Source organism: Delphinapterus leucas, chromosome 5 (genome assembly GCF_059928025.1).
Source record: "Delphinapterus leucas isolate spDelLeu-1000000601 "Yukka" chromosome 5, BTC_Dleu_Yukka2, whole genome shotgun sequence".
NCBI classification, from domain to species: Eukaryota; Metazoa; Chordata; class Mammalia; order Artiodactyla; family Monodontidae; genus Delphinapterus; species Delphinapterus leucas.
This window is the reverse complement of record NC_143133.1, coordinates 136,834,846-136,979,024: the sequence shown is the minus strand read 5'-3', so window position 1 is coordinate 136,979,024 and position 144,179 is coordinate 136,834,846. Positions and strand designations below refer to the sequence as shown.

Genomic DNA, 144,179 nt, shown 5'->3' with positions numbered 1-144,179 from the left:
CCTTCCTAACAAGGTTAAATTGTCAGAATTTTCTTGGCTTTTTCATGCCAAGGCTGTGTATGCTATTCTGATTGCATTCTCAGAATATGTGTTTGTTTGTTAATGTTTGCTGGCCTTTTTCAATTCCTTAGATCTCTGCTATGAATCTCTTCTCCACTGCTGGCTGTACTTCTGTATCTTCCAGGGAAAAGATGTCTAGGATTTCTGTTTCCATGTAACTGTAGTTCCTTTCTGAGGAACTACAGCCTGCCCTTACTTGAATAAAGTGAATAAAGATTCTTTTCCATTTTAGTCTTCTAGCAAACTGAGAAAAGGAAAATTGATTGAACATTTGCTGCTGTGATGAAATATCTCTTTCCAGTAAGTCCTAAGCAGAGATTTTTTCTTTCCCCCAGAATTAAGTCAGTTTGCGGGTGGGAGCATCTTTCCACTGGGCATCATCCTCTCTGTTATTCTCCCATAGGGGAGGGGAGGCCACTTTTAGACACAAGGAGATGGGTCTGCGTCTCTGCAGTGAGGAGTGGATGGCGGGGCGGCGGGGGGGGGGCTTCTGTTGGAGCCTCCTGTGCACCATTAAGGTAGAACCAAAGCAAGACAGAATGAGTTTCTCCACTGAAGAACTTTTTGATTTGCAACAAAAAAGCCAATATTTCTTTCTAAAACTTCAAGCTTGGACTGCTATTAAGGATCTGTTGTTTGGCCTTGCAACCCAGGTAACAGGCAGCCGGGCCTTGTGAAAGAGCTAGTCACGTGTATTGAGTGGAAGAGTTCCATGGGGGAAGATACGGAACTTTTAAAACTAGCCTTACATTTAGGTTGCTTCCCTGTCTTGGCTATTGTAAACAGGGCTGCAGTGAACGCTGGGGTGCACACCTGAAACTAACACAACATTGGAAATCAATGATACTCCAGTAAAATAAACAAACACACCAACAAAACGGAAAATAAAACTAGCCTTATATCGAATGGTTGAAATGAAGGGAGAGGTTTCCTGACAGCTGCCCCATAGAGATTCTTGTACCTTATTTATGGATTTTTTCCGCCTCACATTATAGAAGCAAATAATTGTTTGCAAACCAGGGAACTTAATCAGTTTTCCCTCATAACAAAGGTCCATGTAAAAGAAGAGTACCATTTTCCCCTTACAGCAGTATTTCCAATAGTAGTCTCGAGTATAAAAACGAAGTTCAGGTTTAAGATTCGTACTTTTCTGAGTCCCTATTGTCAAGATTTTTTTATCTAAATGAATTGTTTGTGAATTTATGTAGTTCAGAAAATGCAAACCCAGAATACCTAGTCCAAGTGTCATCTGCAGTAGAAAATATGGCAAATGAGTATCAGGAAATGCGCACATGCAGAGTCACAGGCAACCACTGAAGGACAGACGTCTGATGCCTTTCCAACGATGCATAAAAGGAATCACAGAGATACGTAAGCTTTATGTTCCACTGTGATCTCCTGAGAGTCAAATAGCTAAAAGCTAATTTGTTATTTAACAAAGAAGCATTTAGTTTGTACTGTGTGGCGAGCATTTTGTCATTAGTAAGTGAAAACTGAGGCAGGGAGGAGATTGGAGATGTAGGTGAGCTGCAGAAATACGATACCCAGGCAAAACAATAATAAGTGATTAATGAATTCTTGAAGATACTCTCAAAAGGGAAAAGTGCAGGACTTCCCACTTATATGTGGAAGGGAGGCTCCAACCCCCTTCCTTTTTTTTTGCGGACGCTATCTAAAAGACACCAGGAATTTGGAAGCATCGGGTTGCAGTATCATTGTTGCTGCTCTTTATTTATTTATTTTTAACATCTTTATTGGAGTATAATCTCTTTACAATGGTGTGTCAGTTTCTGCTTTATAACAAAGTGAATCAGCTATACATATACATATATCCCCATATCTCCTCCCTCTTGTGTCTCCCTCCCACCCTCCCTACCCCACCCCTCTAGGTGGTCACAAAGCACCGATGTTGCTGCTGTTTAAATCTTAGAAGAAATATTTAGGTTTATGTGGACTCTAATGATGATCTGGCGGCTGGATTTGCCCAAGCAGGGGTGGAATATGTTATCACACATTTAGACCAACGCCTGACAATTCCTATGGTGCCAGAGTCCCAGTGAAAGTAAAGCAGGGAAAGTCTTAATTTTCTGAAATTCAGTTTCTTTTGTCACAGTAGAATGAAAAACTCAAAGGAGAAATTCAATTAACTTATAGAAATATCAGTAAAATTGAATCTCTTGAAAACCTGCATCCAGGACTAAGATGTATTTCTTCTTCACAATGTTTACAGGTCATTTATTTCACCTGATTACAGGTTAGATAGCTTTTACCAGTGGACACGGGTTATATCACTGACACCAGAAATAGATGCATTATTTGTATATGAGCCTTAAAGAGTCACTGATTTCTGAACCTTAATATTTTACAGTTTCTGAACACCAACCTGCTCAATATTTTAGTCTGGATAAATGTGTAGGGTTAAAAAAGTATGAAAAAGAACTGTGGATCACAGATATACAGGTTTTCATTTTCTTTTAAAAAAGCATGGTCTATTATTCATGTCTTTTACATAAGATTCCACCTGGTAAATCTGGCAAATCTGTTTTTACAGCTTGAAAAGGAGGTAAGCAACAACCATTAAGTAATACTTTGTGTTTCCATTTCCCCTGGATTTAGGACAGTGTTAAATGATTCGTTATGTCCAGGGTGGCCTTGATTACCATTTTGAGAATCTTCACCTCATCTGAAGGGAGAGAGATAATAATCCCTTCTGCAGAGGTTTGCCGCTGCAAGAACTTGGCATCTGTAAGATTCATCCCAAAGCGGCTCCTGGTGCAGAATCATGTTTAGACCAACTTTTCTCTTTGTTCTGGATTCACCTCCTTCTTATTATTGGTTCCTGCTCTTTTTGGCATCTTGAAGGAACGATATTTCAAGATCATCCTCTTCTACTTTGTTCCTCATTGTACAACTTTTCTTTCAGTCCTTGACATGGGATTCATTTCAAAACTGTGCCCCTCATAGCAGGGCTCCTCTGAGACCTGCCTCAGAGAGCTGGCCTGATGGGCCCACCATCTTGGGGTCTGCCTCCCAGCCCCTGACTCTGGGCTGTGCACAAAAGGCTCCAGAGGATGGTGGCGCAGTGGTTGAGAATCTACCTGCCCGTTCAGGGGACACGGGTTCGAGCCTTGGTCTGGGAAGATCCCACATGCCGCAGAGCAACTAAGCCCGTGCGCCACAACTACCGAGCCCACGAGTCACAACTACTGAAGCCTGCACGCTCTAGGGCCCGTGCTCCAAAGCAAGAGAAGCCACTGCAATGAGAAGCCTGTGCACCACAAGGAAAAGCAGCCCCTTCTCACCACAACTAGAGAAAACAGGAACCAAGACCCAACTCAGGCAAAATAAAAGAAACAGATTTTTAAAAAAACATAAATAAGGAGCTGTACACAATAGTTGACTGAAAATAAAAATTTAACATTAATTTTCAAAAAAAAAAAGAAGTGACCTGACAATCCTCACAGGCAGAAGGGTAAGCAAAATATGCCAGATACAATAAAGTACATGGTTATGACTCCACTCTATGGCATTCAAGTTTAAGTAAAACTAATCTATGATGATAGAAATCAGAACAATGGTTGCCTCTGGGGTGGGGATTGACTGGGGGTGGGACATCAAGATCTGAGTGGTGATTATAGGGGTGTATACATCTGTCAAACTCATGGAGCTATACACTTAAGACTAATAATGCATCTTAGTGTATGTAAGTTAACTCTCAATAAAAAAAGAGAACATTAAAAAAAAAAAAAAAGGCCCCAGAGGAATGCCTGTCACTGTTTTAGAAGAGATTTCAACATCATATTTTTCTGAGTTGTCATTATCTCTATTATCGTAGTCTCACTATGTATATATCCCACATCCCTTACAAAAAAAAACAAACATGGGTTTTATTAATTACAATAATGATTACGATAGGAGTTTATTTCATAAAATTTAATTCTATAATTTCTCTAAGGATTCCAAATTGGTTATTTTAAGAGCTATAAACATAACTATGGAAATTCCTCTTATCTGCTAAGACCGCTAAACTATGCAGGTAAAGATATGCACGTGTTGGGGCTTCCCTGGTGGCACAGTGGTTAAGAATCCGCCTGCTCAATGTAGAGGACACGGGTTCAAGCCCTGGTCTGGGAAGATCCCACATGCCGCAGAGCAACTAACCCCGTAAGCCACAACTACTGAGCCTGCGCGTCTGGAGCCTGTGCTCTGCAACGGGAGAGGCCCCAATAGTGAGAGGCCCGCGCTCGCCGCAACTAGAGAAAGCCCTCACAACAGAAACGAAGACCCAACACAGCCAAAAACAAATAATTATTTTTAAAAGATATGTATGTGTTGGTGTGTACGTGTGCATTTTTTAAGAATAATTTTTATAGCCCTTTTAGATTCCCAGCAAAACTGAGTACAGAGATTTCCCATCTAGCCCTCCCCCCACCCATGTCCAGCTTCCCCCCACCATCAACATCCCCACCAGATGGTACATTTTTTATAACGGATGCATCTACATGGACACATCAGCATCACCCAAACTCCCTAGTTGACATCAGGGTCACTTTTGCTGTTGTACAATCTATGCATCTGGACAAATGTCAAACGACGTGTATCCCTCATTAATTTTTTTTTCAACAACTGTTTTTCAAGCTTGTTTCAGTTACTTTAGGTCCTTGCGTATCTGTCTGCAACTCTATCTCTCAGTCTACACACATATATTGAAAATGATTCTCAAAGTTTACAACTTGTTCAAGCTTACCAAAATTGAAAAAGTAGTCATGCTAATGACCTCTAATAGTCATTAAGAAACTCACATAATAAAGGGACTTAGTCTCTCTGGTTGCCTGGCAGAAACTCTAACAGGAGCAAAGGAAATGCGGACACAGTTAGGAGACAGCATAGTGAATAGGACAGTGTGGATTCAGCCTTGTTGGTGTTGGCTTCAAACCTCAGATTTGCTTTATAATAGCTTTATTATTTAAAGCAAGTCGTTTTTCAAAATTTATTTTCAGTTCTTCACTTATAAAATGTAAGTATTTCACCTAGCCCTTGTAAGTATAAAGCAGTTTATATATTGATACTTGGCTTTTTGGTTATGTAGATCACAAAATATGTAATGGTAGCTCATATCTTTGTATGGGAATATTGCACAGTAGTATTGCATTCTGTGGATGAGCTACAATTTGTTTTCCTGTTCACTACTTGATGGATGTTTGAGTTGGTTCTATTTGGGAGCTATTCCAAACAAAGGCATAAAAGTCTTTGTGAGAACATGGGCTTCATTTCTAGGAGTTCAGTGATATTCTACTTTTTACGAAATGTCTAAATTATGTGGGAAAGTAATCATACCATTCTGTGTTACCACCAGCAATTTATGACAGTTCTAATTATTCCACACCCTCACCAATACTTGGTATGGTAAGTCTTCCTAATTCTAGACATTGTATTCTACATTCAGTGGTCTAATCAATGTGATTTTAATTTGCATTTACTAACAACTTTGAGAATCTTATTTTTTTCTTGTATATTTTGTGCCTTTTGTGTGTTTTTAAAGAGATTATTGTTAAACCCAAGGTCCATATATTTTTCCTCATGTAGTATTCTAGAAATGTTATAGTTTTAAACTCTTACATTTAGGTCTATTTCTCTTTTTAAAAATTTTATTGAAATATAGTTGATTTACAGTGCTGTGTTAGTTTCAGGTGTACAGCAAAGTGATTCAGTTATATATAAATATATATATATTCTTGTTAACATTCTATTCCATTATAGGTTATTATAAGATGTTGAGCCTATTTCCCTGTGATATACAGCAAGTCCTTGTTGGTTATCTATTTTATATATAGTAGTGTGTATATTTTAATCCCATACTCCTAATTTATCCCTCCTCCTCTTCCCCTTTGGTAACCATAAGTTCATAGTTTGAAAATATACATAAACCCCTATGTTCATTGCAACTCTATTTACAGTAGCCATAGCCAAGACATGGAAGCAACCTAAGTGTCCACTGACAGATGAATGGATGAAGAAGATGTGGTACTTATGCACAGTGGAATATTACTCAGCCATGAAAAAGAATGAAATAATGCCATTTATAGCAACATGGATGGGCCTAGAGATTATCATACTAAGTGAAGTAAGTCAGACAGAGGAAGACAAATACCATGTGATATCGCTTATATGTGGACTCTTAAAATAATGATACAAACAAACTTATTTAGATCTATTTCTTGTCCTCTCTTCTGTTCCACTGACCTACTTATCTATTCTTGCACCAACATGACACTATTTTGATCCCTGTATGCTTATAAGGCTTGAAATCACACAGTTTATATCCAATAATTTGCTCTTTATTTAAAAGTTGTTTCATACATTCTAGGTACGTTACATATTTGTATAAATTTTAGAATCAGATTATAAATTTCTATTAAAAACCCTGCTATAATTTCAATTGGGATTCATGATGAACCTACAGATAAATTTGGGGAAAATGGACATCTTAACAATATTGATTCTTCTGGCTCATGTACACAGTATATCTCTCCATTAGTTTAGACCTTTAATTTTCTTCAGCAATATTTTTTTAGTTTTCGTGTTTCATTCTTCTACACTTTTTCTTAAAGTTACCCCTAAATAATTTATATTTTGGAGGCTACTGTAAATAGTATTGCTGTTTTTTAAATTTAATTTTAATGAATATCATTGCTACTATGTAGTAATGCAATTGACTATTACATATTGACTTGTAACCAACAAACTTCTTAACTCATTTTTTTAAAGTAGATACTTTAGTGCCTGTATCAGCGGTCAGCAAACTATAGCACATAGGCCTAATTCTCTGTGTTTGTGAGTAAAGTTTTGGTGGAGCACAGTCACAACTTACTCAGTATCACCTTTGCTGCAAGGCAGAGATAAGCAGTTGCAACAGATGCTGGTCAGAAAGCCTGAGAGATTGGCTGTGTGGTCCTTTACAGAAAAAGTCTGTCAAACTCTAGTCTATATTATACATCCTTATCATGGTCCACCATTAAGTAATGACCTAACACTTCATTTAAAGTACAGTCTTGTAACAAAATACTTCTGTTTCTCCGCCCAACTTGGGCTAATATTGTCATACATTTTATTTCTACGTGTGTTATAAAGCTCCCAATGATGTGTAACTATTATTTTTGCTTTAAACAGTCAATTATATTTTAAAGAGATTTAGAAATAGAAAAAATATTTTATTTTCATCCACATATTTACCATTTCCTCTGCTCTTTATTCCATTGTGTAGATCAAGATTCCATCTGATATCATTTTCCTTTTGCCTGAAGGACTTCTTTTAACATTTTAATTTATTATAGTTCACGTCTACTGGTGACAAATTTGTTCAACTTTTGTATATCCGGAAAAGTCAGTTTGGGGGCATTCATTTCCTAAAGATATTTTTGCTGGATATAGAATTCTAGTTCGACAGTTTGGGTTTCGCTTTTGGATTTCTTTATTTTTCCCCTTTAAGAACTTTAATGACTCTGTGCTGCTTTTTCTGACTTACGTGGTTTCCAACGGAAAGTTCTGCCATTCTTTGCTCCTCTGCACCTAATTTTCTTTTTTCACTGAAGACTTTTCTGTTCTTCTTTTAATCACTGTTTTAAGCCATTTCATTATGATGTTCCTTGAGATCGTTTTTTTCATGTTTCTTGTACTTAGTACTTTGAACTTCTTAGATCTGCATTTTTATAGTTTTCATTAAATTTGGAAATTGATCTGTCCTTATTTCTGCTCCCCACCTATCTCTTCTCCCCTGGGGACTCCAATTAAATATATTTTAGACCAAGTGTATTTTCATCTCTCATATTGTTTTTTCCTCTCTAGAAGTTTTATATGGGTGTTTTTTTGTGAGTTTTAAATATGTTTTTGGTTTCTCTTCAACATGTTTCCTCTACCTTCCTGAATATATGAAACAGAACTATAAGTTTACATCTACTAATTCCATCATCTGGGCATTTGTCAGTTTTGTTGTTGTTGTTTTTGCGGTACGCGGGCCTCTCACTGCTGTGGCCTCTCCCGTTGCGGAGCACAGGCTCCGGACGTGCAGGCTCAGCGGCCATGGCTCACGGGCCCAGCCGCTCCGCGGCATGTGGGATCTTCCCGGACCGGGACACGAACCCGCATCCCCTGCATCGGCAGGCGGACTCTCAACCACTGCGCCACCAGGGAAGCCCCAGTTTATTTTTATTGATAGATTTTTGTCTTAGCTATGGATCTATATTTTTCTGTTACTTTGTATGTCTCTCACTTTTTTGGTGCCAAAAATTATTATTGATACTATTTTCTGTGCTAGATATTTTTGTATTTCTATTAATATTCTGGAGATGTGTTCTGTAGTGCAGATAAGGTCCTCCAAAACAATTTTAAACTTTCAGTTTTCTTAGGTGGGCCAAGTGTAGCCTATAACCTAAGGCTAATTTATCTTAGTATCGAGGCAACCCTCTCCTAAGTAACATATCTTGTGGATGAAAAAGCCTCTCTTCTCTGGCGGCTGGGAACACAAGCTCTTCTCAGCAATTTGGGAGCTCTGAGGGTCAGAAGTGGTTATTCCCCCGTATCCAGTAAAGCCCTCACGTGCATGACCTGATGAGTATTCAGCCAAAAATGAGGAGACCCCTCCTGCCTCTGTAATTCTCATTCCTTCCAAGGCATTCCCAGATGCCCGCCTGTCTGCCCAACCTGGGGAGACCACAGGACCCTCTCCTTCTTCCAGAAATCACTCCCTGTGCTGCCTGATCTTAGCCTCTGATTGCCAGTGTTTCATATACTCTCTTCTGTGTATTGGTCATTTCTGGTGGGAGAGTAAATTGGACCATCTCATTTCAATTTGGCTGGACCATGTATGGTTTTCAGAATGTGTTTTTAACACTTCGAAGTAATCTCTCCATATTTCACTTTATCCGACTTCTATAAGGTGTTTAAAGGGAGCATAATTATATTCACATTTAACCTTTGAGGAAATCCATACTATCTATGATCACCCCACTCCTTTGGTGGAAATTCCTGCTCTAGAACCCAGCTCCCTGCATCCAACCACATGTTTTCTCTAGACAACCATGTCAAAAAATAGCACTTGTACTTTGAAAGTAAATAGCTTTGTATTTTTTTAAAAAATCATTTATATATGAGGTGATTATATGCATAACCTTTTCCTTAATGCTTTTGTTAAATTATTTCTTCTAAACACTGTTCCCATTTTCTTTTCACATCAAAGATTGAATCATATTCATCTGGAGCTAAAAATTTCCAAATGAGTTGGAAGATATATGAATATAGAATTGACAGTATGTTATTAATGTCATCTTATCAAACACACCGTTCACTCTGAACTTTCTGCAGCTATTTTTTGGATTTTTGGTGTATAAATCTACTGCTATGGTTGATGTACAAAAATCAGACAAAATTTCCAAGGTCAATTTTAAAGGAGGAATTGAAAAGTAAGTTTGCCAAAATATCATCCTCAGTAATGTTTCAGGAAAGGCAAGTGATTTTTTTCAACAAAATAAAAAAAATATTATTATAAATACAATGCATCTTGTTAAAAAGACTAGAAAATACAAAATAAAAAGGAGAAAAGACTAAAATTACCCATAATTTCAGAATCAGAAAACTATCACTAACATTTTGGTATATTTCCTTCCAGTCTATTTTTCTCTATCGTATAGGTCTTTGTATGTGTACTTTTATTATAAAATAATGTAATTAAATTGTACATATTTTGTAAACTTGCTTTTTCTTTTTTTGTTTTAACTCAGTTAACAGGCTTCTAATAGCTTCAGTTCTCCCTTTTTATAATTTAATAGCGAAGTTATGCTTGCATAAACATCTTTCCTGTTTAAAAGCTAGATGTTTATCACTGGCTAATATTACTAAGCCTAACAACTGAAAGGAGCGAGTCAAAAGTTTATAAATAGAAAAGTCATTTTTATTTACAAAGAAAGAAACAGACACAGTATCCAAAATTTTCGTCTGCATTCCAAATAAAACATTCAGGATGAATATTTACCTTTGGTTAGTTATTTCTGGAACCTCTTTGTGGTGGACAATTTTTCTAAAGCTTTGTTTCAGGAACTTGCCCTTTTGGGTTTTTCACAAGGGGCTGGTAAATGTGTTAGGCCTGCCAGGGCCCTAGGAGATGTCACTCATAATGACAGCCCTCGCTGTGAGTGCCAAGTGTCACAAGGACTGAGGCAGGATCCAGGTGGCAGCAAAGCCTGTCAGAGCCCATAAGTGTCCTGACTTTACAGGAGTGAAGAAAACTCCTGTTACTCGGTAATGCGTGAAAGAAGACAGTATTCACGACATGCTTTCCGGCACAGATGGAGAATGAGGTATTCTCATAAAGAGAAATACACATTTTTTGCTTCTGTGTTTCCCAATCAGCCTGACCTAAGCAGTCAGCTGGGGCCCTTGTTACAAATCCAGATCCCTCTCTGTTCCAGAACCACTGAATCCAAGTCTCCAGGGAAGATTCTACCTTTAACAGATTCTTCCCCAGGCAATTCTAAAGATGTGGCCAGTTTGGTGGGGGGGGAAAGCGGCGCTCTATATGAATTTGCTTTTCTCAAAGTATTAAACTTCAGCAAATAATGTCGTCCTAGAACTGTACTGAATGCATTCATCTCTGCTGATCCAGAAAAGGCATTTCACAATCCTGCTGGATTCCTAAGAGCAGCATTAAGAATACACATTACAAAACTCTTGCAAGAATGTGTTTTATGTTACGTGTCTTTTGGCCACAATAAAAAAAAGAACATACATTATGATGGAATTTTGTAGGTTATAAGAAACAGAGTGTCCTGTTCACCAGATATTTTTAATAGAAATTTCATGTAAAAATGCTGTTCAGGTGACTTCAGGGTGTCCTGTAGCTGTCACACTTGACTTGATGGTGAGCAAAGCACGGTTGTTATCAAACTCTAAGTTAGCTTGTGTAAATTTATTTGCAGCAGTGATGTGAATCATGCATTTTGTTTTACCATCTCAATTATTCCTGCCATTTCTTATGAAATAACTCATTACTTTCTTGCTGACTGGAGTCAAAACTCCTTCAGGGAAAAGCCAGTTTCTCTATCAAATAAGGAACCCCTGAAAAGAACACCATAATCAGATTTACCAAGGGGTGGAGACAGTGGGAGGGAAAGTAAAAAGGATTTGCCAGGGCTTCCCTGGTGGCGCGGTGGTTAAGAGTCTGCCTGCCGATGCAGGGGACGTGGGTTCGTGTCCCGGTCCGGGAAGATCCCACGTACCACGGAGCGGCTGGGCCCGTGAGCCATGGCCGCTGAGCCTGCGTGTCCGGAGCCTGTGCTCCGCAACGGGAGAGCCACGGCAGTGAGAGGCCCGCGTACCGCAAAAAAAAAAAAAAAAAAAAGGATTTGCCCATCAGGGTAAGGGAAAGGTACAGAAATACCTGTTGTGAGATAAACACCTCACAATAGTGAATATGTACTATAAGAACACAGGAAAAATGTTCTCTCCCGGGAGAAATTTGTCTTCTTCTAAGGCTCCGAGATGGTGGCCTTGGAATACCGCGCACCGGCAGCCCAGAAATCTGGACCAGCTTGTTGCTAGGTTGCCTGGTTACTAACAATTCAGGCAAGCCCAGTAATTCCCAATTGCAATTCACTACTTTTCCTGTTTGAGGATTTTTTGGGTTTTTTTGACCCTTTGATAACCTTACCTATTCCTACATTTTCGTCCTTACATAAGATTGTTTTCCATTCCAGCCCTTTTAATAATTATAAGTCAATATACAATATAGTAATTAATAAGTAATTAGTAATAAGTGATTGGTAATGTTTTTGTTAAAATTTGCTCCCGTTTATTTTTTAAAGTGCATTTTACTTCATAATACAAAGAGAGAAGAGCGTAGCCGATTTTTCTTCCAGCAAGGAAGTAGCCGTGTGGATAACAGCATTGGTGCAGAGCAGGGCAGGGTCTAATCTGTGTAATGTGAAATGAGTTGCCAAATTTGGGGACACACGCTTTGAGCTTTCCTTCCTCTAATCAGTAAATTGACTAAAAAGCAAGCTGCATATATGGTCCTTGAGATAAGGCTTTGACACACTGCAAAAGAACAAGGAAGACAAATTCATTAAATGTCATTTCTTTCAGCCTGGCAGACAGATGATAAGATTTCTGTTTTCATGAATTATAGAGCATGTGTCCTGCTCTTGGTTTTGGGAGGCCGAAACAGTCAAAGCTTCCTCTCCATGAAACTTTATCCTCATCCTTAAATATCCATGGTTATTTTCATTACCTGTGTACTTTCTTTCATCAATTCTTTCAGTGTAATAGCATCAATGACCTCAGCAGCTGTTTTACATATATGCTACATCAGTACTTGTTACATTGTTATATTGATACTTAGTATATACTCTGGTACATGGTCCATTCTCTCCCATTGTTTCAGGGTATATACTTGTGATATGGTGACTTATAAGAGGAAATATATATTTAGTATTTTGTCACAAAACCTTCGGGATTTCCTAAGTGATAAGAGCAACAAAGTTGTCTTTTATTTGTTGATAAGGTGGGTTTTGGACCGACCTTAGGTAACCTAAGTGTGAGGACTGGTGGCCAAGACAGCCACCTTGGGCTTCAAGGACTGGAACTTTCAGCTCCACACCCTGGCCTCCAGGGAGGACAGAGGGCCCAGAGTTGGAGGGCACCAACAGCCAATGATCTAATCAATCATATCTATCTGACAAAGCCTCCTAAAAACTCAGAAGGACGGAGTTCAGAGAGCTTCCAGGCCAGTGAACACGTGGAGATTCCAGGAGAGCGCATGCCTGGAGGGGTGTGGAAGGCCCATGCCCTTTCCCCGAGTCCTGTGCATCTCTCGCATTGGTTGCCCTAGGCTGTACCCGTTTATAACAAACCGGTAATCTGGTAAATAAAATGTTTCTCTGAGCTCTGTGAGCTGCTTTAGCAAATTAATTAAGCCCCTGGGAAGCTCTAGGTTATAGGCAGTTGGTCAGAAGTACGGGTAACAACCTGGGCTTGCAGCTGGCAACCTGAGTTGGATGGTGTGTGGGAACCTCCAGCCTGTAGCCAGTTGGTCAGAAAACAGGTGATGATCTGGGCTTGCAGTTGGTGTCTGAACTCTGTGTGTTTTGGGGGTGGGAGGCCTTGTAGGACTGAACCCTTAACCTGTGGAATTTGATGTTCTCTCTGGGTAGATAGTGCCTGAATTGAGCTGAATTGTAGGACATCCAGCTGATGTCCAGACCATTGCTTGTTGGAAGTTCCCCCTCGCCCACATGTTGGAATTTGGGTGCAGAACCAATTTTAGTATTAGATTGTGCTAAAGTTTTCAAGGAATTCTTATTTTGTCAGGTATAAGACAAACCCTCGTATATCATTGTGACGGCACCTTTTCTGTCAGGAAAGGACTACACAGGCATTGAATCCGTTATTTCTACAAAGCTATTTTGCAGTATTATGCATCATAAATTGTGACAAAAACTAACTTGCCAAACTCAAATGAAACTAACCACATTATTGACCCATACTGGTCCCCAAAGCCTTCCATAAGCGTGACTGGTGGCCAGGGTGGGGGTGAGAGAAGTGACAGCAGGGAGGGCTGGGTTCCTACGGGATGAACTGTGGAAGGACCACTAGTTACGAATTCACCAGCAGACCCTGCCAAACACCGCCTCACCTGCGAAAGAAAACTCATTCTGAGAGATAGAGATCATTCCCACTTTACTGATAAAGTTACCAAGGGTAAGCGAAATCAGAAGATGTGGCAGTGCAGGGAACTCTTCTGTGAGAGGGATTGGATCACAAAACTCTCTGCCTTGCACTTACCCATTTTACCAGATCACACTTAGGACGTTAAGAAACACTGTTTTCTTATCAAGCCACGGTTATTAATATCCAATACTGTCCCTCGGTCTACATTATGAAATATGGCCATTACCATTTAACTCTCAAAATCTAGGCTCATTAATTTCCTTAGTTAGGAAAGTGACTCATCCTATCATATCATGAATTACAAAACCACAAATTGGAGGTGGATTTGACATCTCCAGTAGCAAAAGTTGATACGGCCTGCCATGTTTTAAATAAAAAATAAATTAATAATAATATTATATTCACTTCTCTATGTAAAATCAGTATTGTTACCTAGCAGACATTCATATTCAGTGGCATGGTAGAATTACATTATATTACGAATTGAAGTTTGTAATTTATTTCTATTAGGAATTTTTAGGCAGTAACCTTTTACCAAAAGCATCCAGGTTAAAAAAAAAGACTGCCTTAAAAAAAAAAAAAAAAAAAGACTGCCTTGAATATAACTCTGATTTTCTTTACATGAATCATCCTTAGATAAAAGGCACTAGGGTGAATTTTGGATGTAAGTCTTCTGAAAAGTCAACCTAGCAGCGTATCACAGTATTGGAATTCTAGGACTGTTTTTGAAGATATTCCTGGTGAACTTTCCTCCAGATTTAAAGAATCGATTTCTACCCTGGCTCAACTCACAGCTCCTGGAGGGGTCATCTCAAACACATCTGCCCTAGCCCACCATGACCGTGGACCCTCTGTACCCCCTCTCCTACTGCTGTCTCCACGTTACCAGGCTTCAGCCAGGGTTGTCCTTTTCCCTCTCCCACCTCCTTCTTCCTCAGAGACTTTTCACAGGCTGTTTTCTCTGCCTCTAAGGCTCTCTCCAGGATCTTGGTAAGGCAGGCTCCATCTTGCCATTTGCACCTTGACATCACCTCCTCAGCAAACCCATCCCTGACCGCAACCCAGAGAATCCCACCATTATTTGTATTACCTTGCCCAGTTTTTTTCCTTCACCACACCTGACTTCTTAACAATTCTTTACAGCAAATTTTCACAATATTTCCCAGGAGTAGCAAAAGGTCATAACAGTGTCACAAAATGTAAGAGCTGGAAGACATTATCTACATCAAAGACCTCAGTGTCAGGTCACGAACCTTAAAGTCCTAGATGCAGAAGTAAGTAGGTAATCGAGCCTCACTCTGTTGGTCAGTGTCAGTGTCAGACCAGCAACCAGCCTGCTGCCCTCGCCTTCGTAAAGAAAGCGCCAAAGAAACTGAAGCTGCACCTAAAGGGAGAAAAGGAGAAACAGCCTCTGATGTAAACTCTGCTTCTTCTTCAGTGGTTTGGCACTTAGAACACCCACCCAAAACCCATCAGACCCTACTTATCCTATTAGGAATCCTCTAACCTGTACAACTAGGGGAAAGGGAGGGATTAAAACCCTCAGGACTGTTAAAAACTGCAGACCATGCAAATGATATTAAAGAAAATATGAAAACTGTGAAACAACCAGCTGCTCCAGATCTGAGTGCCCACAGACCTCAGGAGTTACAGAGATCTGTCAGCGTCAGACTGGAAGAAGGAGAGGGTCGGGACCAAGAGACAGGGGAGAAGTTTCCTTCCTTGTCAGTAACCAACCAAAGACTATTTTTAATCAATAGAGTTATCAGGTCATGGAAGAAAGTATATTTTCAAATGTATATTGTGTTTGCAAGGTATATTGAGTAGCACAATCACATCTACAGCTTCAACCTTTCATGAAAATAAAAATAAAACTCAGAAGTGGTGCACATGCTGATTCCTGTCATTCAAGACTTTTCTGCCTAATTAGGCTAAATTGGAATCACTGGCCAGAGTCCACTCTCATGCTTTTGTCAGTGATGGGTGAACAGACAGGTGATTCAAGGGGCAGTGGGTGACGAAAAAGGAGCAGCTCAGGCCGAGGTAAAACGGGAGGTCCACGTCCCAGATCCAGGAGGCGCAGAAGGGCCAGACCGGAGAGCGTGAGCATGGAAGCTGTGTTTGGACTCCCTCGTGGGTGGAGGTGCAGAGGGCTGGGAAAGCCCTGAGCTCACTGTTCTCCAGCGCTTGCTACCTGCCGTGGTTATTCTAGGCGCTTTACAGTTCTCTCTCACTTATCCTCAGAGCAACGCAGAGAAATGGAAGACTCAAGCTCAGAGGGCTTCAGCCACCTGTTTGAAATCCCCCAGGCTGAAAGTGATGGAGCGGGTGTTCCAGTCCAGCGGGTGTTCCAATCTGGTCTTGTGCTTCTCTATTCAACGCTATCTCTCAGGAACGGAACAAAGAAAGGAGGTCGGATTTTCATGTCCTCAGTGCCGACGCCAACATGGTCTCAGTCAGCAGCCACTAGAAGAGGAAGGAAGAAAGGAAGGCAGGAGGGATGGACGAGGACGTGCGGCGAGGAGAGTTAGGGAGAGCCTGGCAGAACCATTCGGGCAGCACAACCCAAGGCAGGGCCACACGCAGGCCCGTCAGGTCACAGCTGCTTTCCCATGATCAGGACTTCTCCTCTGGGCCTTGGCTTGCAGATATGTGTTGTTTCTTGCAACATTTATTTCATTACAAGTCCCAAATTCGTGATTTTCTAAGTATCTCGTTCCTTTCACAATTATTAGTTGGAATACTTTAAAAGAAACAAAGCAAACCAGCAACTGGTACTATTTGGTAACTGGAACCTTTCGAAGGGGAAAAGCAGAGAAAGCTTAGAATTTCGTGCTTTCCAGGTGACTGGCCCGGGGCAGTGGGTGCTTCCCGGGTCCTTTGACTAAGCAGACCCCTATGGCCACCACTTCAGGGAAGCCACTGCGGCCCACCCAGCAGCCCCAGGGAGTCACATCTCTGACTCAAGCCACAGAAGCTGGGCGTACCCCTAAATACGCCTGAGGCTTTGGGGCATGGTGGGAGGCGCCGTAACTTTGTGTAAAGCAGGCAGAATAGAGAATTATGGATTCGGCAAAGGCTATAGAAGAGCTGAGTAAACAGAGAGGGCTTAAACATACTCAACTCCCCGTGAGCCGCCCTCATTCTGTGACACATTCATCAGAGGAGCCCCGCACTCTGGTGGCCCTTTGGGAGGGTGCCTCAGTCTAACCCTGAAGCCCAAATGGGACCCAGTGATGGGTACGATTTCCTCTTCTCCAAAATCTCCACGTCGACGGAGATGAGAAATGCAGGCCTCCCCTCATCTGTGGAAATACACTTCCATCATGCCTTAGCCCCAGCTGTTGGGAAAAGTGAGACTCTTTTTGTCCTAACAGGACCCAGCGTCTCTTTCTGATGCAATCCCTGTCATTCATAACCGCCGATTCACATGGACCTGGAACACCGTTTACGAGATGACAGCATTCTTTTCTGAGTAGTGCTTCCGACAGGAGAGAACGTAAATCCAGCGTCTCACCACTGACGTTAGAATCCTTAAGTCACGCCCTGCTCCCCCACCCGACTCTTACCGTCTACTTCTGTGTCCATCACTGGTTATTTTGAAATAATGAACTTAATCCAATGGATCTGTTCTCAGAGGTGACACTTCTGGCCAGAGATGATTTTGAACATAGCTTCTGTGTCCTTGGTATTAATAAAAAAATAAGCAATTCACAATATTTAAATATCATCCTAAGTTTTAATTTGAATACAAATTTCACATGTGGAATCATTAATAATCAAAAGAATGTACAGGGATGTATTTTTGGTGAGCCATCCATCTGAATTTTTAGTAACTCCATGCACAATTTGAGGACCTAATCCAAAATCATGGAGCAATTGTGGTTCGTAGACGCTTATGTTATTTAACATCTGTAGTTCTCAGTTTCCTCACTTTTAAGATAAAGAAAGAGAATCCACATTTCCCATGTAACCATGACTCTGTGATCCGCCTGATCTTATGAAAAGCTTATCAGAAACTGCATTTTGTATCTGGGCTTAGATGACTATCGTGAAGGAGACGTGAGGTATCCGTTTATGTGGTCTGTTCTCAGAATTAATGGGAAAGACTGAAGGTGCTCACGTTACTCGCTGGAAAGCAAAGGACACTTGGCCTCACTTTTCTGTGCCTGTAAGTCCATGCAGGAAAGAGGGCTGTTGTTCGCAGTACAGCGTATGCAGAGAGGACAAGAAGGTAGATCAGCACCTGTCAGTAAAAGGCTTTGAAGGGAAATGATTTGGGGAAGATTTGTAAGTCCTGGTAAACACCGTATAGTTTAGGAGACACACACAAAATTCATCCTAATATGAGTTGTCCATGAAATCCAGACGGCTATGCTTGCGTGGGTGGTCGCAATGTCTCGCTGAAGTTTGAACACGGGCACAGACCGAATTCAACAGCTGCCATGCATATGAGCTGTTACCTTTCTCCTTTTTTTAAATGTTATTTAATTTTATTTTTTTATTGACGTATAGTTAATTTGCAATGTTGCGTTAGTTTTAGGTGTACAGCAAAGTGATTCAGTTATATATATATATATACATATATATATTTTTTTAGTTCAGATTCTTTAAAAATGTACATGTTTACTTTTCCACATATTATTTGCTTAAGATTTATTAATTTTAAAAAGGCCCCATGTAATGACTATAATTTAATGTCATTAAAAAAATTTTTTCCTCGCAAGAACTAATTACTGTGAGAAACTTTTGTTAATGCTTATCAGTAAATCAGACTAGAAGAGAATGTCATTTATTTGCTCGCCAGTGCCAAAATTCCGGATCGTAGATACATGACAACTGCTATGTTCTTATGCCAGAGTTTGAAAGTCTTCTGTTTATTTTGTTTTCTCAGGCTGATCAGGGCCAAGCTCTTCATACAAGAGTAAAGGCAACTTGCCGATGACGAGTTCTGGATCTAATGTGTTTTCCTGAATTTGGAAAGACCTTTTATGGACACTGCAATGCCTACAGCACAGAAGTATAGATTATGGATATCCATAAGTGTGTTTTTAGTTCTTTACTGTTAAATCCTTTTAAGATGATTATGAATGTTACACAAACCGCAGTGAAAATGAGATACCTTTGCCGCTCGTTTGCAATTGCCTTCTCGTCTGCTTTTCTCCAGAAAGGGACACCTGACACGTGAGGGCAGACGGGAGGGCTCAGGTCTCAGCTCGTGCTCTCCTTGGCCATACGAGAGGTTTCCCTCTCAATCCAGCAAGGTTCCTGGCGACGGAGCACAATCTTTCAGCAGTGCTACAGCATACCTGTTCAGCTCGAAACATGCCTGTGAGGTAGGCGCCCAGACCTCGGGGCCCAGGACAGAAGGCCCCTGGGGAGGCAGCGCAGGCAGAGACACCCAGAGGGCCTGGGAGCAGCCATGTCATCACAGGAAGGGACCAGCCCCCAGGGGAAAGAGCACAGCTTCAGCCCACAGACAGCTAACCACTGGCGTCTAACCGCTGCCTCTTTATGCTTCTTCTTTCTTTCCTTTCCTTTTCTCCTTTCCTTTCTTCTTCTATGCATTTTCTTCTTCCGGTTCCCTTCCCTTTCTCCTGAGCACTCGTCCCTTTCCTCTGGCACATCTCCTGAGCGCTTCTTCTTTCTTTCTACTCCTGCTCCAGCTTAGTTTTCTCCCTCACAGCCAATTTTCCCTTTCCTTTCCTTCTCTTCTCACTTCACCCACTGTGGAGAAGCTTATGCCTTTCCAGAGACCTGTGGTTCCTCCCAGCAGGCACAACATGCCCAAAAGACATGCTTAGTGTGTCCTAATGTTTCAGTGTGGTTACTGAAAATTAACGTTAGGAGTCAGAGGACATAAAGGGTAGGGTTCTAACTGCTATGTTCTGCTAGGAATTTGCTTAGTCCTTTTTTATTTTTAACATCGTTATTGGAGTGTAATTGCTTTACAAGGGTGTGTTAGTTTCTGCTTTATAACAAAGTGAATCAGCTATAGATATACATATATCCCCATATCTCCTCCCTCTTGCTTCTCCGTCCCACCCTCCCTATCCCACCCCTCTAGGTGGTCACAAAGCACCGAGCTGATCTCCCTGTGCTTTGTCCTTCTTACTCCATTAGGTTACTAAAGTTTTCTCCACCCGATGCTATGGAACCTCCACCTTAGAAGCAAATCTGAAGGACATGGGCCACGACTGTTTCTGAGGGACTCGAGGTTCTCCACCAACAGGCAAGTCATAGAGACCCATCCATCAGAAGAAGAACTGACGCGGTCTGTTAACTTTAAATTGCACATTGTCATTGATACCTTTGCTTAACAAGTCAAAGTATTTCCAACAACAATGCACTGAAAAATTAAACTACAGTTCACCCTTGAGCAGCATGGGCTTGAACTGCAGGAGCCCACTTATATGTGGATTTTTTTAAGTAAAACAGGTCTTTAGATTAACAAAGTGGGGGGGGGGTTAGTTTGAGTCTGATGAGAGATCGCAGTATGTGGAATCAAAAGAACTAGGGTTTGAGTCCTGATTCTATCCAAACCGTTTCAGCTTCTTGCCCTGGGGCGAGTCCTTTATCAATTCCTTTGCTTTTGAGGCAGACACGGAAGCTTGCACATTTGCACCTGTGAGGGGTCAGAGCCCCTAATCCCCGGTGCGTTCAAGGGGCAGCTGTATGGTAGTTCCATCTGGCACTGACATTGGAAGAGGATCGGTGTGTATGGTCAGAAATGAGATTCAGAGACTGCAAGTTCAAAGCTTCTAAGTGAATAGTTTCCTTTACCTGCTTCTGTGTATTCAAGAACAAGATAACAGCTTCATGTTTGTCTCAAATTTTCCATTTAAGGAATATCCTGTTTTAGCACTGTCACCGGCCTCAATATAACACCTACTCTGTGTTGTTATAAAGTTTTTTGGTTAAAGTTAATGTTTTGTTTGTTTGTTTGTTTGTTTTTGCGGTACGCGGGCCTCTCACTGGTGTGGCCTCTCCCGTTGCGGAGCTCAGGCTCCGGACGCGCAGGCTCAGCGGCCATGGCTCACGGGCCCAGTCGCTCCGCGGCGTGTGGGATCTTCCCAGACCGGGGCACGAACCCGTGTCCCCTGCATCGGCAGGTGGACTCTCAACCACTGCGCCACCAGGGAAGCCCAAAGTTAATGTTTTTTAACCCTTTCTTGGCAGAGATTTTAATGAGGAATAGATATTACTCAGGTGGCAAAGAGTTGTTTATACTTCCTTCTAAAGAAATTATATTTTTCACAAGAACGAAGTAAGAATGCAAACCATATAGACTAATTTAATTTTCTTTGACTATCATTCAAAGTACACTTTGCCTTCTGAGGCTTAAATTCCTATACTGACTGAGGATTATTATTTCTTTCTATCTTTACAAAAATGACAAAATTAGAAGTCAATTGTCTTTTAAACCCTATGTATGAAGTGTATATAAATGAATTGTACAAAATCAACACACAAAAAGGAAATTGTCAGTCAGATTCTCTTATGAGTTTCACACCTGCTAGAAGAAGCAGCATTCTGCTTTTAGAATGAAAACAGTCTCACCTTCTGTACTTTTCTATTTGACAAGAGAAAAACAGATTCCAGACAGTTAACTATAGAATTCACCACATTACTTTTCTTCTCTCCACCTAACTAAAATTTTGTTTCTTCCATTTCTCTTAATAGAAGTTATTAATTACATCTAAAAACATCTTTATACCAGAGTCAATGAGTCCAACCTGAAATTGTGCTATATGTATTTGAGACTAATACATATTATAAAAAGTCAGATCTTTTTGCACCTTTTCCAGAGCAGTGACACGTGAAGCCAAAATTAAACATACTGAAGGAAGATTTTTAGTACGAAAGTGCCTGGCCTGTTCATTCACATTAAATTGTTGACCTAGGGTCTAGTCACAGCTCCACACTCACTGATATTTCTGTTTCCTAACTCATGGAGAACAAATGACAGGCACCCGTGCTTAGCCAGGAAAGAAAACATATCCAATCCTTTCCAGAAACATCCTGAACTTCCTAAAGTAGGCTGAATGGTCCATGGGGAAAATTTATTTGCTGTTGGTCAAAGGAACAATTAATCCAAAACAGATTTAAATCAGGGCAGCTGTAAGGCATTGGGCTGGAAAGAGGAAAAGGAAAAGAAAAAATTGTTTTATGTTTCAAGAGAGTTTAGGAGATTTCTTTCAAGTCTAAAACTCACAACCCAAAGACTACAAAGCTTAACCAAAAATAACAGCACTACAACTCTTGGCAAAGAATCAAGACTTTTTTCAATAAAATAATCAGTACATCTGAGCGATCTACTATACCAACAATCCAATAATATCTATATTGATGTTGCAATATGGAACAGTGTATATACTGGGCCAAAGCTGTGCTAAAATAAGGCAACACAGCACATGTCTGACCACAGAGGAGTTATTTTACAGTGTAAGCTGCCATTAATAACAACACACATGCATATCATCAAACTGACCCTCGACGTAAATGGAGCAATCGTTCCCACAGTCTGGTTTCAATAATTTCATATTAAGTGGCTCCATTTTAAGTCAATTTCCTACTACAAAGACTATCAAGTTAATGTGATTTCAAGCAGAGAACACATTACACATTTTATTTTATTTTTGAATCGTCTCTAAAGATTCAATGAAACCATGATATTGTGCATGTATAAAAATGCATTAGGGGACTTCCCTGGTGGTCCAGTGGTTAGGACTTCGCCTTTCAATGCAGGGGGTGAGGGTTCGACCCCTGGTCAGGGAGCTAAGATCCTACATGCCTCCACGCCAAAAAACCAAAACATAAAACAGAAGCAATATTGTAACAAATTCAGTAAAGACTTTAAAAATGGCCCACGTCAAAAAAAAGAATCTTAAAAAAAATGCATTAGGGGCTCTTTGTGTAATGGATATCTTACGTTTTATCTGAAAAATATGATGTCTATAAAAACCACACAAATGTTTGCAAAAATATCTTCTAACATTAACTTTTTTTACTTTGTAAATATCTAAACCATTTGTAAGAAAGAAAAAACTTCTTTGTGTTTTATAATTATCTATATCAGAATTTCCAAATTAATAGAACAAAATAGGAAAAAAGAACTTGAAGCCATAAGTTATATTTAGTTATTCGTCAAGAAGCCAGATTCCATTGGTTTTGAATATCTGACCCTTTGGCATCTTCCCACATAATCAACCCTTTAACCCAGACTTGGAGTAAAGGGAATAACAGTATTTTTTTCCCTTCTCTGTTTAACTTGGCTTAACTTTCTGTAGAAACTCCTCTTTCCCACAGTCTAATTCCAAACAAATTGTAATGTTAACAATACCCTTACCGTGGTTATTTCTGTCATTTTGCCAGTTAACCTGATGAAAGGCCAACATTACATCATTTCCTTTTTAGGTGAGAAAGTAATTGGGAATTTCAACCTACGATTGACTTGTATTCTTATTACTGAATTTCCTTTTTTTCCTTTCATTGCTTTTGAGCAAAAATTTCCAGTCATGGAGAGATCTTAACAAAAAAATCATGAGGGAGATAATATCAAATGATCTAGAAAAATATACCTTTCCCTTCCCGAGTAACCAATAAGTAATAGAATGCTAGAAAATGGGCCACAGACAAACCTTTGAAATGGTCATTTTTCCAGGGTAAATTTGAGGGGGTCAGATGTCGTGTTGCTGTTTTTGTAGGCTTTAGAGAGAAAATATACAGATTTGAGAAATAATTGTTTTCTAAATCAGGAGAGAACAAAGTAAAAAAAAAAATCTGTGATGCTTTTGATAGAAATTAAATAGCTGGGGGCTGAAGAGTAAGCCAGTTTCACCCTATGTGAGGGGGTGGACGTGACCATAGGGACAGATTATTTCAGCTTTGTTCATCTGACAGAAAAGCAGGAACCAGGACATATGAAGAAGGTCTCCCTTCCCGGGGCCAAGGGCGTTCCAGGGGCTGCAGAGCTGCTGCACACGACACTGGGCCAGCAGCTGGCTACTCTGCGTCCACGTTTTCTAGGCCAGGGGTCACTGGGGCACTACAGCCCCGCCAACCATTTACAGGATGGCCACAGTGGTAGGGACGGAAGGTCGGGGTAGCAGTGTTAGTGATTACATATGATTTAGAAATGCGACTGATGCATTCATGGCTTGAGCATTCAGTGTTAAATAAATGCTTTAACATCATCTAATCCAGCGCTGCCCACCTTGATTTCAGTAAAGAACTTTCCCTTCTGTCCCTCGCAACAGACACGCACACACACACACACACACACACACATCATCTTTCACAAACCAGAGGACATAGGTGTCCTAAAAAAATACGTTTTAGTCAACGATGGTCTTCACTGTTACCCGTTGTCTGAACAGAGGGCTGGGCATATTGGTGAAGGATGTTTGAAAATACCAAGGACTTTGGAACTCCCGGGACATATATTCAGCCCTCCTTACCCATGGATTCCTTGTCCTCAGATTCAACCAACCGTGGATCAGAAATATTTGGGGGAAAAAAATTCCAGAAAGTTCCAAAAAGCAATACTTGGATTTACCTTACACCTGGCAACTATTTACGTAGCATTTACATTGCATTTGGTATTACAGGTAATTAGAGATGATTTAAAGTGTACGGAGGTCGGGTGTAGGTCACATGCAGATACTACACTGTTTTATAGGAGGGACGTGAGCATCCATGGATTTGGGTATTTGATGGGGTTCCTGCAGTCAATTCCCTGTGTACACCGAGGGAAGACTGTATTCAGTGGTCTAACACTTGATGAAGGCTAAGCTCAAAGGACTGAAAAATGAATCACGTAGGAGCTTCACATTCAATCATTTAGTCTGTGCCGACCAGCAGGAAAATGGAATCTTTTTCTTCGTTCTGTGTATCTAAAACAGGCATCTAACATTCTTACTCAAGGTTGAGTAGACATGGGGACCAGTCTTTAAAGACTTTTCTTCCTTCCTTTGTTTTTATAGTTAATTGACTTTAAGATCTCCTCAGGCATTAGATACTTTCTAGAACTGTAGGTCCTCTCCTTTCCCATAGAAAATTAATTTTTCTCATTTAGATAGGATCATAAGAGCAAAACCTAACCCTTATTTCAGTCATGAATATTCTTGAATGCAATTGACATAAGTGGCATTTTTTGTTTAATAGAGGACATAAAAATGAAAACCCGGCCCTAGAAAGATTTATTGGATAAACCTTGCCTCTTCCTACACACTGTAGGAGGAATAAATGTCTGAAGAAGGAAGAATTGGAAAGATATTGAAGATATTATGATGTAAGGAAAAGTGTAACCCATGAAATCTTTTGAAGGACTCCTCTGACTTGGAATTAAAATATTTTGTTGCTCAATCCTGGAGCTTCCAACAGTTATGAAATAGCACACTCATAAGCTATTGTTTGGGGTCATTTTATTTTTTATGTGATCCCTATACTCTGAAGATCTGCAAAGTGTCTAGGAAATAGACGACCCTTTTACTAGTAACAAAAATATCCAGTCTCTATTGGTGCTGGGGGAAACCAGGGGAAACATACTTAATGTCTTTCTCCACTTAATATGATGACCTGAATACAGCAGTCCCTTAATGATACTGTTACGATTGTATTCATGTCAAATTTAGAAGAATCCTCACCCCCCGTTGCTGGAAGGTGCTAGGAGGCTACACAGCATAAAAGAAGAAAATAAGGTGCATATAACGAACATTTATTTAGTAGGACTCTGAGTATTAACCCCTGATTTGTTTCTCTATTAATTCTGCAACTGATATCAGGTCAATTAATCCTTCTGACATTCTGACATTTTCTTTCTGGACTAGAGATAATATCTCCCATCTTAGGACATGTGGTCTGTGGAAATTTCATCATGATGAAACATATTTTGAAAAATGCAAGTTTCTATATTTCTTAAGATAGTATTAAATCATGGCTCTTCCACAAGTTTAACCCCACACAAAACGGCACTTTTTCCTTTCCCTCCATTTCTCGCCACTATATCTCTTGACTTAGTTTGGTCAAATGATAGCACAATTTTTAAAATATTCAGTTCTCAGAGAATAAAAGCTTTTAAAGGATGTAAAGAAATGTGTTCAGTCTCAAAATCTTCAAAGTCACACATTTCTTTAGGTATAGGGTCCTGGGTCATTAAATGGTAATTGCCACGTACAAAAACAAGTTGCTATTATAAAAATTAGGCTTATTCTAAGATAAGCCTTTCTTATTTAAAAAAAAAAAGCATGGCTAATTTTATTAAGAGCCTACAAGACCCTTAAGCAAGTTTTTTTTAGCTTCAAATATATTTACAATTATGTGTGTGTGATACTATATATATATATATATATATAAACACTAATGCCCAAAGCATCCTGCTAAAAGATTAGCAATGCATGCTAGATGCAGAGATTCTTAATGTTAGTCTGTTTGGTAAACAAATTTCACAGTTTTGTAGAGATAAAGAGATCATACTTATTCCATCCCTGGAATTTTTGTATAATGAGTTGAAATTATAGAAAAGGGGGCTTCCCTGGTGGAGCAGTGGTTAAGAATCTGCCTGCCAATGCAGGGGACATGGGTTCAAGCCCTTGTCCAAGAACATCCCACATGCCGCGGAGCAATTAAGCCTGTGCACAACTACTGAGCCTGTGCTCTAGAGCCCGCGAGCTACAACTACTGAGCCCATGTGCCACAACTACTGAGCCCATGTGCCACAACTACTGAAGCCCGCGCGCCTAGAGCCTGTGCTCTGAAACAAGAGAAGCCACCGCAATGAGAAGCCCGCGCACCGCAACTAGGGAAAGCCCGCGCGCAGCAACAAAGACCCAACACAGCCCAAAATAAATAAATTTTTAAAAATTTTAAAATACATTAAAAAAAGAAATTATAGAAACTAATTACATATAAGTCATGTAATGAAGCTATTTTCTAAAGCTACCATCTACCTATTCATTTATTCAATTACTCACCAATATTTATTGAGAATTTCACGTGTGCTGAGGACAGAATGGTGAGCCTTTCAGAAAGACTAGGGCTCCACGAAGCCATGGAATCCACTCTGTGTCTATGTCCACGTATGTTAACCTTTCTTGTCCAGAAATTAGCTGAAAGAACTAATGTCCCCTTTTAGGATTTGCTTTCTTGTAGACTCTACATTTGATAACTTAATTTTTTATATTCCTTGGACTTTAGAGTGTCCTTACTTCAAATTAATTCAAACTATATTTGAAACATAAAAGCGAGCAAGGCTCTTCATGGAATTAACAGCAACGTTTCACAGATTTGTTGAAAGCTGAAGTTTGCTCGAGATCCCACACACAATATGGCTGATTTAGCTGTGGTAACAGCAAAGGAAGAAGATGAAAGCTATTCTATATGTAATCATATTGCCTCGAATGCTATATGTGACTAAAATATGATTTCTGGTGGAAAAATAAATGAGGTCTGCTAAAATGTCAAGAAACCTAATCATTGCATTAAATAATGATTTTCATACACTAGATGGGCATATTTCCCTAATCCCACACAGGGGGTTTTCAGATGTCAAAAGTGTTTCACAATTTAGGTATCTGGAAGAACTGGTAAAAATTACCCTCTTAAACAATAATTATCCTGCTTTCATTGATGTTTGGGTTATATCAAAACTATGTTAATGGGAGCAATTAGTTGACTTTTTTCCTGGCGTAATGTAACTTATCTCAGTTGTGGTATTAGTACAAATGAGGAAGATGATAGTAAAACCCATCACATTAAAATTGAATGTGTGTAACTTATTCTATTTGTTTCAGTGGCTATAATGCTTCTCTCTCCACCTTCGGTCACCCCACTCCCACCAACACACTTTGTTACGTGTTTGGTTGATTTACCCCAACTCCGCCGTGTTTGATTTTCTCACAGTGATGTTTGAACCCCACCACTCATACATGCACACCCTCTCCATAACCAAATTTGAAGACAATAATAATTTCAGACTTTTCAGACTCGTCTGTATTATGGCCTCCTTTAATTCACCAGCTACTCATTCCCTGACCCCTACAATGTAACATCTAACCTTCCACAGACCATTGAGTCTGACCCCCTTAAGATCTTCAAAGACCTCTTCATCTTTAAATATATCCCCTCCTCCATCCTTGCCACCCCCAGTGCTACTGGCAGAAACCATACCTCTCTAGGCTCCCGGAAATAACAGGAAGTCACCCTGCGTGTCAGACAAGGTGCTTTGTTGCAACAGAAACTGGTGCTGGCCATCTTCAATAGAACAGAGAGGTTGTGCACCGTGATCAAGTGGGATTCATCCCAGAGATGCTGGGGTGGGTTGACATCTGCAAAGTAGTCCATGTGATGCCCCACATTAACAAAACAGAGTGTAAAAATCATACGATCATCACAAGAGATGCAGAAAAAACATTTAACAAAATTGAGCATACACTGATGATAAAAACTCTTAATAAAGCAGGTGTAGAGAGCAGGTACCTCCACATCATAGAGGCCATGGCATGGCCAGGCCACTCACGAGGGCTGCTCTTGTTCTCTGTGCATCCCCTGCCCGACCAGTCCCTGTCTGATCCACACCCACTCACATGCCCGACCCTCCCTCTTAATCACAGAGCCCAATCAGTAACGGCCTGTGTGCTCGCCCCGCCCTTCCTCCCAGCTAGTTATTGATCCACTGTGATAGTCTATCAAAGGGAAAATATCTGCCTATGTTGGTCCTTAGTGTGAGGGCTACGAGGGACATTTCCCTCTGCTGGTTTCCCTGGAAACCCATGAGCCAACCTGATGTCAACTTCCCTTATAACTGGTAACCTCCCTCTCCCCCCCAGTAGCAAAGACTGCTGCCATGTCCTGTCCTGCCAGCCCACCCACAGCACACTGGGGGGTGTCGCTCCAGGACCTTGCTTCATATGTGTAAGATCCCCTGTCCAATAAACCACTGATGTTTCTGTCGCTGACTCTGCACTCTTTCATTGGTCTCAAAGCTGTGCTTCCAGGCCTGCGGGGTGCAACCCAGCTGTCATAAGTGACAAGTCCACCATTAACATCATTGAAAACGAAGTATCAGAGAAAAAAAGATAACAATCCTCTTTACATTTACATCCAAAAAACAAAGGAAAATACCTACGAATAATTTTAACCAACGAGGTGAAAGACATTTATATTGAAAACTAAAAGACGTTAATAAAAGAAATTGAAGAAGACACAAATAAATGGAAAGATATTTCATGCTCATGGGTTGGAAGAATTAACATTGTTAAAATGTCCATACTACCCAAAGCAATCTACAGATTCAATACAATCCTTATCAAAATTCCAACGTTGCATTTTTAATGGAAAAATAAGAAATAATTATAAAATTTGTATGAAACCAAAAAAAAAAAAAACCCCAAATATCTAGTAACTAACATAGTATGTTACTGGCATAAAAAAAGACACATAGATCAATGGAAGGGAAAGAGATCCCAGAAATAAACCCACTCATATGTGGTCAATTAATTTACGACAAAGGAACCAAGAATATACAATGGAGAAAGGACAGTCTCTTCAATAAACGTTATTGGGAAAAACTGGACAGCCACGTGCAAAAGTATGAAACTCGACCACTATCTTATGCTATATACAAAAATTAACTCAAAATAGATTAAAGACTTGAATATAAGCCCTGAAACCATAAATCTCCTAGAAGAAAACATAGGTGATAAGCTGCTTGACATAGGTCTCGAAATAATTCTTTTAATCTGATAGCAAAAGCAATAAGAGCAAAAACAAACAAGTGGGACTACATCAAACTAAAAAGCTTCTGCACAGCAAAGGAAACCATCAACAAAATGAAAAGGCAACCTACTGAATGGAGAAGATATATGAAGAACCCATACAACTCAATAGCAAAAAAATAAACAATTTGATTTAAAATGGGCAGGAGATATGAACAGACCTTTTTCCAAAGACCAACATACAGATGGCCAACAGGTGCATGAAAAGATCCTCAACATCATCCATCATCAGAAAAATGCAAATCCAAACCACAACGAGATATAACCTCACACCCGTTAGAATGGCTCTTGTCAAAAAGACAAAAAATAACAAGTGTTGGTCAGGGTGTGGAGAAAAGCGGACCCTCATGCACTGTTGGTGGGAATGTAAATTGGTGCAGCAACTGTGGAAAACGGTATGGAGGCTCCTCAAACAATTACAAATAGAACTGCTGTGTGATTCAGCAAATCCACTTCTGGGTATTTATCTGAAAAAAATGAAAATACTAATTTGAAAAGATCTATGCACCCAATGTTCACTATAACACTATTTATAATATCCAAGATATGGAAACAACCTAAGTGCCATTCGATGGATAAATGGATAAAGAAGATGAGGTGTATATAGATATAATGCAATATTATTCAGACATAAAAAAGAATGAAAGCTTGCCATTTGTGACAACGTGGATGAACATGGAGGGCATTATGCTAAGTGAAATAAACCAGACAGAGAGAGACAAACACCAATATCGTTAAGATATCTCTTACATGTGGAATTTAAACCAAACAACAACAACAACAAACCCAGGGTCCTAGATACAGAGGACAGACTGGGGGCTGCCAGAGGCTGGGATGGGGATGGGAGAAATAGGTGAAGGGGTTCAAAAGGTTTAAAAAAAGTAATAATGATAAGATCAGATAAAATAAACAGATAAATAATTCATATACATTACTTGTAATCTGCCTTACAAGTTACGGAGACACACCAGAATATTAAGTCCCACAGAAGTGAGTAGAGAACTATTTAATACAAAACTCAGATTATTATCAGTCTTATCCTAAGGAAAAACAGTCAATTTTTAGCAGACAGGGGCAATGGGAAGCTGACGAGCACAAGTCCTTGTGGCTAGAGCTGCTCTCATACTGCAGACACTGTGCACAGTTCCACCTCCAATCTTCTGCAGGAAGACAGCAAAGTCTTCCTTCTTCAAATAAGAGCGAACCTCTCCCAGTCTACATCTTTTATCAACCCGGACATTTCTTCTTCTCATCTTTTTTTTTAATCTCCACTGCTTGACAGATATTTCCACTTGGATGAATTACTGTCATCCGAAATTCAATATCTTTAAACCGAAATGCATACTCTGCCCTCTCCTCTTTCCTAAAAACCCTTAATGCCACATTATCCCAGGCACATCTGTACTGTCAGCCTTTTACCAAGCTGAAAACCTTGAGTTATTTTTAATTCTCAGTAAACTCCTACTCTGGTTCCTATGTTCCCATCCAACTTGTCCATCTGAGATATCAGTTTATTTAATTTATTCTCCACTAGCCACCCCGTGTGCAGAAAGCCCGGGCTTTGCAACAGGTCCCCTGCTAGGCTTCACTTAAAATGTCAACAGCAGTAAGTCCAATGAGGCTCAGAAACTATTTGAGAAATAGTCACTGTTAATAGAAAGAAAGGAAGGAGGAGGGAAGGAAGGAAGGAAGGAAGGAAGGAAAGGAAGAAAAGAAAAGATGAGATGGTGTAAATAATAGAGCACTCAATAAAAACTTAGGAGACCTGGGTTCTACTTGCACACTTTCCACTAATTAGCTCCAGTAAACCAGTAAACCATTAAACATGCCTTGGTTTTCAGAGTCTTCATCTATGAGATAAGGTATTTGTCTATGTGGCATGAGATCTTTCCTACTCCTGACACTTTATGACTTTTGTTCAGAAATCCCTGTTTTCCAGGTTGTAACATTCAAGCTAAACTATCAGAGAGTCCTGGAGTCAAGTAGAGATCCCAGCAGGACTCCAGAGGTGCTCAAGGCTCCTGGAGGGGAGCCATGAGCATGTGATTCTCCAATTTCCCCTCCTAAGAAATCAGGACCTGAAATGTTGAGCCAGGTCCAGGTGCAGTATCTGGGAGCCTGGGTCAGCTACAGTACAGGGCATCTCTCACTTGTGGACTACAAGGTGTGGTGCAGAAGGGTAATCCAAGACATCATCTTAGGAAGACTGAATAAAAGCTGACTCGATCACCCAACAAATCAACAATCTAAAGGGCTTAGGCACCAAGACATGGAAACAGCCTAAGTGTCTATGAGCGGACAGAGAAGATGTGGCACATATATACAATGGAATACTACTCAGCCATAAAAAAGAATCACATAATGTCATTTGCAGCAACATGGATGGACCTAGAGATTATCATACTAAGTGAAATTAGTCCGACAGAGAAAGACAAATATTGCTTGATATCACTTATATGTGGAATCTAAAAAAATGATACAAATGAACTTATTTACAAAACAGACTCTCAGACATAGAAAACAAACTTATGGTTACCAAAGCGGGTGGGGAAGGTTTGGACTGGAAGTTTGGTGTTAGCAGATGCAAACTACTATATATAGGACAGATAAACAACAAGGCCTTACTGTATGGCACAGGGAACCATATTCAATATCCTGTGATCAACCATGATAGAAAAAAATATTAAAAAGAATATATATATATATATATATGGCTGAATCACTTTGCTGCACAGCAGAAGTTAACACTACATTGTAAATCAACTATACTTCAATTTAAAAAAATAAAGGGCTTATGCAGACAAGAGAAAAATATCAATGAGGCAGGGAGAGATTCTAGGAAATTTCTCTTAATAGAATTTTGTCATGGGATGATCATGACCTCACATTAAAACTGTGACCTGGCTGTGTGTGTGTATGTGTGTGTTTGTGTGTGTGTATCTGTCTCTGTGTGTCTGTGTGTGAATGTCAGTTTGAATGGAGTCTGAAAGGTAAAAGATAAAAAAAGCGATGGGCTAAAATGTGAATGAGGTATTAGAGAAAGAATGTGAACGTATGTAAATTATTCTGCTAATGCTTTCAAGACATTTGATAGTGAAGGAAAAGTCTAAACAATAGTCAGAGGACAGTATAGACTGAAAATAAATATTTGTTGCGAACCTACTGCGTGTAGGTCACTAAAGAGTCAGCAGCATATAACGCAAATACGCACCTCAAGCTATGCAGTGGTTTGAATGTAAAACTAAAGTTCTCTCAGTTCTAGACTAAGATTATACTGTCTACCATCTTGGATAAAAACACACATGATGAAGAAGGAAGTGTGTCCACCAGCCGAGGTAAGGAAGACTGATTTGCCGAGCCTCCTTGCCTGCCTCCTGTAGGTCTGCCTTGGCATTTGCGCTGGAGGATAAACTGCCCACCGAGGCCGTGGGGTCATCACGGAGCGTGACTGCAACAACGACATCGAGCACGTTCAGGGGATTCATGGGACAAAAGCGCAGCTGAGGCTATAGTCTACGAATAAAACTTTCCTCCCAGCTCTGTACTCTGCAAACGTGTGAGAACAGGGAGTGAGGCTGGTGCAGGTGAGAGGTCGGTGATGACAGGTTTTCTTTCAGCGTTCCGTCTGTCACTGCAGCAAAAATCCCCGAGTGTCATTGCTGCTCAGGCAGCTCTGAAGCTGAAAACCTTCCACAAGATTTGCGTGTGAGAACCAGTTTACTCTTTTTTTGTTGTTTTGGGTTTGTTTTTTTTTTGAAGTATAGTCGATTTACAATGTTGTGTTAGTTTCAGGTGTACAGCAAAGTGATTCAGTTATACATACATATATATCTATTTTTTTCAGATTCTTTTCTTTTATAGGTTATTACAAAATATTCAGCAGAGTTCCCTTGGCTACACAGTAGGTCCTTGTTGGTTATCTATTTTATATGTAGTAGCGTGTATGTGTTAAACCCAAACTCCTAATTTACCCCTCCCCACTTTCCCTTTGGTAACCATAATGATACAAATGAACTTATATACAAAACAGAAATAGACCCACACAACTGGTTTACTCTTGACTACTTTTCCTCCATTTATTTATTTCTCATTCATTCATACAACATAGCTATTGTGGAACACTTATGCACTAGGTACTAAGAGGTGGAAATAAAGTGGTTAAGAACAAGAAAGGAGCTGTTCCCACAAAGAGGCCAGTGGGAAGCAGCCACATAGCACAGGGAGATCAGCTCGGTGCTTTGTGACCACCTAGAGGGGTGGGGTAGGGAGGGTGGGAGGGAGACGCAAAAGGGAGGAGAGATGGGGTTATAAGTATATGTATAGCTGATTCACTTTGTTATACAGCAGAAACCAACACACCATTGTAAAGCAATTATACTCCAATAAAGATGTGAAAAAGAAAGGAGCCCACCATCTAGGAGGGGATACAAACAATGACAGAATAACTGCGATGCAGTGAGTGTTATTGTTATGCAGAGTACGGAGTGCTATGGAAACACAAAAGCTGTACCCAATCGAGGACTTAGAAGTAGATTTGAAGAGAATGACATTTCACATGAGACAGTGAACGGGGGGGGGGGGATGGGGGGGGAGTTAGCTGAGCCAAAAGAAGACTCTTGCAGACACGTTTGTCAGTCAAGGAGGCTAAATCATGCTGAAATAACAGAAAAGACCTCCAGGTCTCTGGGCTTTATGTGTCCATCATGGGTTGGCTGTAGCTCTGAGACAGGCTGGGATCTTGGACTTGGGACCCTTTGCTGCACTGCTGGCACCTGGACACACCTCTCCTGGAGCAACAAAACACAAAGAAACCATAAGGGACTAAAAATAACTGCGTGCATGTGCACTTGGGGCAAATTATGGACAACAAGATACAAAAAGATCAAAAACCCAGCCGCCACTTCTGAAGAGCCAGGAGCAAAAACAGGGCACTGCACACGCCCCCTGCACTCAGCACCACCTAAGGGGTGGGCGGACCACCTAAGCCCCGCCTCCGGCCCAACCCCCTGGACACGCCCCTGCCCTCACCCCATGTAAGGAGGCAGCCCGCCCCGCCTCGGGGAGTGAGCAAGGGCCCCTGTTGCTTGTTCTGGCTCCCCGCTCCTGCAGCAGGGACCCCAGTTAAGCCTTACCTGAATTTCTTGTCTGGCCTCTAGTCAATTTCCTTCTTTCTTTCTTTTTTTTGCTTAATTGGAGTATAATTATTTTACAATGCTGTGTTAGTTTCTGCTGGTCGGTGAAGTGAATCAGCTATACATATACCTATATCCCCTCCCTCTTGTGCCTCCCTCCCTCCCCCCATCCCACCCCCAATCCCATCCATCTAGGTTACCACAGAGCACAGAGCTGAGCTCCCCGCACTATACAGCAGGTGCCCACTAGCTCTCTGTTTTACACAAGGCAACGCACATCTAGTCCATTTCTATTGATTAAGGAGGCCAAGTACCCCGTTCGGTATCAGCTCTACTGTGCTCCTTGCCTTCTTTTCTCCAGGACACAAGTTGACAGGCCATTCTTCATCCGGGACATCGCCTGTCTTGTGGCAGAAGGCAAACATCGCGTTGAAGCACAGAGCTGTCATCCCAAAGTGACACGTGCCACTTCTGCTTACATCTCACCAGGCAAAGTAAACCATATGGCCAAGTCCACCAGGCAAGGGTGTGTAATTTCCAAAGGGCAGGGAGGGACACCACACTGTGAACTGGACTTGGTAGCAGAAGAGTGAGGCCACCCACCAATGTTGTAAACAAAGCAATAGAACGAGGATAGAAGTTGGAACAGCCTCAGACTTACACTGATTGCAGTGTTGAGTGATCTCAGATGGTGAAACAGAAAGTGACAAGGATGAAGCCGGGTCACGTAGGCTCTACAGGCCACCTTAAGGAGGGAGAATTTCATCACAGATGCGCCGGGTAAGATTTGCTGGGTGATTGCAGTGTGGAAACTGGATTGGGGAGAAGCCAGATTGAAGGACGTGTGGACCTTAATCCAGGTGAAAATTTATGAGACCTGAATAAAGGCAGGAGGAAAAAGACAACAGAATTTAAGAGGTGTCTGGAAAATTGAATCAGCAGTGGTTGGGGAATTCTTGTATATGAGGGATTAACAGGGAAAGATGTAAAGATGCAGCCAAGTTTTGGGTTGTTTTTTTTTAATATTTATTTATTTGGCTGCACTGGGTCTTTGTTGCTGCATGTGGGATTTTTCGATGCGGTACGGGCTTCTCTCTAGTTGTGGCATGTGGGTTTTCCCTTCTCTAGTTGTGGCTTGGGCTCCACAGCGTGTAGGCTCAGTATTTTGCAGCACGTGGGCTCTCCAGTTGAGGCGCACGAGCTCAGTAGTTGTGGCGTGCGGGCTTAGTTTCCCCGAGGCATGAGCGATTTTAATTCCCCGACCAGGGATTGAACCTGCGTTCCCTTCATTGGAAGGCAGATTCTTTACCACTGGACCACCAGGGAAGTTCCCCAAGTTTTGTTTAGTTCCGAGAAGAAAGGTGTCAATCCCAACATAGAAATACAGAGTGGGGTCAGGTTGGGGAAGAAGATGGTGAATTCCATCTGGGGAATTTTGAGTCTGGCTCTCCTGGAAGCCATTCCAGCAGAGGCATCCGGTAGATGAGTATATACTTAGGTCTAAAGTTATGAAGGAAGGGAAATCTGAGCTAAAGTTGTACGTCCGGGACTTATCAGGATGTAGGAGCAAACTGAGCTGAATGATTGATGTCATCTGGGCGATGTGTGAAAGAAGAGGGGAAAGGCTGAAAAGATAAGGCAGCACAACAGAACCATTTTTTCCTGCCGAGATTTTCTTCGGCCTTTATTAAGCGCATACCTCCCCCTATTTTTATTACTCTGTCCTAGAGGAAGGGCGATCGTTCCCGAGGAAGAATCACAGGTTTTCCCACCGCCCTCAACATAACATGGTCAGAAGAACAATTAAATCATGAGTCAGGCAGCTTGGGTTTCAACTTCCACCTTCACTCCTAGCAACCATGTGTCTGTGGAAAACCCCTCAATCAGCCGTGTCTTAACTTTCTCACCCTGAAACAGGGGTGCTAACACCTCGACTCCCTCCTTTAGGAGATTGTCAGGGTTGGGAAAGCTTCATGCTATGGGTGAAAGCTCTTTGAAAACTGAAAGTATCTTTTAAACACAAGTTGGTATTACAGTGTTCACCCTAGGAGGGGAAATTCCAAAATCTATTTTGAGATCTCATAAAATATGAAGAAAATAGAAAGCCCTTTGCCAAATCTCATAAAAGCAAAATTGACAACATTTTTGACATGACTCATTCTCCCTTTGAAAACCAGCTATCAGATAAGGGTCAGCTCCTTTCAAAAAGAAACTTAAGGAAAATAGAACTTGTTGGAGTGAGACTGTTGTTTTTCACATTGATCATTTTCAAGGTGTCTATCATTATTAACATATGAGTTAGCCTGTGGCCTTAACTCTAACCCTAATATATGTATTCTTCCCTTCAGGCAGATACATTTAAATGGTGGAAAAATAGTTAAATATTCCAATTGGATTTCAGTGATCTTTTTTTATGGAGCTCTCGGTATTAACCAAAAGTTCTGAACATCCACATACTTACAAGAACATTAATTCTAGAAGATTTGTCTAGAGATGAGAAGCCAGGAATCAGAGCGTTTACACTGCCAACGGTCCAGTGACTCTGTTTTCTATACCTTACAATTTCAGACAGTAATTATGATCCCCTTTCAAACAGTTTTTACTTATTTAAGATTAGAGCCAACCTTCTTCGTCATTGTTTATGTGTCTTGCTCTTGTAAACTCCAATTTAAAATCACTGTAGTGCCCTCTATCCCAGCAGCTTATGGGAAATTTTGGATTATTGGTTGTATGTCAAGTGTTATTGTAAATACTTTGTCAAGAGCGGGGCTTGTGCTTTCAGCTTACTACATTTGTTTCATTTTATCTTCCCAACCAAAAGGCACCCCAAACACGAAAATGTTATAAAATTTATCATATACCACAGAAAGTACCAACTATGATTTATAGATTAAAAGAACTTAAACCTTCACTGCACATTTAATTAAATTTCTTTAAGTTTAAATGTTGAATATATGTTCAGGGATATATAAGTAATAGAATTAGTTTTGTCTTTGAATTAATTTCTAAGCTATACAACCTCTAGGGGTAATAAATATTAGGTATATGGGCCATCAATCACCACACTCACCCCAAACATCACTATCATTATATACTTTCTCAGTCAGTCCTCAGAATCTTTCTCAACACAACACCCCAGGAAGCCCCTTCAAATCACTTACCTGTTTGCCACCCTGAGGCCAGCAGTCTACATAGGTGATAAATACCAATAATCAAATGTATTTCATCCTACTTTATCTAAAGTAGATGTATCTCGTCCATAAATTTTATCTTTGAACGTAAAAAATCTTCCTCAAAACTTAATTTATGCTATAAGCACTAAAGCTATAGGCAACAACCTATTTTTTACAGGTATTAACACTGCTTATGGAATGATAAATTATTATTGCCCTGCCAGTACTCTCTCTGTCACCCTTCACTACCATCCAAGAATAATGAAGTGTTTGCTAATTGTTAATCACTAAATGCTTATTTAGCAATTATTCCTACACTCATTTCAAATAAACTGTTAATTTAGGAAGGAAAGAGTAAGGTGATTTTAAATCTTATGCAAACGTTGTTTTATCACTTCCATGACTACAGCCTATTTTCTCATATCTCAGCTAATCTTTTCATCACTGTTTGTAAAGCAGTAATAAAATGGACATTTATTGTGCACTAATGTGGAAAGTTATCATTATTCTTCTAGAACACATCCTTTTGCCTCTTACTGAAAGGCATTTTCCTCTTTTTCACATTCTTTTGGACTCTTCCAGATGAAACTTCACTAATTGTATCGTAAAATCACACCATGTAGCTTTTGAGACCATGCAGATGTGTGTTGACAAAATAGCTATTTCAAACTTTGTACATGGCCTTGAAAAAAGTGTTTTAATGACTAGGAAGGAGATTTGTTCAAGTCAACAAGTTGACAGTAAGCAGCTGTTTCTGTTTTATACATTCCGTCTGTTGGACCACATTTTATATCTGCCCCCTTTTCAAGTCAAATTTTCAACAGATTCATCTTAGTTATCATTTAATAGTCAGTGTCTGGTCGGCTCCAGTTCTGATACTTGTCATAAGCTGGTTGGCGAGTATTACACTGTATCCCCTGGCTGGGAGCCTTTGGCAGCTTTACTGTAGTGCACAGTTCTTAGCAAACAGCATGAAATCGATTTCCAACTGCCATGGAAAAATTCAGTAATGTCTCATTGTCTATAGCACTACAATGTGAGATCTTAAAACTACAGCTCCGGTAAAAACACATCTGAAGGGCTTCCCTGGTGGTGCAGTGGTTAAGAATCCGCCTGCCAATGCAGGGGACGCGGGTTCGAGCCCTGGTCTGGGAAGATCCCACATGCCGCAGAGCGACTGAGCCCGTGCGCCACGACTACTGAGCCCGCGCTCTAGAGCCCGCGAGCCACAACTGCTGAGCCCACGTGCCACAACTACTGAAGCCTGCGCGCCTAGAGCCCGTGCTCTGCAACAAGAGAAGCCACTGCGATGAGAAGCCCGTGCACCGGAACGAAGAGTAGCCCCCGCTCGCTGCAACTAGAGAAAGCCTGCATGCAGCAATGAAGACCCAAAGCAGCCAAGTAAAATAAATAAATAAACAAACAAATAAATTTATTTATTTTTTAAAAAACACATCTGAAAATATTGGCTTCAGAAGCGTGTTTGGTACCAGCACATAATATGTCTCTTTGCAGAGTCCACACTTAAAACTCACTTTGAATCAAGTTAATAAGTCTTTGATGGCTAATTATAAAAGCCTCTTTATGTTAAAAAAATTGCTATTTGTTGATTTTGTATTGTACATGTGGTATAATTGTGACTGTATAGTCATTAAAACATATTTAGACTACACAAATCACTGATTACTCACCTTGAATAACCTTGTAGTTCCTACCATAGAAAATATTCTGATGGTCCAGAAGGGCTCCCAGTTCATGGGCTAGATCATAGCACTGTCAATCTCTCCTGAATAACCACATATTTCAAATGAGAATTAAAATGACTTATGCTATAATTGTGTGGCCTTGTTGACCACCAGAGAGCTTAAGAGGCGTAACCTCTGTGACTGAAGCATACTGGTCGGGGAGAATGAGAGTTCTGCCCCTGGAACCAGAAATCAATGATTTGAGGTTTTCTAAATTAATTATATGACATGCTGTTAAGATTTTACTAGATAACAATAGAACTATTAAAATGTCACTCCACAGCAATCATTTAAACAAAGAGCTATTTAAAATTTAAAAGTTTTAATACATTCACAGATATATATGGGTAGACCATAGCTGACAATTTGATTTCCTTTCAAATAATATTGTCATCAAAAGACCATAGAAAACTAATCGAATGAATGGACTTAGAAACATCTGGAATGCACTGTTGGTAAAGCAGTGATCAGTGACTTGGTATTGACACATCACATCTTCCCCTAGGGAGAAGCCACAGAGACTCTGCAACCCTGAGTTAAACCGTACAATTGAAGGCTACGTGTGACTGGGGTTCTGGAGCTGTGCAGGGTGCAACTCTCACGACGCTTGGAGCCCTGAGAGCCTGTAAAGGGCTTACTATCAATCTTTGGATCAGTAGTTTTGAAGATCGAAAATGGGATAGTATGACTATGATATGACTCTCAATTTTATGTCAAGATTGTCCCTCAGTTTGTTAAGAGAAGATTTACTCAGTCTCATTCAGAGAACTTCTAAGTCACGGTTTGTCAAGATCAGCTTTTTATTTTTTTAAAAAGTTTAAAGACATTTATTTTGTTGAAGTATAGTTGATTGACAATGTTGTGTTCATTTCTTTTGTACAGCAAAGTGATTCAGTTATACATATATATACCCATTCCTTTTCAGATTCTTTTCCATGGTGGTTTATCACAGGATATTGAATAGTTCCCTTGTGCTCTACAGTAGGACCTTGCTGTTTATCCATCCTATAGGTAATAGTTTGCATGTGAAGATCAGTCTTGAAGTGTGTTCAAAATTTTACTTTTTAGTAAAGCACTCAAGTATGTGCAAGATATTCTTGAAAAATAAGTGACAGTAGACCCAAGAGTCAAGATTCTCCCTACAGCGGTGTCCCTTAATTCGCGTGGCAGGGTTTCCTTGAGCGGGAGATGAGGAATGACAGCACCATGAGTGGCATAAGGCTCTGTGAACCGCGCCCTCGCTGGTCTCGACCTCATCCCTCCTAGACCACGAGTGTGTGGCTCGGGGCACGTCATTCTCCGTGTGGGGCAGACAAGGAAAAGCATCTCTACTCCGAAGAATAAATTCCACGCTCAAATTCAGACCAGTCAAGGGAGCTCAGACCTCAAAGAACTTGTAGTCAAGTAGTGCAGACAGGGGTATACAAAATGCTGCAATAAAGCATCTAAGTCCTAAAAACTCATATGAGCAAAACAGACAAGGCGCAGGCTCAACTTGTGTTCAGGTTTTGGGCTTCAAAAGGGAAGACCTCACACATGAGAGGGAGTGAGAGCGGGCAAGGGAGCTGGGATCCAGGACGGTGTCAGCACCACTCTTGGCCTGTCTGATCTCTGGAGGGTGGGAAGAAACCTCCATGGAAGGGTCTGCAAGGCGCTGCGACTGGGGCTGCTCGCAACACATCTAGGAGGTGGAGCTGCCTTCTGGGGAGAAGTACAGATGTATAAGAGAACGGAGTGCAAACAGGGTCCAAAACGGGTGTGGGAACAACAGAACGTGGTCTCTGACTTCTCCCTGGACCACAGATCAAAGTCAGAGGGTGTTGTTCTCGTGCATTGCCTAGGCCACCATTTCTCCATTCGGTCTTTTGTCTCTATTCTTTACTCCGTTCTAGTCTCGGTTCTTTATTCTTTCAGCCTCCACACCAGCTACATTCATCTGCTTTCAGTTCTCTGACATGCTGCATTTCCTGTCCTCAGGGCGCTCGCATATACCGTTCCCTCTGTCAGAAACACTCTTCCTTCCCCGACACTCTGTTCTGTTCCCACACACCCTCCATATCTCAGCTCCAGCTTCACCCCCTCTGACCACTATTCCACCTTCCACCTGCACCTACAAAGATCAGGTTCTCCTTTTCTCATACTTCTCTGCACTTTTTTTTCATAGCACTTGGGCTGTTTTTAATTGTATGGCTGTTGCTTCCCATCTCACTAACTATGTAGCAATCGGCAAAGTATTGAACTGTTTTGCTCACCACTGTATTTTGTTAATGTGTATCTGGTCTCGACTTTATTTAATAAATAAAAATTATCACTGACTCAATCTGAAAAAGTTATCTTTGACGCACTCCTCCCCTGTGTCTCCTGTGATATTCCCCGTTTCTGAATCTCAGCATGGAATGCTCAAACCAGATGTTTTAGGCCTTTTCCATTGCACCCTCTGTTCTATAATCTCAAATACCCAAAGGGAAGCGATCTTGGCTTTTTCAAGAGCAAGACTTAAGGGAAAAATCCTTAGTGTCCACTTTTTCATCTTTGCCGTTCTTTTGATGTATCTAACTTGACAGTGATAAAAATTTTCTTCTGACAAAGAAAAGCGCTCTGAAGCGCAGGCCTTTCTAATGTGGGGCGTAGGAAATCTCTGTCATAAACAGAGGAAGTCAGACGTTTCCTTTTCCATAACTTCTAAGAAAATTATTATTGTTAACATCTATTCTCACCTAGGAATAAAAGTAATTTAATACAAATCCAAGAAAATTCCTCATCACAGAAATTGGTTAGCTCCATCTAGAGAAGCAGATGTTAAACCACAGTCTCAACAGTTTGATGGGGATATTTGCAGTTTGCACACAAGATAGACAAGCATAATTTACTTATTGACAAGACTATGCTATTTTCTGATAACCCAAGGACATGGTTTTATATTTATCAAATATTTGGATCTTGTAATGATAATAGATAGTGAGTCTCTGCAGATGAAATGAAGGCAATAAAGTCAAACACTTTTCCAGGGCTTTGTAACTGTAGGTGCTTGAGTCTTCTCATATAACTTATAGTCCAAACCAAGCACTTTTGAGAGTGCAAGAGGATACTAAAAATAACTGAAATTACATAACTTTTGAAATGTTCATTTTTTTCTAATAAGACAACTTTTGTATATTATGGAGATATGTATTTTTTCAAACTACATCTATTTTCAAAACATTTTCTTCCTAAATTAAAAGTAACATATCTGGACAAACTAAAGAAGAACGGTATTTTTTTCTTTTGTATATTGACTATCTTGACTGTAACATAAGCAGAACTTTCAATCTCTGACAGCTCTAAAGAACTGAAAAGTTATCACTCCCATCTTTTCAAGAAGAAAAAGCTGAACTGGACCAGGGTGAGTCCACGGTCTTCAAAGGATCCCCATGCTTTTGCGGATTTCACATCTAGGAACCCTGTGAAGTTCCAAGGAAAACGCCCTCCCAGCTGTGGTTGTGAAACACGCCCGGTGTCTTCTCCAGGGAAAAGGGTTCACCTGATCCTTATCCTATCTGGAGGAAGGGCATTCCTCTGACTTCAACCTTCCTGCATAACCCAAGGGAGCAAACAAAAGCTGTGCTACTGGAGACGCACTTGTGCAAGTCCCATCCCACTACAGGGCTGAGATTTCACCCTGAGATTATAGAACACTTCTCCTCTCCCCCACTTCACCGCCACACCAACAGGGCTCTCGTACAGCAAGAGTGGATGACAGTTGAAATTTGCTGCAAAATGCAGCCCAGAATCAAGAGGAGATAAAAACAAGAATGCTCAAGGAATCTGAAGCCTCTGGCACCTACAGCTAAAGCAAACATCAAGAAAACCCCAATGTTTCACATAACATAAATCCTCACACTAAATGCCTGTTTTCTTCTGTTTCTATTACTCAGTACAACATGTCCAGCTTTCTCCAAACAATTACAAGGCATGCCAAAGTCAAGAAGAAAGTCGGGAGAAAAAGTCGGGACAACATGTAAGAACAGGCGGGTAATGTAATCAGAGAAGTGGGAACTCTAAGACAGAATCAAACAGGGTACAAATGAACTTATCTATAAAACAGAAATAGAGTCACAGATGAAGCAAACAAACTTATGGTTACCAAGGGGGAAAGACGGCGGGGAGGGATAAACTGGGAGATTGGGATGGACATATGCACACGACTACATATAAAATAGATAACTAATAAGGGCCTGCTGTAGAGCACAGGGAACTCTACTCAATACTCTGTAATGACCTATATGAGTAAAGAATCTAAAAAAGAGTGGATCTATATGTAAGTACGACTGATTCACTTTGCTGTACACCTGACTCTAACACAACATTGTAAATCAACTATGCTCCAATAAAAATTTTAATAAAAGGAAATTATAGAAATCCAAAAGAGTGTACCAGAAATGAAGAATGTTTTTGACTGATTTATTAGTAGAATATGACTCAGCCAAGGAAAGAATCAGGGAATGTGAAGATTAGGTCAATGGGATCTTTACAATGTAAAGGCAAAGAAAGAATGAACAAAAAGAATAGAACTTTTAAGAACTGTGGGGAGATTTCAAAATGTGTAACGTATGTATAATTGGAACGCCAGAAGGAGAAGAAAGAGAGAACAGAGCAGAAGAAATATATGAAGTCATAATGGTGAAGAACATTCCAGAATTAATGACAGACACCAAATCACTGATACAGGAAGTTAGGAGAGCACCAAGCAGAATAAATCTCAAAAAACTGACACCCCGGCGCTTCCTTGGTGGCACAGTGGTTGGGAGTCCGCCTGTCAATGCAGGGGACACGGGGTCGTGCCCCCTTCCGGGAGGACCCCTCATGCCGCGGAGCGGCTGGGCCCGTGAGCCATGGCCGCTGCACACTAGATAAAACAGAAGGAAGGGCCAGTAAGCTGGAAGGTGGGACAGTGGAACTCATCCAGTTAGAGCGGCAAAAAGAAAAAAGCACGAAAGAGTGAGGATAGCTTAAAGGACCTGTGGGACAAGGTCAAGTGGTACAGCTCGAAGCCCTTGAAAATATTGGAAAAAATAGGAATGTCCTTTGCCTGTTTTAGAAAATACAATTAAAATAAAATAGCTTTTTGACATAAAATACAGAAAAAATATAAATTAAACTTGTTATATGCACACAGATATAGAAATATTTTCTAGCCTGAACAAAAGGCAATGTTTATCCAGTGCTTTCTTTACCTGTTCTCAAAGAACTAGCATCAATAACTGTGTTATTCTTCTGTTAAAGGTGTCGTTTTTGAAGTTTTACCCTCTTTTCTTAACCTAACTTTAATCAAGGTTAAGTTACAGGTATTTGAGCTTAGAATTTTAATTTCTACTTAATAGATGACTCCTTCTTTTGGTTTATGCAAGCATATTTCTAGTACATATGGGAGAAAGGAAAGAGAAGATTGTTTTCTGAATTTTATCCCACACCCTAACCTTCCCACGATGCTTATATGGTTACAGATTGTAACAGGAAGAGCTGCAGAGATGACGCAGGCCCACCCTCGCCCCATGTGAAGGGGAAGCTAAGACACGGGGTGTTAGAAAGCGTATAATATGCTAACAGTGGGTCTCCTTGACAAATTGGTGTGACTGCTGTATGTCAAGCCGCTAACCATAAAATAGGTGTAAAGAACGGCTCACAGGGAAAATGTAAAAGTTTTGGAAAAGTAACTGAGCAGCTCAAAGTAAAGCACAAAAGATTTATTGGAAATTAATGAGTATCTGAGGAGGGTACTAGTCTGCAGCGTTCCAAATTACAGCGGTCTTAATATTGAGGCAACAAGAGGCAAAAGTTACAATCAAATAGAATATGTAAACTAGAAACACTGATCATATATTAACAGTTAACCGACTGCATTGCGATTCACCAGGGTCGCACCTGCTCTTCCATTTATACAACCACACCGTCCTGTCAGCTGCTCACATTCTCTGTTATTGTCTCTCTGGTATCTATAGAAATGACTAGCTTTGATACCTTTCCTTCCTTAACATTAGGGAAAGTCCAATATGCTCTCGATTTCTCTCTCCCTTTTTCGCTGACCCACAGTTGTGGCTTCAAACACACAAAACCCTGTTCTCCAGAGACCACTTTCCCTTTGCTCCGACCGAGGCACCCCCCAGCCCCAAATCCCCACACTGCCCATTCCGGGACCAAGAATATGACTAACTGTACATCAGGACTCTGACCTCGTAAAGATGGGGAGAGGCCCCTGCAGGAGAAGCCTGGAGAGACAACAAACTGAGAAAAGAGTCCAGATTCGCAGCATCCGACAGCATAGAAGAGGCTGTGAGTAAGGTGAGCAGAGGCTCTGTGGTCAGTAAAGTGTGTCCCCTTTACTGAGACACACATGTGTGTGCGGGAAGGTGGCGCGTGCAGTGGGGGCCACTGATGGAGAAGGGGAGCGTCAGGGACAGCTTGCCGGGATAAATTCTCCTCCGTGTCTGCTCTTCCAGCATCGCTATTATCACACGCTCTCCATTCTCGTACATGACTGCAGTTTAGACAATAAATCATCCTGTCAGCCTAGGATCAGTTTTTGAGGAACTTAAGACAGCCAAGATTTTCATCTCCTAAACAATGACTACCTTGTTTTCCTCCTTTTCCATACAAAAGTACAAGTTAGAATTTATTACTAAATATGTTAAATTATTTTTCACTGTAAATTATTTCCATATTTCAGCTAACAGTTTTTAAAGTCCCCCAAATCATTCTAATCAATGCGCCAATCTCACTTTGCATGACGAAGGGAAAACTAAGACAGAGCAACTTTACCACTATTACAATGTTTTTTCATCTAGCAACAATTCTCTACCATAGCGCATTTCTAGTTACTTTAATTTACCCATCTTAACTCCCAAAAGAATATATTCATTATTTATAGAAGGAAAGAGAGGAAGCACATAGGTAACCATAACAAGGTTCTTGCTGCTCTGCTATAATGAAAATAATTCACTTTACTTGATAGCATATTAAAAGTGCCTTCTGGATATTGGCTATTTACTTTTCATGGTATCTAGGCTAAAATCATTGTTATGCAGAAGCCATCAGTCTCAGACGATTCTTATATCTTTCGGTCTCTGAGTTAGATTACAAACATATGAGAAAAGCAGATATGAAGTACTTGGGTATTCGTAATAGTATTTGTTGAATTATTGAAGATAATATAAAACCATGATTAAAGTGTATGAATATAGCTGTGAATTTTCTTATAAGCTCTTCCCTTGCCCTTTTCATTCAGTTTGTTATAATTATCTAACAGTTATGTGTGGCCCTTTAGGCAATTTCTGTGTGTGTGTGTGTGTGTGTGTGTGTGTGTGTGTGTGTGTGTGTTTTCATTGTTGGTATTGTTTGGTAGGTTATTGTCACAGTAAGAATTTTACTTCTTTTTCTTTTAAAATACATCACGAATCAAGAAAGTAACCTGAACCAACAACTAAGCAGTTTATTTTCTGAAATTTGAAAATATGTACCTTAGAAAATTCCAGTAAATACAGTAATATCTTCATTTCCATTTCTCTGGACACCAAATCACCCCTCACCCATCCACCTGTTCAACAAACATTGGCACTAGGAGCTGTGCTCTGTATCAGGCACCGTGCTGGGCATCGCAAGACTTCACAAGTTTGCTGAACCTCTCTGAGCTGCAATTTCCTGGTCCATAATATTGGAATAATAATTTACACTTCCACAGAAAATTAAGAGACAACCCTGAATTCCCAAATCAAACATCATCAACTCTCTGAAATGACTCATGACCATTTGTGTGTTCCTAAAGCATCCTCTGAGCATTTCTATTACATCATGCCTATCACAGTTTCGCAACTACTTTTCAATGTCCTTTCTACCCATAGACTGTGAACCCCAGGAGGGACTACAGTTAGATAACACTTTTTTTTTTTTTAACATCTTTATTGGAGTATAATTGCTTCACAATGGTGTGTTGATTTCTGCTGTATAACAAAATGAATCAGTTATACATATACATATACATATATCTCCATATCCCCTCCCTCTTGAGTCTCCCTCCCACCTTCCCTATCCCACCCCTCTAGGTGGTCAAAAAGCACCAAGCTGATCTCCCTGTGCTATGCGGCTGCTTCCCACTAGCTATCTATTTTATATTTGGTAGTGTATATATGTCCATGCCACTCTCTCACTTCGTCCCAGCTTACCCTTCCTCCTCCCCTTGTCCTCAAGTCCATTCTCTACGTCTGCATCTTTATTCCTGTCCTGCCCCTAGGTTCTTCAGAACTTTTTTTTTTTTAGATTCCATGTATATGTGTTATCATATGGTATTCATTTTTCTGTTTCTCACTTACTTCACTCTGTATGACAGACTCTAGGTCCATCCACCTCACTACAAATAACTCAAATTTGTTTCTTTTTATGGTTGAGTAATATTCCATTGTATATATGTGCCACATCTTCTTTATCAACTCATCTGTCGATGGGCACTTAGGTTGCTTCCATGACCTTGCTATTGTAAATAAAGCTGCAATGAACGTTGTCGTACATGACTCTTTTTGAATTATGGTTTTCTCAGGGTATATGCCCAGTAGTGAGAATGCTGGGTCATATGGGAGTTCTATTTTTAGTTTTTTAAGGAACTTCAATACTGTTCTCCATAGCGGCTGTATCAATTTACATTCCCACCAACAGTGCGAGAGGGTCCCCTTTTCTCCACACCATCTCCAGCATTTATTGTTTGTAGATTTTTTCATGATGGCCATTCTGACTGGTGTGAGGTTGATACCTCATTGTAGTTTTGATTTGCATTTCTCTAATGATTAGTGATGTTGAGCATCCTTTCATGTGTTTGTTGGCAATCTGTATATCTTCTTTGGAGAAATGTCTATTTAGGTCTTCTGCCCATTTTTGGATTGGGTTGTTTGTTTATTTCATATTGAGCTGCATGAGCTGCTTGTATATTTTGGAGATAAATCCTTTGTCAGTTACTTCATCTGCAAATATTTTCTCCCATTCTAAGGGTTGTCTTTTTGTCTTGTTTACGTTTTCCTTTGCTGTGCAAAATCTTTTGTTTCATTAGGTTCCATTTGTTTAGTTTTGTTTTTATTTCCAATTCTCTAGGAGGTGGGTCAAAAAGGATCTTGCTGTGATTTATGTCATAGAGTGTCCTGCCTATGTTTTCCTCTAAGAGTTTTACAGTGTCTGGCCTTACATTTAGGTCTTTAACCCATTTTGAGTTTATTTTTGTGTATGGTGGTCCGGATTCTTCTAATTTCATTCTTTTACATGTAGCTGTCCAATTGTCCCAGCACCACTTATTGAAGAGGTTGCCTTTTCTTCATTGTATATTCTTGCCTCCTTTATCTAAAATAAGGTGACCATATGTGCATGGGTTTATCTCTGGGCTTTCTATCCTGTTCCATTGACCTATATTTCTGTTTTTGTGCTAGTACCATACTGTCTTGATTACTGTAGCTTTGTAATATAGTCTGAAGTCTAGGAGCCTGATTCCTCCAGCTCCATTTTTCTTTCTCAAGATTGCTTTGGCTATTCTGGGTTTTTTGTGTTTCCATACAAATTGTGAAATTTTTTGTTCTAGTTCTGTGAAAAATGCCAATGGTAGTTTGATAGGGATTGCATTGAATCTGTAGATTGCTTTGAGTAGCATAGTCATTATCACAATGTTGATTCTTCCAATCTAAGAACATGGTATATGTCTCCATCTGTTTGTATCATCTTTAATTTCTTTCATCACTGTCTTATAGTTTCCTGGAGATAGGTCTTTTGTCTCCTTAGGTTTATTCCCAGGTATTTTACTCTTTTTGTTGCAATGGGAAATGGGAGTGTTTCCTTAATTTCTCTTTCAGATTATTCATCATTAGTGTATAGGAATGCAAGTGATTTCTGTGCATTAATTTTGTGTCCTGCTACTTTACCAAATTCATTGATTAGCTCTAGTAGTTTTCTGGTAGCGTCTTTAGGATTCTCTATGGACAGTATCATGTCATCTGCAAACAGTGACAGCTTTACTTCTTCTTTCCCAATTTGGATTCCTTTTATTTCTTTTTCTTCTCTGATTCGTGTGGCTAAAACTTCCAAAACTATGCTGAGTAATAGTGATGAGAGTGGGCAACCTTGTCTTGTTCCTGATCTTAGAGGAAATTGTTTCAGTTTTTCACCATTGAGAACAATGTTGGCTGTGGGTTTGTCATATATGGCCTTTATTATGTTGAAGTAAGTTCACTCTATGCCTACTTTCTGGAGGATTTTTATCATAAGTGAGTGTTGAATTTTGTCAAAAGCTTTTTCTGCATCTATTGAGACGATCTTATGGTTTTTCCTCCTTCAATTTGTTAATATGGTTTATCACATTGATTGATTTGCGTATATTGAAGGATCCTTGCATTCCTGGGATAAACCCCACCTGATCATGGTGTATGATCCTTTTATGTGCTGTTGGATTCTGTTTGCTAGTATTTTGTTGAGGATTTTTGCATCTGTGTTCATCAGTGATATTGGCCTGTAGCTTTCTTTCTTTGTGACATCTTTGTCTGGTTTTGGTATCAGGGTGATGGTGGCCTCATAGAATGAGTTTGGGAGTGTTCTTCTCTCTGCTATATTCTAGAAGAGTTTGAGAAGGGTAGGTGTTAGCTCTTCTCTAAATGTTTGATAGAATTCGCCTGTGAAGCCATGTGGTGTTGGGCTTTTGTTTGTTGGAAGATTTTTAATCAGCGTCTCAATTTCAGTGCTTGTGATTGGTCTGTTTGTATTTTCTCTTTCTTCCTAGTTCAGTCTCGGAAGGTTGTGCTTTTCTATGAATTTGTCCATTTCTTCCAGGTTGCCCATTTTATTTGCATATAGTTACTTGTAGTAATCTCTCATGATCCTTTGTATTTCTGCAGTGTCAGTTGTTACTTCTCCTTTTTCATTTCTAATTCTATTGATTTGTCTTCTCCCTTTTTTTCTTGATGAGTCTGGCTAATGGTTTATCAATTTTGTTTATCTTCTCAAAGAACCAGCTTTTAGTTTTATTGATCTTTGCTATTGTTTCCTTCATTTCTTTTTCAATTATTTCTGATCTGATCTTTACAATTTCTTTCCTTCTTCTAACTTTGGGGTATTTTTGCTCTTCTTTCTCTAATTGCTTTAGGTGTAATGTTAGGTTGTTTATTTGAGATGTTTCTTGTTTCTTAAGGTAGGATTGTATTGCTATAAACTTCCCTCTTAGAACTGTTTTTGCTGCATCCAATAGGTTTTGGGTCCTTGTGCTTCATTGCCATTTGTTTCTAGGTATTTTTCTGATTTCCTCTTTGATTTCTTCAGTCATCTCTTGGTTATTTAGTAGTGTATTGTTTAGCCTCCATATATTTGTATTTTTTACAGATTTTTTCCTGTAATTGATATCTCATCTCATAGCATTGTGGTCAGAAAAGATACCTGATATGATTTCAATTTCCTTAAATTTACCAAGGCTTGATTTGTGACCCAGGATATGATGTATCCTGGAGAATATTCCATGAGCACTTGAGAAGAAAGTGTATTCTGTTGTTTTTGGATGGAATGTCCTATAAATATCAATTAAGTCCATCTTGTTTAATGTATCATTTAAAGCTTGTGTTTCCTTATTTATTTTCATTTTGGATGATCTGTCCATTGGTGAAAATGGGGTGTTAAAGTCCCCTACTATAATTGTGTTACTGTCGATTTCCCCTTTTATGGCTGTTAGCATTTGCCTTATGTATTGAGGTGCTCCTATGTTGGATGCATAAATATTTACTATTGTTCTATCTTCTTCTTGGATTGATCCCTTGATCATTATGTAGTGTCCATCCTTGTCTCTTGTAATAGTCTTTATTTTGAAGTCTATTTTGTCTGATATGAGAATTGCTACTCCAGCTTTCTTTTGATTTCAATTTGCATGGAATATCTTTTTCCATCCCCACACTTTCAGTCTGTATGCTTCCCTAGGTCTAAAATGGGTCTCTTGTAGACAGCATATATGTGGGTCTTGTTTTTTTATCCATTCAGCCAGTCTATGTCTTTTGCTTGGAGCATTTAATCCATTTACATTTGAGGTAATTATCCATATGTAGATTCCTATTACCATTTTCTTAATTGTTTGGGGTTTGTTATTGTAGGTCTTTTCCTTCTCTTGTGTTTCCTTCCTAGAGAAGTTCCTTTAGCATTTGTTGTAAAGTGGATTTGGTGGTACTGAATTCTTTTAGCTTTTGCTTGTAAAGGTTTTAATTTCTCTGTCGAATCTGAATGAGATCCTTTCTGGGTAGAGTAATCTTGGTTGTAGGTTTTTCACTTTCATCACTTTAAATATGTCCTGCAACTCCCTTCTGGCTTGCAGAGTTTCTGCTGAAAGATCAGCTGTTAATCTTATGCGGATTCCCTTGTATGTTATCTGTTGCTTTTCCCTTGTTGCTTTTAATATTTTTTCTTGGTATTTAATTTTTGATAGTTTGATTAATATGTGTCTTGGAGTGTTTCTCCTTGGATTTATCCTGTATGGGACTCTCTGTGCTTCCTGGACTTGATTGACTATTTCCTTTCCCATATTAGGGAAGTTTTCAACTATAATCTCTTCAAATATTTTTCTCAGTCCATTTCTTTTTCTCTTCTTCTTCTGGAACCCCTATAATTTGAATGTTGGTGTGTTTAATGTTGTCCCAGAGGTCTCTGTGACTGTCCTCAATTCTTTTCATTCTTTTTTCTTTACTCTGCTCTGCAGTAGTTATTTCCACTATTTTATCTTCCAGGTCATTTATCTTTTCTTCTACCTCAGTTATTCTGCCATTGATTCCTTCTAGAGAATTTTTAATTTCATTTAGTGTGTTGTTCATCATTGTTTGTTTGCTCTTTAGTTCTTCTAGGTCCTTGTTAAACATTTCTTGCATTTTCTTTATTCTATTTCCAAGATTTTGGATCATCTTTACTATCATTACTCTGAATTCCTTTTCAGGTAGATTGCCTATTTCCTCTTCACTTGTTTGGTCTGATAGGTTTTTACCTTGCTCCTTCATCTGCTGTGTGTTTCTCTGTTTTCTTATTTTGCTTAACTTACTGTGTTTGGGGTCTCCTTTTCACAGGCTGCAGGTTCGTAGTACCTGTTGTTTTTGGTGTCTGCCCACAGTGGCTAAGGTTGGTTCAGTGGGTTGTGTAGGCTTCCTGGTGGAGGGGACTGGTGCCTGTGTTCTGGTGGGTGAGGCTGGATCTTGTCTTTCCAGTGGGCAGGACCTCATCCAGTGGTGTGTTTTGCGCTGTCTGTGACCTTATTATGATTTCAGGCAGCCTCTCTGCTAATGGGTGGGGTTGTGTTCCTGTCTTTTTAGTTGTTTGGCATGGGGTGTCCAGCACTGGAGCTTGTTGTTTGTTGATTGGAGCTGGGTCTTAGCATTGAGATGGAGATCTCTGGAAGAGCTTTTGCCATTTGATATTATGTGGAGCCGGGAGGTCTCTGGTGGACCAATGTCCTGAACTCAGCTCTCCCACCTCAGAGGCTCAGGCCTGACAACCGGCCAGAGCACCAAGACCCTGTCAGCCACACGGAGGTTCCCTTTTTTTCCCAGCTCTCCCAGGAATCATGAAGTCTGAGAAAGCCAATTATGTAGAGCTGTGATCGAAATTAACAAGTAAAGCAGTGCCATTCGAATTGAACTCCAGATACAAATACTGGTCCAGGAACCATTTGATTCTGGTCTTTAGACGGCTTGCATGAAATAGACTTTTGGTCAGTTACAATAAGGCAGAATGGAGGAGACTCCTTGCCTGACAGCAGTTTTCCAACAGCTAGATGACGAGACACGTAAGGTGGGGTCCTGAACAAAGGATCTCCTGTCCCCATGGAGTTTGGGGACCTGCACAATGGACCTAGATAACACTTCTATAATTCACAGCAGTTAGGTTACTAGGCAACTAATAAAATTTTATTGAATCAAGTGAAATAAGAATTAATTTGTTAATTAATCGAAGCATTAGCATTAAATGGCATTAGTTGGTCTCATGAAATGGTAGAATAAATGTTTAAATGTGGGAACTTAATTAATATGAAATGTAATTGATTGAACTAATGTTTCTATCACCCTTGATGCCTTGAGATTTTCTCATCTACCACCAGCCCACAAGGGGACACCCCCTGGCAGAGCTGTCTTTCCTGTCGGCCACCTCCCCAGTGTTCTTCTCCAACCTGCTCTTTTCGTAATCCCATCTCTCTGTGGCCAAACTTCTATTTAACTAACTCAAAACTGGTGGCTTTATTTACAACTTAGATGAGGAAATTTAATATCCTATAAAAAATATATTGTATTTGGGAATTGGCCAAAACATACTTGTGCAGTACTTGCAATAGTGTTTTCAAGCTTGGCTCTTATGCCAGATGGTCTGTCGTCACCTGGGCATCAGCCCCACCCCTTGCTATGGGCTCTTCCGCAACACAAGCAGGGAGCATGGAAACTACGGTTCCCAGAATCCTTCACCAACAGGGCTGAGACCGGCCTGTGATTTCACTGAGGCTTAGATGGCAGAGAGAAGAAGCAGGCATCTGGTGTCACTGATGTCTTCCTCTGGTCCCTACACTCCTCGCCAAGGCCTTCCAACAGCTCTGTTTAAAATGCATCAAGGGTCAAGTGATGTCTGTTTTCCTGCAGAAACACAATCTGACGTAGGGGTCATAATAAGACTGATATATTAAAACAACATCCACGACTTATTGGTTAGAGCCGGTTAACTCCCTCCCCCCCACCTTCCCACCCCCGGCCCATCATGCTTCTCTGCTGTATTCTTCTCACACCCCATACCACCATCCGATGTCCTATATTTCTGTTTGTTCATATTTTCAGTTGTCCGCCATAGTGGAAGCACCATGACAACAGAAGTCTTTGTTTTACACACTGTTAAGTCCCCAGTTTCTAGAACAGTGCCTGCTGTGCGGTTGGTATTCAATAAAAATATTTTAATGAATGAGTGATTCTGAGGGAACGTTATTTTTTTCTGGTGAGAATTTGTGTTTGCTTCTGCCAGGTTCCTGCAGTGCTCCCAACACAGGACCACTTTAAACTCAGGATTCTGCCTGCGGAGTTTCAAGCCACTGAGTGTCTATGCATTTCTGAGCCAAAACCGTGCATGTGCAGGAATACTTGGGAGAGATTGTGTTCTCCCCATTCCGAGTCAACACGGAAGAGAGAAAACACGCCTGCAGGATTTCTATTGTGGTATCATTTCCTGTCCCTGCTGGCTCTGTCTTGTCCCCTTGTACCTGCTTCCACTGGTCCAGTCCTCTGTCCACCAGCTACAGGTGATGACAGCCGAGGAATTCCAGCTACTCTGCTTCCTACAAGTGAAGCCTTTTTTTTTCTCTTTATTCCTTGCTGCAGCTTGTTACCCTTTCTGGACATCCGGCCTGCTTAAGCCCTAAAATTGTGCTTAAATTTTATCCAGCCCTGCCAGGTGTTCTGTACTGGGGAGGGTTCCTCTGTACATCTCCTGAGGTGTTGGAAAGGGAAGCCCCTTTTATCACTTGCATCACTTTTATAATCAGAGCAAAGTAGATCCTCTGGAAAGGAAGGAGAGTTTGGTAAGACACTACTTCCCCTAGGTCATATTGTCGACCGTTCAAACACAGTATTTTATAAATATAAGAGAAGCACCTATACCTGTCATTTTAAGAAAGTGAGATTTCAACAAGTCTGCCTCTGCATAACATGCATTTCCTTTATGTCAAAACAGAGTTCTCTCTACATGGAAACTTGAGTCAGTTTCTTGTTTTGAACCAGGGCTCAGGATATGCCTTTGGGCCCCGTCTGGCAAGGTGATCCCTTAAGACCATCTTAGTCTCCTTGGCAGTTTTGAGGTCTATGTGCTTCGTGTTTGCCAGAAGGAGAAGCAAACCCGGAACACTTATGAGCAGGGATCAAAGGAAACACCTTGTCTTTGGAAGTAAAGAGAAAAACAAAAGCGACAGTGGCACCCATGGGTTAGATGTTTCTGGCACAGATGCATTGGCTCGCTAGCACAGCGCATCATCAGGGCGAGTGAACAATGGAGATTGGCAGGCCTCCCTCCCAGGGGACTGCTCAGAGAGACGCATCTTACTTTTCTCATACCATTTTGCAGCTTTAAATTATGCAGTATTATACTGGAAGCAGAAACATGTTTATCTGTTACAATATTTGAAAGGAGGGAGGGCACTTTATTGAATAGAAGATACTTTTCGTTCCTTTCACCGATATCTGAAAAGTTGCAAACATGTCTTTCTACACAGCTGGCTCTTTCCCGTAGGTCAGTAGGTCGTGTGGCTTTGGAATGTTTCTCTTAAAACTTAAAGGCTCATAGATTTTCCCATATTTGTATTCGCATATAAAAACTCTCCTCATTTGGATTAAATAAATTCTTCTAGAAGTGATATGCTTTTAAGGCTGTGATGTTTTTAACTCTGTTTCAATTCAGCTAACGCAGGACCCCCCTGAAGTAGGAGACTCACATCCTGGCGAGGAAGATGCTTGGGAGCGTCACCTGCAGGAGCTCTGGGGTTACTTCCAAGTCCACTGACCAGACATGGCAGGTGCTAAGGGATTTTCAGCTCTTTGTAAAAGGCATACACGTAATTGATGCTTATTTTCTAATATGCTTTGCCATGAAGGGAAGCAGGGACCTGTCAAGCTTTATGACATTTGAAGAATTGGGATAAGGTTACCTGAGTGTGATTTCCTTAATATTTTCTTTTATAAGCAGCTTTACGAATATACTTCCAATGCCTTGCCTACCTGCTTCAGGAATCTTCCTTCCCCCCTTCCTTCCTCCCTTCCTTCCTTCCCTGTCTCTCTGCCTCAGTCTCTCCCTCTCTTTCATTCTATAAATGCATAAATAAATGGAAATGCATTACTACAATTTAGTTAATCTTGCCATTAGGAAATAAAACTATTGAAACTCATGTTCTCCACTGCTCCCATGTAGCTTAAAGTCAGACAAGGAAACTAAAGGAGTATATAAACAGTTTGAAGTGCCAATGTTGAGAATCCCATTGCATAACGGTGTCGGGAATGTGTCCCTGCCCAGGCACTTCTTCACTAAGACAGCTTTACTACCAAGATATATTTAGGGTTTCTCATCGTGATCCTCAAATATCAGAATGATCTACACATGCTTGTTAAAATGTAAGTTCCTGGGACCTGCCAGTACCCAAAGAATCTGATCTAATCAGCCTGAGCTGGGGTTTTTTGTTTTGCGTAATTAGCAAGCTCTTTGCAGAATGACCAGAGGCATTCCCACCCAGGGTTCCCAACCAGGCCACCTGAGTTTGAGCCCTGCTTTTGCTACTTGCTAGCTGTGTGATTTGGGGGAGATTGCTTAATTTCCCTATACCTCAATTTCCTTGTAGGTAAAGCTCACCTCAAAGGATTATTAGAGGAAAGGAGTGACCAAACACACACAGTGCTTGGAATAGTGTCTGATACATAATTACATCTTGCAGTGCTAACTACTATGGTTCTTTCCTGACAACATTTTAGAACCCCAGAAAAAAATTCATTCATTCTTCTCTTAATAACTTCGCTTGTTGCTGATGTTTTCAGCTCTCATTTTAAAGCCAAATTTATTGAGATACACGTACATATGATAAAACATACCCATTTTAAGTGTAATATTCGATGAGTTTCGATAAACGCATACACCCTCAGCGCCCCTATCACAATCATGATGTGGAACATTCCCAGCATCAAGAAAGTCCCTTCTGTCCCTTTACCAGCAATTCCCCACCCTGGGTCCAGGCAACCAGAGGTCTGCCCTCTGTCACTACCAGATTGGTCTTACCCTTTCTAGAATTTCATGTAAATGGAAACATGCCATATGTACTCTTTTGTGTCTGTTTTTTTTTCCCTCAGCACAATGTTTCTGAGATTCATCTGTGTTGCTGTGTGGGTTAGCAGTTTCTTCTTTTCCTCTGCTGAGTTCTACTTCATTGTATGCATGTACCATAATTTGCTCAGCCACTCATTTGTTGCTGGGTATCTGAGCTGCTTCCAATTTGGAGTTATTATAAATAACTCAGATAACTTCTTTGTTGGCAGCTAGTTTAGTTTTTTCTATTTAAGAAAGAGTAAAGTCAAGGACTCAGAAAACAGAATCTGTCTTCATATGATCAATTCTGGTAAGCCTAGAAGTCTTGCAAGAGCAAGATGCAGGGGAAGAAAAAGCAACATTGAAAACTACGTGTATTTTTTAACTAAGTTAGAATGAGCGCTTAACCTTAGCTGTGGACTTTTTTTTTTTCTTCTCTCTTTACAGAAAACATACCTTTGTGTAGCTGAACTGTTTTTTTTAAACTTGTCAGTTTTGCTCGTGTGAAATATCTTTTACTGGATAGAGTAAACATAGTTACACTCAATAAATACCTTTGAACTAGTTTGTCAGATCTTTATTTTGCAGTATCCATTAACCCATTCATCTTCGGAACTTTTCATGTCACTGTTTCTACCTTATGCTTTCCTTTCAATTTCCTCTAGTCAATGCAGTTGTAAGTTATTCCTATGGGGGGAGCACTTTAAAAGGAGCATTAAATATATTGAGATCTATAGGATACCATTTTGGCCTCCGTTTTTTTAAATTTTTGTTTATTTATTTTTGGCTGCGTTGGGTCTTCGTCGTGGTGTGCGGGCTTCTCATTGCGGTGGCTTCTTTTGTTGTGGAGCAAGGGCTTTAGGCGCACGGGCTCAGTAGTTGTGGCTCACGGGCTTCAGTAGTTGTGGCACGTGGGCTTCAGTAGTTGTGGCTCACGGGCTCAGTAGTTGTGGCTTGCGGGGTCAAGAGCGCAGGCTCAGTAGTTGTGGCGCACAGGCTTAGTTGCTCCGTGGCATGTGGGATCTTCCCGGACCAGGGCTCGAACCCCGTGTCCCCTGCATTGGCAGGCGGATTCTTAACCACTGCATCACCAAGGAAGCCCCTTGGCCTCCTTTTGAAGCACAAACAATTTATGAATACCAGGGTTATGTAGTGATATCAGGGCCAAAAAAGTCACTATAATTATTACTCTAGGACATCAAATTAAAATATGGGGATCTGTTGAGTCAATATATTTAACAGATTTTTCAAATATGAGAATTAACAAAACCTCTCAGGATCGCCAAAGCACAAGGACGTTATGTTTACCCAGAAAATGGTGGCATGCCATGCTTTAGCATCCAGATAAGCTGACGATTTCCCAACTCACCAAGTCCTGGTTCCTTTTTGCTTCCTATCTCCTCCTTCAAGCTATCTCTCTCCTCTCACCTTTTACAATAAGCAGCAAGAGGAAACCAGCCTGTGTCTTCAACACATTGCTTAGAACTCGCCTCTGGTAAATATCTAAATATTCCCTGTTCCCGCATACCTGCGGACTACAATTCTGCTGAGTTTCTGCCACTGTATAAGGATCTCCTTTCCCCTGTTTTCCAATAACGGGTTCATTTCCAGCTGTGCCTTCACTGGCAGTGCTTTTACCACCCCTGCTTCTTCCAGCTGACCATTTGTGACCTGTTAGGGATGCTCTAAGATGATGGAGGTTTTCTCTGCCGTGCTTCTGACTCGTTGAGAGAAGAGCGAACAGCCGTATGTTTACTAACAGTACACTCAAAGCAACCTAGGCGTTCTAAAAAATTATTCTCCACGAGATTCTTCCAGCCGGCCCCCTCCAAAGCTACTTTCACATTTTAAGGTATTTTTTAGAGCAACACCCCACTTCCCAGGACCAAAATCGGTATTAATTTCCTATCGCTGCTGTAACAAATTGCCCAAATCTAGTTACTTAAAACAACGCACGTGTATTGCTTCACAATTCTGGGAGTCAGAAGTCTGAAATGGGTCTCGCTGGACCAGAAGCAAAGCGCTCACGTGGCTGCCTCTCCTCTGGAGGCTCAGGAAGAAGGGCTTTCTAGCCTCACCCTTGTCCAGAGGCTGCGCACATCCCTGGCTACTCGCCCCTCTCCACCTTCAACCCAGCAATCGCTGGGCAAGTCTTCCTTACACTGCATCCCTGTGACTCTCTCTGCCTCGGACCCGGACTTTCTTGCCTCCATCTTTCATTTATAAGGACCCTGTGATTGGGCCCACACGGGTAATCTGGGGTAATCTTCCCACCGCAAGGTCCATCGGTTACAATCCTAATTCTGTGTGCAACCTTAACTGCCCCTCGCCATGTGCCACGAAACATAAGCTATTCACAGGTTTCAGGGATCGGGACACAGCATCTTGGGGCTGGGGTGCAGGGCGTGAGGGCATTATTCTGCCAACCACCCTACTGAACGCTGACAAACACCATCTGTTTTGAGAAAATATAATGAACTCTATTTCCGTCCCCACTGGAATCTCTTAAAGCCCACGTTGCTTCGTGAACATGTATGTCAGGACCAGAAATTTAGGGACTCCGACCTCCTGAGTTCTGCTTTTCTTAATTAAAACCTCACATTCCAAAAGAGACCTGGGATGCTAATGTGGTCCCAATGATTGATCACGGGTTACCAGGGCAAAAGACATCTAACTAGGTGCGTTTCAAACAGATTGAAAGTAAATGACCTTAAGGAGGAAAAAAGAATAATAAAGAGAAAAACAAAGATCATGAAGATTGACAAGTTACCTTGATGGGATAAACAGTACGGGTAATGGTCTGTTTGCTAAAAAGTAAAGAGAAGTTCTACCTCTGACATATTTTTAAAAAGTACATGTATACTGGTGTACAATTTTCTCACATTTCTTCCCTCCCACCCTCTCCCTTTTCTAAATTCCCTTGGTTTGTGAACTTGTGGTTTTTGTTTATGAACTAGACCAAGAAGCCAAAAGGATGAATCCATTAGTCCCATTAGTTGATCTGAACTGATACGGTAATAACATCCCAGAAAAAAAGAAAGAGCCTTGCTCTAAAAACCCCCAGGTTTAAACAGATTCATAAAACCCATTTCCAGGTGGAGCCGACTGCAGACCAGTGGTTCCAAAACTGTAATACGCATACGAGTTAACCAGGATTTTGTTAAATAAAGTTCTGATTCGGTAGGTTTGGGGTGAGGCCTGAGGCCTGTACTTCTGACAAGATCACAGGTCATGCTGTTGCTGCAGATACACAGGCCACACTCTGAGTAGCAAGGAGTTAGATCGCACCTGATTGCCATTGTCACCTGCAAATGTGAACAGAACACACAGTTGAATGCCTGTGTGCTGTTGCCAATTGTGCATACAGGAAAAATGAAGCATCTTGAGAAGAAAAACTTGAGCTTTTCTGCCTGAGAGACAAAGTTACGGAAAGTCAAGTCGCTTTAAACTGAATACTTGTCCTTGTTAACATTTTGATGAAGTTGTCATGACAACTTTCCTATTCTCAATACAGTGGAGGCAGGTAGGTTTTAACCTACACATCATCTGTGAGACAGAAGAGATCTCAAAGGTGATGAAATATTCAAGTGTTCATTTATCCAGTCAATGATTTTACCAAATCCCTCCTGTGATCCATGTTCCTCGCTAAGCACTTAGGCTGGAAAGATTACTTCCCAACATCAAGGAACTCTTAGTAATTTTTCAGGGCATATCAGTCATCCAGATTAGAGAATGTCTCTCACAATCACGCTTTGGTGGTTCCTGTACCCCAGGCTGGTTGCTTTTCCCACACACCCTAGAGAGAACGGGAGAGGGCCACAGGCAGACCTTTTTAGTACTTCCCTTTATTGCATTTTTGTTAGAAATTGAAGGTTTGTGACAACCCTGCATCGGGCAAGTCTATCTGTGCCGTTTTTCCCACAGCATTTGCTCACTTCATGCCTCTGTGTCACATTTTGGTAACTCTCACAATATTTCAAACGTTTTCATTATTGTATTTTGCTATGGTGACCTGTGATCAGTGATCTTTGACTTACTACTAAGACTCGCTGAAGGCTCATTGATGGTTAGGATTTTTTAGCAACAAAGTTTTTTGTTTTTTTTTTTTGCGGTACGCGGGCCTCTCACTGCCGTGGCCTCTCCCGTTGCCGAGCACAGGCTCCGGACGCGCAGGCTCAGCGGCCATGGCTCACGGGCCCAGCCGCTCCGTGGCATGTGGGATCTTCCCGGACCGGGGCACGAACCCGTGTCCCCTGCATCGGCAGGCGGACTCCCAACCACTGCGCCGCCAGGGAAGCCCAACAAAGTACTTTTTTAGTCAAGGCAGATACATTGTTTTTTAGACATAATGCTACTGCATACTTCATAGACTACAGTGTAAATGTAACTTTTATATGCACTAGGAACAAAAGATTTGTGTGACTCGTTTTATTGTGATATGTGCTTTATTTTGGTGGCCTGGAACTGAACTCACTATGTCTCTGAGGGATTGCTCGCGCAGGACTCTACCTGAGAGCCACCCGTGGTGAAACTGGGTAGGTCCTGGTAGAAAGTACTGAGGTCCACCGTAGTCCTTACCAAGGAGTCTGTGTGCCTTAGAATTTGAGGCTGGTAAAGGCAAGAATGAATGGGTCAAGCAAGTCATGATCCAGGACGAGGGGTATGTTGAGAAGAGTAATGACGGTAGAGAAAAACAAAAAAGGAAACACCAGGTTTTATATGAGGCTGCAATGCATGACAACTAGAAGGCGGGCCAATGAGGCCGTCTGGACTCACTTACCTTTCTACCTCATCTGCTTATACTTTTTTTGGTGTACTTTGCAAATGACTTCCTTTTAAGTTTATTTTATTGAAGTATAGTTGGTTTACAATGTTGTGTTAATTTCTGCTATATAGAAAAGTGATTCAGTTATATATATACATATACATTCTTTCTCATATTCTTTTCCATGATGGTTTATCACAGGATATTGAATATAATTCCCTGTGCTGTACAGTAGGACCTTGTTGTTTATCCATCCTGTATATAATAGTTTGCATCTGCTAATCCCAAACTCCCAATTCATCCCTCCCCCACTCTCCTCCCCCTTGGCAGCCACAAGTCTATGTCTGTGAGTGTGTTTTTCTTTCATAGATAAGTTCATTTGTGTCATATTTTAGATTCCATATATAAGTGATATCACATGGTATCTGTCTTTTTCTTTCTGACTTACTCGTAGTATGACAATCTCTAGGTCCATCCACTGTTGCTGCAAATGCCATTATTTAATTCCTTTTGATGGCTGAGTGGTATTCCATTGTGTACATGCACCACATCTTCATTATCCATTCACCCGCTGATGGACATTTAAGTTGCTTCCATGTCTTGGCTATTATAAATAGTGCTGCTACGAACATAGGGGAGCATGTATCTTTTCGAATTATAGCTCACTCCGGATATATGCTCAGGAGTGGGATTGCTGGGTCATATGGTAGTTCTATCAATATTTGTAGTTTTTTAAGGACCCTCCATACTGTTCCCCACAGTGGCTGCACCAGTTTACATTCCCACCAACAGTGGAGGAGTGTCCCCTTCTCTCTACACCCTCTCCAGCGTCTGTTATTTGCAGAAACGATGGCCTTTCCGACCCTTGTGATCACCACTCCCTTTTTGAACAGCAGGGTCCTGCCCTCCCACCTCCAAGCCTTTACTCACAAGTTTGCCGCTGCCTGAAAAACACAAAAGACAAAAACTTCCTCTATTTTATCTTTTCCCAGATATGATCTGTGCTTTAAGGCCTGACTCTACTGCCATCCTGATATGAAATAGTCTCCAGTCAGATGGTATCTGTGCTTCCTCTGAGCTTTCAAATCATTAGCTTTATCTTTCTTAAAATACTATGAAATCCTCTTTCAACTATGCGATACTGGGTACTTCTTATTTGTTTCCTCCTAGCACTTAAATTCTCTGAAGACAAAAGCCCTTTTGACCTAAGAGATTATCATGCATCGGATGTAGAGAAACAGATGGTTTCAGAGATGGCAGAGCCAAAAAATGCACTTATAGCTCTGGACCAGTTGCCCGATACTAAGGCAAATTTTAGTTAAACGCCCTTTTTTCTTATTTAAATGTATTTTTTCTTATTTAAATGTATGTTTATTCTGACTGATGTTTGCCTGGAGGACAGCACAGTTGTCAAGGCTGGGAGATGAGTCTAAAATGGAGAGATTTATGTGGGTAAGTTTGGGGAGAAATATACGAATTGGAGATAACCACGAACAATGTATCTCAGAGTTCCTGGGTTTGAAGAAAGATCGCATAATAATCATGACTAATTATGAATTCAAAATGAAACAGCATAATGAGCTTTTTTGAGGTCGGAAAGGTGACTCAAAACACTTATATAAGAACTTATTTTTCTGTTCTGGAATACACACACACACACACACACACACACACACCCCGCACATCCAACAAACAGAACTAAATGTACCGAACCAGGCAGAATCAGGACCTTACTGGAAAGATGTAAATGCTCGGCAGCCATAGAACTGCATTTGCAAAGGAGCAGATTGGCTTTAACCTGAGAACCAGGGCACGAAAACCATCCATGCAGAGACATCAATTTCCCAGCAGAAATGCTGGAGTTTCTAACTACGGAGAACTGAGGTTTTTCCGGCCCAGTGCATAGTGGAAAACATTGTTTTTTTAAGTCGGCCAAATTTTCCTTGCGTTCCCTCCCTCTTTCTCCTTTCTCTGCCTTTGTCCCTGTTCCCTGGTCTCCGTCTCCACACAGGAACTGCTGGGAAGGCGACTGGGCGGCTGGAGGACTCAGTCCCCCTGCCCTAGTATGGTCGCAGTGGGTGACACTCAGCCCCGAGCTGGCTTTCCAGGAGCAGATTTCGGTGTAGTTTCCCTACACTTTGGCTGCTAGAGTCCACGCAGAAGGCAGGGAGCCGCCGCGGGAGCCCCCCGCCCCCCAGGCGACCGACACTTGCGGGGAGGGCGCGCCGCGAGCGGACAGGGGCCCGGCGTAACCTCACCATGGTGCGTTTCAACCGCTGCTTTCTTTCTCAGTCTTTTGGTGCAGGGAAGGGGAGGGGTTCCGAAAAGACCGCAGGGAGAGGCGCTGCGAGGGATCCTTAGGGCTGAGAGCGGGGGGAGGAGACAGGGAGGGAGAGAGGGAGAGAGAGAGCGGGAGCCCGAGGCCGGGGCTGCCTGAGCGTGGGCGCCGCGCGGGAACCGGGTTTGCTGCGCGCCGCGCCCGCCCTGCCTGTTGAGCGGCAGCCGGGAAGAGGCGCGGCGGCTGCCGGCTGTGGGGACACCGGTGCAGGGACCGGCAGGTGCCGCCGCCGGGCCCCCCTCTGCCGCCCGCCGCCCACTCTCCTCCTGCGCGGGCGGCGCGGATCTGCGAGGCGCGCCCGGAGCTGCCGGCGAGCCGGAAACGCAGCCCGAGGTCGAGACGCCCCCGAGTAAGTGGTCGCCGCGCGCCCTCGCCGGCCCGGGCTCCCGGGGGGCGGCCCTCTCCGCGGCCCCCAGTCCGGGCCCTCGCGTGCCCCCCAGGAAGCCCTCCTGCGCTCCCGGGACCGGGGCCGGTTCCCACGCCGGGGGCAGCTCCGCGCCCCGGGGCCCCGCGGCGGCCGAGGGCGGAGGGCCCGCGGGGAGTGAGGCCGCGCCGGCGTCACCGCAGCCTCGTCCGGCCACGCTGCGCGTGAGCGTTTCACGCTCCTGGGGGCCGGGCGGCTGCGACCCCGGGATCGCTCAGCGGGGCCGCCGCGAACTTCCAGGGGGGCTGCCGGGCTCCGCCGGGGAGTGTGCGTGTGTTTGCGTGCGTGTGCGTGTGTGTGTGCCTGTGCGCGCGTGTGTGTGTGCGCGCGTGTGCCTGTGCGTGTGTTCGTGTGCGCGCGCGCGTGTCTGTGTGTGTGTGTGCGCGTGTTAATTACTGCTTGGGGATCCGATGCCCCCTGTGACCGCGGCGCCCTGGGGAGCGGTTGGCGTCGGGCCGGTGCCCTCAGCCTGTCCTGGGTGGGCCGAGCAGCCTCGCGGCGGCACTTGTGTGGGCGCTACGCTGCGAGTGGTCATGTGATTTCAGGTTATGCATTCCGTGCGTCTTTCCTTTACTCCCTCGTTTCCCAGGGTTGCGCCTTCATTTTGCACTTGGTGAACAGCGTGTATCTTCTGAAGTAAGCCAGAAGGTTGAACGTGTCGCTTAATTGTGACCGGGGCGTCTTGGTTTCCAACACACTGAAACCCCCTGGAATTTTAAGTAGAACGGGTCATATATACAGTTTTAAATTAGAGCTTGATTTATAACATATCAGGGTCAGCCCTGTGATAGCGATTTCATCAAATGCTTACCTCCTAACTAGAACTGCTCTTGGGAGGAACATCGCTGACCCTCTGATGACACGTGGATAAGCGTTAGAGCCTTCAGTGATGGATGTAGATTTTTATACCTTGGTTCCTAGTGTGGAGTTAATCTGTTGCTTTTCCTAAAACGGCTATGTTTTTTTGTTTTCTTTGGGAGTTGTCATTTCAGGTACTATATTATGAAGAGTGACAAAATCAATAATAACAGCAATTAACAGAAATATGATGTCTAAAATTTAGAAGCAAATCTTAATTTGTCAAAAAGCCATGTTAACAGTGTTATGCTTTTGGTGGAGTTTGCCCGTGCAGTCTGTGCTCTCTGTTCAGTTATTACACAGCTCGGTCTGTGTATTGCTTCCGGGGATCCTGAAATTGTATTTAAACGTTTGAGTCTCTGCATTTTTAGGGTGATAATCCAGAGTCCTCAGATATCTAAAGGGATCTATGACCCAACAGAAAAATAAGAAGCATGGAGTTAAAATAAATAAGCTGTACTTTTCACATCAAAACAGTAGGCTCTTTACATAAAGCCTGTATACATAAAGTAGTAGGTAAAATTCTAGAATAATTATTGATACAGTAATTAAACATCTCATATAAAACACACCCACTTGTATGTTTTTAAATGTATCAGCGAGGAAACTTAAGTACCTGAAGTTTAATAGAAATTTGTAATGAATAGATGGGTATTCTGTTTTTTCTTGTGCTGTAGGATCTTTTTTCTAATGTATGACAGAGGAAATAAGAATTTTATTTTTCTCTCTTTGAGACCCAACACAAATAGAAAGTACTTATGCTTGGTGTGGTGTTTCATAGTGTATGAATATAAAAGGCCCCTTTAAGTCCCCGCTACTAGGTCCCCGGGTATAAAATAACATGTCCAAGATACTTTTTTTGTCGTTCTTGAGAATGTAGAAGGAGACGTTGCTTCACAAGGTTTGGTCCTCAAATCTCATATAACTATGGTTTATAAAATGATCTTGTGTTAAGGCATTATTTTAAAAACTTTTTAAATTAATATTGGACTAAAGACTAAAGAAGTAAGTGATAACTCAAATTGTTATTTCCATTAGGAATGTTAGATTTTCCAGGAAGTTGCTTAACTTCCCTTTTATTTGCTAGGATGTATAACTTATGTATCGTTGATTTTTATACCACTTAATTATAAATGTGTACCCAAGCAGCTCTTCTTAAACATTAGTTTATTACTTTTCTGCATATTTGTAGAAACAGTTGCTTTTCTTTCTAAAATATCAATAATTTCACTGGTTTTTAGTCCCTAGGCTATCTAGATGTTTTCAGTAAACATTCGTTAGGTGCCTGTGCAGCAATTTTGGTTGGGGCTCTCCATCTTGATACAAGAAAATCTTTTGGCAAGTTTTAGGTCTTTAGATGAACCAATTCAGCCGCCCATAGATTAGTTGACTCGTTTGGCATTGGAGTGATTTTTTGGCTATCCTGACTCACATTGGGTTCTTTTGTTTCTCTCAAACAGTTTGGAAGTGTCTGACCTAATTCATCTATTTCTCTCTCCCCTGAGTGCCAGGCCCACAGGCTTGTTCTTCTGCAGCCTTCAGGCTTACAGGGTATGAACAGAATTATTTGCCAGGACTGAGGAGCTTTAGGCCAGTCCCCGCCCAGCAGCAGTAGGAGAGTGACGCCCTTATGAGCCCTGAGGAGGGGCTTTGGGCCATGATCCCCCCTCCCTCAGGCCCAGCCACAGAAATGTGATTATCAACTGCGTGTAGCTGCTTGCCTGGAATCCTTTCTGGCCGTTAATAATCTTTTTATTAAAATAAACTCTCCCTTTCAGAAAATCAAAGGCAACTTAAGTTAATTCACTCGGGTACCACTTCTTCCTTCTCACCGCAGTAGGAATTAGCAAGAAGCCAACAGAAGACAGTGGCTTTGGGAGTGAACACCCCAGGAAAGGGGTCTGGGCACCCCCAGGAAAGCTTCTTAATCCTGAATTTTTTCCAGGTCTGACATAGCTATGTGTCCCCTTTCACTCTGCTACCTTACATTAAAAATACCTTTTTAGGGACTTCCCTGGTAGTCCAGTGGTTAAGACTCCACGCTCCCAATGCAAGGGGCATGGGTTTGATCCCTGGTGAGGGAACCAAGATACTAATGCCACGCAGTGCGGCCAAAAAAATTAATTAATTAAAAATAAAAATACCTGTTCCGACAGGGAAGCCAGAGAAAGATAAATATCATACAGTATCACTTGCATGTGGAATTGGGAAAAAAAAGATACAAATGAACTTATTTACAAAACAGAAACAGACTCACAGACATAGAAAACAAACTTATGGTTACCAAAGGGGCGGGGAGGGATAAATTAGGAGTTTGGGATTAACAGATACACACTGCTGTCTATAAAGCAGATCATCATCAAGGACCTACTTTATAGCACAGGGAATATCTTGTAATAACCTATAAGGGAAAAGAATCTGAAAAGATTTATATATGTGTGTGTGTGTGTGTGTGTGTGTGTGTGTGTATCTGAATCACTTTGCTGGACACCTGAAGCTAACACAACATTGTAAATCAACATACTTCAGTTGCAAAAGAAACACCTGTTCAGATGTCTGTATTGCTACCAAACTCAGATCTCCCTCAGGGTATTCATCCTTGGATTCACAGTACCTGGCACATAGTGGGTGTCTTCCTAGTTATTGATTTAAGTTTTTTGATGCCTTGGTGCTGTAGGTATTCTGTTCGACGATACCATGTCAGGATTAGTATCTGTTTTGCAAGGAGCCTACGTGGACTGTTGTGGTCTTGGTCCTACACGCATGCCTGTGCTTTTCTCCCATGGGGCCTGCAGGCTGTTCAGAGCTGCTCCTAACTGTTAATCCTTTCACCATCGCCCAGCTACCCCTGGTCTTTCTAAGTTTACACCCTTCACGGGTGTTACCCTCTCCCTGTGACCAGTGCTTGTTGACTTCCTGAATATTCCACTTCCCTTGGGAATCTATGCTAACAGAGGATTTGCTTCCCACACTTTGATCAGCTGTCATTGCTGAGAACTTCATTCAGCATCCTCGCGCTGGACCCCCAGGACCTCAGCCTGCGCTGCTTCACTTTGGGGATCCACTGGTGTTCACTCCCCGCCCTCCGGGCCTTCCCATCACTCAGGGCTGCCCAGCTGAAAAAGCTGAGCCTTCCATATTCTCTTTCTGACCCCACCTCCTGTCCTTCCAGTAAGCCCCTCACTCAGCACCGCACACACCCTCCTGTCCTGTGTCTCTGCACCTTGGCCAGTCCCGATTTTCTCCGGTTTTCCTCTGCTCAGCGCACTGACGTTGGACAGCCATGTCAGCTCTGCTCCATCCCTTAATCTCTTGCCACTAGCCCTACCAGCACCTGATTCACTCCACCTTCAGCTTCAGGGATGGTTAACATTGCTCGGAAGTTATTCTATTCATTCCTGGATAATTTCTATCAAATTCCCCATAAGGCATGTTCCAGAGTTCTCCAGGTTTTCCAGTCCAAATTATCTTTATTTTTTCACTTTTAGCAGATGATCTTATTTCCAAATTCAAGGAGAATGTTAAGATCAATTTAGGCGAGCTGTTGATCAAGATTCATCTTGAACGCGGGAGGCATTCCTTTATTTGACCTGCTCTGAGCCTAAGAACTCTTTCCTTATAGTGAACTGTACTATTTGCCTCTATAATATTCGTATCCCAATTTTTACCTCTTAGCGTACTTATACAGAAATCTTTTCTACATAACAGAGATATAATATGTCTGTGATCTCTATGGTAATATTCATTTCCTTCAACTTGTCCTTAATTGGCATAGGTCGAGAATCCCATTATCATCAAGGAATTTCTCCTTTGGATGAATTCCTGTTTTTCTGAAAGTGTGGTCCTGAGAGCTGAGCAAACAGGAACGGACTAACATCATTGGACTTGTCTGGCTGTCTCCTCTGGGTACCACATGGTAAATCATTCTAAAGTCAAATCTGTCCTCTCCCCTTCTATATTTTTGGCATCCATACTGCACTGTTTAATGAGGCATCTTTTTGCATACTTCTCTGCAAGTATCCTTCTTTTCCTCGATGTGTACATTTGGCTACTAGATTTGGGACTTTAAAAAATACTTATTGCAATTAAATGTAACCTTCACCTTTCATTAGCCTGTTGTTCCAGGAGGTCAGGATATTTTTGGTTGTTGATTCCATGATACAGATTAGCTATTCTTCCCCATTTAGAGGCATGAGCAGATGTGATCAGGATGCAGTTAATATCTTCATCCAATAACTATGCCCAGTGGAGAACGGGCAGGACGTTGGGTCCTAGACGCCTTCCCTTGCTTTGCAGGAGCCCACGAATTAGTGGTCTTTATAAGGCCATTCCGGCAGCGTTATAGTCAGGCGACTCTCCTTCCTCAGCGTTTACATTCCTTCCTGTGGGCGGGGCGCATGCATTCTGTGACAGACTCAGTCAGGTTCCTTGCTGGACTGCATTTCTACTTTCTGCAGAATAGCAATGAAGTAACCCTGTAAAAACAAAAAGAAATAGCCCTGGGTTCCTTTGTAATGATGGGTTCCTTTGACCTCTCCCTAGCTGGTAGGTAACAACACTTCACGTTTTGGGCGCTTACAGGTGATAATGTTAAGAATCTCGTGGGAGGCATGCCTGGAATCAGTGTCTAGCTCTCAAGGCTAAAGTTGGAATCCACCTTCTTTGTTTTGAAAATTGAGACCGTGGCTGGCTTCTTTGCTCCAGGTCAACCCTCCCTTCACGGAACATTTTAAAAGATGATTGTAACTGTTCCCTTATCACATCCACACGTGCTTTCAGTACTTTGTGATGAATTTTTTTCCCAATTAATGGATTTAAACTCATTTAGGATATTGAACATCATACTATGGCTTGGGCCTTAAATTTGTTACTTGACTTTTATCTTGCTTTTGCCGTTATAATGATGCGTTCTCGAGGAACTGAGATGAAGCCAAACCAGCTGGTCCAGTCAGTCACCTTCATCTCAATTTCTTCGCCCCCAGCAGTCAGTGTGCTCTCCTGTATAGCTAATAAACGCCGTCAGCACCGCTGTGCCTGGCAGTAGTAACAAGAATTAAAAGAATTTGTTTTCAATGTGTAGTCTTTGAAAGCTTCAGCTTACGTTACGTTCTATGACACACTTTTCAGAGGTTAGTCACTTTTTTGTACCTCTCAGGATGAGGTGTATTATAGATTATGCGTGTTACTGAGGAAGATGCAAAGTTTATGACATTCCTGCCTGAAGGGGCTTAAAGTCTGTGCGTGGAGATAACCACCCAGAAACAGCCTTGGAATTACACGTGTCAGCACGTTACCAGGAGCTTAATATTTGTGCTGCAGTTTTAGAAACTTCTCAAGAACTTGAAAAGCCAGCGTCCCACAGGAGGGAAATGCTGAGGAAGGCTTTCTAGGGAAGGTCCGGCGCTGAGCAGAGGTTCGACAACAGGATGACGATGCCGGACTTTGCAGGACCTGTGGGATTTAAAGAGTGGGAAGAGCGGGGTGTGAGTGTGTGAGTGTGAGGGGGCGTGTGAGGGTGTGAGTGTGCGTCTGTGTGAGGGTGTTTGTATGAGGGGGTGTGAAGGTGAGTGTGTGTGAGGTTGTCAGTGCGTGTGTGTGAGTGTGAGGGTGTGTGAGTGTGTCTGTGAGTGTGTGAGGGGCTGTGTGAGGGTGTGAGCGTGTGTGTGTGTGGGGGGACGAACCTATGGATGGAGAACCGGCAGTGCCACTTCTCACCGCACACCCTGCAGCATCCCTTTGTGGGAAACACGGCCACCTCCCCACCTCTTCCGGATTCCCTGGCCCCTTGCTGGGTCTTCGAGGGGCCGGTACCTACTCAGACTTTATATCTCAAGCTAGGCTCTACTTCCTAGAAACTTTCCCCGCTCTTCCGGGTCTGAATTGAGGGCATTGTTATGTTTCCCTGCACCTCCCCGTTCATCCCCTATGCTGTTATTTATCCTTGGCTGTAATTGTTTTATTGAAGTATAGTTGATTTACAGTGTCATGTTAGTTTCAGGTGTCCAGCAAAGTGATTCAGTCATATATATATATGCATATATATATATATGTATACTCTTTTTGAGATTCTTTTCCATTACAGGTTATTAAAAGATACTGAGTAGAGTTCCCCGTGCTATACAGTGGTCCTTGTTGATTGTCTGTTTTATATACAGTAGTGTGGATCTGTGAATCCCAAACTCTTAGTTTATCCCTCACCCCTTTCCCCTTTGGCAACCATAAGTTTGCTCTCTGTGTCTGTGCGTCTGTTTCTGTTTTGTAGACAAGCTCATTTCCATCACTTTTCTAGATTCCACTATAAGCGATGTCACATGGTACTTGTCTTGCACCGTCTTATCCTCCGCTGCAATCACTTGCTGAATTGACTGTTCCCCCCAATGGGAGGAGATGCCATTTCAGTTTAGCTCCCATTCTGTTCACAGACACGTAATAAAAGTGCTCCAGGGATCACGAGCGTTCGGTCGGAATGTGTGATGTGAAGTGAGCATCTCAGAGCAGTGAGTGCTGGGAAATACCGATAAACAGAGTTAAGGTTAAAAGGGGTTAGGTGACACCTAGACCAGGATGTCCACTGAACCTTTCTTTGTTAGGTGATTCGGAACCATTTTGTTGTTTAGAGTTTTGGGGAAAGGATGTGTGGCATATGCATTACTTTTCATTAGACCTTCATAGTCAATTCCAACCCTTCAGAGTTTTAGATGCATCTGTAGACTTAGGGAAATTGTTTGAGTCCTCACATTGCATCAGGTGTTTCCATCCATGAGGGTGACAAACCCTAGGACTTTAATAATGCATATTTTTATTAGAGGAGTTTGGTTATGTTACTAGTCTAATTTTATATGAACGCACTGAAATTGCTAGCTGCTTCTTCTCATTCATTTTGCAGCTTCAGATATCCTCTATTACAAGTAGTTAAATGATACATGGCTCATATGATTAACTTAATTCAACATAGGACAAAGAATTTCAACGTTTCACTAGTATAATATGAACTTTTAAGTTGTGTATTGGTGAATATAAAACTGAATCAATATGGGTTAACTCAGAATTTAGAAGATTACGAATGTAACGTGGAAGATACTTGGATAAACACAGTCACATAGTCGAGACCTGATAGGTCAAGATTTGAGGCAAGAGATTCTTATGCTGGTTCAACGCTGTACGTTTCCAAATGTGCTTAGCAACAGGCAATCCTCCCAGTGCAAACTGTGGGTAAAATTTCACTTTTCAATGTCTTAAAATATTTGCAGTCACTAATGACTAACATTCTTCTTTGTTCGTCTCTACTCCAAGTAACAGTATGCCACAGCCTCTATTGTGGATCTTTTCTGTGGGGACGGTTTAGAGTAATATTCTTAAGCTCTTGTTGTGCCATCTTACGCTGAAAAAGGTTCCCGGTGGAACCTTGGCAGGTCCTTGGCAGGGCCTGTTGCACAGCAGGCCGTCCTAAGTGAAGCTGCTCTCTTCTGATGCTTCTCTTTCCCCGCGCCCTCTGAAGCTCGAAGACTTTATTCTGACTTACGCTGGGTTGTCACCTGCAGCTCACCTGCTGGCTTGACCAGGAGCAAGAAGGTTGTGTACCACAGGTATCGTGAGGCCACACCCCACAAAGGTTTCTCTCCCATCGGCCCTGCCCTGTGGCCAGCTCAGTTGGATTGATGCGCTCCCGTGGAGTGTATCTCTGGAGGCCACGGGGAACTGTTTTACCCAGAAAAACAGCACAAGCTTGTTTGTCCAAGAGCAGACGTCACTTTGATTATGTTGCCTTCTGCCTTCAATCAAGACCATGGTTTCCTGAATATAGACTTTCAAAGTCAAGAGAAAAAGGAAAGTGGTAGACGTCGCATGTGGGGCTTAAGAAAGGCAGGTGAGTCGGGTGCCTTGGGCAGCAGGGCGCGTAAATAGCGAGGAGGCCCGGGGAAGCCCTGGGAAGGGCTGTTTGTTCGCACGTTTTCTTCCCTGTTAGTCTCCTTCGTCGCTGGTGAAGAAACATCTTAGCTGGGGATGGTTAGAACATTTTTGCTCACCAGCCTTGATCATCTGTCTAAATCCAACTGGAGTAAAATCTGTTTAGTTATTCCTGTCTTAGTCCTGGCTCTGTTTCAGTGCACAGTGGGTGTTGGGAGCTGTGTGCCGTCAGTCTGTTTTACACACAGTAAAATGGCGTTTGGCTGTGGTTGTCTGCATTAGCTGTCTTTGACAAATGAGCGTTGGTCACTGCTTGAGTACCGAGAAGCGGTGCTGCATGCTGCGTGTCACACGCGTGTAAAGTGGTGTAGAAACTACGCAGCGCTCACAGCTCCCACTGGGTGATCTGACGGCCGCACTTCACCTCTAACTCTGCTCCCATGTCTCAGTCACCCTCCTACTAGAATACTGTGTCACAACCATGTTGTCACAGCTGCAGTTTGTCACCAAACTCTTTCTTGTTTTGTCTTTCTCTTTTGCGCCTACTTTTCTGCTCCTTGGAATAGCTTTTCTTGTTTGTTATGCCTTGTTATTTCTTACTCATTCAACAAGGCTCAGCTTCAGAGTCATTCATTTGAGGAAGCACTTACCAATGTACCGTGTCAGCATTTGATGCAGATTTTCTGTGTCCCCATCACAACATGTCGTGGTAGTTCACACTTCACTGAATTTGTGTGTTTTTATCCTGTTCACCCACCAACCCCTACATGAGACCCTCCTTTAGGGTTTAATGTTGGCTTCTTTGTATTTGTTTGTTTTTGTTTTTAATTCCTGAAACCTCATCCCTTAGAATGTAGTAATAGGTGCTTAATAAATAATTTGCAGGATGTATGAACAAATGAATAAACGAATGGTTGGATGGATGGGTAAATTCAGGAATTCAGGTAGACAGAAAGATTAAAGATTTTACATAGGTAGAATAATTAGAAAGAAAGTTCTTAAAGAAAGCATCTGTGATGGAGTCCAGAGCAGAATATCAGCTTTCAAGGAGAAAGCTATGGTCTTGTCCGGCATCGGAGAGAAGTGTACGCTCCCGGATGGAGAGCAGTGTAATGTGAAGGTAAAGCGGTGGTGTGTCCACACGGTTAGTGAGATTGAAACTTAAAGTTTAACATCTGTGAGCAGTAACTATGCATTTGGTAAAAGAACCCACAGTCAATATACAATCGTTTGAAGTGAAAAGGAATATGTTTTCTATATTTAACACACTCAGGTTGCTCTAGTGGAAGTATGAAAAAACCCAGCCTTACACTAATGCATAGTTGAAAAGGGAGGAGGGGTTTAATATGTTTTAAGACAACTGTAGATATTCTTTTGGTATAAAAAATTCAAAATTTGAGAAGTGATCATTTCATAAAGGTTACTTGCCACATGGGCTCTGAAACCATTAAAATCCATTGTTCTGTGAATGGAGCCTTTATTCCCGCACGAATTTGGAACATCATGGTCACTGGAAAATACTGGTTCCCCTTGTTTTGCAGGTCTTCCAAATGTTGACAAACTTTACATTTTACATTATGCAGTATCAAAATAATTACACTAATTAACATCACCACGGATCTCATCGGTACTGGGAAGCTGTCAGGCTACCATGGCAGGTGTACGTGGTGCAGCTGTGGGTTGAGGAAATTTTCCAGTTCCCTCTTTTTAAGCAAAAAAATCTGTCTTTAAGTAAAGGAAAAGTATAAATAATTTTTTCTTTACATTAGAATAAGTATTATTGAATTCTAAAATAATAACTGTTAAAATAAAATTTTTAACTTTAGAAAAGCGAATATAATACAGTATCACTGCAAAACAAAATCCCAAGGTGTAGTTACTTCTTGTGTTTACATGTAGATGTAAGAAGAACTTGGGAATTTCAAAATAATGATTTTTGGGGCAATAATGAGGTTACAGAGATCAGAGCAAGTATAACGAATGAAAGGTAGAAAGGCCACAGTAGAAGTTCGGCGAACAAACGGGGTTAATACCTGAATATACACATTCATACCCTAAACCTACTACGGTAGAAAAATCTACAGGGGCGTGCATTTCATTAGCTGCATAATGATGACCTTGTAGATGTCATGTTAACTTCCAGAAAGCTGCGCTGTGTACTTGAGAGAGAATGAGGATGGAAAGGACACATGGTATCCCAGTGCTGTTATGAAAGCAGTTCTGACCTTGCACCTTCTAGGAGAGGCTCTCAGGGCACCCCAGGGTGCGCAGAACTTGGAGCCCTTTGACAACTACTGCTTTGTTAACCAAGACTTGAACAAAGTAGCATCAAGGGGCTAATGTAAACCTAATTTCAGGTCATAATAGTCAACATTCATTAAGTACATACTATATTCCAAGCCTTGTTAAAACGCAATTACCTTTCTTGAAACCCTTGAGAATGTTCTACCTTTATCATTTAATTTAAGGTGAGGAAACAAAGTCAAGAGTAGAAAAATAATTTGCCTAAATGTCATACATTGAATTAGTGGTGGAACCAGTCTTTTTAGCCAGGCAGGGTCCATCCTCTAAAAACTATGCTTTAGGACTTCCCTGGTGGCTCAGTGGTTAAGAATCCGCCTGCCAATGCAGGGGACACGGGTTCAAGCCCTGGTCCAGGAAGTTCCCACATGCCGCGGAGCAACTAAGCCCGTGCGCCACAGATGCTGAGCCTGAACTCTAGAGCCCGCAAGCCACAACTACTGAGCCTGCGCTCCAGAACCCACAAGCCACAACTACTGAGCCCACGTGCCACAACTACTGAAGCCCATGAGCCCAGAGCCCATGCTCCACAACAGGAGAAGCCACCGCAATGAGAAGCCCACGCACCACAACGAAGAGTAGCCCTCGCTTGCCACAACTAGAGAAAGCCAGCATGCAGCAATAAAGACCCAACGCAGCAAAAATAAATAAATAAAAATAAATTAATTAATTTAAAAAAAACCCTATGCTTTACCACCTTAATGGCTTACATATAAGTTTTTCTGTTGGTTTGTATATGATTTTACATATAATCAGTAGCATTTGTTTTTAAAATAGATTAGACTCTATAGCATTATGAGCTTTAGAATTAGGTTTTGATGATCTATGAACTTCCAAATAAAACACATAAAACCAGAAAAAAATTAATACATTTAATACAAATGATAGAAATTCAGTTAAAGTATCTAAATTCTCCACCAAAGTTATGACTGTAATGTTTAGGAAACTCCTTTTTTTTCATATTAACTTGAAGAATATTTTGTTGCATTTATAATTTAAGGTCTTTCAGCCCATACATTTTTTTGCATTATCTGCTATTCTCTATTCTGGAGAAAAGTAAGTAAAAATCGTTTACTCCGTGTTTATTCTATTTCTTTTTTTCACCTCTGGATGTTTTTTTAAAGTTTTCTTTTTGTCTTTGAATTTCAGAGGTTTGATAACATTATGCCTAGGTGTAGTTTTCTTTGTATTTATCATGTGTGGGGTTTAATGAACTTCTTGGATCTGTGTTTGATGCTATCATCAAATATGGAATCTTCCCAGACATTAATTGTTCAACTATTTTTCTGCTTCCACTTCCTCTCTTTTTTCCCCTGGACTCTAGATACATGTATGTTAGACCTTTAGATATTGTTCTACAGATTTCAGATGCTTTTCTATTTTATCACTCTTTATTCTCTTTGTGTTTTTGTTGGAGTTATTTCTGTTAACCTGACTTCATGTTCACTGATCCTTTCCTCTGATGTTAAATGGAATTCTTTATTTCCCTTGCTGTGATTTTTCATTTTTAGCATTTCCGATTGCTTCTTTTTCTTTATGTTCGGTTTCTTAATGGAAACTCCCTATTTATGCCTGCTATTCAACTAGGCCACTGGATTCTTTAATATGTTTATCATGGGTGTTTTAAAGTTCCTGTCTGGTAACAACATCTGGGCCATTTCTTGGTCTCTTTCTGTTGACTGTTTTCTCTTGACCGTGGGTCACATTTTTCTTCCTCTTCTCATGTCATCTATGAGGTGTGTGTGTCATGTACCACATACACATATTAGGCTGCGAGTGTGGAGGACCAGCCCATCTTAGCTTCGGGGTCCTTGGTGATCTAATCTCTCCTCCAGCAGCTAAAAGTCTGATAGACATTTAACCAGCCACTCTTGACCCCGGCCTGTGGGAGATTCTGCCACCTTCCACCACTTGATCTGGGATGAAAATAGCCCAGGTCTCATCTCTTCCATGGCTTCTTATTTATTTATTTTGGAATTTAGTTCATTTAGTTTCTTTTAGTCCTCCACTGAGTTGTTTGTTTTATTTTGTTTTAATGACCTGGCTAAGGTATGACACTTAAAATAAACCTCAAATACAAAAAATATACAGTTGGATAAGATTTGACAGGTGTAGACACCCGTTAACCTGTCACCACAATCAAGATAGAAGTCGTTTCCGTCACCCCTAAACAAGTTCTTGTGTCCTTTTCCAATCAGCACCCCTCCTCTATCTCCAGGCAATCGTTGATCTGCTGTCTGTAAGTCCGGGTTTGCTTGCAGTGTCTTGATTTTATACAAAGTACTGTTACAGTGTGGACTCTTGTGTGTGCAGTCCCATCACTCAGATAATGATTTTGAGATTTATCTTCTTTGTTGCATGTTTCTGCTGGATAACAGTCCTTTGCACATATGGCTATACAACATCTTATTCATTCACGTGATCGAAGACATTTCAGTTGTTTCCAGTTTTTGATCGTTACAAGTAAACCTGCTTCATGAATGTCTGTGTTCAAGTCTTTGTTTGTATATGTGTTTACCTTTCTCATGAGTAAATACCTAGAAATGGAATAGCTGGGTGGTATGATAGGGTGTGTTCAACCTTTTAAGAAACCACCAAACTGCTTTCCGAAGTGGTTTGCTCCTTTTTACTTTCCCACCAGCAGTTTACGAAACATTCCCGTTATTCCGCGTCAGCATCAGCTCTTGGCATTGTCAGACTTCTAAACTTTAGACATTCGAATGGATTTTTGTCTGATGACTAATATTATTGGACATAAGGAGATGTTTACTGGCTAGTATTAGGTTTAGGTGAGGGTGGGGGTGTTGCCGAGTCCAAGCTCGCTCCGTTCGCCACACAACGGGACAATACATCGAAAGACGCGGTGTGGACGCAGGCGATAGGGACTTTATTCGGAAAGCCTGCAGACTGAGAGGATGGTGGACTAGGGTCCTCAAGAAGCATCTTAACCAGGTTTGGATGCTAGTTTCTTTCATAGAACAAGGAGAGGGAGGTGAGGAGGTAAAGTACAATGAAAAAGGTGTAATACCGCTTCAGACTCCGGAGGGGATGTACGAATTTCTTCCTTGCTGCAGACGTTCACAGGTGGGCCTGGTCAGGGTGTTTCCTGTGAGCTGAACAAAGTTATTTTAGCTTAATGCTCATGACCTGGGAGGCCGGGTTCCCAGAGATGGGCCATTATGGATAATTTAAGCTTATAGGCAACTTGATTATAGTGATTAACTTGTAGCAAAAAGCAACAGAACACAAAAGGTTAAAGTAAAAGAAGCAGCTCCAACGCGGAGTCAGATTTGTTCTTCCCTGTTACAGGACTTCATGATGGGATTAAGTGCCCTTTTAAGAAGAGATACCTGAGAACTATCGCGTCTCTCTCCCTCTCCCTCTCCCTCTGTCTCTCTCTCTCTCTCTCTCTGTCTCTCTCTCTCTCTTTCTTCTCTCTTGCCCCCCTCCATGTGACAAGGTAGACATCTGCAAGCCACAAAGCCAGCTTTCACCAAAACTCGCCCATGCTAACACCCTGCCATTGACTTCCAGCCTGAAGAACCTGAGAAGACGTGTTAAGGTTGTCGCAGGCACCCAGTTACCCAGTTTGTGGTGCTGAGTTACAGCAGGCCTGGCTGACCACCACACCCCCCGACCCTCTTCGGTCTCCCAACAAACCCCTCTGTTTGAACGTGTGTCCTCTTCTTTTTCATTCTCAGCATACTTTTCTGATCTCTGCTTCTCCATCTGAGTCCTAACATCCTTCTTCAATTCTTAAGTACAAATATTCCCCAGTCATCCATGTGGCCGTCTTATCTCTCTTTTGCGGTCCTTTGACATTGAACGGTTTGAGTTAAAGTCCCGATTTAAATGGCTTCCTCTATCTAGAGGGCCACAGATTCATATCTCTAATCTGTTTTACACTCCTTAAAGACTTCAATTTTCAGGTGCATCTCTACCCAGATGTCCCGCTAAGAATTCAAGGTGCACGTGTACAAAGCACAGCTGACCATCCCTTTGTCAAACTGGCTGCTGGGGCCTCTTTCTGTCGTTGGCCCAACATCCTTCCAGACAGAACCTGAGTCATCCCGCTTCTCAGACCTAGTCATTTGCCACTGATGCCAACTTTAATTTTGTAGTATCTCTAGCACCACCCTTTCCTGCCTTTCCCACAACTTCCTGCATTCCCCCCGCCCCGTTCACCTCGCTGTACTTCCTCCATGGCGTGCCCTTTCGCTCATGGCTTCACGTCCAATCTCTTGTCATTTTCAAATGAGCTCAGTGAATTTCATGCATTTCTATGTGTAGTGAGATTCTTCCTTTCCAAAAAACGTAAACATTAAATAATAAAATAATGAAAGTGATAAAAAAGAAAAGGAAAATAATTGTACAAAAATAGTAAAAACGAATAGGACAGCTCATACAAAATAATAAGATAGAAAAGGAAAACACGTAGGAAAACTTTCTGCAAATGATTTCTTCTCCAGTTGTGTGTTGCTTACATATGTGTATTTGTGCTGCACGTACAGAAGGATCCAGGGAAAATAAAGGGAAAAGACTGAGTGAACCATATAGTAAGGACTTAATATATCTGTATCCCATCCATGTTTATACCAGATGACTCCAAGCCGGTAGTCCTGTCTTTTAATTTCAGCATAAAATTAACTTACTAGGAGCCTAAAGTTAGATAAATTGTGATCTACGTTGGCTAGTTAGATTAAGGCTGGAAACATACTTAACTTTCAATTAAGTGGCAAAGACAGGGTAATGAGTAAGTCAAGCTATTTAGAAAATATGTTTAGAGAATTAAAAAAGGACTAAAGATAGCTTCTTGAGAAAGTGCAAAAGGTGATGAGAAAATCGTGAAAAAGAGCCTGGGGAAATGTTTCAGAAACTGTAGACAGCCAAGCCAGCATAGCAGCGAGTATTGGTGCTGGTGCGAGGTGAAGAGCACGGGTGACCCTCTGACTGGACTAAAGTGGAGCACGTGTGGTAACTCTCAGATCAACAGGTGTGGGACTCGAACTCAGAGGCCGGAGCGTGGAAGTGTTCTCGAAGCATCACAGCCATTGCGGGGCCTCCAAGATGGAGGGGGCTTCTCTGCCTTTCAGTTGAGGAGGTGACCAGAGTGTGTGGAGTGATCACGTGGCCTCAGCTGCTGAGCAACCTCTGTCCCTCAGGAGCTTTGGGGTTTGGGCCAAGTCACGAGAATCTGGATTTCTGTTCCGCCATCTGCGAGTGGGAAGGACTGCAGTTAACAGCCTCTAAGGTCTCCTCAAGTTCTGAACTTGTATCATGTAAGTGCCTGTGTCCTTATGTTGACTTTTGTGTAAAAGATACTGAAATGCAGAAGACACATGGTTTGTGTTCGCTGTGAACAGGAAAGTTTCTTCCGACCCTCCCTGTTTTCAGTTGGTCAGAGATGAGAAGGCCTTAAAACAATGTAGTCGTGGTTTTGGGTTTAATGGGAAAGAACTTGCTCTCTCAACATGCCCCTTGGGGTGTCCAGACACACACCTGCAAATCCGTGTTCAGAAGCCAGGTGTCATTTCTGGTAATGATTTCTTCTGAACTGATCCTAATGTAGGAACGCAGAAAGAAGTGAATTTCTGTTGGAATTTGCTGCATTTCTTCGGCTGGCCTGGTTCCAGCATAAGCTTCAAGGACCGTGTCTCAGTGTCAGTGACAGAAGACCATTTTCTGTCTCAAGAATCAGAAAGAGCTGAACGGAAAACTCTAGAAGGCCCGTGACTGCCCGGCAGCCTCTAACCAGTCAGTGGCCTGTGTACCCCACTCCCCCGGAGCTGCCAGAGAAACGTCTCTCCCCCGGCCCGAGGTCTCCAGGACGGGAGCTTTGGGTGAATCACGGAAGAGGGAAGATCTAACTCAAAAAATCTAACTCTCTTCTGTGTCAACATTACTCTAATCCGGCTCTGGTTTTTTTTCACCGTTATTAGCCTTTTCCCTAGGATTTTAAAGGAAAATTTCTCAGAAAAATATACTTTCCCATAATTTATTCCTCTCCTTTACAATAAAGATGCTTTAAGTGTGTCAGAGACAACCACAGTCTTTCTAGTTGTCTTTTTTTTTTATAAATTTATTTTTGGCTGCGTTGGGTCTTCATTGCGGTGCGCGGGCTTCTCATTGTGGTGGCTTCTCGTTGCGGAGCATGGGCTGTAGGCGCGCGGGCTTCAGTAGTTGTGGCTCACGGGCTCAGTAGTTGTGGCTCACGGGCTTCAGTAGTTGTGGCTCACGGGCTCCAGTAGTATGTGGCTCACGGGCTCCAGTAGTATGTGGCTCGCAGGCTCTAGAGTGCAGGCTCAGAAGTTGTGGCGCACAGGCTTAGTTGCTCCGCAGCACGTGGGATCTTCCCAGACCAGGGCTCGAACCCGTGTCCCCTGCATTGGCAGGTGGATTCTTAACCACTGCGCCACCAGGGAAGCCCCTCTAGTTGTCTTCTGATTCTACTTTGATTCCTAAAACCAAAGAGGCTCAAAGTGAAATTTTGCACAACGGGGTCTCCTTAGAGTTCACGGGGGTCCCAAGAGGGTCCCTCCCACCTGCGTTTCTGGGATGTCTTCATTCCCTCGGTCCCAGGCCCAAAAGTCTGACCTTCCATTTTAGCAGATAAATTTAACCTTTGTTTTCCCCGACTGTATGTACTGCCAGAACAATTTGAGTAATAATCACTATGGTATATAAAAGTCCCCCATTTTTCAAAGTCACCCCAGAGCATTGGCTTTATAACCAGATGGGCCTGGGTTCACCTCCTGTTTCTGCCACTCACTAGCAATGACCAAGCACAAGTTCCTTAATCTACATTTTAGATTCTTCTTGTGTAACATATACACACTTGCTCCCTGTCAGATGGTTGTGAAGATTCGATGAGATAATGTATATGATGTCTTATAAGGTCAGCAAACGGAATCTGTAAAGGACCAGACAGTAAATATTTTAGGCTTTGCTGGCCTTGGGGTCTCTGTCGCAATTACTCAGCTCCGCCACTGTTGTTCCAAAGCAGCAGCCTTAGGCCACAGGTAAATGGATGAGCTTGTAAACATTGAAAAGCCCCGTCTTCCTTCTTTCATCAGTACTTCACTTCCGACAGCAACTGTGTGTGTTTCCTCCCCAGGAAATTCCCGATGCCATCTGGGTGTCCTACAGTTTCATTCAGTTCTGAGACCGTATCCCATAGATTAATTAAGGGCTCAGCCCCACGAGGCTGCCCCGACTTCAGAGCCTAATCTCAAATTCATGCCACAACCACCTCTAAATGGAAGCTTCCCACGGCCCACCCCTTGAGGTCCATATTATGCTAGAGGAGCTCACAGAATTCAGGAAGCAGCTTGCTTACTATATTACCCGGTGATTATAAACGGATACAATTCAAGAGAGGCCAGATGGAATAGATGCACAGGGCAGGCGTGGGGAAGGACCCGGAGCTTCCGTGAGCTCTGGGCGCATCATCCTTCTACACCTCCACGTGTTCCCCAGCCCAGAGCTCGCCCCTGCGCTTGGAGTTTTCTGCGGAGGCTTCGTTATGTAGGCATGATTGATTAACTCATTGCCCATTAGTGATTAACGCAACCTCCAACCCCCCTGCCCGCCCCCAAGAGATCTGGGAGGGATGCAAAGTTCCAACCTTCTAATCTCAGGTTGGCTTCCCTGGCAAGGAGGCCCCGTCCTAGGCCGCCCAGGGGCCTCCAGCCACCAGCTACCTGGTTTGCGTAAAAAACGCCATCCCTCTGGAGATTCCAAGGGTTTGCGGAGCTGCGAGCCAGGAAGCAGAAAAGGGCGAGAGTGGGCAGAGACCAACTATGTTTCTTATTATGGCACAACATGGCTGTGTTCCAGTGGAGCTGTATTTGTGGACACTGCAATTTGAATTTCATTTCGTGCTCGGTCATCATGAGACGTTCTTTTGGCTTGCCTCCATTACATAATGTGAAGACCATTCTTAGCGCAAAGGCTGGACGAAACCAGGCAGTAGGCTGGACCTGACCCACAGGCCGACCCCATGAGTGCCCAGTGGGCTGCTCAGGGCTGGCTTAGCTTCGTCTGACCCTCCCGTTGGCTCACCACCCGCGCCTCCATTGCCATGCATTTCTTCGGGTCTCCTTGGTTTTCTCTTTGTTTGTGCCTGTGTGGCCAGGCGTACGCGCCTTGATTGATTTGTTCTTGGTGAGGCTGGGAAGGTTCTGTCTCCAGCAATGCTCACAGATCTTAAGTTTTTATGACTCTGTTAGTTTGTGGTCTTTCTTCTCAAGGATCTTGGGAAAAGTTCCAAGGGCTGGATTAGAAGAATCCAGAGTCATTGTTGTGTCTTCTTCCATAATCTTCCTTCCAAATATGACAGGTTAGAGCCCAGATGATTTGACTTGCTTCCACCATAGAGTGAATTCTGTGCTCGTAGGGTCACCCTTCCTTCCCATCAAGGAGAAGCCACCTTAATGCCTCCTCGTTGTTCAAAATGTTAAATCAGATGCTCCACAGATATGACAGTCAATCCCAGAATGTACTTCTAGGAAAAGAAAATCAGATACCATGGAATTTCTATTTTACCTTGGTTGTTATGAGTTTATTTTGTTTAAAAAATTTCCACATTGGGAACAATGTGTATTTATTGAAAATAGTATGCACTCCAATGACATAATATTTGCTCGATTGATATAACGAGTTTGGTTTAATGAGTGGAAAAAGAGATTTAAAATCTAGCATAGTTCTTCAATGTTTATTCTAATATTTTATTAAAGAACTTTGGCATGCAACTTATTAGCTGATAGAATTACATAAGATGAAACCGAAATGGCATCTTAGTGCCCTGGGCTGTGCTGTAAACTAATATTTGGTAATTCAATGAAAGGAGCCCTAACTTATTGACATAGATAACAACCTTCTTGGTATGCAGTCGTGTTCTTCAAGTGGAGAATGTTTTTATATTTGTGGGACACCAAGCACCTGATATAAATCAGAGTTCCCTTGGCTTTGAAAAGTGAAGAGAAAAAATGTCATAGCTTGAAAATATTACCTGTCTTTCTGAGAAGATAGAATACATTTGTCAATCGTTTATTTAGTGACCTTCTGTGAGTGTGATTGTTCTGTGGAAGGCCTTTACATATATTTTCTCTGATCCCTCGTATATCCCTGTTTCATACCATTTTACTGGTGAGGTAACAGAAGCTCAGTGAAGTTAAGAAAATGGTTCAGTGTCACACTACTGCTGAGAAGGAAATGTGCTGGTTGACATTTATTCAGCACATACTGTGCTAGGTGCTTTCCTAAGTACTTTATATGTTTACCTTCACAACACGTGGATGAAATAGTTGTTATTAGGATCCCTATTTCCACATGGAGAAAGTGGAGGTGAAGTTAGGCTAAGAACTTGACTCACATCACAGAGCTGGTAAAGGGTAGAGGAAGAGGCAAAGGCAGAGCCTCTGGTCCCGGAGCCTCACTCAGCTCCTCACATGGGGTCCATTTGGAAAGTTTCCTCGGGGTTTACTACCTAAGTCATAACGAGATCTGTAGAGTCTTAGAGAATGTGACTTTATTGGGTTTTCTCCCGTGTAGTTAAGTAGGCTTTTCAACTTACCTGTTATTTTATTTTATTTTATTTTTTTGGCTGCACAGCTTGGGGGATCTTAGTTTCCCAACCAAGGATTGAACCTGGGCCCTGGGCAGTAAAAGTGCCAAGTTCTACCCACTGGACCACCAGGGAATTCCCGCCTTACTTGTAAATTTAAATCAAACATTGGTGAGAATTAAGGCACTTCTTATACAACATAACTTCCTAAAAAACTGTGTGTTGCAAAACTACGCACTAAAAATGAAAGGATTTATGGGAAGAAAATATGTTGGGGTGAAACCAGTCAGCACTTATGGACACTAACAAAAGCTATAACAGTCCTAACAAATATACAAGCTTAGTTTAAAAGACAAGCTGAATTCTGATGAATACCGCGCGACAGTAATTATAGGACTGATCTAAGGGAAAAAAGGTAGCTTGATTGGAAGGGACTATATTATAGGAAAGCACAGAGCCTGCTGAGCTATAGAGACAAGGAACCAATAAAGGAAACTCTGTAACAGGTTTTTCCAAGACAGGGCGTGTGTTCAGACTGAGCTGAGGGGACCTGCAGGGGTGGGTGGGCGTCTTCAAATGTGACCGCTGCTTTACGCTGACATTATTCCCCTATTTATTAGTATGAGCCAAACCACAATACAGAAATAAACAGTGTTTATCTGCAAATAGATGAAAACAAGATGGCTTTTTATAGAGTAAAAAGGCCTTACTCGTCTCCCTTAACCCTTTTTATAATAATCACTATATTTTCTGTAAATGTTTTTTTTTTTTAATTTAATTTAATTTATTTATTTATTTTTGGCTGCATTGGGTCTTCGTTGCTGTGCACGGGCTTTCTCTAGTTGCGCAGAGAGGGGACTACTCTTCGTTGCCGTGCGTGGGCTTCTCATTGCGGTGGCTTCTCTTGTTGCTCTAGAGTGCAGGCTCAGTAGTTGTGGCGCACGGGCTTAGTCGCTCCGCGGCATGTGGGATCTTCCCGGACCAGGGCTTGAACCCGTGTGCCCTGCGTTGGCAGGCGGATTCTTAACCACTGCGCCACCAGGGGAGCCCCTGTAAATGTATTTTTATGTGACTATGTCTTTGTAAGGAACTGTTTGAGCAGTATAACTATGATAGGGATTAGAGGAATAGCTGGAGGTTATTTCATGTGTTAGAGGAACAAAATTTCGGAGTGTTGATCCGATTTCCTCATGACCTGCCATAAGTGGGAATGATATTTAATTTGAAGGGTAGTAACTTGCGCATTCAGATTTCAGTGGCGATCCTTAAAAGCACAGACATTTAGGATTTATAGTCCCAAAGGTTTCACTCTTTAATTAGTTATGAAGCATCCTGTAGACATTTTGCTGTAACAATTGAGAATCAAAAAATGATCATTCTTAGAGTTAAAAACCTCCCTACTCTAGAGTGCACTAAACTTCGCTCTTATTTCAAACTTGTCACTGAATTGCCTGCTGAATGCAATAAGAAAGGTATGGATCACAGCCACCTTATTTTCAAGAAAGGATTAATGTAGTGTGTTAAAGATAAGTTACGTCCCGTAGTGTAGCTTTAGTGAGACAGTTGTTTCCAGCGGGGGATGCTGGAATTTTGGGTCCCCAGAGCTGAGGTCGCTGTGGACTTTAGAGTTGACCTCTTAGTTTGGGGGAGGGTGACCAGTACTGGCTCTTAGGAACAAAAATATTTAAGAAAAGCAACCTCTACTCTTGCAGAGAGCTAGAGACGCCTTGCACCGGGAGGTGAGTCCCTGGCCTGGAATCTGAAGGGCAGTCAGCTTGCCCACATCTGGGCTTTTGAAGAAGGAAGAATTGCTTCCCTAAAGGGGGTTTCAGTAGGAGAGTTGAAGCATCCAGCTCCCACGAGGGGTTATGCAATATTGAAAACTGCACATCTGGGCTTAGTGATGGCCTAATGACCAAATCCTGCGAAGTGAACTGCGGACCGTTTTGGTGGCCGTCCCTGGACCCTGGTCTCCCCTCCGCGGGGCTGGGGTATTGAGAAGGTGAGTCCGGGGACTGTGGGCTCCCTTCCCTTCATCGCCACGTCCCCCCAGGAGACACAGCCTGTGGGTTCTGTCTCTGAAACACTGCAGGGGTTGATCCACTTTTTATCCTCAGGGTGTCTCCGTAATCCCACCCAGATCAGCTGCCTGCCCAACTCTGATGCAGCCCTCATCCTGCGTTTCAGATAATCTTTTAAAAATATGATCCCGATCTCACCTCTTAGTCACTCGGCTGATTGCCCTCAGAAGAGAGCGGTGGCTTACGCAGCGTGGATTACACGCTCGCGTCTGGACCGTCCTGGCCTCCCCGGGAGCTCCCCGACCGCTTGCTCCAGCCGGGCTGGGATTGGTTCAGTTCCTGGAACGTGACTGGGTCCGTCCTGGCCTCCAAGCGCGCTGTTCTCTCTGGGGCTCTCTTCACCTGGCTCGTGGCCCCCGTTCAGCTCGCGGTCTCTTCCTGCTGGGACTGGGTTTGGATCCCTCGTGTCCGTCCTGAATCGCAGTGTGCCTGTCCTTTAATAGCACACATCACACTGGGAACTGTCGTCAGGAGGAGTTTTCCTAAAGGAAGCCCTCCTACGTTGCTGGTGGGAGTGTAGATCGGTGCAGCTACTGTGGAGAACGGTATGGAGACGCCTTTAAAACTAAAAACAGAGTTGCTGTTATGACCCAGCAATCCCACTCCTGGGCATCTATCTGGAGAAAACCGTAAATCAAAAAGACACACGCACCCCCGTGTTTGCAGCAGCAGTCTTTACGGTAACCGGGCCATGGAAGCCACCTAATTATCCATCGACAGAGGAATGGATAGAGAATGTGTGGTACGAATATGTAATGGGATATCACTCAGCCATAAAAAGAACGGAATGATGCCATTTGCAGCAACATGGATGGACCTAGAGATTATCATACTGAGTGAAGTAAGTCAGACAGACAAAGACAAATGCCACGTGATATTGCTAATATGTGGAATCAAAAATATGGTACAAATGAACTTCTTTACAAAGCAGATACAGACTCACAGACATAGAGAACAGACTTGGGTTACCAAAGGAGAAAAGGGGTGGGGGAGGGATAAATTAGGAGTTACAAAAAAAAAAAAGAAATAGCTTTTCTACTGGATTGTAAGCTCCATGTGGCTGTGATGTCTTTTGTGTGTGGCTCTGCCCTTGCGTCTGGAAGAAGGTCCCACACAGTTAGGCCATCCATAAACGCTTGTTGAACAGAATGAAAGTGAACAAGTGGAGGAATGAAGTAATGAAGCACGAAGCAATCCAGTGCATCAAAGAAGCCACGGGAGTGGAGGTTATGAAAAGCAAAATGCCAGTGGCAGGGGGAGTCAGGTGTGTGCAGAGCTTTAAGTTTCAGGAGCGCACGGTTGAATTTAGCAAACGGAGGTTTGGGTGACACGGTAGAAGCAAAGCCAGGGCCTCGTAGGCACAGGAATAAATCTCGTCTGAGGGGGTGAGTGCAGCCCAGGGGCCGTGACCAGAAGGGGAAGCAGAGGGGACTGGGGAGCTGGGAGTGGGGCCTTCGCTGGCCCTCCCTCTGCCCAGCACTGCACAGACTTGGAAGTTCTCACCAGCTTTTCTACTACTTTGTCCTGCTGTCCTGATCTATCGCAGGGGAAAGTTCTATAAACATTGCTTACTGCCAGGTGAAAAGAAACACATTTTAAAGGCCTGATTTTTGGATTTTTATTTAATAATTTTTCAGCTTTTAAGGAATGAAAACGTTTGATTTTCTGAACATGAAGCTGTCTTCTTGACGTTTATTTATGAAAATGGTTGCTACAGCTTGGGCCGGGGTTGGCACACTTTATCCTTACCGAGGCAGTTTGTTTTGAAGTTCTCTCTTCTTTCAGCTACTCTTCAAAAGCTGGACTTTGGAATTTAATCTTAAAACACTTTCATTTCTTGAATCACAGGTTTCGGCATGGCTGGGCGCTAAGTCTGGCATATGACCTGCTGTTGGAAAACAGGCTTTCTGTGTGATAGAGTATGCATAGGGTGCTTTCTTCAGGTTTTTTTTTACATGTGGAAACAAGGGTTTTGCGCTTCATTCTCTGCTGGAGGTTCATGATGGAGAACCCCATTACCTGCACAGCAAGGCATCCTCATTACTTTTCTAAATTTTTATTGGAGTCTAGTTGCTTTGCCATATGCTGTGTTAGTTTTAGGTGCACAGCAGTGTGAATCAGTTATGCACACACTCTTTCTGCCTCCCGGTTATTAATTTGAGGCCAGTACATGGGTCTCTCTTCTCACCCTAGTGGAGTTAATCACTTACCAGTAAAGCGAGAGAGCAGTCAATGGACTTGGAGGCCGTTTAATCATCAACCCTGGGGATGGCAAATACCCCTCCGAGTTTCTGAGAATCTCTCTCCCACTGCTTGCCAAGGCCTTGTCACCAAATTTATCACTTTGATTCACTTGTTTTTTCCTTCCCCTGTCACTACCATCTCTACACCCAGCTCTGTACTGGATTCAGGAACTGACCCAACCATTTCTGAAGTTGCTGCTGATGTTGCACGTAAAAATCATCGTTCGTTGTGTTGAAGAACGTAGTCTGTCTTCCTGGCAAACGCAAGACAAACACGGGTTTCCGAGGTATCAGCACTGGGTGCATCTGTTCATAGTGTAATCTTATCAGCTGAGCAGACGAAGGATGCTAATTCGTTCCTTGATACATATGTGATTTAATGAGACTAAACACTTAAGTGATCTTGAAGTATGCACAACTTGTTTCCGGTCGCTGTTTTTAGTTTAATAAAGAAAAACCATGTTAGGCACATTGGCTGGAAATTAGAGCATTGCGCCATCTCGGAGAAGAAGGAATTTCCAGGAACGTTGACTGGTCAGTTGTATCCTGCTCTAGTGAGATTGAAGAGAAGATGAGGGTAAAATATTGGGTTTGGGGACAGGAGTTGAAATCCAGTTTAAATGAGAAGATTAAGCATAATGGAAGAATTTTCATAAACTACATTATGGCAAACTCCTAGGTCCAATACTAAAATTCTAATAGGTACCAGGATAACTTGTTTGGGGAAGAAATTCCAGACGTGCATCGGCTGCAACATATAATCCTGTATTTTTTGTGGCCTTTTTTTTATGAGTGCCCTCTTTTCTAGTTATTATACTATATGTTTACATAACTGAAACCATGGCATTCAATTAATACGGTTCTTCTTCCTAAAAATTCATATGAAATAATGGTATTATAATTTTTGTGAATGAATATTTACTTAATGGTATCTACTATACTCTCCTTTATTATCTTCAAGTTGTACAGAACTGGATCCACAGAGGTTCTCTATTTTAGGGGTGGGATGGGGAGAAGAGGTGAGGAAGTAACTCTGACCCTATAGTCAAAATTATATTTGGATTAAAATGCTTCAGTTAATTTGCTCAGCTTTTTGCAAACAGCAGTCAGCACACTATGGCCTGTGGGCCCAGCGCAGCCTGTTTTTATGGGAACACGTCCATGCCCGGCCCTCTGTGTATCTGCTGTGGCTGCTTTCCTGCCAGCCACTGACTGCAAAGCTGAAGTGACCTATGGCCCTTTACAGGAAGGTTTGACCCTGATCTACAGTGTGTGTGAGGACAGGAATTAGTAAACAGTAACAGTTATGTTGAGATACATTAAAGACTGAGAAGCAGACACTTGTAGAATTGAATCTTAAACGAAGCCTGGTTGAGAGCCCTAGATCTGTAGGTTTTTCAGAATCCAAGTAACCGTTCCTGCATCACCAAATTACCTTTGGGCCACTCAGCAGCCCGCTGACGGAGACAGTGCCCTCTTCTCTGCCCGCAGAATAAGAATGACGTGTGATCAGGCTTCCCTGGTGGCGCAGTGGTTGAGAGTCCGCCTGCCGATGCAGGGGACATGGGTTCGTGCCCCGGTCTGGGAAGATCCCACATGCCGTGGAGCGGCTGGGCCCGTGAGCCATGGCCGCTGAGCCTGCACGTCCGGAGCCTGTGCTCCACAACGGGAGAGGCCGCAACAGTGAGAGGCCCACGTACCGCAAAAAAACAAAAACAAAAACAAACAAAACAAAACAAAAAAAGAATGACGTGTGATCACAGATTTGGGGTTTGACTTTAAGAAACAGAGAGTCACTTATATGTGGAATCTTAAAAAAATGATACAAATGAACTTATTTACAAAACAGAAACAGACTCACAGATATAGAAAACAAACTTATGGTTACCAAAGGGGAAAGGCGGGGGACAGGGATAAGTTAGGAGTTTGGGATTAACATACACACACTACTATATAGATAACCAACAAGGATCTACTGTAGAGCACAGAGAACTCTACTCAATATTTTGTAACAACCTGTAAGGGGAAATAATGTGAAAAAATAGGTCTATATGTGTATAACTGAGTCACTTTGCTGAAACTAACAGAACATTGTAAATCGACTGTAGTCCAATATAACATAAAAATTTTAAAAAAGAAAAACAGAGAGTCCTGGCAGCTTCTTCTGGCCAGTCAGCATCCATCATCTTCCTCAAACCCGATAACCCAGCAACACCCCAGGGGCTGTCAGATGTGAACTTAGCTTCCTTATTTGTCCCAGCTTAGGAAGTGAATTGTCCATTGTTATAAGCTTGTTAGTAACTTATCTGTGACAAGTGACAAGCTGATGCTTATACATACTAGGAACATATTGAGAGCACGGAGGGGCATAGAAAAGACGACAAAATAATCGAACTCCGGTTCCAAAGACCGAAACATAAGATTTTTTTTTAACATCTTTGTTGGCGTATGATTGCTTCACAATGGTGCGCTAGTTTCTGCTCTACACAAGGTGAAGCAGCTCTACATACCCATGACATAAGATTTTATCCCGGATGATTCAGGTACCACGAGCCAGTGAGCAGGAGAATTATGCTCTTGTTTGCTTTCTAATGTAAACTTAAGAACCGTATCTTTAAGATAAACTAATCCTACTGTATAAACTAAGCCTGATTATTTAGAAGCCAGTCTCACTTGGTAAAGTATGAGTTTGGGTCCATCGAAAGGCACTGGCTGTGGAGTCAGGTGGACCTACATTTGAACCCTAGTTCTGGCACTTTCTAGCATCTCAAATGGAATGACCCAAACTTTGAGCCTCTGGCCCATTGGAGATAATAATACCTATTCCCAGTGGTTGCTGTGCGGCTTAAATGTAAATACAGAGTCCCCAGCCCTGTACCAGGCACTTAGTGGGGTTAAGTAACCATGGGTTCTTTATCAGTTTTTTTGTGCTTTTTGATTTTCCAAGTATGGAAATAGTTGGTGGACCCAAGCTAATCAAGATCATTGTTTTGTTTTGTTTTGTTTTGTTTTGTTTTGTTTTGTTTTGTTTTTGCGGTACGCAGGCCTCTCACTGCTGTGGCCTCTCCCGTTGCAGAGCACAGGCTCCGGACACACAGGCTCAGCGGCCATGGCTCACGGGCCCAGCCGCTCCACGGCATGTGGGATCTTCCCGGACCGGGGCACGAACCCGTGTCCCCTGCAGCGGTAGGAGGACTCTCAACCACTGCACCACCAGGGAAGCCCTGTTTTTGTTTTTAATAAATTTATTTTCTTTATTTTTATTTTTGGCTGCATTGGGTCTTCGTTGCTGCTCACGGGCTTTCTCTAGTTGCGGCGAGTGGGGGCTGCTCTTCATTGTGGTGCATGGGCTTCTCATTGCGGTGGCTTCTCTTGTTGCAGAGCATGGGCTCTAGGCATGCGGGCTCAGTAGTTGTGGCATGCGAGCTCATTAGTTGAGGCTCGCGGGCTCAGTAGCTGTGGCTTGCGGGCTGTAGAGTGCAGGCTCAGTAGTTGTGGCTCATGGGCTTAGTTGCTCCACGGCATGTGGGATCTTCCTGGACCAGGGCTTGAACCCGTGTCCCCTGCATCGGCAGGCGGATTCTTAACCACTGCGCCACCAGGGAAGCCCAAGATCATTGTACTGTTGATAAGCTGAATTTACAACCACACGGTTCCACTGAAAAGTAACTAATGAGACGTGGGTTGTGAATTGTGTGGAGACTCAGTGAGAACATCAACAAAAACAAAAGTAAGAGGGAAAGTCAGCCAGAAGGGCCGTGCGGGTGACCTCAGGGACCCCTTGGAAGAGAGGCTTTCTTGGTTTACCCCGGTGTTGTCTGGATTCGGATCCAGAGACCCTGGCAAATCCAATGGCATGGTCTTAGGAATCAGGAGTTCTTTGAAAAACTATTACGTGGTTTTCATTTTGGTGATATTTTTAAGTTATTTTACTATTTATAGAGACAAGTATATTCTTTGCCAGTAATCATTTCAATTAATTTTTTTCATGTAATTCTTTTCTTGTAAAAGTCAGTGTTTCAGATCGAATCACATATACTTGGGCCTCATTATATACATTTTTTTCTTTAGGTATGTTTAGGAGACATTAGACATGCGATTCTGATTTTTCAGAAGAGACAGCACAATGAGAACGTAGCAGTACCAGCAGTGACATGACATAGATGGAGACTCAGCGTCTGCCATAAAACCCTAGTGTTTCACTCTTGTGGAATTACACAGGACCAAATGGGCTATAAAAATGAGAATCAGTAGTTTGTGCTAAAGACATTTTGGAGAAAATTGCATTCCGTTTGAACAATATTAAAATACTAAAAGGAAGTACTAGTATACTAGGATGCATCTGTATTAAATCAAGATCTTTACCAGATGTTCCGTCCATTCATTGACGTTTGCACCAGAATTTTTCTTACTTGAAAGTGACATAGCACTGGATGGTCTTTGCTTTCTCACACCTGCCTTTCTCTGTTTCCGTAGGAATCCAGAGTCGCCCCTCTTTCTGTTCTGACCTTCTGCTGCCTCTGGACGCTCCCGTCACCAGTGTCCCTGGTCCCGTAGTGGCTTCCGTGGGTCGGTCCCCGTTAAGAACAGCCGCCAGGAGGTGATCACCATGTTTTGCGCGAAGCTGAAAGACCTGCAGATCACGGGGGACTGCCCCTTCTCGCTGCTGGGCCCGGGCCCTGTCCCCAAAGAGCCCGCGGGCGAGGCGGCAGGGGGCGGGCCCGCAGCTCCGGCCGGAGGGCAGGGCCTCTGCCCCGGCGACCCCGCGAAGAAGCCGCCCGGAGGGCTTCCTCAGAGGAAGAGTAGCCGCAGCCGCGTCTACCTGCACACTCTGGCCGAGAGTATCTGCAAACTGATTTTCCCGGAGGTGAGTCCCTGGCCTTTCGAGATTTTACTGATATTTTGAAAATGGCAAAAGGACGTTTTCCTAAGGACAATGTGAACGCTTGCTTTCTCACTTTCAAGGCTACAGTCGATGTAGACTGTTTTCTGGAAACATTTAAAAACATTTTTTTAAGGCAGTCATTTTCTTAAATTGTGTTTAATCTGAAAATGTTTAAAATCTGGCGTGCTCTTCCAAAGCATCCTGCACTCTGACAGGCTTCATGGCTTTGAGCCGCTGCTTCACCCTTTGGCCTCAGCATCCGTACCTGAAAATGGAAATGCTCACACCTGGAGTCTGCACGGGCATTCGGTGAGCTGATCCACAGCTCTCGCCACCCACAAGGACCCATTTTCTACTCATGGATGCCAAGCTAGTTTTTATGGATCCGTTAGCTATATTTTTAGAACTGAATTCCTTGAAGAATAACTTATTCCCTGCTGGGTTTTCCTAAGAGCATCATCTGTTCCCTGGCAACTTGCTGAGCTGGGAAGACCGCCACGTCCTGCTGGTTCAGAGTCTGAAGTCTCCACTCACGCCAGGCCTGGCCTGCTTCCTTGAGCCAGGGTCACGGGCCTGCCCGTGGCACCCACCTGCCCTCAGCTTAGACACATCTTTTTTTGTTGTTGTTGTTTTTGCGGTACGCGGGCCTCTCACTGTTGCGACCTCTCCCGTTGCGGAGCACAGGCTCCGGACGCGCAGGCTCAGCGGCCATGGCTCACGGGCCCAGCCGCTCTGCAGCATGTGGGACCCTCCCGGACCGGGACACGAACCCGCGTCCCCTGCATCGGCAGGCAGACTCTCAACCACTGCGCCACCAGGGAAGCCCTCAGACACATCTTGATGTAGCTCTGTGGGCTGGGCTGCACGGCCTGATGCCGTTTTGAGATGTGGAGCGCAGCCCGTAAGGGAATTCTGGAAAGGCCGATGCTGTAAGGTCTCACTTGTATGTGGAATCTTAAGAACAGCAACAACAACTCATAGAAAGTACAGGCTGGCAGTTATAAGATAAGTGACCACCTGGCCCTGCTGTGTGATGTGTAGGAAAGTCATTAGGCGAATCCTGTGAGTCCTCATCACAAGGAGACTTTGTTTTTCTTTCTGTTCTTTTTACTGTATCTATAGGAGAAGGGGGATGTTAGCTGAACCTCTTGTGGTAATTATTCACTCTATGTAAATCAGGCCGTCCTGCTGTGCCCTGTAAGCTCAGACAGTGATGTATGTCAGTTAGTTCCCAATAAAACGGGGGGAAAAAGAACCTGGGGACAGAGCATAGACCAGGTAAAATATCTTTGCAATGGATGGGGCATGTGGAGGGTTCATTGCCCCTTGGGGTCAAAGAGAAGAGCCACTGAAAGGCTTCATGGTGCGTCTTCCTCCCTCTGTGAGTGTTCACGGTTTTATATAAATTCGCATCAACTGGGAGGCTGGGGACTGACGTGATCAGGCTCCAGCTCTCATCATCCACGGATGAGTTTCATTTGACTCCACACCACCCCTGTGCCTGTGTGGAGCACTGAAGAACCACAGACTGGTGACTTTTAGGAGTGGAAGGGACGTCAGAGAGAAACTTGTTTCACTCCCAAGAAGGACTTTACTTCTTGGGAAGTAAGTGGGCTAAGTGACTTGCTAAGTGAGAGGCTAAGTGACTTGACCAAAGTCACACAGCTTTGGAAGGATAGAGCAATTACTGCTGTCAACAATACGGACTCGAGTGACAAAGAAGAGACTTGAATGGAAGTCTTGAAGGATGGATAAATTAGAATTAGCAGGACGTTGAGGGAGCTTATGTCAAATATAAAAAAACACAGTAGTACTTTGGTTCGTGGCCTTTGAGATGGAAATATTTAATTATTCTCTCCCTGCTCCAGTCACCAGCCAGCCAGCTTTGGCTGGGGTGAGGGATGTAGCCCTTCTCAGGCAGGTGGCTGGTATCACAGTCTGGGAAGCGGTTGGTACTCTCATTTCTAAGGACAGAGCGTGATGCACAGGGATGAACAGATGGTGAGGATGGATGGCTGGAGACCTTCCATGCTTTCCCTGGGTCTTGTCATTACCATGTTGGCGTCATTATTCTGTTTGATAAGTTTTGAGTTCCTACAATAGAAGTCATACACATGTTGGAACCTCTTTTCAAAACATTCTGAACACCAAACATGTATGTTCCTGTTTTCCTTTTCTTTACTTAGAAGGATCTGTGTTGTTTGTTCGTGAGCTCACAGGAATAATCATCAAGGTTTGACTGCGCTGTCATGTAGCAGGGAAGGCGAGGACGTAGGCCTTCCAAGAGGCAGGAGGTTGACCCTTGGCATCAAGGACCAGGACTCTTTTCCCACAACTGAGGCCATTTTCATTAAAGCAGGGAACGTCCCAGGGCCGTGTAGATTACTTCATCCCCTGTCCGAACATCTACGTGTCTTTGATTAAGTAGGACTTTTTTTTTTAGCCGATTCTTTTTAAGGGGACAGATTTAATGCTTAGCCTACTGTTCAGTTTCAGTTCTATCAGTAACCCAAAGGAAGAGACTCCAAATAGTATTTGATGGCACCCTAGTTCTTGCTTTCGATAATCAGATTTAACTCCCCAATTATGTTTTATGGGGGGACAAGTATATCCTTAGCAGATTTAGGGTGGGAGATGGCTTTCCAGAGTTGTGGAATCATAGGTTACAGAAGTCCTTTTGCTCATCTAATGCAAACTTTTCATTAGTTTGAAGAAATTAACACATAAAAGGCCACTTGCTTTAAGTAAAAGATAACTGAGGAGACTGGAATATCCTCTGCACTTCATTCGTAATCTGTTGCTCTTTCTGTTACATTGTTAGCTGATTTTTCTTGAATATTCTCCCCAGTAATCCTGTAAGCTCCTCAGGCAGAATGTCTTTAAAGAAATTATGATATGGTATTAGCCACAGTTGTAGCAAATCAGAACCCACTTCCTGAATTGAATCAATTGAGTCAGATATGCTTATATAAAGGATATCATCCCAAATCCAAGACCTTGTGAGATTAAGAGGGTCTGAGGGCACTCCTGAAGTCTCTAAATGTGCTGCAAAATATTGGGTTGCAAGAAGAAAAAAAGAGAAGCAGTTTTACAACATCCTTATGAGGGAAATATCCTTGGTCTAGAAAATCATTAAAAACTGTAGAAAACACCCCATCCCAGCTCCTGCCATACTTAAAACCTTTCAATGACTTTTCATGGCTCTAACATAAAAATAAACTTTCTTAATATAGCCTCCAGGCCAAAAAAAAAACCGTAGAAAAGTTAAAAATCAACTGAAATAGCAACATATCCATAAACCAGAGCAATGAAATTCCATTCAGAGTGTTCCCAACAATATTGCATCAAACAGCAGTTGAACCTGAGGTATTAATATATGAGTGTCCTCGAGGGCTGTCCTGCAGTGATTGATTCTGTGTCATGAGGCCTGAGGTCTCAGGAACGTTGAGTCCTGTTCGTGGATTTCTTGTGAACTGCGTCATCTCAGGGTCTAGGCTCAGGTTGTATTGTAGAAGCCCTAGCACCGAGGTAGGAAACTACGCACCAGCAGCCTTTACCAATGCATGTTTTGTCTGAAAAGCTTGTTGCTTTTGTTTTGTCTTGTTTTGAATTTATAACAATTTTCCAGAGGTGCAGTGGTGGGTGATGAAAGTAGACAGGAAAGCCTGGTAAGCCACAGTATCACCAACTTATGCTACTGTAGCTTGGCTAGGACTTTGGGACTTTCCTCTTTAGAAAAAAAAAATTCTTTTTTTTTTTAAATTTTATTGGAGTATAGTTGATTTACAATGTTGTGTTAGTTTCAGGTGTACAGCATAGTGATTCAGTCATCCATGTGCATATATCCATTCTTTTCCAGATTCTTTTCCCGTATAGGTCATTACAGAGTATTGAGTAGGGTTCCCTGTGCTATACAGCAGGGCCTAAGTTCTGATTCAACATGGAAAGTCAGGAAGACACCTGCTCCACCAATCCCAGCAATGAGAGAGGGACCATTTCTCCTTTCTTACAATGGCAGCATATATGCTAGGAGGAAAGGACTAGAAAAAGAAGTTCCTGGTGGCAGTGGGAAGGAAATGAAAAACCAGGAAGAATACAGACTGGCAAGGATAAAACCATGTACCTGGTGTTTTAACCGAAAGGTCAAGAGGAGGAGAGAGAAGGGTGGTGTCTCAACTAGCGCTCGGGGCGAGGAAGGAAAAAGTCTTTGGTGCCAGAATTGGATGGATTCTCTTTTCTCATTGCTCATGCGAAGTTGCTGGTCAGAGCAGCAATTCATATATAAACAAATGTAATCAAACTATTTTAAATTGGAAACAATCTAAATCCATTTTTGAACAAGCTGAAAGAGCAACACCTCTGTACTGGCTTATATCTCCTCACTGATAGAAATGTTATAGACCAAGCCTTCGAGACTGAATAGCTGATGGGGGCATGGGGGTGATGGTCATTCATTCATTCATTCATCCATCCCATCACTGTAGTGAGCGTCTCCCATGGTCAGGTACTATCTAGGTGCTGGGTATGCAGTAGTGAGCAAAACAGGTATTCCCTGCCATTTTGGAGTCTCTATTCTAGTGGAGAAGACAGAAAATGAGAAACAAATGTCAGGTAGCAAATGCCTGAAAGACAGGCTCGTGCAGAGGCAGTGAGCCTCATTACGCGGCTGACCCCTCTTCCCGTATGAATAGGTTTTAGGGAAAGATGGATGGGGCGGAGCTGAAACTGGCAGTCGCATATATAACTGATGAGTGCCAATTGCTACAAACTTCTATGAAATTAATTTGGAAAGAGCTACTGAAAATTAAAAATCCACGGACTTTAAGGGTTTCACTGAAAAAAATATAGCTTATGGACGTAAAAAGCAATATATGAGAGAAGAAAAAAGGCCCTTGAGATACTGAAGATTCTTGAGCACCCCCAGCTGATCTGCCTTGTTTACGGTCTCGGGTTTAATGTTCCCTTCCTCCTTCCCCGATTCAAGGGCTCTGAGGAACAGGCCCCCATTTCTCTTCCCAAAGCCGTTCCCCACCTGCCAGGCATCCGGCCCTTGGTCGGAATCTGCCCACTGTTCCAGCCCTTCTTTCCTCCTGAGGCAGATGTGTCCTCTCTCTCCTTACCGGAACCGTCAGAAAAATGGTTCTACGTGGTAAATCTAAGTTCTCCTTTCTTTTCAGCCCTTGCATTTTCTTTCAAGAAACTTCACATTTCTTTTCTAAGCTCTATATGCTCTTTAAAAACCAAAAGTTTTGGGGCTTCCCTGGTTGCGCAGTGGTTAAGAATCCATCTGCTAATGCAGGGGACATGGGCTCGAGCCCTGGTCTGGGAAGATCACACATGCCGCGGAGCAACTAAGCCCGTGCGCTACAACTACTGAGCCTGCGCTCTAGAGCCCACAAGCCACAACTACTGAGCCCGCGTGTCACAACTACTGAGCCTGTGCGCCTAGAGCCCGTGCTCTGCAACAAGAGAAGCCACCGCAATGAGAAGCCCGCGCACCGCAACGAAGAGTAGACCCCGCTCGCCGCAACTAGAGAAAGCCCGCGTGCAGCAATGAGGATCCAACGCAGCCAAAAATAAATAAATAAATTTTTAAAAAACACCAAAATTTATTTTCATAACTCATTTTATTAAAACAGAAGCTTGGTCTATTTTGCTTAACTTTACTGTCTCACTTGACCAGTGGAAATTCCAAGAGAAATATAAATAGTTCTCAAGGAAAAAGGAATTTCACAACTTGGGATATAGCCAGAGAATTCTCCACTGTCCTCTGCGTAAACTACACAAAGCACTGGTGGCTATATACACACATAGATACGTATGATTTTGTTACGGAATGCAAAGAAATTACCAGTGCTTTACTTCCCACTTATCAACAAGCTGTTAAGAGAGATTAATAGTATTGAAGCCAGTGTTTAAAACTATGCAGGCTTATGTACAACTGTTTTGCAATCTAGGAAGATTCATGAGATACTCAGAAATCAATAGAAGAGAAGAACACTGCAAGTATTTGGTGAAGATTATTCGTTCAAAGAAAGGAAATGAGTGCAAGTTCGGGGAAATCTGAGATTTGTTTCAATCAGTGATCAACCGACCTTGGTGACAGATTGGATTTAAGGGATAAAAGAAAGGGGAGAGACAAACTCGGGAGTTTTCTAGAGCAGGACACGTAAACCGTACATGAGACAGAAATGCGGGTTTGTGGGAAGGGTGGCGGTCACTGGGGTAGCCGGCGTGGGTCTGTGGAAGGAGTGTGAGTCTCTTGGCTTGAGCGCCCCTGAGACTGAAGTCCTGGCCACACACCCAAGGGGTTTCTGGCCCCCGAGGAAGGGGTGCCCGCGATTCCTCCACGAAGGCTTGAATTCACCAAACCAGGTCTCCTGTTTGATTCCAGCTCTGTGGCTGTCAGTGAGCGCCCACCAAGGGCAAAGCCCACATCCAGACTCAAGTGAGTCTGAGAGCTTTGCTTCTGCCCAAGTGTGAAAAGCCCATAGAAAATCTATCCCCTTTCCCACAGTGTCAATTCACTGCACTTATTAAAGTAACTGTTTCTGCTCCTTCATAAGGAGCTTTCAGCACCAATTTTCTGTAAAGTATGTATCTTCAAGAATATGATTATTTAAGGGAATGTTTAAAACTTTTCAATTTTCAGTTTGAGCGGCTGAACCTTGCCCTTCAGAGAACACTGGCAAAACACAAAATAAAGGAAAGCAGGTAAGTTGAATCAGTTTAGTTGCGTGAATCTCCGGTTGCAATCGCTGACACAGCTACTAATAACCAGCACTGAGTGATGTATGCGTGTGTTTTGAATCATTTTGGTGCGCCGGGAGCTGGGCTAACACTCATATGAAAGCAAGTGTATCATTTTTCACATTTTATATATCACTGAGCTCAGGTTCCTGTAAAATAGCTGGGCTCGTAGAGCTCTTCAGGCAAAGGCAGAACTGAGTTTCAAGCCTGGGTTTTTCAGAGCCCATGATTTTAACCATGTTGCCCCGTGCTGTTGCTTTTAATAAGCTCCCAGAAGGCCTGTTCTTTCCTAGCAAGGGATATTCTGAAATGTTCTACAAAGGTAAGGCGTGGGTCAGAGCAGAGTCCTTGCTTGAAGAACACTGCCGAGAGGCTGGGGCCTGCCTGTCCCTCCCCCATAGCCTCGACCACAGGTTAAACTTTCAGCTCCTACATCAGGAGGACGGAAAAGGATACAGGGGCAAGAGGAGGACCACTCAGGGGTTTGGGGCAGTACTCAGGGACGTGTTTCGGTATTTTCCTAACTGGTTCGGTTATACTGGTGTGCGAGTACCAGTTCCGTTTGTATTTGTTCTTCTACTCTGTCTTTGAAATTTTCTTTAAGAAAGCTTTCTGTAGCCGTTTCATATATAAGGTAATTTTTTTAAAAAAAAAACAACCTGACTTTTAGAGTTCATTTTAAAAATACATCTCGGCTCATTTACTGCCGGTGGACAACTTGATTTGGCCTTGTTTTGGTTTTCCTGAAATCAAAGGATTATTTCATGTGCAAATAATACAATAAACACTTGAGTTCAAATTTTCAGAATTGAACTTGGAAGTTTTGCAAACCGGTATCATTGTTGGGAATATTTTACAAGTTCACTCATCTGTCTGCCGCTCAGGAGTGGATAATCGGCTCTGCAGATTATCAGGGCTGAATCTCCCTTGCTGACTAACTGGTCCCACACTGTAGGCAGCAGGCAAAGCCAAGAAGGGGTCAGAGACAGGTCCAAAAAGAGAGGGTGTGAATCTATGTGTCTGACAGAAGCTGTGTTTACAGAGTGATATGGAAAGCATTCCAGAACGCCTCTGACCTTACTTCTCAGTCGGGCTGATAAGACAGCCAACAAGTCCTGTAGCTGTGCTCCTATGTCTGTCTGCCTAGGGCTTCGTCAGACAGTTTACTCAGAATCTATCCTCAGGGCCTTGTGTCCTGAGATGCGCCCAAGCTAGGTGCAGATATTCAGTTAGGATGTGTTCCCAGAGACGTATCTCTTTAAACAAATTCTCAAAACTTACAAAAGTGATTTTATTTGGAAATTTAAAAAAATCTATTACCACTTCCCTGACGTCTTAGAGTTGCTCACCCTTTCAAATTGTCCTCATCACTATTCCACTGTTGAAATAAGATGAAGGACCTTCTTTCTTATGAGACTGCCTGCTGATATGCTAAATGGCTTCTCTCTGCTGTCTTTTTTAGTTCTTCGGGACATTGGGCCTTTCTCCCCATCCTTCTGGCAGGTCAGCTGCTGTTTCTACTGCAGTCAGTTTGCTACCCGCTGAGGGTACCTTAACTGCCCCGTCCGCCACCTCTGTTAACTGAATGAGTTTTAGTACAACCCGTTATGATACCTCTTTAGGTTGGTTGCACAGAGAGCTTTGGGTGTGTTTCTTTTTCTAGGACCTTTTGATCACATCACAGCATCACGTGTGAACTTGTGGCTGGTGTGTGTGTCTCTGTGTACAATATATGCACATTTGCTGGTGTCCATGCAGGCTTACACCTTCTCGTTTTTTGTGTGTTTTTTTTTTTTTTTTGAGGGTAAAGAGAGGGAGCTTATTTTGTTTTTTGGGTTTTTTTAAATAAATTTATTTATTTTGGCTGCATTGGGTCTTCGTTGCTGCGCTTGGACTTTCTCTAGTTGCAGCGAGCGGGGGCTACTCTTCGTTGCAGTGCACGGGCTTCTCATTGCGGTGGATTCTCTTGTTGCAGAGCACGGGCTCTAGGCACACAGGCTTCAGTAGTTGTGGCGCACAGGCTCAGTAGTTGTGGCTCGTGGCCTTCAGTAGCTGTGGTGCGCGGGCTTCAGTAGTTGTGGTTCGCGGGCTCTAGAGCACAGGCTCAGTACTTGTGGTGTACAGGCTTAGTTGCTCCGCGGTATGTGGGATCTTCCCGGACCAGGGCTCGAACCCGTGTCCCCTGCATTGGCAGGCGGGTTCTTAACCACTGTGCCACCAGGGAAGTCCCAGGGAGCTTATTTTGAATCGCACTATGTGTTGTTTGGATTAGCTAAGCTTTGCTGGGAGTTAGCAGAAGTTAGCAGAAGAGGTCTCTGAGCAGCTTTGCTCAGCTTTAGAAAAAAACCCAGAAGTTGCTTAAGGGAGAAGAAGGAGCAAATGTAAAGACTGAAAACATAACATAATATATAACAAAGGGTTGGGGGGTCTCTAGATTCAAACTAGATGTAATTCAAACTATTTAGATAAGAACATACAGAAATATATATTTCTAGTAACCTAGTATTTTAAATAATTATAAGCAGTATACCTTTATGCGATCAAGTAGCCAACAGAGCAATTTCCTTCTCAAAAATATTTCCTTTTGAAACTTCTCTACATGTATCAAGCTTTACTGAAATCTTTTTAACATTTTAAATTCATGCCTGTTTCCTCTTGGCTTGTCTAATGGCAAGCTGAACCACAAGCAGAACTTGGGTGTCTTTTAATATACTTCAGTAGTTTGGCAAATTTCATCATAATCAGTCTTCACTATCAGAAATCATCAAAAAGCAATTAGGCAAACAGGAATCAACAAGTTGTCCAGTTGAAATTACAAAAACCTTCTATCAGTCAAAATGTATGCTGTTATATTATCAACTTTTGTGCTACATAAAGCAGTGCAGAAATTGAATAAGGAATAGGCTTCTTTAGTTACTGATTTTTATGTAAGATCAAGGATAAAAGTTTAATGTGATGATGTCTGAGAGTTAAATATATAGAACCAAAAACTCAAAAGCAGGATGTACTATGTATTTGCTTTAGAAAATAATTAAGAACTTACTTAAAAATGAAATCCCTCAGTACAGAGATTTTTCTTCTTGGTTGGGTTATCAGAAAACCCCATGCTGACTTATTATCATCCATTTCATACCACTGGTTTTCTGCCAGTACAGCCTCTATACTATTAGCCAATATGAAGTTAGCTTCAAAGGTAAGTATACTTTATAAGAAATGATGAAACACTCTAAATCTGGTATATTCGGGGTTTTTCCAACATTGTTTTGGGTTTGTACATGTCACTGCTCCTTTCCTGTAAACTTGACAGTCAAGATTTGCCTCAGGAGTGGATAATGGATTTGCCTCAGGAGTGGATAATAAATTAAAAGGTAATTTAAATTATTTTCTGTCATCATTCCTGTATGTTATAATCTGAAATTTTAGCATTCACATGTCAGTTTATAATTTAAGATATTGAAATAATTTCAGGAAATCTTTGGAAAGAGAAGACTTTGAAAAAATAATGGCAGACCAAGCGATTGCAGCAGGTAATAGAATTAAGTATATGCAATTAGGAAATAATTATACTTGTAGAACTAATGTTTTACCTGTAAACAAAGATTTTCTATTCCTAGAAAATATTTAGCTGGAGAACAAATATTTTCTTTAAAATATTCATATTTATTTGTTGGTAGCTTCCAGTGTGATATCCGTTAAATATCATGTTTTGTGTTAACACAAAGAATGACTCTTTTTCGTACTATATGTCTTTGTTTGGCCTCAAACATTTCCTGTTCTTACAATGTTTATTTGCTGGGAAGTAGATAAAGCTGCGTGGGAGGCTGACTCATAGGCATTCACAGGCTTTGGTCTTGAACTTTAAGTGTTCCTCATTTATGCATGAAAAATTCTACTCAGCAAAGTAAAAGAAGTAATCTTTTTAAAGGTTGGAAGCAATCATGGGAAGAAAGGTGAGCAGCGCTCTCATATTGATACTAGTTTGGAGGAAACGAGCAGATGAGTGGCTTTGTCATACTGTCCCTTCCAAAGTTTGAGTACATGAGCCAACGGGTTAGGTGTTTCTCAGAGCACAAGATAGGAAGAACTTGATGATGATGGTGACAGTGGCGATGGCTGACTTGTACTGAGCCCCTCCTCTGGGTCAGGCGCGATCCTAACGTGCCCGCCAACCCTGCCATGGCAGTGCTGTGGACAGGGCACTCGGGTTTCCCTAAGTCACAGATGAGAAGAATGTGGTACACAGAGTGTAAAGAACAAAGGACATTAGAGGGAGAAGCTGTGGAAAGTAGATATATTCCAAACACCTATTCAGTCAGGTAACATCAAACAAGAATGCTATTTTACTCGGAAAAAAATCACTTCATATCGTCTCTAAGGAAAAATGACAAAATTGAGTTTCACCACCGGTGACTTAGATTAATTCCTATATCTGATGCTTATACTCCAAGGGGGCCGGGACCCCTTCAGCAACATGTACCACCGTTTCCGTTGTTAACAAGGTGGGAGAGCTTTTTCTGAAATGGACTTGGTCCTGTGATTCCAATTGATCTTTTATAGTTAAGCTTCAGGGAGATAAAAAGTCATATATTACACTCAGTTGATCATTTTTTCGTAATTAACTGACTTGGGCTTCATATTAGGAGTTATCCAAATTTTAGAAACTATGTAGATAATTTAAACACGGGCCGTTAATTTTGGTTGGAAATCTTATTAGCCGATATAAAGCAAACTAACTCGTCAGATAGAACAATATTAAAACCAGTAACAGCACATCTCTGCTAAGATGGCGCATTTGATACGGCAGAAAATGTATTATATGCTTTCAGGAGTCCCAGTGGAGATCATCAGAGAATCTCTCGGTGAGGAGCTTTTTAAAATATGCTACGAAGAAGATGAATACATCCTAGGTGTGGTCGGAGGAACCCTGAAAGACTTTTTAAATAGCTTCAGCACCCTTCTGAGACAAAGCAGCCACTGCCAGGAAGCAGAGAAGAAGGGCAGGTTTGAGGACGCGTCCATCCTATGCCTGGATAAAGATCCCGATTTCTTAAATGTTTACTATTTCTTCCCCAAGAGGATCACTTCCCTGATTCTCCCCGGCATCGTTAAGGCAGCTGCTCGCATCTTGTACGAGACCGAAGTGGAGGTGTCCTCGACGCCTCCCTGCTTCCACCAGCACTGCAGCGAGTTCATGGACCAGCCCTGCCTGCTCTACTCCGTCCACGTCAAGACCCCCCGGCCGTCCCCACCCCCGGGGAAGCCCCCGTCCTCGCTGGTGATCCCCACCTCGCTCTTCTGCAAGACCTTCCCCTTCCATTTCATGCTGGACAGAGACATGACCATCCTGCAGTTGGGCAACGGCATCAGAAGGCTGATGAGCAGGAGAGACGTGCAAGGGAAGCCTCATTTTGACGAGTACTTCGAGATTCTCACTCCAAAAATCAGCCAGACCTTCAGCGGAATCATGACCATGTTGAACATGCAGTTTGTGGTCCGCGTGAGGAGGTGGGACAACGCCGTGAAGAAATCTTCCAGGGTAAGAAGAACGTTACACTGTTGTGAATATGGAATCCGTTGTTTCATATTTAAAGACTAGCAATAAAAAAGGTGAAAATATACGCATTACTTGAGATGTTTTAATACAGCATTTCTGTTTAAGACAATTCTAAAACACTTCGAAGGGTGGAATAAATTTAAGACAAGATTCTTTCTGCATTCATTTGCTTGCTTACTTAAGCCATCACTGCACAGATATTTGTTGAATGCAGTCTACCTTTTACAATCTTTATGGAGTATAACTGAATTAGAAAAATATTGATGTAAAAGTATGGTTTCAGTCATGAAATAGCTGACTTAATTTTTTCAATATTTAATAGACATGGAAAAAAATCAATAACTTGTTTGATTAACTGTTAGAGAATGTGGGGGAAAATGTTCTGCTCTCATAATAGAGAACCATGGTCATGATTTAGAAAAATGTTTGGGAAATCACAGCCGATAGTACAAGCGAGCTCAAAGGAAGGCTTATGACGCATCTAACTTCTGGACACGTGTAAACCAGCAGACATGCTGTCTGTCCCCCCCAAATGAAAACAGCTTTATTACTTTTTATCATAAAAGTAGTATAGCTAAGTGTTTAAAAAATAGGTAGTACTTAAAGATGTTCATTGCAAACTCAAAACCATTAATTATACATATTTTTGTTTAAAACAAAATATACTATTTACAACTTTTTTTTTTTAATCACTAAACGATACCTGTGGGCCTCCTGCCATGTCATTAGATACCTGTCCCACGTTTTCAAAGGCCGTGTCGTATCCCATCGTGTGGTTTTCCGTTTAACCGTTCACTATTGAAGGACACCTGGGCCGCCCTCCACTTTACTGCCGTGAACACACATGTACATGTTTGTCTCATTCACACAAGTAACCCTGTCATCCAGGACAAACACACGAAGCCCCCCTCGCTCAGGGCTCCTTGTGCCATCCTTTCTGCTGCAGTCCACAGAATGCAGTAGCAGAAGCATCAGCGTGCCACATAGTGAGAAAGCCCTGAAGCAAGAATTTGGGGCTCTGTTGATTGAAAATCATGATTTCTGTGTAGCCTGTACTGCAGTGTATTCTCCAAATGTCTGCATGCATTTTAGAATTCATAGTAAATTGCAACGATAAGAAAGCATATTGTTTTTGTTGACCAGTAGAAAAAAATCAAGTCTAAAAATAAAAGGAGGGACCTCCCTGGCGGTCCAGGGGTTAAGACTCCACGCTTCCACCGCAGGGGGCACAGGTTCGATCCCTGGTCGGGGCACTGAGGTCCACAAGCCTCACGGTACAGCCACAAAAACCAAGGGGATTATCCCTGTACCCGCCTCACCTTTTGTCTCAAAAAGGTGTTGGGAACTTGACTAGGCCACAACGGTTGGTGCTTCTTCCTATGCAGGTGATGGACCTCAAAGGCCAGATGATCTACATGGTGGAGTCCAGCGCCATCCTGTTCCTGGGCTCGCCCTGTGTGGACAGACTGGAGGACTTCACGGGCCGGGGGCTCTACCTCTCGGACATCCCCATCCACAACGCACTGCGGGACGTGGTCCTGATCGGAGAGCAGGCCAGGGCGCAGGACGGCCTGAAGAAGAGGCTGGGCAAGCTCAAGGCCACGCTGGAGCAGGCCCACCAGGCCCTGGAGGAGGAGAAGCGGAAGACGGTGGACCTCCTGTGCTCCATCTTCCCCTCCGAGGTAGCGCAGCAGCTGTGGCAGGGCCGAGCCGTGCAGGCCAAGCGGTTCGGCGACGTCACCATGCTCTTCTCGGACATCGTGGGCTTCACGGCCATCTGCTCTCAGTGCTCCCCGCTGCAGGTCATCACCATGCTCAACGCACTCTACACCCGCTTCGACCGGCAGTGCGGGGAGCTGGACGTCTACAAGGTAGGGGCCTGCGGGGGGCAGGGCGAGGCCAGGGGCCCCAGCCCGGGAGCAGGCGGCGTGCCTCGGCCGTGCACGTGGCCTCCGGCCCGAAAGGGCTCCGAAGCCGCGCGTTCCAGAAAGGACGAGCTTGTGCCAAAGAACAAGCACAGAGTGCAGGGGTGACAGAGCGAGGGGGCGGGCCTCGGACCCTCAGAGAGGGGAAGTTTAAAGGACAGTGAGCCTAGGCTTCCCTGGTGGCGCAGTGGTTGGGAGTACGCCTGCCGATGCAGCGGACGCGGGTTCGTGTCCCGGTCCGGGAAGATCCCTCATGCCGCGGAGCGGCTGGGCCCGTGAGCCATGGCCGCTGGGCCTGCGTGTCCGGAGCCTGTGCTCCACAACGGGAGAGGCCACAACAGTGAGAGGCCCGCGTACCGCAAAAAAAAAAAAAAAAAAAAGACAGTGAGCCTGAGCCTCGACTGTGAGACCCGAGATGAACTGTTAAGGTGAGATGTTTCAAGGTCAGCCTTGCACAGGGAGGACGTATCCTTTCTCTCTGCAGAAGGAAAGAAGCACGAGGACTGCACGAATTGTCTTCAAATGGATTCATTCAGTACAGGGTAACGGGATCCCTTTCACAGCCGGGGAAGAGAAACCCAAGCCAGCGGCTTACGGGGTTACTGTACCCAGGCCAAGGGCAGAAGGAGGGCTGTCTTCCAATCTCTTTTACTGCCTTATTTGCTTTGTAAGCAGAGAAAGTTAAATAACCTTTCTCATTTCTGAAACAGAGGATATAATACCCACCCACAGAGTTTATATGCATGAATAACATGCATTATGTCCCGTAATCTTCGTGAACACGACTGTTACAAAGATTACGGTAAAAAAAATAATCTGTCATTCATCAGCCAGCAGGCACTGAGTGCCTACAGGGTAGCAGCCCATCATTCTAGGCTCTGAGGATGCACGGAGATTGTCCCTGAAACATAATAAGCTATTTTTTAAATGTAACTTTTGCTAATAAGAGAACCAATGAAGACACTTTGTGTTCAGCTTATTTCTTTAGAAGTAAAACATATTTCCTTGCTGATTTAAAGTATTTTACGTTGTCCTAAATACTGGCATAAGGAATAAAGCATGCTTCTCATTTATGAGGCTTGAATCATCTTTTAATTTGCCACATAAAACTCTGGCATTTCAGAGCTTAATGCAACATGAAGATAAATAAATGATTAAAGAGGAAACAAAAATGATTTATGGGACTCTATAAGCCCCTCCTTTGTTCCAATCTAGATGCTCGAAGTAAAACTTTCCTTTTAAAAAATTTGTAACAGGAAATTCCAGACAGAGCTATGATTCCCTTAGGAAAAAAGAGGTCCATGCATAATTACAGATAAAATAATTGGCTTCACTTAGGTTAAGCCTCGTGGCCTCTTGTGGAATTCACTGTATTTATTTGTAGACAGTTTATGCCTTGAGAATATCTCCTCTCAGAACTGGGAGGTCTCCCTGTCTTCTGCAAACTGCTGTGGCTGCTCGCAGAAGCTGCCCGCTGCTGCACGGTTCGCCCTGTTGAAACTTTAAAATATGGGTCATTCTCCCCAGTGGTCAGAATCTTGTACCTCACGATGAGGGTGCGGGCGCAGAGACCCCTGGGGGCCCAGCCGCAGCCCCAGCCAGAGAGCCTGCATCCTTGTTTCACCTGCTCTTCATGCCGACTCCGCGTGGAAACACCTGGAGATGCTGTGAACAAACGGGGGAGGGTCCTCACCTCGGAATAACCTTAAGATATAGAAAGTGTTCATCAGGGGCTGACCTGTGCCCGTGGTGGCTTCCAAGGAACAGTCAGGCTTGTTTATTCCAGGACCCGGCTGGACCAGGACTTCATTCAGTTACATTTCCTTTCTGTCTTTCAATCTCTTGGTCATTTTCTGCTTATTTGAGTGTGTATTTGTCTGTTGTTTCGGCACATTCTTACTGGTCCTCCAGCGTTGGCCAGCGTGGGTGGGGGTACACTCCCTGTGAAAAGAGTCCACGGCAGGGGGCGGGCAGAGGAGGGACACACAGAGACGCACAGGGCAGATTCCCTGTGACACTGGGGACGCGATACCACTCTCACCTCTGCAGGGGCTGCAGCAGCACAGAGGACAGCACCCAACGCCCAGTAGGGGCGAGGGTGCCCTTCTCCTACTTAGTAACACTTCCTGAGCCCTGTGACAGGTTAGCCGTTAGCCTGAGCGCTTCTCTGCCTGTAGTGCTGAGGAGATGCTCTCGGGATGCCCGGCCGCCGGGCTGTGTCCTTGGTGAACAGCCTGGGCCCCAGTGATGGAGGAGTTGATGAGACAGACTCCGAGAGCTTGTGTCCTACTGGGAGAAAAGCCAACAAACGGGCATAACTCCAACAGCATCCCTGTTGGTGTGCTCTCCTAGTAGGAAATGGAGCAGGTATGGGCCGTGGGCGGGATCGGCCTTCCTCGCCAGGCGGGTGTCAGCAGGGCCCGAGGAGACCAGGGACACGCCAGGTGGCCACCTGCAGGAAGACTGTTCCAGACCGAGGAGTAGCAAGTGTTTGGTATGTTTGAGGGGAAACAGGTGGCCGCTGGCTTGGAACACAGTGCGCAAGAGGGAGAGTTAGGAGATGGATTGAGGGCAGGGGAAAGGCAGGGCAAGAACTTGGGGGGCATGTTAAGGGCTCCGGCATTTATTCTGCATGAAATAGGGAGTCACTGAAATTTGTCCCCGTTCTCTTCTCCTCTCTCGTCTCCGTCCCCCTAGATTGGAAGCTCTGGATCAGAACAGTGATATGATCTGATAAGTTACGATTAATATTTAGAGGAGAAAAATGTACCTATTACAAATTGGTGGCTTATTTGTGGATTTAAAGTAACCATTAGCTTTCTGTACTCAGGGTCACCGACAGATAAAAATCACTCGTAGCAACAGCAATCATGACAATGATAGTAACGTACATGAAATTTACAGAAGAGCCTGATTCCAATAGCTTCCAGTCACCACTGTCTGCCTCTGGGCTTGACATCTTGGTTTCCACACTTTGTGATTAGCGTTGCTATGACAACCCCAAATGTCCCTTTGAAAAGCTAAAATGACAGTTTTAACCAGGCACATCCTTAATAAATTCATAGGGCCTTGATTCAGTAGTGACTTTGTTCAGAACGCTGTATTTTATGCCGAGAGGGTATAAAATCACCCAATATCTTAAACAGTTTAGTATAAACCCAAAGTACGTCATTTGCTTCTACAAAGCCCTTTTACGTGGTGGGGAAAGAAGGAGGTGAGTCAATGGCGATCCTGGGAGTAGAAGCCCCTCCCGAAACTGTGTTCACGGCGCGGCACTGCCGCTCACCTTGTGCGTTTCCTGGGGAGGAAAGCCTTTTCCAAGAGTCTGTGATTTGCTCTGATGTTCCATTGGCCCTGAGCGCTGAGGTGTCTGCTGCATGATTCTTAATTTCTGCTCTATGATATGCACTGTGATGCTTCCTCAGCTTCTGTTTGTAACGTGGAAAATCCGTTGTGTGTAGGTGGAGACCATCGGCGATGCATACTGTGTGGCTGGGGGCTTGCACAAAGAGAGTGACACCCACGCTGTTCGGATCGCACTGATGGCCCTGAAGATGATGGAGCTCTCTGATGAAGTGGTGTCTCCCCACGGAGAGCCCATCAAGGTGAGGCGTATCACGTCCTGGCCAGGAGATGTCAGGACAGTAAATGCTGACTAGTTAGATCCCAACAGAATGGTGCATCCCTCAGGGTTTAGTGGCAGAGAGCAAATCTCCAGCTTGCTTTACTACGCGGTGTTAAATGGCTTACAGATCACTTAGAGACCAAAGATGCCATCCATGGCTTGAGCTTTGAAAAAATGGTTCCCAAACCCACACTTCAGAACCACAGCTTCCTCCGTGACCTGGAAGCTGGTTCCAGAACCACACAGCCACAGCCAGGCAGGGAACCACTGTGCTCGGAAAGCAGCTGTGTCCACTGCTGGCTGTAGAAGAAAGTTGCAGCTACTGTAATTGCATCAGCAACGTGGAAATACCGCATCACGACTCTTCCAAAATGAATGACTGGCAACTGGGCTCCCTGCTAAGCAGGGGACAGAGAACACAAAGGCTTCCCCAGCCGTGCTCACACCGGGAGTGCAGGCAGAAATGCAGGTTTCCAGAGCTCGGGCAAGGGCTTCCGATTCACCACACCTAAGTACATCTAGAACCTTCAAGGGACTTTGGAAAATGGAATGTTTAGTTTTTTGAGCCCTGCAGGGGAGGAATTACACGAGAATGAAGTGGGCTGCTAACCCACCAATATTTTCCAGGACACATAAAATTCCAAAATTTCTAGACGAGCCATATCCCCGAATAATAATGTCTTATAGCAGATGAGAAAATAAAATTAACATGCTAACCATTGGTTTAATAGATAAAACATGAGTGGAATATCCTTATTTGTCCCACTTGAAGTGAATGTGCCATAGAACAGTCTCAGCTGATGACCTTCAGAAATGGGTCTTTGAAGTAATATGGAATCCTATGTGGCATGATATAAAATATAGAGAGAAGGAGGGAAAAAATTGGACGTTTAGCCAGGGCTCTCTTCCCTGTTAACAGAAGCCGTATGTGTAAGCCTTCACAGCTATCTTCTAAGTGAACTCTCATCCCAGTTACATACCGATGTGTGACACACTTCCCTAAAATTAGTGGCGTAAAACCACAGAGCTTTATTTTGCACGGATTCTGTGCGTCGGAATTTGGATGAGGCAAAGCAGGAATACCTCGTCATTTCTCACAGCATCTGGCAGCTCAGCGGTCGAGGGCGCGTCGGGTAGCTGGGATTACACCACTTGAACCAGAGCTTCACTCGCCGGCCTGGTTCCCTGGGTGGGGCTGGCGGAGGGCGGGGCCCAGCTGGGACTATCAGCCCAGGTGCTCACCTGTCACGCTCTGCTGGTGCAGCCTCAGGGCCGTCCCACTTCTCACATAGGGGCCACGTCCCGGTGAACAGGTCTGCATCCACTGCATGGCCTTTATACCCTGGCCTGAGGAGATACACTGTGACACATCCATTTTGTCCTAATGGTCACAGCAACCCTAAGCCTGCCCACAGGGGAGAAGACTGAGACCCCAGGTTTCAATAGGAAGAACGCGACATAATTTTCCACTGTGCTTTAAAAGTTTCACAGTATCTGACTTTCCCAGATGCTTAATTTCTATACTTTTTTAGAAGAGAATTATGTGTTTTTTTGTGTTTTGTTGTTGTTGTTTTGTCTTTTTTTGGTGAGGAAACTCATAGCATCAAAGTAAATGCTTAAAATATCCCGATTAATAATAAAACCAGTGATCTCCACATAAATGGATTTTGTAATAAGATGTGTATGTTTGGGGCAGGGGGGTTAGTGGCATGGGGGGTTTTTGATATTTGTAGAAATACACTTTTAGAGTTTCGCAATTGCAAGAATTATTTATAGCTAGTTTCAAAGATAATTACCTGGGTGATAATAGTTTAGCTTTACTGAGCTGTAAAGTCAGATGTTAAACCACCTTTTTCTTTGTATTGACCTGCAGTCCTAGGAAATACCTGACAGCCTTAGGGGCTACTCATGAAATATCACAGACGCAGAAGTGCAGAGTAGTTTTAGTAGAGAGAGAAGCACTAATGTGTATCACAGGGAGCAGACTGTGACTTAAACATCATCTTATTTAAAATCTGTATAACAACATTATGAAAAGGCATCCACAATTCACTGCTAGACAAGAGTAGTCGAGTCTCTCACGGATCCAGATTTGGAGTCATGTGTTTCTTACCCTCCTGCCCCACGGCATGGAATCACAGTGAAAGAATAGGAAATATTTTCTTTTTTTCTTTTCAAACTCTATGTTTTCTCCAGCGTGTCGTATGTACAAACCATCTATGCACTTATTCCTACCGACTTCCTCACTAACGTCCACCCACTGAGACTTGGAAGACGGTGGGTGGGTGGACGCTATCTCATGATGGAGACCAGGGCCAGGCTGAGTCAGAAGGTGCAGAGTGAACTCCGACACAGGCTCTGGGAGCCTCCCTCCCAGCCCCAGAACCTGAGTGCAGAGGGGCTACATCAAAAGTGGCCCCAAAGGGGAGACTCCCCAGCAGGTTTCCACTGGGGGCGTGACGGGCCTGTTAAACTTTGGACCATTATTGTGCTTGTGAATTTGAAAAGTCCCCGTATAAGGAAGCTTTGGGGTTGAGAGTGAGATTCAGGGCTGGGGGAGGGGAGTTGGGGGGCAGGGGAGGAAGCAGAGACACTGGCTTTGTCTGCGTTGTTTGGATGTTTACGAAGAGGAAATGTTTACGCATTTCCATATTAATTATGCAATAGAAACAGTAAACTTGTCGTATTAAAAGCTGTGACAGAGCGACAGAGAGGCACGGACATATATAACTACCAAACGTAAGGTAGATACCTAGTGGGAAGCAGCCGCATAGCACAGAGAGATCAGCTCGGTGCTTTGTGACTGCCTCGAGGGGTGGGATGGGGAGGGTGGGAGGGAGGGAGACGCAAGAGGAAGGAGATATGGGAACATGTGTCTATGTATGGCTGATTCACTTTGTTGTAAAGCAGAAACTAACACACCATTGAAAAGCAATTATACCCCAATAAAGATGTTAAAAAAAAGAAAAGCTAGAGTGACTAGGTACAAAGAGAGAAACTGATTTAACCAGAAGAGTGCCCAAAGTCAGTAAAAACTTCTAAAATTCTGCCTGATACTTATAAGCAGAAGATAGCCTTTTGTCACCTCATTTTATGTGTCTACATTGTTCACTGTCATAGTGTTTACATATAGAACCATATTCTCCTAAGGAAGAAAAAGCCAGAATGTAATAGACATTTATGTTTTTCTGCTTAAAGTAAAACTTGGATGAAGAAGGAACTTTAAAAAGAATCCAACCCTGCATTTTTTAGGCGAGGAAAGAGTACAAGGGAGATATGGAGATTTAGAGAAAGTCAGACTACCAGATGCAGAGAAGAAACCAGTGGTCCCAGAGGGAAGCGGGTGGAGGGAGGGGAACGTGGGAGGGAGGGTTAGATGTACAGACAACTGGGTGTGAAATAAGTAAGTTACGAGGATGTCATGGACCGCACATCAAGTACAGTTATTTTATGGCAACTCTGCGGGGAGTGTAATCTATAAAATATGAAATAACTGTGTTGTGCGCCTGAAACTAATATAATATTGTAGGTCAGAGCACCAGCTATCAGCACCATTTTGGTTTCTAATACAAATTTCCTGATTCATGATGTAGGGCTTTTGTTTGAAAATTTTGCAGAATTCATGATTTGACTTGTTATAAGCCAATGATTCTCAGAAGTTTCTAGAAGAGATCTGAAATTAGCTGTAAAACTAGGGAGATCTGGAGTCTTCTGGATTCTAAAGGACATCTAAGTCACTGAGTACTTGGCCTCTGTGTACAATACGCACATCTAATAAAACTTGTTTCAAATGGTCAGCTAAACATAGAACTGAAAGTAACGTGCATGGTATCTGTCATTTGAAACATCCCCCCTTTAACTTGCTCCGTTGCAGCAGTAATTTAAAATCTGTACCTCCTCTGAGATTGGCCAGTATTTGGAGCTTCCGGAAGATCCCACTTTAAAACATTGTCTTAACTGGTCTCCAGATCATTGATAGCTTTCAGGGTGTCTCAACGTTTACCTCAGCCTATCCTGATGCGGCAGGACTCTGGTTTTCCTCGGGTCCAGATGTTTTTGACTGACGTGTGTGTAGTCACTGTGACGCAGGCATCAGCAATGCCAGCTTTCCGCTTCCTCCGTCATTTTCTGCTTAAATATTACAATTCTCTTTCTGCACTCGGTCATTTGAGTAGTGAGGTAGTGTTTGGCACAAAGGCCCTTTTAAAGCAAAACACCTAAAAACCCGCCCTCTGCGTCCTGAGCACTGGCTTCTTGGACCCCTCTGACCGTGTTGGGAAACAACTTCTGGGCGCCGGAAGTCAGGTCTCTCTCACCGACGGACAGAGCAGGTTCACGTCAACAGTCCACGGGCACTTTGGTCACCATGGTGACTGTGGTCCGTTCGTGGGGGGCTTCGATTCAGATGCGGAGGACAGTTGAGATAAAGGATGCTCTGTGAGCAGCATGAAGAGGCGGGGCTGAGGAGGTGGCTAGGAGAGGGGATGGGCTGCAGGCTTGGAGGAAGGAGGGCTTGTGGGCAGAGCCAGGAGCCCGGTGGTTTCGACAGGCACGCAGCCGGCGCTGACTAGCAGCAGTGTTCACCCATGACCGGAACGTTGCGTTGCTCTTGCTTTCAGATGCGCATTGGACTGCATTCTGGGTCGGTTTTTGCCGGAGTTGTCGGAGTTAAGATGCCCCGTTACTGCCTTTTTGGAAATAATGTCACCTTGGCTAACAAGTTCGAGTCCTGCAGTGTCCCCCGGAAAATCAACGTCAGCCCTACCACCTACAGGTATGGATCCCGTTCAGTGCCTGAAGTCTATTTTCATTCATACGCAGTCGTCATTTTTGTCCATTGGTTTGTTTCATTCTTCATAACTTGTTCTTGCTTAGATCATCTTAAAGGAAGAGAAAAGCCATAACTTGTATCATCCTCACTTTAACTTTTTCTTTTTAAACTGCGCGTTAGCCTCGTGGGAACTTTGATCTCCAGCCCGACCCATGATTCTCCACTGAGAATCTCCACTCGTAAGCTCTGACCTGTATTTCTGCTCGGGTGACTAATTGGCCCATTACAGGCAATGCGATCCTATTAGAACAGCTGATTCCCCCCACCCCCCACCCCGAAGACATCCACTTCCCACCGGCCAAGCTCCATCAGTCTCCTGACTGGGCGGTAGAGGGCCGCCGTGCCCCTGGTCCCTGGCACCAGCACCCTGGCATGCCCTCGCCTTCCCCGTGCGCGCCCCGCCCCCACCACAGGTGAGTGTGCTGCACGCGGCGCTACTCACACCCAGGCTCCCCTCCACGTGGTACCCATGTTCTCTTCGTGAAGCACAGGCCAGATCCGTCCCCCGGCCTTACAAGCCAGAACAAAATTAAACGTGCAACCACGGACTCACGTGTTCCCTCTGACCAGAGTCCCGCCAGACCCTACCACCAAGGTTTCTTCCACTCCCTCCTTATTTCATGGATCTCCTGCAACCCGGCCTCGTTTTTATGCATCACGCTCGCCAAACCGATTCCTGAATGGAGGATGCTTGCTTTGTGTTTCTCTCCCGGGTCATCCCCTGCTTTCCTCCTTCGCACATCAGACCTTAAGTCAGAGGCCGCGTCTTCACAGACACATTCCTCACCCGCCCTGGACACACCCTCAGGTGCTCATCTCAGCTCATCCTGTGTTTCTTAAGTTCAGGACAAGTGGAGATTCTGTAAGTTATACAAATACGAAAGGTAATTATTTCTTTGCAGAGCTTTATTGATAGTACACTGAATTCAGGGATGACGTTTCCCAATACAATAATATTAGGAAGTGTTAACTTCCTTGATATATTTATGAAGCACATGTCACTTTAGGACACAGACTGCATACCCACAACCAAAACTATCCATTTCCTTCAAACTTCCACTTCCAAATTCTGGTCAGTAATTTAGAATGTAATGGCAATTAGACATTCCTTTCTTTTAAATGTCATGAGGAGTTTCTTCTAGGGACGGTTTCCCGCATTTTTGTTTGTTTTCACTGAAGTGCAGAGAACACAGACACTAGGTTCAACGTCGTTTGAGTTTGGGGCCAGTGGATTAAAGGGAGGGTTGCGTGCAGTGACGCAGGATCATTAAAGACAGAACTGGCAGGTGCCCCGTGCGGGCGGGAAAGTTGACCAGTGACACAGAAGCAGGACTTGAATTCCACCAGGGAACAAGGAGAATAAGGGATTATGGGACGATGACCGAATTAGGAGAGCTGATGCAGCCACTTGCAGGAAACCATGTCCGGTCAGGAGGGATAAAGAAAACCTCCCTCCACATGTGAGCATCTGCCCTGGGACTGTGGCTACTATTCTTGGATCTTACGCAAGCTTTCTTCTAAATGGTTTTATTTTTCCAACCTGTTTTTCTTACAGATTTGGATCTTTTTAAAAAGATGATTTAATGAACAAAACATCTGTAAGTCTCTTTAAAAAGCATGGGATTTGTAGGCAGAAGACGTGTCCTACAGCACAGGGCTTACCAGATGTGCGATCTGGAGCGAGGCTCTTCATACATTCAAGTGATTTGCTTTAAAGCCACTTCTGAATGCTCCAGATAGAAGAATAAAACCAGAGGAAAATAGATTCCACCCATTCCCTTTTACAACTTGCCTTCAATCCACTCAATACTATGTTTTTGAGATTTTTTTCTTGATGAAATATAAATCCAGTTCACAAAAATCTGGTTCATTTATTTACAGTATTCCTAATGCAGTGGTGTGCTGGTAAACCAGCCTGCAGAGTGAAGTGGATACCCCCTGACTTCTAGCTTTTACCAGTTTTTAAGGTGTAAATACTATCACCGTGGCAGGTTTCAGGCTACCGATGGTTTAACTGGCTTGCAGAATTCCAGAGTGTTTAACAGCTGTTTCTCACAAGCTGGTATGAGATAAATCTACCATGTCCCCATATGTGCGTGTGACATAATATGTATTCTAGAGTATAAATAAGCCAGTCTGTCTTCTATCCATGGGTAATTAGAGGATTGCCAGTTTTTCATTATTACACAACGTGATTTGATAAATATTCTTAAACATATGTGTCTAGATAATATACCTACGAATGGTATTCCCGGATCGTGGGCTATACCCAGTTTCGGCTCTGCTAAGCACCAGTTAGCTGTCCAGATTGATTTCACCAGTCTGTTGGTATATATTGGTAATATGTACCAATAGAATCCACGGTGCCTGAAGGTTTCTGTTTCCCAGTGACTGATATTATCAGACTGATTGCTGCCAATATGACGGGTGTTATGTGATATCTAATTGATGCTTAATCAATCTTGTTCAATTTATTTAATCTTCACAACTGTCTTAAGAGACATGTATTATTTTAATCCCCATTTGAAAGGCTAGAAATCTGACATCTTTGCTGTTATTCAAACCTACATCTACCAGACTTTGAAGCTTATACTTTCAATTGTGTGGAATTCTGTAATTTTTCATTATATATTACCAAATACTGTGCCTTAAAAATAATAGGTACTCAAAATATTTACAAATCCATGACTAAAACATCATTTCATTAGTCTTATGATTTTGCAGACTACATATTTATTGGTGCACTGATAAAAATTAGTTGATTGAACACTCCCTTGTATTCTACTTGAGGTCTGTGATCCTTGAGACCTGCACCTCTGTGCAGCGGTTTCCTCAGCACACAGAGGGGCGTCAGCGACCCCAAGTCTCGTGCAGCATCGTCACTCTTTTCACTGCAGACTGGGGAGTGGAAGGGGAGATACGAGGAGAGATTTTCTGCAGAAGCTGGTTTACAGCCAGTTTCCATCCACGGCCTGAATAATAGATCAGAGAGATGCTTATTAAGTTTGCATTTGACAGAAAGCTAGGGAAGCAAGTGGGAAGAGGAGACAGTAACTTAATCAAAATGATTAGAGCTTCAAATGAGTTTATCATCATGGACAAATGCAGCAAATAATAAAAGCCTGTAGAACATCTGAATTTAAGGTGAAATTTAATTCTTAAGAATTTAAGAAGAAAATATATTGCAAATATCAGATAGTAAGTAGAGTGTCGATATATACAACTAAATCTCACTTTAGTCCTACTAACTTGGAATTCCTAAAATTTCTATTGCGAGATCCCAAAGTTACTCTCACATTTTATATGTAGATATATATCTTACATAGAATTTTCTTTCACAAGGTCTTGCCCAAGCTTACTTCTCAGTAATATTTAGAAAATGAATGAATTGACAATGTCTTATCTCTTTCAACTCTTCCAGTTCTGTAACATTATTTTCATGTATTTTTTGCTATTATTAGACTTTTTGCATTGTTTGGGTTTTTTTCCCCCACTGCTGTGAACTGCACTGTTCTATAGATTATAGATGATACCTTTACAAGACTATTTGATAGTTATCTTTCCTAATATGAGTGAACTACATTATTTGGTAGGGCTTTCTGTTACTGTGCATTGACTCCTTGCCGTTCTTCTGTGAAGATGCTTATAAACATCATTGGGATTTTTCCTGTCAGTGACACTGAAGATGGCTGGTTTATTAATATTCTCAGGAATGTTCCTTTAGTTATGTCACCTTTTCTTGACTAGACAGTTACGTCAGTCTTAAGTTTTATGATTAATATTTGTGTTTCAATATTTCCAGATTACTCAAAGACTGTCCTGGTTTTGTGTTTACACCTCGATCAAGGGAGGAACTCCCACCAAACTTTCCTAGTGACATTCCTGGAATCTGTCATTTTCTGGAAGCTTATCAACAAGGAACAACTTCAAAGCCATGGTTCCAGAAGAAAGATGTTGAGGAAGCCAATGCCAATTTTTTAGGCAAAGCATCGGGAATAGATTAGCCAAATATACACCCAATTGTTAGTCTCTGGGTTTGAGTCCTTGGAGCGTGTGTGGACCTTCTGAGAGCACACTGGGATGGCAGCGAGCTCAGGAGCGGTGGTAACATTTTGGGAGCTAAGTCACCACCTGCTTTTCCTTCCACTTAACATGACAAAAATGTATTCACCTCAATGTTCAACTCTTCAGTGAAAAAGAAAGAGAGATAGAAAGAGAGAGAGAGAGGAGAGAGAAAGAAGGAAAGAAAGAAGCCTCAAAAAGTGACTTTGGGGGAGTATTTCTGATATATAAGAATAGCTTATAACCTATACTCAGAACTGAGCGCCTTGTTCATATATCGGGCGATTGTCGTGACCTGTACAGCCTGGTGGAGTCGCCTGCCTTCTGCCCTGGCCAAACACCCTGGTTATCAAAGCGCTTCTCGTAGTGTTGGTTGCCTTAAAAACGCTTTTTGAATAGAAACCATAGTCTTTGATACCCTAAGCTCCTTGAACCTTTCAAGTCTGCATTTTGTTACATTTCCTCATTTAACTGTTAGCATACATAACAAAACAGATTGAGGCTTCTTCTGTTGCACTTTTTTCTTTTTTTTAGAGAAAATAAGCCATTATGGGTTAGATGCAATATGAATCTAAAGTAGTTCTTCTGTAAATATCAAAGATGATTTTATAAAAATATTCTCCACAACGTAATGTGTCGTAACAATAAATATTTCCTTTTTTGACATTTTAAAAAGTCTGTATATGGGAAAGGCTATTTTAATTCATAAGAGCAGTTTCATTTCTATTAATTCATTTTTGTGTCATAATCTTCAGGATAAAAGAGGGTTACAGCCTACATTAAAATGCAATAATATTATTCTAATTTACTTTACCCAGAAGCAACATGGAGTAAAGGCAGCATTCAGGGAATGAATCATAGCGTACAGCAGCAATCTGGGCCTATTTCAGCAGACACCCTCCATTGCCAGGCTGAGCCGTGTAAAGTCCCATCAGGAAAATCTGGAGTTCAGAAGTGGGAAATAAGACTTGTTCTTTTGGCTGATAGCTTACTTTTTAAGTGTTTGTGTTCAACACTTTGGTGTGTATATATGTCCTTGGAACCATCAGGACTCTTTGTCTTAAGTACACATCTGTGAATTTTTTATTCTAGCGAAATTAATTCAATGATATTTTTAAAGAGGATGTTAATATTGATGAAGAAAATTATGCTGTGATTTCATTGTAGTAATTTCAAAACACTTTTCTGGAAAGTAAACTTTTAATAATGTTAGTCTAAGATCTCTGGTGAACTAAGTAACATGCAGAGTTTGGTTGGAGATAAGGATCTGATTTTAAAAAGAACGCAACTTCAAAGCAAGAGAAAGCTGAACATTACAGGGTTTAAATCAGTATTAGCAGAGCTATAGATACACTGAACTCTTTCTTATTTGGGGATCTGAGGGGTAAGTCAGCTGGAATTTTTAACAGTTCTCTCCACTAGTCCCTCCCCAGGCCAGTCCATGGTGACCTCGGGAATAAAGGCCATTACTGGCTGGCCTCTAGCATCCCTGGCGTATTACTATACATATCACAATAATTATTATTTACTCAGTGAGGCTCCGGTGTCTCGAGGTACTGAACAGGGCTCATTAAATACCAATCCTACTATTGGAGAGTATCACAGGCCTCGGGAAAACATAGTCTCACAATTATATGAAGTTAATAAAAGTATTTAAAAGGAAAGTAAATACATTTTTCTTTCTGGAAATGAGCCCTTATTACAGGGAAAATACTAGGAATTAAGGGAAATTAAAAAGCATAAAATAATGTGTCTTATTTATCACCTATTTTAGCAGACCCAAATTTGCTAATAATTTATGTTCCAAAAGTTGTAAATTAATTAGAATTCAAAAAATATTTTCTGTGTGTGTGTGTGTGTAAACACACACACACACACAACCAATGGAGGAAAATGTGAACAATCTGGGTAAAAGCTCCATGGGAATTCCTTGTACTATTCCTGCAACCTTTCCATAAGTTTGATATTTTATCCAAATAAAAAGTTACCAAAAATGTATTTTCTCGAAAACATTAAGTCATCTGTGATAGATTCCCCAGACCAGCCTGCAAAGGCTCGTTAACTATGGGATACCTCAGAGCCCTTAAGCAAGATGGACATACAACATCTCCATGATGGAATGCACTCAAAATCTGCAACTTGGATGCTGAAAACTTTAAGGAATCCCTTTTCCATCTCTGTCTGATCCACTTTGGAGGGTGGAGGTGAGGGAGACGTATTCATGGCCAGACCACTGAGGGTAGGCAGGGACGGAGCCCGAGGGTATGTTCGCAAGGAAAGTGAGGGACCCGGACGGGGGCTTGAGGCTGGCGTGGGGTTGAGGATGCAGAAAAGGATGGACACAGAGGGTCTCTGACAGGGTTGGGAGCCAAGGGTTCCGAATCTTACTGCCAAGTGAACTGTCCTAAAATGTATATAATGTGGGTCCCAAGCCACCGGTTCCTCCTAAGAACGCCAGGTTCTGTTGTTTCCATGACTTCTTGGGTGGGAAGGGCTTTTGCAGCGTTCTACTGGCCCGTCCTCCAAATCCCTCCTCCCTGACGTTGCCAGTCCGTCCGGGGCAGCTATGGTGAGGCACAGAGCAGGCTGCTTGGCCGGGGCCGGTGGGCTAGCAAGGGAAGGCGCAGTGACGTGCGGAGTGGCTGGGGGCAGACTCGCCCTCGCCCCGCGAGCGCCACCTGCAAAGCCCCAGCGATGCCTAAGGCTGCGTGAGGCTGGAAAGCCACGCCCAGTGAGCCGCTGGATGCTTGCGGCTGTAAATGGTGGGCTTTACCTGGATACGTCGTCATTCCTCAGTGGAAGGGACTCTACAGGACACGGCCCTTTCCCGAACCACAGAACATAAAGAGCTGTCGTGCCTGCTGGTGGGCTTGGGTGCGTTTCCCCGTGGAGCCGGCTGCGTGGGAACAAGTGAAGTGCAGGCCGGTTTGCAGGGTGAAGGATGCGGTGTGACACACGTGACACACGGGCGGGGGGAGGGCGGTCCGGAGGGGCTTGGGCCAGAGGGTTTGCAAAGCCTGTAATGGAGGACGTAACACGTCCTGCAAAAGCAAACCTCAGGTTGCTGCAGAGACGATAGGAAAGTGCGATCCCCTTGTCCAAACAGGCTAAAAGCGCAGGGACGGCTTGCTTTACTCGGCAGAGGACACCAAGAGGTAAATGTAGACCAGAGTTTACAGTGTTGCGACCTACATTCTCTGCTGGAATTCTTCCTCAATCCTGGGAAATCGTGTTCTCTTGTGAAGGGGAAGAATAATCCTCCCACCGTGAGAGGCGAGAGCTTCTGGAAGGGATTAGCCCTCTGCAGTCCTGGCTGCCTTCAGTTTCCTTTTGCCCTTTGCCTGTTCGCTTCCAGACTGCGGAAGTGTGGCTCCCTTTAATGCTTCTTTCATGGTGTCGGTGACGTGTACCCACTTGGTGTTCGTACTTTAAGCCACCTGCAACATTTTACACTTTATTGCCACCTATATTTCTCCTGAAGCAGCCTTGCCCTTGACCTGTCACACCTGCATCTGTTTTGACCAACTCACACAATCCACACACTTTGACCTCTAAAACTGTTCTTCCTGTATTCAGTGCCTGCAAAACCAAGATAGCATAGGTTTCATAAACGCATAGCTTTCAAATTTTAAAACTAAGCCAAACAGGGAAAAATGTGATATTCTAAACGCTAGGTTTCTTTTACTATCAGTGCAAATTCATTTTCATCGTAATAAACTTAAGTTTCAGGAAAATGTTAATATCTAAGATTGAAACACAGGGATCGAAATCAGGACAAAATTTAATTTGCAGATCTAGGACTTAAGCTCAGATATTTTGGAGATTAGAAGATTTTCGATAAGGTTTTGCTGCCTTTCAATTTTTTTAAGTATTTAATGTTGAGACATTCTGCCATTTGCAACAATGTGGATGGATCTGGAGGGTATCAGGCTTAGTGAAATAAGTCAGACAGAGAAAGACCAGTTCTGTGTGCTATCACGTATATGCAGAATCTAAAAACTAAAACAAACATGTATATAACAAAAAATATATTAAATTGCAACTAAACCTTACAGGTCGTGAAGAAGATCACTTGGCAGAAAACGAGTTTGCATAATGCCCAAATCTTATAAAGTATCAGCTAAGATGTTTGTTTAGTCTGAAAGGTTGCCAAACCCATCTGTATTGAGGGAAGAGCTATGAGGTCATCTCAGGGAAAATTAAAGCAAAACAAAGTGCTGTTACAGAAGTCGGACAATCCATCGTATTACACGCCCGAATAAAAAGGTAAAGCTGAAGCCTTTTGGAAAGTTACAGTGACAATGCTCACAGAATTCGGTGCCTTTGGAAACAATGATGCCCCACGAGGTGGCATCCAGGGCTGTTCGATCACAGTGAGCTGCTTTCTTCCCCAGATAAATTGTATGTCGGAAAATTGAAGTGGATAAAAACGTTTTAGTCTTTGAGAATGTACTGTTCCTTCACCTCCTCCCACATGTAAATTAAAGATGCCCTGCAAGATCTTAACGACACAGCTTGATAGTAATCTAGAGCAGTGTTCTCCAGACGTTTGGATTCTGCACACCATTAGTAAAATCTTCAGAACGTTGACAATCTATTATAAGTATATAAAAATAAACTTTATCATATAAGTATTATTTATGATTAATAAATATATAATGTTGTTCTCAGTCTGAAATAATATAGTAATAAGCTTATTTTTAAGCAAGCATGAATATAAACATAGAAATTCTGGTATTTTCTTCACTTACCCCAGTGAATCTTCTTTATATTTTACTCTAGAAACTGTTACAACAGGCCAGTGGGTCTCCACCTTCACTGAGTCACAAATCACTCTGAGAACTGGATAAGAGATATAGGCCATCACCCTTCTAAAAATGTGCATATGCCCTTACACCCCAAGACTGATGTGTATTTCCAGAGGTTAGGGGATTCCCTGGAATGTACTCCTAGGCCACCGCAGGGAGGTAGCAGAGACCCTCAGGCTAATAACATTATCTAGAAGGGAAGAAACAGCAAATCCTACTTGAAATGAGAAGAGAACGAAGAACTGGAAGAAGTCTGAGTTTTGGCATAGATGTGACCCCTTGATTTTTGAGGAGGAAAGGGAAGAAGTTCTTTTGCTCCTGATTCTATGGAATGATTGATTCATGGGGCTTCACATATGAGCAACTAAAGTTTTCTTTTTAGCAAATATTTAACATATCTCTCAGTACATTTTCTCAAGTTTTTGGTAAATGTGCACTGCTCTTGGTATCCCACTTTTTCTTCTAGTTCAAGTACTTCTTTTCATTTTTCCTCTACGTGAAATAGGATAGCTGGTGAACCTCGTGTTGAAAACCTTGATACTAACAACACTTCTTTTATGATTACTTTCACAGTTGCTTTAAATAACACTGTTTATTTTGAGATCTGCTTCTGGCAGAGTCGCAAAGTCTATCAAAAATTTATCCTGTGTCTCAGAAGCTTGTTAAATATTGTTGCCATATAAATATTGTAATAAAAGTGTTAAATAAAAATCTTCTTAAAATTTAAAATGAGCTCTGTTTAAAAAGAAAATGAACCATCGAATCAAGTAAAAACAATATTTAATACATTTGTTCTGCTGCGGGTCTTGCCGTTTCAGACAGAGGAAACCTCCAACACAACAGTGGGGAGAAAAAGGACCAGAAACTCTTAATTCAGGCCTTTGCTGTGTATAGGTCAGTGTATCCAAAATCCCTTTTGAAAAAGTTATCGTTGAATACAGTCCCGGTATAACCAAAATACATTTCTTTAGTCTGTAAAACTCCTTTTTCCAACAAAACTCATATTCAAGTTTTTCAAATCACAAATAAAACCAAAGCCATACATTTTCTGAAAACCTACATTTGAGAATAAAACTGCGCTCAGCTTATCCAAGTGTAACGGTGAGTAGCGCGAGCTCTGGGGTCCATTTGCTTTGGCCGCAGGTTGCTAGGAGACGTTTTTCCATCACTGCCTTGCATTTTGTAGAGAAGCAGGAGGACTGTCTGCCTTTGCTTTACACGATCTTTTCAAGAACGTCTGTACAGCAGGCAGCCTTAGCAAGTGAGATAATGCCCTCCCGCAGAGCAAAAGCGCAGCCATATTTCCCGCCCGTTATGCAAGATTTGCATTCCTAAGCTCAGGGCTTCTGTCCTATAATGCAGCCCACTGTGTATGCAGAGATCACATTGTCCTCTGGAAGTGAGGGCCCAGGAAGCCAGTGCAAGATGAAGCTGGTTCTCCGTGTGTCTCTAGACGTCGTTTTGAGTGGTGAAGTCTTCTGCCTCTGACCCAGGGATCTCGTGTCTTCCGCCAGAATTCACGACACTACAGCAGTTTAACCTGTTACCTCACAAATAGAGTAAAATCTCACTCTTCTAGTTCTTGACGGTTTGGCAGCAAGGATGGGATGCTGATGGAGACACGGCTTCGTAGAAGAGGATGGACGAGGCTCTTGTGGGCCAATCGACAGGATTTGAAGGAAGAGTCCACGGGATTCGGTAGCAAAGATGGTGACCAAGTTTCACGTTCCACAGGGTAGTAAGTGGTTGTCTGTTTTATTGTCTGCTAGTGAGGAAGGACTGGGGGTGGAGTTTCATGTCACGCACCCGGCGGGAGTTTCAAATTCAGCTGTCTCAACGGTGGCTGTGTTGTTGCTGACACCCTCTGGATGAGAGCCTTTCTCCCCAGTCAGGTTGCCAGCCTCAGATGTATGTCATCGTCGTAACCAGTACAAAGAACAGTCCTGGACTAGAGCAAGGTTCCAGCCCTCTTCAGACAACAGTAATGGAGAGGGACATTTACACTCAGTGAAAAGGAAGACGATCCACATGCCCTGTGGGCAGAAACCAGGTGAAACACGGAAACGTTGGCTAGTTCGCCTGCGGATGCATCATGCTTGTGGGGAAAGGATGGCAACAAGGGAGTCTGAGGCTTAGCTCTTCCTGCAGACTTTCACGCCAACCTTAGATCTTTGCAGAGATGACAGTCAGAGGTCTTGGACTTTTTCCGTAGTCCTGGCTGCCATAAGGGAGCTTGGTTCTTTGGAGGGGATTTCCCGGAGACACACAAACTCCTGTGGAAATCACAGATAAGGCATTGCTGTGGGTTGAACCGTGTCCCCCCAAAATCCGTAAGTGGAGGTAGACGGTGTCGTTCCCTATTTGGGAATAGGGTCATAGCAGGCGTAATTAGTTGCGATGAGGTCACCCAGAGCATATAGACTGGACCCCAATCCAATATGACTGCTGTCCTTAGAAAAAGGGGACGTTTGGACGCAGAGCCACCCAGGGAGAACCCACGTGACGCTGAAGGCAGACACCTAGCTGAGGTTTCCATGGGTCACAGAATATCAATTATTGCCGGAACCAACCAGAAGTTATGTGAGAGGCCCAGGACAGGTATTTCTCACAGCCCTCGGAAGGAGCCAACCCTGCCGACACCTTGATCCTGGACTTCTAGTCTCCTGGGTCGGGAGACAGTAAATTTCCGCAGTTGCAGCACCTGGATACTCTGTTCTGGCAACCCTAGCAAAGTCAGGTAGGCAGTGTCTGGACCTTTCGTGCCCTGAATTGGATTTACGATGATGCTGATTCAAGTGACTAGACAGACTGACAAAGACAAATGACTGAGGTCAGACCCACAGCCCTGGAAGACCTTGCACATCAGCTGGGCAAGAATTTAAGGATATTTTCTTAGTAATAGGACAACTCGTGCCCCAGATTAAAATGATCCCCTTAAAAAGAAGTCACTGCTGTGCAAGTCAGCCCCTCATCAGCTGGAATGCGCGAGCCCCACGGCCCAGGCTGGATTCAGCGTTGCTGGGCTGCTGAGAGCAGGGTCCCCAGGCCGAGGTTGACGGTGTCAGTCACGAGGACCCGGCCTCGTGCTCCAGGGTGCCGGACCCAAGACTTCAGAGGCTCTCTGTGGAGCCACGAGCTGGCTCCAAACTGCAAGTGAAGGCTCCTTGCTTAGCGGGCTGGAGCGGCCCTCTCCCTCTGCATTCTCTGGCCCTTCCTACTGGCGCCTCTCTTTCAGGAGAGAGCCGGTTAGGGGTGAGGCCCAGGTCTCCCTGCCCCTGGTGTGTGTGTGTGTGTGTGTGTGTGTGTGTGTGTGTGTGTGGAATCACGGGTCTGAATATTGGGGGGTGGGGAAGGGAGAGTGAAGGGAATTGAGGTTTTATGACTGTGCTGTTTACAAGTCGCCCTCCTAGCTGGTTCCCTGGTGGGACGGGCATGTGAATTACATTAATGGGGTTTAGGCAAGAATCACAGTGGAAAAGGGACGCAAATGCGCCCCGTGGGGGGCCTTTTAGGCTCCTTCACTGTACTGTGGTTGCACGCCTGTCGGAATGTCCATCTGGAGCTGACCTGTCCGCCCCCCGCTTCCTTGGGCCTCAGCGCCCGAGGGGCTTCCCCTGATGCGCCGTGCACACCACGACTCAGCGGCTGCAGGTCTCTGGTCTGATAACTCTGGTGATGAAAGCCCTGACAGAGAGTCAGCCTTCGCTGCGAGAGTCCTCCTTGAGGGTTAGACCAGTCACCCGGACAGTGACCTGCAGCCCCTACTGCCCAGCCTTACTGGTCTGCTGCTGTGAGTCTTCTGTTAAAGCCGAGCGCCCGACCCGGAGGGCTGTGGGGCTCTCCAGCCCCCGCTTCCATTTGGGGCAGCTTGACAGTCTCAGCAAGTAACAGGGTGGGAAGGGCCCACAGCCTCACCTGGTAAGCGGAGGAAGGGCCCACAGCCTCACCTGGTAAGCGGAGGAAGGGCCCACAGCCTCACCTGGTAAGCGGAGGAAGGGCCCACAGCCTCACCTGGTAAGTGGAGGAAGGGCCCACAGCCTCACCTGGTAAGCGGAAATGGCTTGTTCAGGAACACAACTAGCCTGGCCCCACGGCTTCTCAGCTTTACAGGAAAAAGTGGCAGCTGTCACCTTGGGGGCAGCTTTACACACCCTCGGCCACTTAACAGCAAAGCTACTGGTTCAACCGAGCCCTCGGTTCACAGGGGTTTCCAACACGTCTGGGCCTGGTTCACTGATGGTTCAGCTGAGCTGAAATCCAGGGTCTTGCTGTATTTTCACTTATCCTTGGGTTGCTGCTAATACTCTAGCTCCTTCAAAAACTACACACCAACAGACTAAAGGCTCCCGTATTTGAGGTCTTGACGGTGGAAACAAGTCACAGTTGCTGATGCTGTTTGCACTGCGTGTAGGTGCCTCTGACAAGGGCCTGTTCTCCGAGGATGCCGCCTGGAATCCCGGGGCTGAGTGAGGCTGCACGCACATTCCCGCCATCACCGCCTGGATCCATCATTGTACCAAACGTAACACAGTTGCCATCGCAGGTCAGGCACCAATATGGTTCGGAGTCAGGCTTGTGATTCCCGCCGAAAGTGGCCCCACTTGTCTCCTGGTAAGAGTGGCCAAATGGCTTGGAGCACCCCCCCTCCCCCAGTCCTGCAGACAGACCACGTCACACTTCGACCCCGCGTGAAGCCACCGGGCTGCACTACCAGTGTTGACACCTTTCAGGTCACAGTGCTTAAGTTCCAGGCAGATCAACTCACTGATGTCACATCATTATAGCCCTTGAAAGTAAACTGAATATTGTCTTCAGGTTTGGGGAACATTTACAGTCCAACAATGGTGTATTTTTATTGCAAAATCCACTCAGCTATGTGCTGACAGTTAAGTTCTTCAGCTGGCCTTCCTTGTTTCCTACGCCCACCAGCGCCTGGGACTGCTGACCGCGGGAACAGCCTTCGCAGAAATTGACTAAAATTTCTTTTGGCTCTACCCCCATCACCTCCTCCTGGTTTACACACTTTGATAAGGAAGCATGATTACTGAGTGCAGTTGTCTCAAGAAAGGAATCATCGCCCCTCGGCTGCTTCCTGGGTAGTGAAAATGATAAGGATGAAAAGGATAACTAACTGTAGAGCTACTATATGATCCAGCAATCCCACTCCTGGGCAGATATCTGGAGAAAACCATAATTCGAAAAGATACACGCACCCCACTGCTCACTGCAGCACTATTCACAATAGCGAAGACATGGAAGCACCTAAGTGTCCAGCAGCAGAGGAATGGATAAAGAAGATGCGGTACATATATACAATGGAATATTACTCAGCCATGAAAAAGAACGAAATAATGCCATTTGCAGCCACATGGATGGACCTAGAGGTTATCACACTAAGTGAAGTCAGACAGAGAAAGACAAATGTCTTATGATATCACTTATATGCAGAATCTAAAAAAAGGTACAAATGAACTTACTTACAAAACAGAAACAGACCCACAGACATAGAAAACAAACTTACCAAACTTAGGAGTCTGAGATTAACATGTACACGCTGCTATATATAAAATAGACAACCAACAGGGACCTACTGTATAGCACAGGGAACTCTACTCCATATTTTGTAATAACCTATAAGGGAAAAGAGTCTGAAAAAGAATGTGTATATATATGTATGTGTGTGTGACTGAATCACTTTGTACACTTGAAACTAACACAGCATTGTAAATCAACTACACGCCAATAAAAAAGGATAATGGGGAAAAGAGGCCTCATCTGAAAATTTTGGATTTTGCTCTGAGCTTTTCTGCACAAGATGCTCCCCTCTGTCGCCCAGCAGAAGCCAGGCCAGCACAGCTCTACAGCCTCTGGGTCGGCAGCCCAGATACGAAAAGACCTAGAAAATTCAGACTTAATTCTGGTTCATCCGCCTGGGCTCCCTTGCGGGAGTGACCTGGCTCCAGATCGTAGGGATGAAGGGCTCCTGATTGAGCTTCTCCCTGTCGAGTCCCCGTACAGTGGCTCACCCGGGCACGAGCAGGGAAGAGAACCCATGTCTCCAGGTTTTATAAAAAATGCCCTTGTGTTTCCTGTACCTGATTATTCCAGATGAGTGGTCTGGGCAGAATTAGGGGAGAATTGCGAAAAGGCTGAAGTTATGGCTACTGAAATAGGACCACAGATTCATGGTGGGTGGTCAAGGAGCAGCCATGGTGGTCAGTGGCCCCTGTGGGGGGAGCACCTTGACCCCAGGAGCGAAGGGTATTCATGGTCTTTATCATCCATGTCAACCCTGGAGCCTTTCTCACAAAGGAAAAGGCCCCGGGGTGGCTACCCAAACTGTTTTAAATGCATTGAATTGTATTGATTGCTGGGGCTGCCACTTCCTCCCAGACAATTCTGAACATGATTTAATTCCCGTTCCCCTTAACCTGACGCATTCTATCGGCGCAGCAGGGTGTAGCTCCGGCTCTGCAGCTCCTACACACCTGTCTGTCTTCCCCACCCACTCCTGTAGCTGTTGCTTGGACTTTTCCGGGGCCAAATGGCTGTCTTCGGCTGCTGGTGTGGGTCTGTAGGGCACGCACGCAGGGCCAGCTGCCCTCAGGCAGGGCCTCCATCAGAAAAGACTAGACTCATTTATTCCAGCTAAACCAGGAACCCTCACGCCCACCAGCTTGCCGGGCAGGGAGGAGTTAGGAAGAAATACCAAATCTTCAAGTGCTCGGTGCACCACCAGGAACTGAAGAAGAGGCCTGGACAGGAGGACCTGGATCTCTCCAGAGTGAGGCCATCCTCGGCTACTCAGGGAGGGCAACTGACGGATTCTTTATGCATCTACTGCAGGTTGTTACCCCTGTGATGAGACGGCTGCTATGAAATATTCCCCGGTCTTAGCTGACGTCAGAGACACCACCCAGGTCCTGGAGGCGTTCCACTCAGGCTCAGCTCAGTGGTCAGGGTCCTTAGGAATGATGGATAACACTGCCCTGGACTTTCCCCTTGCGGTCAGTGTGGAGTCTGAGCCATCACTAGCGGGACGGGCTGGAGAGCGCAGGCTTTGGAAGACAGGCCTGGCGGTCGCTGGGACTTGTTCCGCCGGCCGGGTCCAGAGCATCCGGGGGCAGGGCGTGCTTAGGGTCAGCCCTGCAGGGTGGCCTAATAGCTGTTTGGAGTCCTGTTGACAGTACCTGGACCTAAAAGCTGTATGAGGCAAATTGAACAAATCTGGGTGCAGGTATTTCAATCAGATTGATCCAAGTGCTGTATTGGTAAACTTCCCCAGATGCCACGATGGTGTAGAACTAGGGGTAGATTTCATCGCGAGACAACTCTCCACGGGCCCCTCATACGTGTGCACATCTTATGACCAGAGGCTCTGACTGCCTTTGGTCCACACTGTCTTTCCAAGGGTGTGTGTATAGCCAAGTGCCTTGGAAATGGAGACAGTATCTCCCTCTAGAGCAGAGGGAGGGACGCTTACCATCCAGTATGCAGGATTCAACTCCCTAAGCCCAGGGCTGCTATCCTGGAAGAAAGCCCACTGCACGCACAGCTGTCCTCTGGCCTTCTTTGTGTCTCCCTGTGGGAACTGGGACTTGGGAAACTGACCTCTCTGGCTACTGCCGTGGCTGTGAGGAATACAGTACTTACCACCATTCTAGGAGTGTCGTGTCTTCTGCCAGGATCCTTGAAACAGCGTTAGGCTAACTTGCTGGCTTGCAAGTGGGATGTGGTTAGGATAGGGTGCCAACATTTTTAAATGAGACCATTTTGCACAGAAGCCTAGATCACAGATCTCACTCGGGAATCTCAGTACATTTGGCATCACTGTCCTATCAAGGAATATCTGTCCCTGAATCGCAGCTGCCGCGTTTGGGCTGGTAAGGCTTCGGCAGCCCACTGCAGTCTCCAACACTCCCTGTTGTCTGAAACTTGTGCTAGGGAAGAACAGACTCCACCTTGGAGCGGCTTCTTTTACTGTAACCTGTGTATTCCTTTGCTTTTGCTACAAGTTAAGAATGTTGCCTACAGCCTGAAATATACAAGGTAGCCTCTTCTCAGGGCTCTGACCTTTAAAGGTGTAACATTTTACATTCAAACAGAGATAAAAAGTTGCAGAACAGAGCGTAACAGCTGCAAGAACAAAGGATTCCGACACCAGGAAGTTTGCAACAACTAGCCACACCCCCTCCCCTTTTAGTGTAAAACAAGCCTGAATGCTAACTTGGGGAAGATGGTTCTTTGGGACGAGCCCACCATCTGCTCTGCCTGCTGGCCTTCCCAGTAACAGCGTTATTCCTCGTGCCGTGCCAACAGTTCGGCTCTCGATTTGTTGGCCTGTCCAGCGGTGAACCGTAGGAGCTTGGACTGGGTAACAGACCTGCCCACACTGCCCCATCAGATTCCATTCCCTGCAGCCCCGTGGGCTTTAGAGCCATGGTCCGTGCATACTTCCCTAGTAGAGCAAAACCTGCTCTGTGAGAATTATGATAAAAAGGACTGTTCACCATGTCAACAGCCCTCCTCTGTCGACTCCCATAGTTCATATTAGGGTTGCCTTAAACTTCTCCCCTTGGCATGACTAAATGTGACCTGATTCATGGTCTTGAGAACTGTGTGTGTTGTCAAGAATACGGGTTCTGCACAGTGAGGTTCGCTTTAACACAGTTCTGCCCTAGTACTGGCAGGAGGCAGCTGTGCGTGTCTCTTTTGCAGATGCCACAGTGGTGGTCGGTTTGCATCCTGGAACTGGCCATAGTACAGGATTTAACAGCCCTGGGTTCAGTCCTCAGAGGGTCCACTGCTCGATTGCCGTGACACATCCCAAGCCCCTCTGCCTGACGACTCTGACTGAGACCAGAGTCCCAGCTCACACCTGTGCTTCCTGCTTACGGAAAGAGTAGCCATCCTGACTGCAATCTGGATCCCTAACGTCAGGGCAGGCACAGGCCCACCCGAGTCTGGACGGACAAAGCCTGGGGGAAACCATTTCTTCAGCTTCCTGCCCCCGGGGAGGCTGCAGCATCCCTAGCGTAAGCAATCCTCCCTTTGCAAGGCTGCCAGCCGGTGCCGTGTTCATTAAGACAGGCGGATCCTCAAACAGACCCCCGAGGGCTGGCACCCACAGGAGCTGTTTATTTCTCACATAACCAGCCGTTCAGGGCTTGACCGACGAAGCACTCTCCTCTGCAGTGTCCCCCGGGCACAGACACCCACCCCGTCGGGCAGATGGGAAGAAAATGGGCAAGCCCCTGTGGAGGGTTATGTCCAGGGCTGGAGGCGAACATGCCCCTCCGTTGGCTAGAACCCTAGGGCGTGGCCAGCCTCCCTGGAAGGGGCGCCAGGAAGAAGTGCCACACGGTACTGGAAGTTTCCAGAGAACCAGGAGATGAGTGATGTGGGCCAGACCAGGCCCGTCGTCAGTGCTGCCAGGAGCAGTGAAACCCGCAGAGTAGGTGAGAGAGAGAGAGAATCGCAACGCGGCAAAACCCACCCGTTCCTCCACGGAGGGAGTTGGATGCCCCCCACCTCCCGCGTCAGGAGGCCGTGGACGCTGCACGCTGAGGGAAGTGTCTTCCCAGCATGAGTGTCACACGAAGAGCAGGGGCCTGCCAAGCAACTGCTATGCTAACAGAAGCTTATTGCTGCCAGGGCTGGATGTTGTCTGCACACAACTTTCTGGTCGCCGATACGCCCTGCTTGAGAACCTCTTGTAGTTTTCCAGGGGGAGTTCCTGCCGTTCGTTTTCCAACCTTGGCATCAAGGGAGAGAAGCCAGAACTGAGCATGAGACGTACCCTGGGGACCGGACAGAGGACCTCTAAATGTGGACCACCTGCTTTAGAATCACTGGAGGAAGGGGGTGCTTGGTAAAGTTGCGGATTTGCACAAACAACCACAGACCCGTCAATTAGAATGGCAGGGTCGGGGCCCCAGAATCTGCATTTTAACCAAACGCCTCAAGAGATCTCTTTAATCAGAGTTTTCAATTCCAGGAGACCCCCGCAGCCCTCCTCAAAGGGCTGGGTAACTCTGCCAGTGTTTACCCACCGATGGCAGGGTCTGCCAACCGCAAATACCTCTCCAGCCACGTGGATTTTGCTATGTAAGCACTGCGACCCGCAGTTCCCTGCTTCCTGGGTCATAGCCACAGTCACGGAGGTGGAGGGACCTCAAGCTTTCTGGGCTTCTCTCCCTGGCTCAGTAGGTTAGAGGGATGATCCGCCTGGTCCAGTATCCTGAGTCTAGAGCAGAAGAGATAGACCGTCCATGCTGGACCACGCACCATCAGGAAGACAAAAGGACAGTCAGTAAGAACCTGTGCCACGGGGTGGTCACTAAGCCACAGACCAAAGATGAAACAGTAGAACCAGGATCTAGAAATGCCAACCACTGGGCCCACAGGGGTTTCTTCCTGCATTTGTTCTCAACTGTACAATCAGCATCTTCACTGCAGTCCGTGATAGACCAGCTTTGGGTTTGTATTCCCAAGCTCATCCCTGAGACGTGACTCATTTCCTGTGGGTTTTTTCTCTGCCCCCAAGATGAAGACTTTCATCTGCTGCTGACCCTCTCTTTTCCCAGCCTTCGAGCTTCACTGCTGGCTGTTTCTCAGATCACAGTCTCAGCTCTCGGGATGAGCCATCTCCCTTTACATATTCCTGATGCTCAAATGTGATAATAATAATAATAATAAAACAGTGTTTGGAAACAGACCAAGGATTTTGATGGTGAAAAGACAGGCAGGAGTATACTTTAGACCCTGTAATGCACCTACCAGCACAAAGAACTCCCCAAACCAAAAACTATTAAATAACGCTATATCCTTGTAAAAAAGTCACCCCCCCATCCACATACTTATGTAATACATGCAACACAACTGACTCTTTTGGGTCACCTTTCAAGGAGGAAACGAGTAGAATTACACATAGTTTACGTTTTCCCCACTATTTTCATAGTCTTCCTCATGACTCTCATTATTCCTAAATTTCTTTTACTTTTAAGTCAGCCAAAGATTCTGTTACTTGCAATACAGAACTCTGACTGATGGAGAGACCAAATTCCATGACAGTTAATCCTGGGGAAACATCCTTCTTTCAGAGAAGGCTGTGGCTGTCCATTCCAGGGTGGGTGTCCTACATCATATACAAGGTGCATCACTGAGATGTACGTCTGAGTCACAGCACAGCCAACAGGGGAAAAGAGACAGATGCACGTAGTGACAGGACATGTGGAACAAGCGGGAGACCTTCCAGTGCCATCCACACCTCTGACCTCTGCTTCTACCAGCACATCCTCCCTGGCTTTGACACCCCTGACTCTCTATTACACGGACTTTTGTGATGACACTAGACCTGCTCAGAAAATCCTGGGTACTCTCTCCATATCAATACTCTTTTTTTTTTTAACATCTTTATTGGAGTATAATTGCTTTACAATGCTGTGTTAGTTTCTGCTGTATAACAAAGTGAATCAGTTATACGTATACATATATCCCCATATCCCCTCCCTCTTGTGTCTCCCTCCCACCCTCCCTATCCCACCCCTCTAGGTGGTCACAAAGCACCAAGCTGATCTCCCTGTGCTATGCGGCTGCTTCCCACTAGCTATCTATTTTATGTTTGGTAGTGTATAGATGTCCCTTCCACTCTCTCACTTAGTCCCAGCTTACCCTTCCCCCTCCCCGTGTCCTCAAGTCCATTCTTTATGTCTGCGTCTTTATTCCTGAACTGACCCTAGGTTCATCAGAACCATTTTCTTGTTTTTCTTAGATTCCATTATACGGGTTAACATATGGTATTTGTTTTTCTCTTTCTGACTTACTTCACTCTGTATGAGAGACTCTAGGTCCATCCACCTCACTATAAATAACTCAATTTCGTTTCGTTTTATGGCTGAGTAATACTCCATTGTATATATGTGCCACATCTTCTTTATCCATTTGTCTGTCAATGGACACTTAGGTTGCTTCCATGTCCTGGCTATTGTAAATAGAGCTGCAATGAACATTGTGGTACATGACTCTTTTTGAATTATGGTTTTCTCAGGGTATATGCCCAGGAGTGGGATTGCTGGGTCGTATGGTAGTTCTAGTTTTAGTTTTTTAAGGAACCTCCATATTATTCACCATAGCGGCTGTATCAATTTACATTCCAACCAACAGTGCAAGAGGGTTCCCTTTTCTCCACATCCTCTCCAGCATTTATTGTTTGTAGATTTTTTGATGATGGCCATTCTGACTGGTGTGAGGTGATACCTCATTGTAGTTTTGATTTGCATTTCTCTAATCATTAGTGATGTTGAGCATCCTTTCATATGTTTGTTGGTTATCTGTATATCTTCTTGGGAGAAATGTCTATTTAGGTCTTCTGCCCATTTTTAGGTTTCATGTTCTTTGTCATGTGAAGGAAGATCCTGCAAAATACATTCTAAATGCCATTGTAATAAATACATATGTTTGATAAACATACTAATGGGTACATTCAACATAGTTATTTTGCTTCAAATGTCAGTGAAATTGAAGAAGGTTTTTATCACATCAGCAGAGGATAATTTTCAATTTTTTTACATTGCTAATAAAGCACCCCTTCCGGAAAAAAAGCTCGTGCTCTATATGAATGGATTAATGGATAATTTGCTTCCTCTTCACTATTTTTAACTGATGTTTGTTAGAAAATTCATAATATTATTGTATCTTTTAGTTAGGTTTGGATTTAATTTTTAACACAAGAGAAAAGGACAGAATTCAGGAGATGAAAGGTAGACGCAGCCGAGAGATCGTCAGATTGTCCCTTGTCACCCACTGCTTCCGACCTGAGTCCTTGGCTCACTCACTTACGAACTCCAGTCAGTAAGGGACAGAGTGGGCAGTTCTTTACAGTTTGTGAGACGCTTTCACACAGGTCTCCTTTGATCCCCCTGGCACCTTAGCCGAGGAAAGTGGGCCAGGCACTTTGGTCGTGGTTATAAAAGGGGGGATTGCAGACCCCGGCTAACTCGCCAAGCAGGAAACCAGCAGTGCTTATCCAGATGCTCAAACCGCCAGGTGTCAGCTCTTTTCACTGCGCATCTGGTGCCAGTGGACACATCACACCTCTATAAGGTGGACACTATGAGTTTCGCCACAGTAGTGGTTGATTCTAGAAACAGCAATACCAGCGACAGCCAATGTCAAAAGCACTGTCAGCACAGTTTCTGAGCACTTCAGACCCGCCTTTCACTGCTCAGGCATCACACTTGAATTAAGCCATTTGCTGTTCACAATAAACCTGTGAGGCTGGTAAGATTTTTAATCTCCTCAACACTGGAGTGTATTGATCTGCTATTTTCCCCATTTGATAAGAGAGAAGACGATGGTTCAAAAAATAAAGTGACTTGTTCAGTGTCAGTCCTCTACCAAGTGCTGGAAAACAAGCAGTCTATCTAAAGAATCTGTGCAATTAACTACTACACTATATTTTGTCCCCATAGCTGACCTTGTTCTTTTCTTTTTCAATTAAGAAAAGATAAAAAGTAAGGTATTCAAACAGTTGAATTTGTGGCTCTCATTCTCCCCTATTTCCTTTTGTATCAGTAATGCTCAGTTGTAACTGAACACAGACTAGAAAGTTTAATGCGCTATCTAGAGGCTTCTTAATGCTGTGGACCGTTTTGAAAAAGACACATAGAGCTTAAGTGCTAGATTCCAACCACTAGTGGATGAGAAAAGAGGAAAGTATATTTAGCTCTGGCTTCATGGGAATCTTAAAATCCTCCAGGGCTTCTGAGGACAATAATTCATTACTTTGCTAATTATCACTTCTTAAATAAATGGCTGACATTTAAAATTTTCATTGTTCCCTGACAAAGCAAAGTGCATAGAGCTTTCCCCATATAGAGAAAGAAGGTTTTTACTAAATGGCCTTTAAAATAACTTTCCGAGCTCAAAGTAGATGAATCTTTGACATGTTCGTGGTAGATCTATTTTTATTTAAAAAACTCTGTAAGTATGGACTGTGGCCAAGGTAAGCTCAGTGAGTTTTTATTTTAATCAATTTGACTGCAGAAGCATATGAGAGCTGAATCTGGTTTTCATAAGCTTTTCTCAGAAATAAAATATATGTTATTTAATTACGTATATTTCAGTATAAATATAGGTGATGAGTTGACTTACCTTTAAGCTTCTAATTATTACAACATCAATACGAAGCATCATTTTAAATTCTCTTTAAATCTCTTTCCATTTATTTACAGAGTTCGAGCATTTTATGTGTATATATATATTCACGTATATATATACATATACGTGAACATACATATGTATATGTGTGTGACTGCATTTTTTTGTTTGTTTATAAATTCTGATGGCACTATAAACATTGAAAGGAATTTGGCACAGAAGAGTAACTTCAGAAAGTGCTTCTTTTAATATTCAATAATACCCTTTTCATGTGACTAAACTTACAGTTAATTTGCAAATTAAAAGGCAATCTGAACGCCACCTCTTTAGGAATCTGAATTATTGAATCTCCTTTCTTCCGTTGGTCCAGAACCCCACCACATAACATGCCATCCAGAACTTACTTTTCTCTTTGCTCATAAGCATTCTGAATTCTCTGCTGGAAGTATTGAAGGGGCTGTATTAGTGAAAATCACAGGAGGGGTGATTACTCTGTGCTTACCCAGCACTAAGCAGCAGAAGCTTTACGGAGGAAAAAAAAATAATCGGGCTCTGAGCCATCCAGATGAAAGAAGCATGTGAGTATCAAGCGAAACATTGTATAAGGAATCGTTGAAATTAAAGCGCACGATGCTCTACGACATGATCCGAAAATAGAAGCCCTAACTCCCTGGTAGGAAAAACTCTGGAAAAACACCAAAGCATTGAAAAACAACGCACAGACCCGAAAACAGCCCCCGAAGGTTTCCTCTTTATCCCCAACCTAAGGTTCGTTATCTTCCCATCACTGGAAAAGCCTTGAGAACAATGCTTACAATACTCTTAATATTTAACTTACCCAACACATTTATTTTTATCAGCTGAAAATGTGAGTCATTTCAGCTGACATTTTGGAAAGCCACATATTGCCTTTTTACTTATTTATTTTTCATGCATTAGACTGATCTTCAAGTAGTTTGCGTTGACTCTGGGGCGGGGTGGGGGGGCAGGCTAAGCTGTTCCCCAAGCACCTCCTTTTCCTCTGTAGCTGGTTCTCCTCAGTTTGGCCGTCCAGAAGGGAGCCCAGTAACATTGTTTCCGAGAACACAGCACAATCTACTTGTGACCTGGTTGCTCCGCTCCTATGGCAGCAGTGGCGACAGTGGGTAGGGCGCTGGCAGAAGCCTAGCGACCCGCTTTGGGGCTCTCATGGCTGGCAGGTTCCCTTCTCTCCCTAAATGTCACATCCTCTGTAGTATCCGTGGGCCAAAGGAACATCGGCAAAGTTTCCTTTACACTCAGGTGACTATGAGATAATTAGAAAAGCAGACAGTATAATATACTGACAAATGCAAATGGCTGTTGGACAAAAAGGTCCATGTGGGCGGAAGTGTGAACTTCAGAGAGGGAAAACAGTTGGCAGGGATGCTCATCCCTCACTTCCTCTCCCATCTTTCTCCATGTGAACTTTCCTCATTTTCCACCACGACAGAGCAATGTGCTCTCCCTTTTACTTGCAGAGTCTAAGGTGCAGGACACTGCAGCATGCTCTGGGCTGAGACACGACACAACTTGTTCAGAGGAAGACAGGTTGAGATATAACAACAGGGCTTTTTAACACGTTACAAAAATATTACATCTGCATACTTTGATGATGGCCATTCTGACTGGTGTGAGGTGATACCTCATTGTAGTTTTGATTTGCATTTCTCTAATAATTAGTGATGTTGAGCAGTTTTTCACGGGCCTGTTGTCCATCTGTACATCTTCTTTGGAGAAATGTCTATTTAGATCTTCCACCCGTTTTTTGATGGGGCTGTTTATTTTTCTGGTGTTGAGCTGCATGAGCTGTTTGTATATTTTGGAGATTAATCCCTTGTCGGTTGCTATGTTTGCAAATATTTTCTCCAATTCTGAGGGTTGTCTTTTCGTTTTGTTTATGGTTTCTTTTGCTCTGCAAAAGGTTTTTAAGTTTAATTGGGTCTCATTTGTTTATTTTTGTTTTAATTTTCTTTACTCTAGGAGGTGAATCAAAAAAGATGTTGCTGTGATTTATGTCAGAGAGTGTTCTGCCTATGTTTTCCTCAACAGCTTTAAGGTATCTAGCCTTACATTTAGGTCGTTAATCCATTTTGGGTTTATTTTTGTGTATGGTGTTAGGGAGTGTTCTAATTTCATTCTTTTACATTAGCTGTCCAGTTTTCCCAGCACCACTATTGAAGAGACTGTCTTTTCTCATAATTCAAAAAGACACATGCACCCCAATGTTCACTGCAGCACTATTGACCATAGCCAGGACATGGAAGCAACCTAAATGTCCATCAGCAGAGGAATGGATAAAGAAGATGTGGTACATATATACAGTGAAATATTACCCAGCCATAAAAAAGAACGAAATAATGCCATTTGCAGCAACATGGATGGACCTAGAGTTTATCATACTGAGTGAAGTAAGTCAGACAGAGAAAGACAAATATCACATGATATCGCTTATATGTGGAATATAGAAAATGGGTACAAATGAACTTATCTACGAAACGGAAAGGGAGATACAGATGTAGAAAATAAACTTATGGGTACCGGGGGTAAGGGAAGGGGAGGGATAAATTGGGAGATTAGGATTGACATATACACACTACTATATATAAAACAGATAACTAACAAGAACCTACTGTATAGCACAGGGAACTCTACTCAATACCCTGTAATGGCCTGTATGGGAAAAGAATCTAAAAAAGAGTGGATATATGTCTACGTATAACTGATTCCCTTTGCTGTACACCTGAAACTAACAGAACACTGTAAATCAACTATACTCCAAAAAATTTTTTTTAAATAAAATATTATATCTGCATAGAAAAAAATAAAAAGGTACAGAGGTCATGATACAGAAAGTAAAAATCTTGGTTCCTCCAGCCACTGGTTCAAATTACAGACAATAGTCATCTCAAAGCTTTCCTAGGCATCTTCCCAGAAGGTTATGTTTATAGCAATGTGTGTGTTCTTATTATCCAAATAGCATCTTACTCTATACAATGATTTTATATATAAAAAAATTGAACACATGTGCCACATGTTTATTCAACAATGCATCTTTCTGTATCATTATGTATCTAGCTTTTTTATGATTGCATAGAGTAATGGGCTATTTTAATGGTTAAAAATTTGTAGTTAATATTAAATAACAGTTTAATATTTTAATAATTATATAAGGTATGAAAGCCTCTAACTTATTTAAAAAATCCACCATTAGTGATAGAAATTAGTACTTTTATAGGCTGTCTTATTTGTCTGCTATATAGCATTTCTGTGTCAATTACGTTTCAACATCCGTCTCTGGGTACAGAAGCCAGTACAATTTTTATTGCTTTGACATTTTTCTCTATTCTCCTCATAAAATCTCATCCTGGCTTCTTGGCTCCAGTGAGACTGGTGCCTGGAAGCACGGCTTGCCTTTCCTTCCTCACTCCTGACCTAACACTAGTCAACCGTGTCCATGCATCTCGGGCACAGAGTGTTAACCAGCAGACAGTTCCTGCTCGGTCATCTTCTCCCCGCGGTGGAGCTCGGGGCAGTATCTAACCTAAGTGCCTGGTAAAACGGAGACCGGAAGTAGATTAATTAAAAGTCTGCTCGTTTGGTACCCGGCCTTTTCCAGTTCAGCAGTTCCCTCGGAGAAAGTG

The 144,179-nt window shown here is 43.1% G+C and overlaps 1 protein-coding gene across 1 annotated transcript; it reads left to right on the top strand.

Moving 5' to 3' along the window:
- Positions 1-64,525: 64,525 nt before the first annotated feature.
- Positions 64,526-127,418, top strand: GUCY1A1 (guanylate cyclase 1 soluble subunit alpha 1). The gene is made up of 9 exons (XM_022582195.3): positions 64,526-64,886; positions 94,394-94,784; positions 101,455-101,516; positions 105,021-105,079; positions 106,379-107,088; positions 108,492-108,977; positions 112,493-112,636; positions 117,276-117,430; positions 121,290-127,418. The coding sequence occupies exons 2-9, from the start codon at positions 94,527-94,529 to the stop codon at positions 121,489-121,491; spliced, it is 2,076 nt and encodes a 691-aa protein (XP_022437903.1). The 5' UTR covers positions 64,526-64,886; positions 94,394-94,526; the 3' UTR covers positions 121,492-127,418.
- Positions 127,419-144,179: the final 16,761 nt, after the last annotated feature.

Bases quoted from the DNA above. Each gene is read 5' to 3' on its own strand.
- GUCY1A1 (XM_022582195.3), top strand. From the start codon at position 94,527: ATGTTTTGCGCGAAGCTGAAAGACCTGCAGATCACGGGGGACTGCCCC. The intron at 107,089-108,491 runs GTAAGAAGAACG...CTTCCTATGCAG, and splicing joins CCGTGAAGAAATCTTCCAGG to GTGATGGACCTCAAAGGCCA. The intron at 117,431-121,289 runs GTATGGATCCCG...CAATATTTCCAG, and splicing joins GTCAGCCCTACCACCTACAG to ATTACTCAAAGACTGTCCTG.